The following is a 144,179-nucleotide window of genomic DNA, read 5'->3' on the forward strand; positions in this document are numbered from 1 at the left end:
AGACACAGTTGATGCTCCATGTGGCAATTACAGAATTTATCTGTAGCACTGTGGTTGAATACTTGTACCATCTCCTAATTAAATTATTCCACTTCACAGGACAGCCATACAGTCCTCTGATTGAGTAAATAAAGGACTGTACAACCTTCCATCATCTTAGCAAAGTTTTTTCCTTTTCTTCTTTTCTTTTTGGTCTTAGATGATCCCTCTGCTTCTGCACCTATCATAAGGTAGGAAATATAAGAATGGAAAACAATTCTGAAGAATAAGTAACATAAGAAGTTATGGAACTCAGCATCCCCGTGGCACATATGTTTTCAAAAAAAGTACCCCAAGTTATCCTTACTTAATTACATGCTAAATTTCTCCTGCTTCTGATTAAAGAAAGCTTCCATTCTTTTCCAAAAAATTTTATATATATATATATATATATATATATATATATATAAAGTACCTAGGATAACTGAAGGAGAATATTGCCCAGCACTGAGCCAAGGAGGGCATCATTTGGTAAGTAATGGCAGCAGCCTGATGCCATCCCTCTACTGCACAGGCTATCAGCCAAAGAGCACCACACAGCTGCAGTTTTACAGAAGGATTTTTGGAGTTCTGTGAGAATACAAAAAAAACCTCTTTTTTCCACTTTTACTCTCAAGACAGCAAGAGCTTTTCTGACATTTTATTATATTTATCAAGAAGTATTCTAAACTAACATATAAACATGTTATTTTTTACAAAAAACCACATTATTTTTTACAAATACAGATATAATAATATACACATAAAATATATGGTTATGCTTTTATAGATATGAATAAGTATATAGGTATTCTATAGGGCCTATATAAAAACATAGGGAAGTTATCTACTGTAATGTCAGGGACCAAAGGAGTTATGCCCATGATGTCCTGTTATTAAATAATTTTATATGGAACACATCAGATACACAGCTAGTGGAAAAGCATGAAGAGATCGTAGTTCTTAGCTTATTTGGAAACTATCAACATATACGACATCCCATCACTCTTAGGCTGTTACTTTAGCAGGAAAAAAGAGTGAGCCAAATTTACCTCTTCTGGAACATCACCGAGTTGGACAATGGGTGAATTGCTGTAGCTTTTCCTATGCTTACATATCACACAAGGTTCAGAGCTTACTGGCAATTTTATTTTAAAACAAGCCTCGTGTTCTATTTAGGATGCATCAGTAATTGCAACCTTTAGTGCATAGCCTGGGACTGGCTTTTGCAAATTTGCAAATTTACCTTGTAAATCTGGAGAACCCCAAAATTAGGTTCTCCTCCTCTGTTTACAGAACAGAAATGACACATGTGGTTTACAAAATGTTTCCCCAGAAGGAGAGCGCTAAACATCTGAGTAATGCATGAGATTTACAGACTAAAGCCTACAAAAGTGGTTTTCCAAGAGTAGCAATGATTAACTCAGCCCATCAGAGCTTTATTTATTAGTTGGGCTCTCTGTGCCAATTCCAACCACAGAGTTGGAGGCATAAGCATGCGTGCACTCATACACATGTGCACACACACACCCCCCCCTGCACTTGTTGTTGCAACATGCTATTAAGATATTTCCTTCCTTTCGTATAGAAAGCTTTATAGAAGATTAACCAGCTCTCCCTTTTCTTCCCAGCACACTGTGATTCTCCAAGCTCAGAATTCATGTAATTCTGAAATTCAAACTGGAGGAGGTTTTCCTCATTCTGTGCAGATCAAAGGCAAACAGGGAAAAAAAAAGAAAACAAAATTATGCCTCATATACAATGCAAGGGCCTCTTCATTTCTAAGTTATGCAGATGACCCCTCCGCAAAAATAACAATCTCTAGGAACTTGGAAGAAGAAACTGTAGTCCCAGTTGCTTTGACCTAAATAAAGTGTCTGTGTAATTATCTTCAACAGGGCTTGCCAAAACATCATTTTATACTGTTCAAATGCATATTCTAAGAGGGGATGGAAATTTGAGGGACAGGATGGCAAGCAAAGTACATTTTATTTCTCTGAACAATTAGAAAGATTATAATAATACAGCAAATACTGTGCATCCTGCCACTATGTGCCATCTTCCATCCCAAAGGATCTCAAAAGGACTTGTCACTAATTCCATTTTTCTCGTTCCAAAAAATAACATGTCAACCTTTAACTATTTTGTTCCATACAGTACAATACATACTTAAATTTCCCACTTCCCTTTTCATTCTCATGAAACTGCCAATGTGCATTTGTTTGGGGTTTTTTTCCGGTGATTTGGGATTCCATGCAGTCTTGATAAACAGGCATCTTTGCTCAAATACAAGCCAAATTTTGCTCATAAATCATACCTTCCTTCTTCATTGCAGACATTTTGCAAACCTTTTACTTGAATATTGGAGATGATTGGGCAATTTTAGTTATGCAATAAGAAAACTGATAAAACCTTATTTTGAAAGGATTTGCATGGAAACAAAATCTCAGTTCAGTCAGTGAAAACTGAAGAAATGAGAAGTGAGAATTTTCTTTTTTTGATGACTACTTTTTAAAAAAAATGAACTTTTGATCAAAATGTCTATTAAACAAACAAACAAGGCTATTTTAAATTGATAATTCATTACACTGGAAAACATGATTTACAGGATGATGTAAGAGTTCAATACCATATCATCTTTTTTCATGATAGAAGTACAGATTGATTTGTGAGATACACACCCCAACAGCTGCCTGAAACAGAGGATATGTCAAAAAATAGGAGAAACATATTCAACATTCCAAAACATTTTGCAGATTTTTAATAAAAACTGATGTTTTATTTCCTCAAAATTTAGAAAAATAGAATAAAGGAATAAACATCTCAGGCTGTCTCCTCATTATCTTAAGCTGACATTTCCTTAACCTGGCAAATTAAATTCAAGAGTCTTTAGGACTTGACTGTTTGTAACTTTGAGAGGGATTTTTATAGACAGAAAATTATTCCCTGTCTTGGAGTCTGGCCAGGGCACTGCAGAGAGCAGCATCTTGAGAAAAAGTGATCTGGTCAAAACAAGGGATACGTTCATGCTAAACTGTTTAATATAAAACCCTCCTCCTGGAAGAGAGATGAACTGTCAGACACTACCACAGTGACCATCCCAAACAAAGCAGTAAAGCATTTCATCACGAATGTTATCCCACACTGTGTAATTTCAGACAATAGACACTAGCTTGTTCGCAATGAGTTTGAGCAATTTACCAGGAAATGTGAAAGCTGGTCAAGTAGAGAAAGGAAAAAATTTCCAGCCTATTACAGAAAACCTCAGTGAGAAAAAAAACAGAGGGAGAGGATCTCTCCCACACAAGACCTTACTAGGTTGATATCTAGATGCATGCTGACAGTCCCTATGTTGTTAGAGCTTTATTAGAGCCAACAGTGAAAGGATAAGTAAGACAAAAATTGAGACTTCCAAAGTTCAAAGCATACAATAGCTGATGAACTAGCGACATCTCAAAACTACCATCAAGAGACCCTGTTGGGATCAAATGTAATCTCAGGAGAAATAATATATTTGTGAGGAAGATGCGTGTGTTGATCAGATAAAGCTTAAATCATGTAACACAGCAGTGGCTGGGCATATTATTAACAAATATCACAGATACACGCTTATTACAAACTCAGGACATTAACATGAAGGTGGTACTGAGACTCAGTCAGCAGGATGTGGAAAGGAACATAGCAGACAAACAACTAGTAAACATCAGAACAGTCTTTCAAAACACCCTGCTAACAGAAGAACCAAGTACAAGCCAGTCTCTTATCATCACAAGAATAAATTGCATTGGCACCAACATCAAGATGCCTGCAAGGTAAACACAAGACTTTGTACAATACTGGCATGAAAAAAAAAACCTCTCTTAAACCCAGAAGAAAACACCTTAATTCTCTAAGCAAGCTGGAAGCCCACAAAAGCTATAAAAGAAAGAACTTGGTGTGAAATGGTGTTAAGTTATATAATTGATGAGAGTTTTAAGTGTGTAAGAAAGTTCTGTTAACCACATTTAATGTTGCTATTTTAAGTACAGTGAAAAGCACATTAGGAAAGGTGGCTTCCCAAGAAAGGATATTGTGTTTTGATAGGCTGCTTATGTGATACATTTATGTCTGATACTTTCAAAACCTCTGCTTTTAAGAAGTACCTCATGAAAGAGGACACTGTATGTGTAGGAAGGACTAAAATCTGAACTATGCACTGCTTAGGCTCTCTCTCTTTTTGTGCTTGAACATCAAACACCAAGGATATCACTTTTAGTTCACCCAATAACCTTTATGTCATGGTTTAACCCCAGCTGGCAATTAAGCCCCACACAGCCGCTCGCTCACTCCCCCCGGCGGGATGGGGGAGAGAATCAGAAAGGTAAAAGTGAGAAAACTCGTGGGTTGAGATAAAGACAGTTTAACAGGTAAAGCAAAAGCCGCGTGCACACGAGCAGAGCAAAATAAGTAATTCATTCACTGCTTCCCATCAGCAGGCAGCTGTTCAGCCATCTCCAGGACAGAAGGGCTCCATCATGCGTAACGGTTACTTGGGAAGACAAAACGCCATAATTCTGAACGTCCTCCCCTTCCTTCTTCCCCCAGCTTTACATGCTGAGCATGACGTCATATGGTATGGGATATCCCTTAGGTCAGTTGGGGTCAGCTGTCCCAGCTGTGTCCCTTCCCAACTTCTTGTGCACCCCCAGCCTGCTCGCTGGTGGGGTGGGGCGAGAAGCAGAAAAGCCCTTGACCCTGCGTAAGCACTGCTCACCAGTAACTAAAACATCCCTGTGTTATCGACACTGTTCCCAGCACAAACCCAAAACATAGCCCCATGCTGGCTACTGTGAAGAAAATTAACTCCATCCCAGCCAAAACCAGCACACCTTAACACTTTCTTTCAGGGAAGTATAACTTCTAGGTGTTGCCTCTTCTCCTTTCTTCCCATGAGTGCAGTAAAGATGAAACTACTAATGTCCTTCAAATGAAATGACAACAGCTGTAAAAGAGAAGGCATTGTCTGGGGTTCTGAAGAGACATGTTACTTGTCACCTTCTGTGTTACCTGTTAGTGCTGTGCTGACTTATTGCTTTTTTTCTCTTTAAAGTGGATTTCACATTTTTCTTTAGCAGCTCCTTTGGCTTCTGCGAGCCTTTGTTTTGTTGTCTTTTTTTTTTTTTTATCTGCAGGAACAATGCATGCTGTTTTTCCCATAGTGTTTTTGTACACTGTGACCCAAAATCTAACACTTCCATTTCTTATTATCTACAACAGAAAATTCCAATATTTTGAATTAACTTTTCTGTTGAGACCAACCTCTGCCCAGCATAGGAACAACCACATAGCATGTCTGTATGCTGTCTTGTGGGTAGGCACGAACACTCTGCCAGAGTGCTAAGCCAACCACTCTCCACTCAACCACAGTTAGTAAAGCATTAAACCTGAGATAATAAGCCCAGCTGATAATGAACCCAAATATGCTGACTGCAAGAAGGCAGACAACTATCCCACTGCTTATGATGTCCCATTTTTTGCAGCTCAGAAGGGTATGTCCTCCTACGTGTCAAATGAGTGTGCAGTTCACACATAATATCAAGGCACCCACCCCCGAGAGGAAGCCAAGCCAATGGATTCATTTCGTGTACCTAGAGCCACCAAATATTTGCAGTGAGCTAAAACACACATTCAGATTACAGCTTTCCCCTGCTAAGACTCATGTTTAAATAATTTTCAGCTTCCTTTTTAATTATGTGCCTTAGAGCCCGCTTTCCAGATTGAATCTTTACACTAGGCAGACTGGATCTATGCTAGAACAGCATGTCTCGTTTTAGCAGGTATCTGGTTGGAGATGTCACCCAAAAAGCCAGCTGTCTTCTGCAGGGGAGGATGAAACACAAGAGAACAAAACTGAGGGGCTGAGGACCCCAGTATAAGCAAACACGGTGAGCAGATTTGGATATGCATGGCGTGCCTGCCCAGCAGCGCATTGCCATGGGTGAGCAGAGCCTCTGATTCTTAGCCAAAGGCAGCAAGGAGAGCTTGCAGTGGGAGGGCAACTAGAGCCAAGCTCAGCCTTCTGAGGCCAGAATTTGCCCTTTCTCAACTCAAATTCAGAAAGACAAGCAAGGAAGCTGCTGCAGATGTCCTGAATTGTTGGCCTGTCCTTTTAGAACAATGTAAATCATGTGAGAGGGATCAGCTGAGGAAGTGAAGGAGACAGGCAGCTCCTGTGCTACGCAATAACCCTGTCAGGCCTTCCCATTACACATATCCCCAAACCTCACCAACTGAGGCAACACTCAGAAGGACAAAGAAATCTGTTGTTTTCCCCTGACTATGTCACAAACATCTCTTGCCCAGTGAACCACTCTGTCCTGTAAACCCTGAAAAATCACAAAGCCAGATTATCAGTACTTCTAAAAAACACCACATTCAACAATCTCTACAATACTACAATGGCTGAAGATAGGATCTGATATGTCTGATGGTTATGGGCAACAAATTCAAAAAATCTGTTATCATTTCAGTTCTCCCTGTGTGATTTACATGAGACTCTACTAAATGATGGCTGTTGGTTGTCTGAAGTTTAATTTCCAGAAGGATTCTCTTCAAAGGTCTGCTTCCAAAAAGCAAATAAGAAATTTGGTTTTGCCACTGAAAGCAGCTCCTGAGTTTGGGAAGTATTGGAGTTGGTTATTATTAAACCTTCTTTGTGAAAATTATCTGGCAAGTAGTCACAGCAGGTACCAAGAACAATGCACCTACAGGCTTCCAGTCACTCAATGTGGGAGCAGAACTGAAGAATTTCTTCCTTTGGTCACAATTATTTTTTTCTCTCTGCCTATCCATAGCTTTCTCTGTAAGGAAAGTGATATTTGCTGTCATAGCTTCAGCCTCACTATGTAAGTTAAAAACATGCCCTGTCTCCATTACATGATTACAGGCAGACTTTCAACTCTGATAGTCTATGAGCTAAAGTCAAGGAACGTGCGCCAGCTGTTACAAAACAGTTTTCCTGGAAAATAGCCACCGGACCAGCAGTCAAACTAGGACATTCTACATACAAGGAAGAATAAAATAAAAAAAAGCACAGCAGTACAACACATGATTTTAATAAAGTCAGGAATGCCATGAAATGTCCAGAAGAAAACATGTCTATACTAACCACTAAATTTGATGATCCATGAACATTCACTGCAAGAAGAGTACTGCAGCACCGAAACACTCACCCCAGCATCTTCACTTTCCCTTGAAATCTGTTGCAGAAATTCAGGTGTCTTTCTGTCCTGTCGAAACTTGGATATTCGCTCATCTGAGTATCTGAGGACATCACATTATGTGATGTGTCTCACATCCATCACATGTTCTTTGTTCTCTCATCATCTCCCCATGGAGGAGGAGTATGTGGCGCCAGGCCTCTTGTTTTCCTAGGGATTTTTTTTTTTTTTCTGGTTTTGTCTGCACATGTTGCTGCATACTGGATAAAGCAAGGTCACAAAGCATGTCTCACACTTGGAGTGGAAGACTGTGAGGCTTGTGATGGTCCTTAGCTTCTTAGGCTTTTGTTTTAATTGACAGAGAGCTTTCCTAAGGCTGTGTTTCCTTCACAGACAAGTTTACCCAAATGGAAGAGTGCTCTCTTGAGCCAGAAGAGCAAAACTATCAGCATCCACCACCAGAATGTCATTTATGTAGCTTTCTACAAACTTCAGTGGATAAATCCCAGGTGCCCCCTAGAGAATTCAAGCAAGGAGTTGTGGCTTGGGCCCATTTCTGATCAGAAATGACTAAGCCTAATTATCCTCATACTATGAACCATGACAACAGAGAAAATATAGGTATTGTAGCCTTATTTAACACCCAAAGCAACCTCTGCAACAAATGTTCACACCATTTAACTTCAAGAGAGAGCTTTGGTGACTAAGTTAAGACTGAACTCTCATGTGTCCAGAGGCTGGGGGTTCAGAGCTAGGAGCCTACTCATCCTCCCAGACACCTGGGCTCTTATGCCAGTTTCCTTGTGCCAGCATGAACACAAATCACACCAACACTAACCACAGACCTACTCACAAATAAGAATGAACTTAAGGTCTCAGCTCCCTCCAGACCATAATGTTATGTAAAATCCAGAAGGAGCAGTCACAAGATGTGACAACACTGCGTGGCCATGATTGCTGGCATATATCATAAGAGGAAGGAGGATGTTTAGTCAGCTTGTCCAGGATGTATTGAGAGATGCTGGCAGCTGGGAAGGGCAGTTTTGGGCAGTTGTCAGGGAAATTGCAGATGGTTTAAACATTTTGGAGGGTCTGGGTATCTCAGTTGCAGGAGAATGAACAGCTGGGAGGAGAAGGGGACCGTGAGTACTCTTATTGTGGCTGGGAGGTGCTTCTCTGGGACTGTCTCTGGTTGACCCAGCGCGTTTTAATGGCAAAGCAAAGCCATTCTGCCATGCAGAACTGACGGTGCAGAAGCCAAGGTGCACAGGAGGGCATTGCTACCTGCTTAGGTTTAGCATTTTAGTTATTCTGGTGCAAATTACCCAGAGAAACTGCTATTCCTGGAGGCTGAGCTTCACAGTGTGGGACCGAAAACCTAAGTCAAAGAAAAGGGAGAATGTGTGTGTGTGTGTGTGTGTGTGTGTAAATACTCATATTAGCTATCCTGAAGATTCAAAACAGAATTAATTGTTCTAGAAGCAAGAAAGCTTACATTTAAGACAATGAAAACAATGTCAGGCCACCAAGAAAAAACAGAGAATCACATGTTTAGCATATGCATATCAAGGTTTTTAATGTTATCAGAAGGGAAGTTCTTTCAAGAAATGCAAAGTATCCTGATTTGGCTTGAACACAAGTATTCCCTTAGAAATGCTAATCAGTTAGGTAAAAATCTACAGAAGAATATTTTGTACAAATCTTTTGTCCTAGATATGGGTGAAACAGGAATAATTTCTTTATGAGATATCTACTATGTTCCCCAAACAGGGCTCAGTGTAGCATCAGTTCTAGCTCTACCTTCATCTATGAAAGCACCCCTCTCATAATTTTTTTCATTAGTACAGACATGAGCATTTTACTGCACATTGCAAGCATCGTTTCAAGGCATCATGTTGTGCATCTAGACATGCACAGATGTGTTTGGACAGGGCAATACAGGTTAATTGTAACTTTACCAGTTATATATTGCAAACAAAACACTGACAATAAAACAAGAGACAGAAAATCAATATGGTGTCAGACAAATTAATTATCAATGGTATATGGAGTTAAAAATAATGGAATGAGATCATCCACTTAGTTATTTTCAATGGTCTGTCTCTCTGTGATCCTCTTTTGAGTTGAGAAAATTCTCCGTAGGTCTGCAAAAGCAGAATAATTACCTGTTCAATCAAGCTCTTTTCTCCACCTTCCAATTTCCAAATCTTTCTGCTTTCTCCCACTTCGCACACAGGTGCCCAGCACTGAAACCCACCTAACCACTCTGCTGACCCTCACCTCCCACAAAGCCCTGCTCTTTCTCACTGCCTTCCCATTTCCCTGGCCTGGATTTCGTTCCCATGCACTCCTTCTTCTCTCCTTGCTTCTTTTGGTCTATCCCGTATTTTGCATCTTCCACATCACCCAGGTTTTCTGAACCTTTACTTCAAACCTGTTTGAAGGGCTTCCATAGCTCCATCCCACCTGCAGCTCCCTGTGCTTCATGCTTTTAGGCCAGGTTTCCAATTTGAATGATACAGTTACAGGCTGTCCCTTTGCTGTCCCTTTCCAAGACAAAAGCAAACATCTTTGGGCCAAATCCTGAGCTGATATGCATCAGCTTGGCTCTGCTGATTTCAGGGAAAGGCTGCAGGCTCGGAGGACCTGAGCAGCTCATATGCAGCTTCACGCTAGGGATGACTGCAGCACATCACACTGTGAGAGTTGAGAAGTTCTTATTACCCCAGTAATGGCTACAGCTAGTCCTGCCTAAAAGCCAAAGACGGGAGCTGGTATATTGTGTTTTTATAGTTGTGGGTCATTCACAGTTCTGTCAGATACATAACAATCACAACAGACTTTGTTTGGCTGTTTTCAAAAACTTGGAATTGCTTGGGGGGAAAGGGGTGAAAAGCAACAAAAGGACTTAATTAAAGCTTATTCACTGAGGTCACCAAGTTATGACACATACATTTGGTTAAACAATTACATTTTTGTTCATTGTTGCAAAAACTGGCAGTTCAGATTTACAAGGCCAGTTTCTGTCTGCTAACTCTGCTGGTCTGTCTGGAGTATCCCCTAGTGTCAGCATGTGAAAGCAGTGGCCTCCGATAACCAACATTTACGTAGGACAAAATGTGATTTTCTGGAGGGTCCTCCTCCCTCCTGGATTACCAACCTTTAATTAACAGGACTCAGAGGTCAGTAACGCAGACTTTCTGCATTATGAAACCCTTTCATCAACACATTATGGCTCAGATCACACCTCCAGGCACAGCCTGGGGACAGCAGTAGGTGACAACGGTGAGTTAGCCCAGGAGCAGCCCTGGAAGGCTGAGCAGCTCAGAGACAGACCCGGCAGCATGCAGTCCCCCTCCTGCCCCTTCCTCGGGGCAGAAAGCACTATCTACCACCAGCCTCTTCCAGCAGCAGCCTCTAGCCCTCCCGTGACAGCTCAGCCATCCCTCTGAGCCGCTGCCCACACACCTGCCCATGGGAGAGGGAAGCACCTGAGGAGCTCCACCCGTAGCACCGCACACCTGGGCACAGGCAGGTTCACAATATCCTTACACCTCTGCACGGACACATAAATCTGCCCCAACAGGTTTCTCTCCCCAGCTGCAAAATGACTGAAATATTCTGCAGATGATAGGTCTCTGTGCAAGATAAATGAATTAACAGCCAGGGCCAAACCCTCAGCTGGGGTGATTTAGAGCTGCACTGATTTGATGCAATATGGAGATTTGCTCTTCCTCCCCCTTCCCCCCCCCCCCCCCCCCCCCCCCCCATATTTCCCTGCAGTAATCTTTGACTAGAGATTATTCTATTGCTTTGGCCATCCTTTTTTTTTCACCCCCTTCTTTTTTACACATTTTAACCTGATAGCTTTTAAATAAAAAATTTCAGTGCTTACATAAATTCCAGTGTGCCATCCTCACCGATGAAAGCCAGCGAATCTCAGAGTAAAACCCGCCTGACTAATGGAGCTCCAAATGAAGAAATAGAAGACACTTAGCAGAAAGTTGCCAAGAGAGGCTGCGAGATGCCAGATAAAAGCCAGGAAAGTATCTGAGGAAACAAGGCAACTGCAAGAGATAAGAAGGCAGATATAGAGATTTAAGCTCAAGAAACAAAGCAGATTTTTGTAAATCAGGACAATGATATAAAGACAAAGATGAGAGAGGAAACCAGGAAGAACAATATTGAATTTATCAAGACAACACTGAACAAACAAAACAAAACTTGAAAGTACAGTAGTAGGAAGAAAGCACAAGAGAGGGAAATATCATTTTATTTCAGTGCTGAGAAAAAGACAGAACTCCGTAAGTGACAGGGCACAAATCATTAAAAGGACTGGAGTATTCTACAGAGACTTAGAGTCCTGCGTTTAGAGCAACTAGCTAAGAAAAGAGATTTTGCCTTCAAAAAGCACCTCTGAAACCACAAATGAATGAAATGCATGGCCTGACCAAAGCGTACAGTAGGTCAAGGCACTGGCAGGCAGTTGCCTTTGATAATCCATGGAACAGCCTGTCAGACAGCAGTGTGCCCTTTCTGATGTCTGTTTGGCGTCCTGTATAAAAAGAGCTGTTGGTTCCCCGTGCAGATGATGTTTGTGTCTCTCACAAAAAACAGCAGGGCAGTTGACACAAGTGATTCTCTGAGCAGAGATGCTGAGAGATGACTGGACATAGACAAATTCTTTTTTTTGTAATATGGGCCACAGAAACAGAGATATTCTGAATGAACAAATACAGCAGTACAGTTGCGAACATACAAGATGGCCCCAACTAGGAGGGTCTTTGAAGATTGTTTCAGAAAATTTTAGAAAGGTGCCACAAAGTGCATACACCAGCCTATAAGACCAGCCACACAGATTTGACTGTCAGCCCCCAAGTATGACCATAGCAGCAACATGTGGGATCAGAACAAAGGCCTGCATCTTCTTTCTCCAACGGTGCCCAAATACAAGTCCATATGAAGCGTCTAAGATCAAGACAACATGTACTACATTTCTCTAAATAATCTTCCAGTCTCCAGCCCTTTGTGGCTCGGCAACATCCTAGGCCAGAGATGGTTTCTGTGTATTCAGGAATCCTCTGAAGGTTTCTCTTCCACAAGCTTGCAAAGCCTCCCCTTTAAGGCATGGAAACCTTTAGAAACATACTGAAAGGAGTTCTGCAGCTTAGCTGCACACGGGGTGAAAAAGCAGTTCTGACCTTCCCCAGCCAGCATCATTTCATCCATCCCTATCCACCCACACAATTTAAACGTCAAATGTCTCTTTCAAAGTCTGAAGAGACCTTTTCTTAATTGTCGTCTTTCCATATCTTGGATCGTCCCTGTGGACCTTCTCTGAAGAAGAACCATGCTTAACCACTTGAAAAAGCAAGCACCACCAATGGTCTTTGTACCTGATCTGTGGACCAATGGAAGGCAGTTTTGTATGAGGATTAATGGGTTTTTTTTAAAGACAGAAAGGAGCAGAATGGAAAACATTGTTTAAGAAAAAGAATCATAGAATCATAGAATCATTTAGGTTGGAAAAGACCTTTAAGATCATCCAGTCCAACCATTAACCTACACTACTTTGGGTTGGAAGGGACCTTTAGAGGTCATCTAGCCCAACCCCCTGCAGTGAGCAGGGACAGCTTTAACCAGATCAGGGTGCTCAGAGCCCCATCCAACCTGACCTTGAATGCTTCTAGGGATGGGGCCTCCACTACCTCTCTGGACAACCTGTTCAAGGGTTTCACCACCCACATTGTAAAAAATTTCTTCCTTATATCCAGTCTAAATCTATCCTTCTTTAGTTTAAAACCATCCTGTCACAACAGGCCTTGCTAAAAAGATTGCCCCCATCCTTCCTATAGGCCCCCTTTAAGTACTGAAAGGCCGCAATAAGGTCTCCCCGCAGCCTTCTCTTCTCCAGGCTGAACAACCCCAACCCTCTCAGCCTGTCCTCGTAGGAGAGGTGCTCCAGCCCTTGGATCATTTTGGATCCAAGGATCCTCCTCTGGACCAGAAGGCAGGGGAGAGCTGAGAGTGCATTGAAATTAACTTATTTGGGCCTGACACATGTAGACATGCAGTGCAGGTGTAACAGAGCATTTCTGTAATAGAAGTGGCCTGTACAACCAGAAGGTCAGAAGAGCCCTCCTCAACCCTTTCGAAGCCACATGGCTCTGAAGCAGCCCAGCAGAATAGGCAGAAGGTGCCAGATCTCAGACCAGCCCCTTCTCCTTATTGTCTTACCACACTGGTCCTGGTTGCCACCGCACCAGAAGCCGAAGCCCCTTAAAGATGGCAGCAAAATATGCCTTCCTCCTAATGAGCAGAAGGGCATTTCTGAGCTACCTGGGCAGCTTCATTCCACCCCTTACTCTAACACTAAATTATTCTCAAAGGAGGTCATTTTGCACTGCCCTTATCTTAACCTCCATTAAACCATATTTAACCCTACAGTGCCCCTTAATTTCAGTGAGATCAACCACAGATTAAGACACTATTCAGTGCAGGAGTGACCCTACCCTCCATTTTTGCCTCTAAGAATCAAAGTCTGGGAAACTATTTCACAGTTGATATGTTACCTCCCCCTCCCAGATATTTAAGAGGCCTGTCTATTTGTTTATAGTATTCATTTGTCCTAGCCTAAGCAATCAAGTGCTATCCTGCCTGGGGAGCACAGCAACACTGGCAGACCACTAATGGACAAACGCTTACAGAGAAAAACAAGAGAAAACCAAGACAAAATGCTTACAAATCCTTAAATCTCCTTTAACGTCACCTACAACCCTCTTCCACAAATGCCACGGTAATTGCTAACACTGTGGGTATGGGCTCAAATTAGGCAATCTGCAGAGGGTAAACACTTGGGCCAGATCTTGGAGCTTCTGCTGATTTTTAGCAGCTACAGATCTGGCCTGGGATCTGCTGTTTACCCGTGACAAAGGCGTGAAAGGGTATGTCTTATACGTCCTGTTAGCATTCGAGCAAACATCGTGTTTAATATTAGAAGCCAGTATGCATGTGGTTGCTTAGGAATGAGAAACATCCCTTCAATATGCCCTCCGATACGCACCAGGTTGCTGTGGGATGTTTTTGTGCATTCTACTTGAGCAGTTACCAGGGTCTGGAGTCCACAGGAACATGACATTGTAATCTTGGTCATGTTTTATTTATGGGGAGTAGTGCAGTAGATAGGGTGTGTTAACAAACAAAGATGATTGCTTCAGGGGCACTCTCTCGTCCTGAGGTAATTAAGACAAAGTAGTTTCACTGGTTGGGGGATTCATACTGCAGACAACCTTTCCCTTGCTAAAATGATCTGCAGCAACCAGGCCAAAAAGGCTAAATCAGAAGCAACATGGGTAGTGTTTTATCTTTGGTTAAAGGTGCATCATTAAATGGCACTAGCATGAATTATACTTCTTAAAAATCCATATAACATTAAAAACTACTGAGAAGAAAATGTCAGGCTCAGAGATGTGCAGATTTTCAGCTGGAGAAATATCTGAAGAATTGCTGCTGCGGCCCAGCATCTCTTTCACGGCCTGAATGGAAAACAGTGACTGTCACCAAGGCCACCCTAACCACAAACCCTGAGAGATGCTGGCCTGACAAAACATGTAAACTCGGAATCAGGCTCAGCTGTCAAAGAATCTCAGCATCACAAGGGAAATCTATTCCACCAGCAAAGGTCACAACTCAGAGACTTATGGCTGTTCACATTTGTTGGCTATTTGCAAACTGTACAGCTGTGATCACAGCCCTGCAGTACTCACTGCAGAGGAACTCACAGAAATACACACAAGGCACAGTGCAAGTTTCACCAGGAAATACACTAAGACCCTCCTACCCTCCTCCTTGCCCATCACCTCTTCTCCCTTCTTTTGTGTCTAGCCCCATCCCTTCCACTGCAGCAAGTCCAGTAGGAAAACTCCCCTCAGCTCCTTCTCGCTCTCCATGGCAGGTCAGGCTCTCCTGGTGATAGGCAGATAGGTTGGTTAGCTGAGGTCAGGCTGATCTCTTGTGCTCCAACACAGCCATGCTGTGCTCCCTGCAAAAGCAGAGGATGGCCTTGCCCCTTGCAGTTTTTAGCTCACCCATTGAAGTCAATAGGAGATTTTTCACTGATTTCGACAAGCTCTGGGTGAAGCTTGTATGGAAAAACATCTTTTCTTAGACCTTCAGGTGTCACTTGCCGTAACAACACATCTACCAAAGGATGGATGTTCCTTTAGGACTGAGGAACAAGATCAAAACCCACCAGAGTTGGACTCAGGAGATCTGCACAAAACTTCTGCATGAAGTAACACAGTTCTTTGTATGACCTTGAACAAATAATTTAACCTTTCTGTGCTTCAGATCCCCATTCATAAAGCTACTATAATAACAATTTTTTCTCTTACTGTTTATATGTGCTGACCAAAAATATTAAGTCTTTCACAAAGCCAGAGGTAGCAAGCTCCGGTGTTGCTTTTCTGAGGTAGTTATAGGTATATGGGATATTTCAGAGGCATCAACAATGAAGTATTTCATTTTCAGGATTCCCCATCTTTCACTAATAGGCTACATTTGCTGTGTAGGATGCTTACAGCAGTGCTGCTGTCTTCTGTCACCATTAACCCAGAAGAGTGGTCTGCTCAAATGAGAGACAATTTGAAAGGAAAGAATAAATACACTTAATGAAACCTGACAGGTACCTTTCACACCTTTCCAGGGAAAGACATTAATTGCCCCCTTTGCTTTTAACTGTCCTACGTTGATATTTTAAAATAGATCAATATAGTATAAAACCAGTATCTTGATTGCTTGAACTGCATGTTTAATTAGGCTAATTTACATTTTTCTCTGAGTTAAATTAAGGGCTAAATTCGGGTCTGGTGGAAGATGGAGGAATTCTTTCAAAGATTATGTTGCACTAGCTTACAGCAGGTCTGAATCTGGTCCACAGGTCTCTACTTGTGTTTGATAAAACCTGGGTGAAGGCAAGTGTTGCCATAGAACTCCCTTGTTTAGTAAACATTTTAAAAAAATCTTTGCTCTTTTAAAATGCCAATCAAGGGAGCCATGACCACTGATTTGTGAGGAAAGGAAAGGCTTGCCGAGGAAATTATTTGAGAGTTGCATAAGGTGAAATTACCTGTGAAGGTACAGTGGATATGTTTCTTCTTCCAGGTACCATGGAGGCATATGAAACCGCGGAGGGGGAGAACATCTTTACAACATGTTTTTCCCTACCTGAGAATAGTTATCTCCCTTTTTGGCTCCTTCTTCTGCTCTTTTTTGGTTAAACAATCCAAATGCTTTCAATATTCCCTCATCAAACATAGGCTGTAGACTTCTGATCATTTCCTTTGGTCCCTTCAGGACAACCCTCCAACTGGCCTAGATTTTTCTTAAATTGTAAGAACTGAAGCCGCAACTGGATATCCAAAGTCCTCACCAGTGCTGGCCAGAGTGAACAGACTACATCATGTCATTTGAGGCTACTGTCTTGTTCATACACCCCATGGTGGTATCTGCCTTTTTTTTCAACAGCATGTTATTGTCTCCCTGTCACTTGTGATCCTTCATACCTCTTTTTTTTTCTTACCAACAGCTCTTTAGTGAATTTAGTGAGATAGTATAATCACTTTGAACACCACCACCAGCCTTCAACACACTTTCACACTTTCAGAACTGCTCCCAGTACTGACCCCTTAAAACCTGCTCCATTTTGAGAGTGGCTCCTCCAAGATGGCTTTGTTCTCCTCAGGCTGTACGTCTCTTTCTCTCCCAGAACAGAAAAGGTAGCCTGAAGAGAAAATCAGGAGCATGTAGGAATTCAAACAAACTGAAATATGATGTGTGGCTGGTAGACACAGAGGCAAGCCAAACAACACTTTACTTGTACGTATGCAAGTTGTTCTAGTGTCCTTTGTGCTCAGAGGATGTGAATTCATTCTTGCTTAGCTCCTATTTTGCTTAAACAACTATCATGTGGGAGAACTGCAGAAGCAGATCACCAATCCTTTTGGACAGGAGTGTTTCACAGGAACAAAGAAACTTCCCTTGAGGCACAATGACATGTACAAATTAGTTCACATAAACATTTTAGGAAGAAGGTAACGTCCAGTCTTGCCTGGCCAGAGGAAGAATGACCAAAATCTCATCTGTGGGAAAACAGCATGAAGTGAAACATACTGGTTTTACACTGAGGAATTACTCACCACCAGGATTAAAGTGGTAACATGAAATCATGTCTCAATGCATAGCTAACAAAAGAAATAGTCTCTAAGTATGGAAAATTATGTGAACTCTGTGGCCGGAGTTTCTGCATATCAAGACAAGTACATACTTCTGGGAAAAATTGCTTGAGAGATTACGTCAGACTGAAATGACAAAAAAGCTGCTTAATTCTGCTAGCTGATCATTCACATACATCACAGAAGTTCCTACTGACATGCACAGTCTACTTAATTTACTGAGCGCTACTACTTACTACTACTCTTTTTGAGGATTGACTGACTTACTCAGTATCACAAAGCAATCAAGGTAATTTGGTTTAAAACACTTCTCGCTTTAAAAAATCTGAAGAACATCTTAGCCTTTTTGAAATATATATAAGATATTAAACCATTTACCAAGCTGGGGTGGATAGCATAAATTTGAAAATAACTCTCGGGTGCTAAGTAAGCAAGCCTACCTGCCTTGGCACAACAAAGCAATGCTGATTTACACCAGGCAATGTCCTATTATGGTTTGGTCCCCCACAAAGTAGAATTAGAAAATGCATTTCTCTAACTTGCTACTAAAAAAAAAAAAAATCTGCTTTCAGATCGACATCTGGGAAGAGAATCCATCTTCATGGACTTATCCACATCTCAGTTGGTCATTATCCCTGTTCTGCATACATCTGCTGTGCAGCATCGAAGCATCATGGATGGACAAGACATTCTGCAGCGATGGTCAAATATTCATTGCAGAACAAGATGTGCCAATTGAAATTGTACTGCTGAGGTCCTCCCCTCTTCTCAGACTAGCTTGGTCTGTCAGCAGGGAACTAGTTAAACTACCTGACTTTGCACTGGAGTGGATGAGGAACACCAATGCAAGCTATCCTGCAACTCTTTTATAGAAAGGATAAGCTATGGCAGAGGAGTAAACTGCAAATACTTCACATATCAAACTTCAAAACTAGCATATACATAGAAACATTTTCATTAGTGACTATTTTTCATACAGAGACATGACTTTTGACTCAAAATGTGTTTTCCTCAACAAGAAAGTTCATGTTGTTAGTCCATGGTAGTTTGGGCATTTTAAATAGCTATGATTTCATACTATTACTTCAAGAGTCTTTGCAATAAGCCAAATTATGGATCTAAATTTGAACCTCCTGCAGGTAGAGAGGTTTCCACCAAGGTATCATTCTGAGAGTTTCTCAATAGGACTGCTGGAACGGTTATGAGCTGTATTGATCTGGAAACGACTCTGCAGTCTTTCATATCTAGAGAAATTGTTAGATCACTGTCCTGGCCATGTGCTACCTGTTGGGTACTATGATGGGTTTCTAGACCTGAAATATGGGCAATTAGGAGTTATGTCTCTCTTTAGTAAAGATGAGGCTAAGCCACAAACTGAGACAGGATGAGTCTGGCATTCCAATTTCTCTACGTTCAAAAACATTCAGACATTAAAGGTAATAATTTAAGCCATTGGAATATAAGCAGAATGTCTATGACAGGAAATTTTTTTCTAAGATAATGTTGGACCACTGCCTTATTTTCAAAAGTCATTTGGAAATGCAAGGCTTGTTAAAAATCAGTGGGTCTTAGAACTCAAGTTACCTCTAAAATGGGATTTAAACTCCCATTTCACTTAGGTATTTTGAAATGTCTAACAGGCTTGATTCATCAATGATCCTCCAACACATTCCTTTCATCTGAACATTGTTGCCATGTGAAACATGATTTTCTCCCTTGTTTACATCTCTTAACATCTCTTTCCCTCTCCTCTTCTAATTGTGTAATTGTATCATTTCATTCTGTCTGTCATTTGAGGGTATTTTGCAGGAATGGTGCTTTTCTCAGTGAAAACACTGCATTATGTTACATCATCGCTAAGAATTCAAAATATTCTGTGAGAAGTGCCTGGTTTCTGATTAGATTGCTGCAGCCACGTCCTGAATAGAAACTACTATTGCTATCACTGTCAATTTTCCCTGGTTTTGCTGATGGTTCGCACTGGGAATATATCATATGAAGACTTTACTCCGTTGGCCTCCTTCTTCACTCCAAAAATTCTTCTGACCATCACATCACGGAGAGTTAAATGATGAGGGTTTGTTCTGGAGTGTTTCCAGATCTGCTCGGCTTTTGTAATTTATCATAGTTTTGCTCATCTCTCCACATCTCACAGCAGTGGGAAGACCCATGCTCCATGGCAAGTGAAGCCCCGCATCCCCTAAACACACAGGTAGTTCTATCCATCTTTTCATATAAATTAATAAATATAGTGAGAGAAAGAATTATAAACATACCTTCTTAGTGGCACTTTGGTACTGTGGAAACTTCACATGCGCCAGATTAGTCTGGCTAGTCACTGAACTTTGCTTTATGTTCTATTGGTTTCTAGTAAAACCCAGCATCTTAGGGATTTTAAATAGTGTCTACTAGAATGTTATATGGACATTTCCCACATGCAATGGCTACTCCAATTGTGATTTCTAGAAGGGAAACAACAGGCCTTCATTTATCACTGTAATATCCATTTTAAATCAGCTTTGCTAAAGTAACTGGCAATCTTGAGGATATAGTGGTGTGGACTAAAATGAGCTCAGTTAACACTTGTCTGTTAATTAGGAGAGATTTAAATTAAATCAATATTATACTCTTGCTTTCTACAAGCAGACTTGAAATTTAAATCTGAAGTTATGTACACAGAGATGTATACATAGTTTTTACACACTTACACACATATAACATTTGTGAAGAGCAATGTGTATTTTTGGCATTATTGTAATTCCTAGCCAGTTTACAGGAATCATTAAAACATGATTGTTTTCCTTCATGTTTTCGTTAGGTTTGATGTACTCTGATGATACCTATGACTTCTGTCATAATCAGCACTTGCACATGCCAACTCTACATGAAAATATGTAAGTGGTCTTCCCTTGCACAGGAGGTATTTCACAGGTATCTTGACGGAATAAGAAATAAATAAAAAGATACATATAAAAGGGAACCTATGTCTAACTTTTGTGCGGAAAAAGTAATCTGTAAATCAGTAAATTGTCTGTATCATGCAATAGGCTCCTGATTAGTGTGGGAAATAGAAGAATTAGAACATTTTTTGGAACTAACCTCACTCTCAAACTACAGTCCAACCAGGCCCTGAAGCATGTGCGCACTTTCAATAAATGTAGTACCATATTGTTATATCCTGTGAGATTAAACCCATGGGGAAAAGGACAGTGACAAAACTGGATGAAGAATCTTTTCTTACCAGCCAATTTTTTTTTCATAGGCTAGATATAAAATTATATTTAATTCTGTTCTGCATAAGGTCCTGTTTAGGAAATGTACTGAAAGGAATGATCTTGCATTGGTAGTGGATGGGCAAAAGGAGTGAATAGGTCTTTTCCACCTCTAACACATGCGATCCCAGAGAACAGTCTGTCGTCTGTCAGACAGTGAAATGCACATTGTCATTGAGTAGCTAAAGGTCATCGTTTAGCTGAGCTAGGAGAATAATTCAGAGCAAATCAACTATTAGGCAAATGTTGCCTCTGTTTTGCTTACAAGTTGTCTGCAAATAGATCACAATTTTCTCAAATATATTCATTATTCAGAATTATTTCCTGAATGATTTTGGTGTATAATTATTGGTCTGTTCACAAGCCTTCCATTTTGAATGCTCAGTTTTCAAGCTGTTTTAACTGGACATACAGATCACATGGTATCTTTCTGTCCTTTGATAGGGTAAATGCAACTCTTTGACTCCAGTTTCTGGTGGAAACATCTCAGTTATGGAGTTAGAGTTCAATGGCCACTGCTATTCTCTTCTATGTTCTTGTCATTTATGTAAATTTTTTGTACGTAAAACCACTAAGCCAGATTCAATCCCATGGAATACTTACGTAAATCATGAGTAAATCTATAGAATCCAAAGAAGCAATATGGTGTAGAATCAGTGTGAGGAATAAGGCCCTTGAGAAATTAAATCACCTTTATAACACATTTCTTCATTATAGTAATTACAATGCTGACTTAAAGAACCTCTCCTTTCATACCAGAGTTTGAATTCCATTGGTTTCACTTGGATTTCACAAAGATCTTTCTAAACCTTTTTCCTTTACTGATTATAATAGAGTTCTTCTTGGGTTACACAAGCATGTGTGGAACAGGAGTATCCAACCTGAGGATGCTGCAAAGAGACTCATTTGGCTTTAGTTTTTTGCAGCCTTGTTTGTGTGATTTCTCACATTTCCTCTGTCAAAAGGGCTTAGTCCTGCTTTTTCCCTCATGCCACCGTGGTGAGTAATCAGGGCTCTGACAGACAAGCTCTAGCAGATCCAACAGTGATGAGTTAAGGCATTACTACTTCCAGGAGGTCCATGCTGCTTCTTGCAGGGCAGATACCACCTCCTCTAGCAGAGGCAGTGGACGGGAATTCCCCTCGTGCCTCCAAGCCCTCCCAGCCACAGGCCAGGATGCACAGCAGCGGCTGCTGCCGCTAAATCTTCAAACACCACATCAACATCTGCAAGGCCTGCAACGTCTTTAAAGCTGACAAAATGACACAGCAGTGTAAAGCTCCACTAGAGTGAAGTCATGTTTATGGGGTGTCAAAAACACCCCATTCAAATGCAAACTGTACAAAATTTAGAAGTAAAATGTAACAGCCTTTACAGCTCACTGCAGAAGGCATTCAAAACGATCGTGGCATTTTGGGAATTACAGCATGAACTATTGCCCAATATAATTGTCAGCGTCGGGTTCTGATTTCATTTTCACTGGTTTTTCATGAGTGTAACTTTTCAAAGCCTGTAACTTTTATATCACTCTGAAGCCTTGATTCAGCAAAGCACTTACACACATGCCTAAATTTAGATTGTAGATTCAGGGAGCCTGAGATCAGGAAGGGACCATCTGTAGGAGCTCTTCTGTAGCACAAACCACTTAGCTTCCCCTCCTGACTTCTGAGTTGAGCCAAATACTTTAAAATCCAGGAGCAGTTCCTTTGAAATGAATTTCAATTACCCACCTGCTTTGAATCACAAGCCTGTTACATGGTTTGTTGGACCAGGGCCTCCAGGAAATCAGAATCTGGTCTCTGACACTCCAAATCTTCCCTGAGCTTTCCAATAATGGTTTGAATAACAATTCTCTCATTTAAGATTTCCATGCATTTGCTAACAGGTTGGCTGGGTAAAGAGTATCAGGACAGTCAACTGCCTGTAGCTGTCAGCTCTTATCCTCAAACTGCAAATTGTGCAAAATTCTGCCTTTAACTGTGCATGCCTTTGTCCCTAGCTGAGGAGGAAGAGTGCATGTTTAGCTGCGGTTACATTTTGGTGTTTCTCACATAATCATACACAGTCTGTGGCCCAAATTCAGCTCCTGGTTAAATTGGTAAGTGTTCTCCCTATTTGGGTTGGCATCCAAGAAGCAAAACACATTAACAAACTTAGGTGCATACAGCACACATTTAAGTTTATGGGGATGGAAAGAAACACAAGAGCAAAGCTCTTCTCACCGTCTTTGGAAAACTGCACTAATTGCCCCAAACCTAATATAATTTCATATGAGAAATTTGACTATTCCAAGCATTATTCTACCATTTTCTCTCAAGACCCCTACTCAGGAAATACTTTACATTATAGTTAAGTCCAAGGGATGTAAGCAGGACTTGAGCATCTGCTTAGCATCACAGAGGTGCTCATGTGTCCTCCCCAAACAAGAACTCTCTCCTGACTGACTCCTACGAGAATCAATGGAAAATATGGCACGAGCTCTATCATCTGTACTGAAGCTTCAATTCCTCACTCCCTTCTTTTTTCCCCTTCCCACCCCTCAATTTCAAAAAAACAGGAAAGACAATATTTGGAGATCAAGTCAAATGTCCAATTTATTTTTGTAACTTGAAACTGGAACAAACGTTGTTTTGAACGAGCGTACAAATGAAATGGTAGACACATGCTGAACTCAACATTGTGACAATAAGGGAAAAAAAAGAGGCCAAAAATCTTGTACAGAGAATAAAAGGAACAATAAATATTTCACTAAGCCATATTGAAATGACCTCCAGCCATCTCAACATTTTATCCATAATAAAAAAAAAAAAGTGCTCGTTTTTTAAACAGAGCACAAATACCAAGCAATAATAAATAGTTCCAAACTTGTAGTAAAAGACAAAACCTCCAAGTAAACAACAAAAGCTCATACAATAAGTAATAGAAAAAGGTAATAAAAATATTTTGCCTTGCCGGTACAAATGCAAACAACTTAAATCAACGTTACTTTGCTTTGCAGTTCTAAAATACAAAGAGCACCATAAAAATGAGTTTGCCTGTGATAAACAAAACCTTGGACTGTCTTTTACATAGGACTGGGATGAAATGCTGATTTTTTGACCCTTTCCTTAAAAATCGGTATTTTTCTTTCTAAAACCATGTTCTCGGACCTGTCCTGTTGCCAAGGGAGTTGACTGGCATTTTGCTCTGGACTTCAAAGGCAGCAGGACTAGACATAATGGAAGTAATAAATTCAACCTTAAAATAATAATAAAAACCTACTTAAATTGTGGAGGGAACTACGGCAGCATTCTAGCTATTTTATGTCTATGTTATATTGTGCTTATGGCCTAGTAAACTACAGTTCTTCTAAGCAAGAAGAAAAGGAGGGCCATTTCATTATCACTACAGTCTGCAGAAACACAACCTTTGTGCTTTTGGGTGACTTACTGTTAGTTTCAGTGATTTAAGTCACAAAATTAGACAACTGCTGGTGTTAGCTATCCTGGATAATTAAAAACAACAGGGAGACCAGAGCTCCTAAGCAACTTACACTAAAATGAAAGGTAAAATTCTTTCTTAAATCAATGAATTGTGGACAGAAAACATGCAGTTAACTTCTGATCTTCGTTACACCGATGCATGTCCAAGGGATTCTGCTGAGTTCTGTGACATGACTCTGGATTTATATGAATGCCAGAGATCTGAATTTTCACCAAAAAGTGAAAATGTGCCTTTAAGGGACCACATTCCAGCCTCAGCTACGCTGGAGTAATCCAGGACTGAGTGTGTTGAATAATTCCTGATTTGTATCAGTTTAATTGAGATCCAGAATTTGTCCAGAAGTCTTAAGGGTACGTTGTTCAAGCCGGGAAGACATATATCTATCTGTTCAGTAGCTGGACCAAATTCTCCCTGCTGTCACACCCATGCCTCTCCAATTGCTCCAGCAGTTCTGCACCGATGAAAGCAGCAGAAGAATTTGGCATGGCAGTATTTTTTTGCTGTTTGTGGTTTAGTTCTACCGTCATTTCCTGCAAGAGCGGTGAGCATTTTCTCCTTCTCCCTTCACTAGAGCATCAGTACCTCTTCTGCCACCTGTCTTCCCCTCGACCCAAAAGGGAGAGAGCGTGAGAGAGAGAGAGAAAGAACAGCAAAGAAGAGAGAAATCAAAAGGCACAGGATTTCATCCCAGTCCCTCAAACATTCAGAAATTTATGGAATGTACAATTAGGACTGAACAGCAGCAAAGCAGCTAATAACATGGACTGGCAAGACCTGTACACGGAGTAGGTCCTGTTCTGACAGGGAAGAGGAGGACTGTGCCTGGACCAATTTTATTTCAACCCAGTTACAGCTGTACCAACAGCAGCCCATTTTACCATTTTATGTCAAAGTGGATGCAACAGCTCTTGCTGTTTGCTAGAGAACGACTTTCTTCCAGAAGGCGGTGGCAGGGTGTGGGGAGCAGTGAGATGGGGGTGGCCGGGAGAGGGAAGATGTGTTGGACATCTTCTTGTTTGGAAGGGGGGAAAAAAAAAATCTCCTCTCTCTCTCTCGAATCTGTGGGGAAGCTGTGGGATGTCACCCCAGACACCTTTACAGGAACTGAATTTCATTTCACACGAATAGGCAATAACCATCCAGCCTGGTTCAACCATACCTGGTAAAACCTTGATGCAAGGGGTCCAGGCAACTTTGAAGTTATTTAGAGCCCTGTGGGAACAGCACTTTTTTGTAGGCCATTTCTGACAAAAAAAATATATATACAACTAAAATTATTTGTGAACAACAACAACAAAAAAAAATTAAAAATAAAAAAGCACTTAATTATTTTGTTTTGTTTCTTTTACTCAAAGGTCGTCTAACAACCCCCTTTTTTTCTGTACAATAAGGACTTCACATACAAATTTTTTTTTATTTTTGCAATATTTTATCCTGCCAAATTAAAAAAATATATTATGGCAGCCTGTTTGTTTGTTTTTATTTTTATTTCCAAATTCACTAACAAAAAGGTACATTAAATCCCTTTAAAAGGACAAGCGTACAGTTAAAAAATTACAAGCTTCAGTAAAAATACAGCAAGTGCCTACATCATATGAATCAACCAATATCAATATCCATTCCAGAAGGGGAAGGGAAGGGGGGAAGGGGAGAAAAAAAGAGAAAAATAGGTACAGGTCAGAAACGTGATTTTTTTTTTTCTGCAAAGCAATAACAATATTAAGCACTTTTTTCTACATACTTTTTCTACTTGGTGTAGCAATCACCTTTTAATCCCCAAATACAAGATTCTATACATTTTTTGAAATAAAAATTCAACACCCAAGGCAGAAAAAAATTTACTAAAACTCAAGACTTTACAGTTACAGTGACAAGAACAAATTTATAGACCCACCATTTAAATTTTACTGCAACATTTTCAAGGAAAAAAGAAAAGTTTTTTTTTTTTCTTTCTGGTTTTGTAAAATGCCCAGGCATTCTCCATTATTACAAATACTGGTCCACTTTTACAGTAATCAAGAAATTTTAATATATATAATATATACTAAAACCCCGTCACCAAAAGAAAACAATATACACATGGCCATTATGGCATTTTTTTTTAATAACCTATTAAGCAAACTTTGAAAAAAAAAAGATTGCTCAAACACACATACACACAATTTCTTTTTTACCCTTGTATGTATTCAATACTGTAAACGTATTTTAAGACAGAGTGCACTAAATTTAACTTTTAAAAAAAATTAGCCGTTGTTCCTGAATTGTTTTTTCTCATTCAATGATAACAACTTGTAATTTGTGTCATTTGAGTTTTAATTCAGCAGTAAATCATTTCCATTCCATTTCCTAAGCAGCGTTGTCCTGAAAAAAAAAAAAAGGCTGAGAATAATTCAGCTAATGGATGTCCGAAGTTGTGCTGGGTATACATCTTCATTTGATTGGGTCTTATGGCATTTTCATGTCCACTATCTTCAACCAGTAATTATTTTTAGTAAATGTGGCTCTTTTTTTCTAAAGAATGTACTTTTCTTGTTTTACTTTTTTTTTTTTTAAAAGTCTTTTCATTTCACAAAAACGTTTTGCATTTGTCTCAAGAGACTCAAATAGGAAGATCAGTTTTCAAGGCACTCACGTCAAATTGAATGGCAGTAGAAAAACTGTCCAATAAATTATTTTTATTTATTTTTCTTTATAGTGCCAGTATTGTGAATGCCATGCTTAGCAACACTGACACTTAATCTCAGCTGTTCCCTTACAGTTTAACCCACCTTTGGGCCAAGTAGAAGAATATGCTGTAATTTCTTGTTGAGAAGCCATTTTTCTCTTAACCACAAACAAAAGCTTTAAAGTGCGGGTCAACATAATTAAAATCTCTAACCATAATTGTCCACTGTTTGCTAATATAAGTTGTAAAAGGCTTTAAAAAATTTGGAATTTGAAAGTAGAGCAGGTGCATTTTTCTTTTCTTTACTTTTTTGTGTCATAATGCTTTTATCTCAATACAATTCTATTCTGTTCCTAATTAAGTCAATGGGAAAACTCTTTACCGACTTCAGTAGGAGCAGAATCTGGCCAAGACAGGTACATCAACTAGAATTCATTTTTCCCTTCCTTATAACATCATCACTGTACATCATATAAGGTTGTTCTAATATTTCTATTCATAAACCAAATGCCTATGAGTTGAGGCTTTTCATAGAGAAATTCACACTTTCCCATCCTCTAGTAATTATTTTAACTACAGCAAATCTGGAGTACAGTAGATGTCCCGATCTCAAAGTTATGATTTTGCGGTTTAAAAAGAAGGATGGCATTTGGCTCCTCCAAGGTTCGAAAAGAACATTATTATACTCAAGATGTACTTTTGCTGTCTCTGGGAAGAGTGGCAGGGCGGGAAGAGGGAGGGAAAGACACCCCCAAAAGTGACAAAATGGCACCATTATGTTGCCATAGCTTTTAACAACAAGAAGAAACTATCCGATAGTAATGCACAATTAAGAATGTTTCTGGTTTTTGAATGTAGCTGCCTTCTGCACCTATGTCTTTTTTGTTGCCATGACTTTAGTGATGAAATCCATCTAGAAAAGGCCTCTATCGTCAGCGACATTGTCAGTGCTACGTATTAGATCCAATTCCAAAAGAAAGTGCTAATTTTAAAGATTGTTATCCGCTGTACAATTTTGTTTTCCCTAATCTTCAAGGTTATTTAAGAAGAGGAAAGGAAAAAAAAAAAGAAAGGAAAAAAAGAGAAAGATTTCTGTTCAAATGCTGGCTTCTTCACAAGAAATTACACATGCTTAGCTTAAATTTCAACAAAGCAGCGGCCCAAAAATTATAATTTAAAAAGATATGTTTCTCCCCTACAATGCAAGTAATCTCAGGCTACAACTGGGTAAAATTAAAAAGGGATACCCAACAAAATTTTAAAAGAAATTTAAACAGAAAGAATAAAAAAAAGTACCTGCACATGCCAAAAAATTACAAAAACCCAATAAATACAGAAATTATTGCACAGTTAAAAGGCTCCACAATTTTTACTGCCTTAATCAACCCTCGGGTTTAATAGAACTTTGTAGACACAGGTTATATTTTAAGTGCCAAAGACTGGCACCTACCATAGTTATGCTAAGTTATGTTTACGGAGGCAAGTTAGGTCATCTTTTCTCAGTTGGCAATAGTTAAACTGTACAAATAAAATGTTACCTAGACCCCTGAAATTTAACCTAGCGGGGGCGGGGGGGGGGGGGGGGGCCTTAGCTTCTTTCTGCCTGCTCAATTTTGACGTCATTTGTCAGCAAATGTTCTCCATGCCACTTTTTCATGTGTTTCTCCAGGGTGCTGTAAACACTGAAGGGCATCTGGCAAATGTCGCAGCGGTAGACCTCCTTCCCTATCTGGCCATGCGTTTTCATATGGCGCGTCAGCTTACTGCTCTGGGCACATGCATAGTTGCAGAGCTCGCATTTGTAAGGCCGCTCTCCAGTGTGGCTCCGACGGTGCACCGTCAAATTGCTGCAGTTCTTAAAGACTTTGCCACAGTACTCACATGTATCACTCCTGCGCCCTTCCTTCGAACTGGGTCGCCCGGGGCCGGGACCACTGATGTGGGGGGTGCTGCCTCCGCTCGCCGTGCCGCTGCGCCCTGAGAGCCCCCCGTCCAGCATGTCCCCCGGCGGGGTGGAGAAACGCAGGCTCCCGTTCTCCGACGAGTGCTCAGAAGAGGTCGCGAAGGGGGATTGTCGGGAGTCTGTGAATCCGAGGAACGGATCCTTCATGAAGTGCCGCGATGCTGCGTACCCTACCAGCCACTGGGAGTAAACGTTTTCAGAAGGTATTATCGTTGCTGGTGGCAAGTCCAAATCTTTCTCTACCTTTATTCTTTTAGAGGAATTGTTTAAACTGGGGCTCGTGATAGGTGTCGGCTTGCGGGGGAACAGGTTTGGGAAGGGTTCACCCGGGCCAAAGTTTCTTCCGTTGACCGTCCCTTCCTCAGTGCGGTCCAGCTCTCCTACCACTGAGTCTTCATCACCTGGATCTCTCTGACAGAGGTCTCGAGGACACAAGTCTCGCTGGTCAGAAGACCTTTTCATGAAGCTACTCCTCTTCTGTTTTTCAGCTAGCATGTCGTTATATTGCTGGATGGCACCTAGACTTACATTCTCGATGACTTTTCCCAGGACAAGGGATTTCTCGTCTGGCAGCGACTTGGAGCCATTTTCTCGGTTACGACTTAGCTCCGAGTCCATACTGAAGCTTGACTCTGGCCGGCTCTCGTTTTCGAGCTCCTCTTCCTCCTCCTCCTCCTCTTCCTCTTCTTCATTGTCATGGCCCAGGGAAGGATCGCTCTCGTTCCTGAAATCTGCCTCACTGGATTTCAGTCCCTCTCCAGTGAGCTCGCTTGTGCCTGGCTCAGGGGAACTAGTGGTGGACAGTCCATCGTCTGACCTGCCCGTCATGGAGCCAGCTTTATGCATATGCGTTTTCATGTGGCGTTTTAGCTTGCTGGCCTGGGAGCAAGCATGGTCACAGAGCTGACACTTGTAGGGCTTTTCTCCTGTGTGACTGCGCCGGTGCACGATAAGGTTACTCTGGAACTTGAATGTTTTCCCACAAAATTCACAGGACTTGCTCTTGGCCTGAGGCTGGGGAGGCGTAGTGCTGCTGGGGGGCATGGGGGGCAGTGGTGGGGTGCTCAAAAAAGGTGATTTAGGACTTGGCTGGAAAGGATTCAACAGGCGATGCATAGGGTTGGTGCGACTGGGCGAGACTGGCGGAGGGGTGGAACTGTTTCCTGCCAGCTCTCGAAGCCTTCTGGAGAAATCCATCGCTGGGGACTCAATTGCCATGGGGTTTAAACGCATAACTCTGTCAAAGGCACTGGGATGCTGGGCAACTAACCCCATTTCTTCGGCACTAAGGCGATGTGGATCCAGATGATGACGAGGCGGTGGGCTGAACAGTGGAGGCGTGTTTGGGAGCCGACCCTCACCAAAGCCAGGGTGTTCGCGCAAGATGGGTCCTGTCATCCGCAAAAGATTGAAAGGGTTGTTGTCTCCAAGGAAATTCATCAGCGGGGACTGTGCAACAGTCTCTGGTCCCAGAGGAGGAGGGATGGTGATGCGTGGAGTAAGGGAACTGTTTGAAGGGCTTGTTTCCAGGTAGATGCGGAATCCATGTGTGTTCTGGGCATGCTGAAGCAAGAACCAAGCGCTATTAAAAGGCTGCTTGCATGTTGTGCAAATATAGCTTGAAGGCTCATCTTTACCTATAAAAGAAAAACAGAAAGAACACTCAAAAAATAATACAGCGGAGAACATTTAAATACAGTTGGCATGCACTTTATTTTGCTAACACATTTCCTCCTTGGCATTTCTGAAAGAAGGACTTAATTGCAATGTATTGACTGATATAAATTGTTGAACAGCACATTTACTCACCACACTTATTCACTTAACATGTATGACAAATATCACACGCATTGGTGCTATATACGTTTATATCTTCTAACTTGCAAATAAAACCTTCCTTTATGACGCATAAGGAGCCAAATCCTTTCACGTGCTTATTCCACAAAAAGAAATTTGTTTTAAGGGATTTATGACTCCAGCTGAAAACCAAGGAAAATGCAGTGTGCTAGGAGCTTCAGTGTCATTGTCACTCTTTCATTTTGTATTTTTATACACTTCATGCAGCAGTCCCCTGAGATCTTGCTGAATTTAATTTATACATGCTTCAGTCATGCCAGCACTTCCATTTTTAAAATACTGTGTAGGTATTTAGCTGCACAAGTCCTATTCAAGTCAACAGGAGCTTGGAAAATGTACCCTTGCATAAACCACTTTGACATTCTTTTTGCCAAAACACCAAGAAGCCACTCAAATGAAACATCCGGTAATCAAAGCCGACAGCACAGTTGCAATTAACAGTAACAAATGTCGGGCCGTGCTTGAACTGGGTCCCAAGAATTTCTGAGCCTGAGCCTGCCCTCCAATGCAGAAACGCTCACTGGAGCCAAAAACATTGTTCTGTTTGCCTTTCTAGCCTCTTTGAACGACTGCATAAAGGTGGAAAGCATTCCTTTAACCTTGATTCAGCTTTACATAAAGGACAGGTGTGGACAAGTCTGCACTACAGTCATAATTTTGCTAGCTAGAAAATTCCAGTCCTGGGCACAATATAAACTATGCGCTATCTTCAAAAAGCACCTCCCCCTTTTTTCAATGCCTCTGCAAGACTCCGATAAATTCATAAATATGTGTCAACTTGAAAATCATGATCCAGGATTTGGCTTGGTTTTGTTGTTTTTTTTTTTTTTTCTTTTTTTTTTTTTTTAAATGAGGGGGAGGTTTCCTGAAAAAACAACTACCCATTTTGGAAAATCTAAAATTAATTTCTTGCTTGTTTGTTTGTTTATGAGAGTACATATTTTGGCTAGCGATGGCCCCACTGCACCTGAAGGCACTAAACTTCCTGAAAGTTCAAAGCCTGAACCAAGCTTCCCGCCTGACCCGTTTCTGCATAACGCCCTGAAGGAAGCCCGACCCCAGCCCCTCCGCAGGAGCTCAGATCCGAAGCTGAACTACACAACCACTTTGTAGACAGGGAGACTGCGATTCAGAAAAGTCGGTTTCTTGAGTTTGAAAATGAAAGAGTTTATAAGGTGAACAGAACCATATTATCAAAACTACCTTTGTAAAGAGGACTGACTCATAGCAGTCAAAAAAAAAAAAAAAAAGGCAAAAAAATTAAACTCAGGCACAACAGGCAAAGCAGGATTGCTGCTGACTGAATTCCCCTCTTCTGGCTGTTGCAGGAATGGCTGCTGCTAACAAAACCTACAAAACCTTAGACAAGGAGGCTAGAAGATTATCTGCCTACCTATCAGCCTGTCAGTCTATCTAATCTTATCACCCAATGAACATCCATAAAAGCGTAAAGGAAAAAGCATCTATCAGATTGAGACTTATTTACAAAGGTAGGTGATAAATGTGGTGCAGCTCCTATTGATTTAGTAGGGCTATTGCTGTGGATAGCAGCTTCAGACCCTGATTTCAGAGAAGCCGGCTCTCCACAGCCAAGAAAAAAATGTGCACAACAGGGCAAGTGTTTCTGCCTGGCTGACATAGCCCCCATGCTCCGGCCCTGTACGCTGCATCGTACGGGACAGACGCAATTGCTTTGATTGATCTCTAATGACCGCTATTGGAAAAAACACAAGTTTGGGAACTGTACTCACTTGGAAAAAGTGCCCGTAACTGCTATTGACATTAATGAAAGCCACATACAAACATGGAAAGGAACTGATACATTATCCCTTAAAAATCTACTCAGCACTGAGGTAGTTAGGGAGTTTTATGTCAGCTCTGCAGCCAAAGCAACAGCAAATGCTCCCATTATTACTTCAAATATTTAAATTTCTGTTTCTTACAGAAATATGATGAAAATGTCTAGACCTTTAACTTTTCTTGCACAGCAACATGTGTAGTATAAAAAGTGACAGAAATCACTGGAGCAGACTAAAGTATATAACATACTCTGTCAAAAGCTTTTTTTAACAATATGTTTTACCTCAGCTCACCCTAGAATAGATTTTAATAAAGCCCCTTCTGAAGTGTGATCTAATAGCAAATGAAGTGCAGCATCTTACAAGGTCATATATCTTCAAATTAAAGAGTGCTCTGCACCCTTCACCTTCATTTTATCCACTCTAATTAATCGATTTATTACCCACAGCTGTTCAATTCTTTCATTTTTAAAGTCACAGCATGCATTCTTTTTTGTTGTGGATTTTTTTTTTTCTTTAAAAAAATTAAGTGTGTGAGTGTGTGTGTGCGCATGCATTCTCCTTGCTTAGCTCAAGAGCTGACAGGAGGAAGAAGGCAGCTGTGTATTAGATGACGATGACAACAACAGCAACACATTTACTTCAGCAAAGGCACATACGTAAGGAGAAAAATTCCTGAGCAGGCTGAGGATCAAGGCCAATCTAAAACTGAAATGGCTGATTAAAAAAATTACCCTCAAAATGGCAGCTGGCTGGATGCTTGCTACTACATGTTACATGGAACTGAGATGTTTTGTTTTGTTTTGTTCTCCAAAACTTCACCTCCGTGAAATTCAAGTGAGGAAAGTAAATCCCCCTCCTTTTTAGTTTTCTTTCAAACAGAGCAAATTAGTGCTATTAGTGATCTAAGATTTACAAGCTAGCAGTTATAAAACAGTCTTCTCTTCCTTTTTGTTTTGTTTAGCTTTTATGCTCCTTAGCACTCCTCTTCAGGAGACCCCGACACAATGGCAAAACTGACTGCAGGCTACCTGGCTACCAATCTCTGACTGCTTCACAAGTGTTCATGTGTGCATGCCTGTGTGTATATATATATATTTTATCTTTCACAACCCTCAAAGACTCTCCCCAGACTCCCCGTTTAAAAAAAAAAAAAAAGAAAAAAATAAAATAAAATGTTCATTTCCATATTATCACTTCATGGTTATCTTGCCTAGAAGTTGCCCTGAGCAGTGTAGATGTTCACTTTTAAGAACAGAACAATGTCAAAAAGTCTTTGAAGAACCACTCCGAACATTTTTATATTCAAAAACTTGCTAAATATTTTAAACATGCCCAGAAACAGCCACGTATTGCTCAAGAATGATCCTTATATTTAATAATGCAGTGCACCTACACTATAAAACTCTTTGTTATAAGGCTACTTTTGATATATGTCTATCTTAATCCCTTGCCACCTGCACTGAAGTCTGTCTAAATACCTACTTTATGACAACTAGCTATATAGGCTTTGCCATATGCAGTCTTTATCACTTTAGCATGTGCTTGACTTTGAGCATGTGAGTAATCAACATCAGTGAAACTTAAGCATAGGCTGAAGTGCTCTGTTGGATAGTGAGGAAATTATTCATGTGCTTAGAGTTAAGCACAAGCCAAGACTTCATTAATACTGTTCAATGAATTGCACATGGATTCAACCCTACAGTCTTTAACTAGGCATGATTTTCAGGGCTGATGGCTCAAGTATAATTTTTTATCTTTACATTAGTTGGTAGATAATGGTGTATGTACTGAGATGAGACGTCCAGGCCACAAGCCCTGAGCAGTCAATAGCAACTTCAAGGTTGGCACTAAAGCCAAACAAATACTGCCACTGGAGTTCAGACATGAGGCAGGTTTGTAGGGCTGGATCCTACTGAGACACAGGTGTACAAGTTCAGAAATCTTGATTGAAAGGCTAGGAAGGACCATGAAATTAAAGAGAGGACTGGGATAAACCTTAAGGGTTGCCTTCTCCAATTCCTGACCCAAGGGACGTCCATACCTATGCATCTATTCGTATCTATGGCAAATGCTCCATCATCCCAGTTCAAAGGCCACCCAGATGGAGAGTCTACAACCTTCCCAAAGTCTACCTCATTCTTTCTCTCCTTTCCCATTATCAAGGTTCCCCAAATGCTTAATCTAAATCTTTCTTCTTGCAATTTAGGATCATAATATTTTGTCCTACCTACATGTACATGAAAAACATAGGAAATAATTTAGTCTGCACCTCACATTACAGATATCATCCAGCCCAGTGATTTGCAGTTGAACCACTTCATGTCTTTTAGCACCCCCTTCTCCCAGCTTGTTTTGGAAATGCCACGTAAGAGAGAATTCATGATGTATCAGAGTAGTCTGTGGCAATGGTTGACTATCTTCAGTATTAAAAAAACCTGTCTTCTTTCCAATTCAAATTACTGAGTTTAACTGCCAACCATTAGATCTTGTTATGTTTTTATCTGGTAGATTAAAAATATCTCTAGTATCTTCTCCCTAAGCAGGTAATTACAAACTATGAACTTATTGAACACTCACCTTTTCTGTGTATTATGACAAAAGGTGGTCTTTTCCAAAAATACTAAAGCATTCCCTCCATTACTGCATGACAGATTATGTTCCGTTCAAAATGTCAAAGCAACAATAAGCTTTTTTCTCTTCCATGAACAGCACAAACAAAGCTAAATTCAGATCCTGCCTCCCAAATTCTGCCCTTACAGGGGGCAGCGAGGAAAGACAGGTTGGTTTGCCCAGCCCAGAACAGGAGTAGCCTGGGGCTGTGGACATTCATCCCACTGCACCAGGCAGCCTGAATCCCCTGACAGATCTGTCCTCTGCAGTCTGGCTTGTATCCTTTAGTGATAGGCAGATCTTCCTTGCCCAGGTGGTACATGACTTTCTATATACCCTGAATGCCAAGCGCCTTTGCCCTAGAGATAAATTTCCCTCAAAATATCCTCAGTTATTCTGGATACCATCAAACAATAATCAGTGTGAGATAAGAACTGTTGAGAATTCATTATTTTCTGCTAGGCTACAGTGACATCCAGTGCCTTATGAATCCTCCCCTCAGCATGCCTGAATAATTCCATTAGCTGTAACAGAGAACGAACTCCCCCGCTTTTTAATCACCCACTCGTAACCCCTGCCAGGACTGCGGTGAGGACCTGCAGTCAGGTCCACGTAACCACTGCCATTCTTTACTTCTAGCAATACTTTCCAGATAATGTTTCTGGTTCCCTTTACAAAGTTACAACAGAAGCAATAAAAATGTTAAGGAATTTTAATGCTGTTTTACTGCACCTTCAGAACTTCAGGAAAGTAGAAACTTGCAAGCTTTAAAGAAAGGACACCTTTTATTGTAGCACTCAGGAACAGACATGTATTAGGTTCCTACAATCTTTCCACCATTGTTACTCTCTTCTCCACCACTTGATTTTTAATGAGCATTTAAATAATTACTCCTTGTTATTATGATGGTTACTCTAATAATACCAATAACGGTAGCGTGGATGCTCCATAAAAAACACACCTTTAATTGAATTATTATTAAATTAAAATGCCATAATTGAGAACACTAGTTTAACAAGTCTCCTTATAAGACCAGCTGACATTAAAGAGAAGGGCATTAAATACTGGAAAGATTTAGTGTTTCATAGGGAAGAAAATATATGGTTACACGTGGTTTGACAGGTCACCTAGACAAGGACCAAATACTTTCCAGGTGTCTGCAGTGTGGATCTGCAGTGTGAACTGTATCGGTTCATACCCAATGCTTGATTTGGTATGCAAAAACATCTCTAATATAGGTATTTCTGCTGAAGAGGTTTTATAAGCCATATTAATGCTCTAAATTATCCAAGTTAGCAAGAACATTTACTTACATATGTTTATGATTGAATAAACGTATGCTGAGCACACCCACTATCGAGAGTTTTACCCTCCCTGCAGTCCCTGGGGTTTTTGGAACTGCTGCTACCTCCATTTCAGAGGGACTGACAGTGTCAATAAAAAAGACAGAAGTGTCAAGTAGGGTCCAAGCCTGGGTGAGGATCATCACTGCCAGTCCAATGCCAGTCACTGGTTTTAAACACCACATGCAAAGGAACCATTTCTCTTTATACCTCTCTTCATTTTAATTTTGTTTTGATGGCAACACAAGCTGAAGATATAAAATAAGTGCAACTCCTCTATCCATCCCCAGAGCTAACACAGTGCATCCATCCCTACATGCCTTGTCTAAAGAAAGGGCTCAACAGTCTTGCAGCACATCCTGCTGAGGGTGACGGGGACTATCACCAATAATTCATAGAGTAAGCATCAACTGGCAACTACAGTTGGTGTTTTATGTCTTAGCAAGAGGCTTGCAGTCTCACAGCCTAAGCACCTCCAATTCTCCACTCAGATAAACAGCCACTCTCTCTTGTAAAGCTCAGCCGACCTGAAGTGCATCTCAGTCAAGAAGAGGAGATGAAGGTTTAGGTGCAAGAGCCCAAGCAGGAGGGGCCACAGAGCCTGACATCATCTGGAAATGGGGAATCTCAGGATGAGGTCAGTGAAAGGGAAGAATGTGACAGGGAAACCAAAATACAATGTTTTTAAGAGGTGGATGGAAAAAAAAGGGTGTCTGAAGAAAGGAGGAGAAGTAACCGAGAAGTGTTACTTCTCAGTAACAGAATCCTGTTTCCTCCCATACTAGGCCCTGTTCTGTTTTTCGACCTTGCCTCTTGAATAGCCTATCTCCTCCAGTGCCATCTTCAAACAGAAGAAAAATCACGACTTCATGCAATATTCTTCTCCCACACACTGCCTGCGTGTTTTGCAGCTTTCCTCATCCTGTTTCTACCTTGACTAGTGAGACTACAAGTTCTCTACAGAGATTATGCAAGAAGCTTTATGCCAAGAGAACCTACAAACCCCACAAGACCCTCTCATTCCCAGCACTGATTTTAATTAGCGATGCAAATATTCTCGAGAGCATATCCTACCTGTTGAAAAAGATCCACAATAGCACAGTTGACACCAATATTAAAATATATTAATATTACACTACTATTTGTAATATCCTATTAACTCTTTCTACACTAAAGCCAACCGCCAGACTCTGTCTCTGGTGGATTAAATGCTGCCCCGCTTTTGGGAGCCTATTTTATTTTCTGAAGCCATTTGTGCTTTTCAGCGGTGTTCCTCTTCTACTAGGCAGGACAGCAAATTGTCTATCATTCTTGTAATAATAAGTATCTTTTTTGTCAAATGAACTAGTTTATCATATGAGTGGAAAACCAAACACATTAATTACCAACCCCATAGTTGAGAAGTCAGACTGTCATGCTGTCTCCAGCCAATCCTTTCCTAATTCCAAGAACAAAGAGCATGAATCCTTGAAAGACTTAGAGATATCAACCTGATACCTTAAAATCATACTCTTTGCCAAACTCTGATTTGCATTACCCTGCTATGAATTCAGAGTAGCTCTGATGACCACCATTGCAGACTTTGAATTTTTCCAGATAAGCTGTACCAGGTTACCACAAACAAGGATCTTAACTAGGCTTATATGAATATACCAAGTTGTGATTTTTTTTTTCATTAAACTTTTCCCAGAAGCATTTTATATGTCCTCTCTGGCATTTATACTTACAAAAAAGAAGGAGACTGCAGGCAGACTACAGCCATGCATAACACAAACAGATGCTTCCTCTTCTTAATGGACACAGGCGACCTTTGGCTGAAGATGCAGCTTGTGTTCAATAGTCCCATTTTCTGTGAGACTTAATCATACCTCAGATCTGTACTGCCAGATTCACATAAATGAGCCAAATGCACAGCTCAGTTTAATTTCTAGTGCATTACAAAATGGCAATATTATATTTTTAGGTATAAAATGTCAATAGTCATTTTGGGCAACTTCCTTCTGGATGTCCAATTTCTCATTCCTTAAAAGAGCTTGTGGCTTACTGGAAGTTAATGTTCAGCCTACAGAAGCATAAGAAGTGCTTTTACATAACACAGAAAAAGAAAGAAAAACGCATAGCAAAAATTGGAACTCACGACACAGGGATTTTGACCCAGAAGCACTATTAAAATGGGAGATAAAAACTGTGTTTGTCATCTCTGAACACCTTCTCATTGCTGCTAAATTCTAAAATACATAGGCAATTTATAAAGCAGAGAAAGGGAGAAGTGTGAAAAGTAAGGAGCAAACAGGAAAATCAATATTAGAAGATCAATAGTGAATGAGTTAACTTTAAATTAGCCTTTTGTGATACAACAGTTTCAATTGACTCCACCTTTAGCATCTAAACAGCTTTGTGTCTTTTAGTTAGTTTCTCTGAACCTAAGATACCAGCCAGCAGACTGAAAGGATGCTTTACAAACCTGCTGTATAAAACAGTGAAAACTATCAGTGAAAATGGGGAATGTAAGACGGGGGGAAATGTACCCACTTGTGAGAGGAAAAGACCATAGGACTACCCATGGCTGGTGGTTTAATATATAGGATCCCATTTACAGCATTCATGAAAAACCCTTGTACTGCTCAAGGACACTTTTAGGCCTTTTCTTTGCATAAGGTATTCAAATGCATTTGAAATAATGTCAGTCTTTTCTACAACATATGAAATATGCCAGCAGCTTCCCTTTAAATCGGTTTCCTCTAAGTAGTTTTGTTTGAAAACTGGCAAGTGCAGGGATTTTTTTTTCCCACAGACTTTTCTAAGGTGACATTTTCTCATCTTACAAGCAAGAAGTCTCAGTAATCTGAATAGGAACTTAAAGGAGGATACATAAAGGAAATTGTCCATGTCATATAATGGAAAAATAAAGAGTAAATTAGGCAACAATAAAAAAAGCCAAAGGGTGAAAACAAATTTTCCTGGTTTTTTTCCCCAGGAGTACTTCAGTCTGTTTTACTACAACTATTTCTTAAGGGTATTAGGTGCCTATTCATAGTTAGCAAATGAAATAGCATTTTTGTTTTAATTCATTGCTTCTTTAACAAATGCTAACTCCCATCTCTGCTTCTTTAAATCCACAAAATCTCCACGTTCAATCCTAAGAAGTATTATAAAGGCTGTAAATCTTGTTTTAATGGAATGTACATTTAGCTATGAGGAGATAATTGACGTTATGGAGGGCCTAGATGCTGAATTATATAGGTTATCTAATACAAAGGGGACTCATTACCGAAGCACTACAAACAAGTAGTAATATATGTATATTGTTCTGAGTGGCGTTATAGCAAAAGTGTTCGGGTCTGCAGGGATTTATAAAACACAAGAAAACAGCAGACATGCACTTGTAAATTTGTCTCATTTGTCTCTGAAGTTAAAGGTTATTCCCTTGATCTGAATTTGTAATAAAAACATGCTAGACTAAGGTTTGTAGAGAATGTTTGAATATGTAAATTGTGTATAATGATAGGCAATTATAGGCTAAAAACTGGACCTTATGAATGTTACAGAATTGCATGGAGCATCAAAGTATTTTCCTTCAGATGAAATATTTATCTTTTATGCATGTTATAAGCACTTTTTCAAAGGTGTTCAGCAACCTATTTGAGTGGAGAGTTGACAAAAATCAAACCATTACAACTGACTAAGACTGTGGGCTTATGCACAGGAGAAGCCACAGCTTTTTACAGAATATACATAATAAATCTCTTGAACTAATGGTTCCGGAGATGGATCCTCAAGGACAAGTTCCACTGATTTTCACTCCCTTAGATGAAAGCTGATCAGATGTTTCTGGATTTTTTTTAAGAAGATGTGGGGGTGGAAGTGTAGGGAGGGAGACTGGGGAGAATAACTAGGTAAGAATGTGAATTTTCGTGGACTGATTCAATGAAGCCCCATTTCCCCTTCAGTTTGTTGGCTGCTGTTTTCAGGGAATAATATTAAAAATGAAACAAAAAAAAAAAAAAAAAGGATGCTGCATCGAGATAGAAAGGAGTAAAGCCGGGAGATGATACTGTAGTTTATGCTACTGAAGATAAGGTTTTCTCCTTCTCTGAGCACGACAGTCTGTTCAGGTTAACCAACTGCAGTGTTAGAATAACTCCAGCCGACTTGTCACAGAGTACAAAAGTCATCAGCAACTGAATGTTCTTTTCTGCACCGCAATTAAGACGAATCAATACGACGTGCCACAAATGGTATTTTACTCTCAATAAGAACTCGGGCTGAGTTTATTCAGAATATTTTAGCGCTTCCCCAGGGGATTTTGGTCCGACGCAGATGGCAAATAAAGTACTCAGCCTAGGGCTAGAGCACATTATGCTAATTCTAATGTCAGATGTACTTTAATATACAGCTCTATTTAATCACCCCATTATTTCACATTTCCATATGAAAAACCTGCGGCACTTCTGCAGAGCTTTCACTCTGCGACAATGCCAGCTTCCTTCAACTAGCTCACTGCGAAAGAGAAAAGAAGACTGGTCATTCTCGCCAGTCAAAATGTTACAGTTTCAAAGTTTCAGTATTCCTGAATTTAAAGTGGGTCTTCCAGTGCAATTAGCAAATCGCTCGGCTAGAATGCTGATATGTACAAAATGCTAAGGAGGTATGATTGAAAAAAATAAAAATAACAGCCCTCCCTCTCTACCTCATCCGCTCACGCACACATAGGCAGGCACATATCTCAAATCCGCTTGCAGAACAGTAATAATAAAAATAATGAAAATGTTTTCATAGTGCAATTCAACCAATATTCTCAACACTTGTCACCAAAACACTGCTATTCCCGGCTGCATGGCTTCCGTTACTTAGAAGAACAGACATGGCTAGCACAGCTGCCAACCCACAGATGTCTCCGAATAAAACCTTCCTTGTGTATCAATAATTTTTGCCTGCAACAAACTACACCTCTAATTAGGTTTAGAAGCCACACACCTTCCGCGTGGGCCACTATCCAAATTATCTGCAAATTTACCTTGATGCCTCATCTCTGGTGACCACAGAATTTGAACCTATGGACCTGAAGGTAAAATGATTCAAAACTGGATTTACGTTGAAAGGAACGAAGGAAAAAACTTTGCTGTGGAGCTGTTTTTCGAGCCACGTAGGCTCTGGATGTGCAGACAAGGAAAGCAGAAGCAGTCCTTGGAGCACCTCTTCAGCATCCAAGCTTTCCCTTCAGAGTAATTCTGTGAAGGACCCTTAATTCAGCATTTGTGTACAGTCACCAGTGAAATGAGTTTCATGGCCTCAACAAAATCTTCCCCCAGTCTGGCATAACTGGGGCTCCATGACAACTAGCACTGCACAACAGGGGGGGCCAGGTCAGGACTGGATTATACCGAGCTGCTGTTAGTGGAATGTACGAAGCTGAAGTCGATCGTTTTTTTAATCATTGCATTAAACCTACAACATATTTCACAAAAAAAGATCTATTTAGAAAAAGACATACTTTTTCCTCCTCCTACCACGCAATCTGCATCCTTTAAAAATTGTTCAGCAATGCATGCAGCAGCCAGCACCTGGGGCCAGATCTCACCTGGTTTCGCTGTTATGCATCAACATTTAAAGATACAGAACTGGGCTGCTGTGCCTTGACACGGCATATGCCACAACTTCCCTGCCCTAAATTTGAACACAGCAGATGATACCCCTCACATTGAAGGCAGAAATGCTTACATTTTCAAGCTTTTTTAAATTTTTTTTATATATATACGTATAGATGTATATATATGTGTGTGTGCATATATATGTATATATACAGGATTTGCACTCTGTAAGACTGGCCATGAATACAGCACTATGCACAAAGGAGAAAGGAGGCTGAGCGCAGGGCAGAGTTCCATCCTTCCCCAGCTATTCCAACCCGACCTTCAAAACCACAACCTTATCTTGGGAGAAGCCTATACAACAGTTTCACCCTAATGGAAGTTTTGCCTGAATGGTAAACACAGCACAAGTTAATTTAGTAAATCAGGCCAACTTTAAGATTTGTTTAAAGTAGAGAGTATCTCACCCTGAAAATGAGTAGCTAAATTCAAAAGAAGAGGAGGAAATGAATGTTTAATATCCTGGTACAAAGCCCACCAAAGTCAATATGAATCTTTCCACTGGCTTCAGTGGGCTCTGGATGTGGGTCTTCTTCCACATTGGGATTTGTTAGTCTCAGGACAGTGTCTTCAATGTAGGGATAAATCTCGTTTGTGGTGATGAAGTTAAAAGAAGAAAACTGAGTTCACAGCAGCTATAAGCCTAAAGAACTCAGCTGTAAATATTTTAGAGGAATAAATGGAGCCATATCTAGTAAAGTATCTTTTGTCTCTTTAGTTAAAAGAAAAACAGTTGAAATAGGAGAAATACATAAACTGAAATTAATCCTTGACAATTCTGTTGCTTTTTCTTATGCTGATATTATGTTGTTTTTGGAAGTAAAAAAGGATAATAATAATTCTCCGTAGATCTATCCTATTTCTTTAGCTCACTTTAGATAAACTGACTGCATTCTTAAACTCCATTATTAAGAATTATTTGAAAAAATTGTAGCTGAGACTAGCAAAACAATTTTTTTTAATAACATATTTATTCTTGGCCATAAACAAATTTGTGGAATCCTATTCAATTTCCATCATTATGGAAATTTTTTGAATGCCAAAATGTCTGCAGACACATCTTATACTAAAGGGTTCCTACAGGACTCAAAAGTCCTGTAAAGGAAAATCCCAGACTGGGTGAACAAAGAAGCAAAACAAGCGGAAGCTTTAAAAGGCTAAATATGGGGGGTGGGGGGGCAAGGAGGGGACAAGGGAAGGAAGGTATAAAATACTTCTGATGAAAAATAAATAAATAAATAAATAAAAATTAAAAAAAATAAATCCGTTACAGAAGGAGGGATCTTGGGGGTTGCTCTAGATTAAGCAGTTAAATTGCAATCTATGACTATGAAGTTTTGAAAGACGAATCTGCAGTCATACTTCCTGAAGCGCAAAGATAAAAATACAGTTTTTGCTCCTTAAATAGGTGGTGTTTTATGCCACTACAACACTGCAGAAAATAATGCCAGTGTTGGCTTAAAAGAAGATCCTAAAAACTTCCTATTTTATTTCTATACAATCCAGATTGATCACCTAAGAGAAGCATAATTAAACAATGCTAAGCATCCCAACCCCTTTGAGAATGTGCTGCCGAAAAATATTTTTAGAACAATCACTGTAGTAATTCTTCTTAGTTGTAGAAACACTCCAAATCAGAAAGTCAATTTTTCCTCTATTTGCAGAAGTGTGCTGGTTTTCACTGGAAAGGCGCCTGTGTTTTGTTTGGCTGCTGTTCATATACTGCCTTGGCAGGATTTCCTTGGATTGCTTACAGTGAACATTGCTCTTGCATACAGTAGCACTCCCATTTTAACCGTCCCAGCCACACGTTTTCTAATAACACACGGAGAGCTGCAAAATCCCTCTAAGTACAGCTCTTTAAAGCAGCAACAGAAGGGGGTGGAGGCGGAGGACCGGAGAGGGGGGGAGGCTCTGCCCGTTCAAAATCCAGCGCTGCAAACAGAGGATAGTCCTTTTAAAAACAACCAATGCGAATTGTGTTTAAGGAGCAGCTTTCCAGGAAAAGGAAAAAACATCTCCAAGAAGACGGCCTGATTCAGCTGATTCACCGAATCTGATCTGCGCTGGCTGGGCTCCGAGCGTCACTGAATTGGGTCCTCAGTACTGTTTATTTTCTTTTTTTTTTTTCTTCTTTTTAAATTTTTCCTGCCCTTCTGAGGGGCGTGCAGAAAACTTAGTAATTCCTGGTTTTACCTTGCGTGTTTGAGTCCCTGCACCTGAGCCTGTGTTCCTCATGCATCCAAATTTTCCGCCCCATCACAGGGAGGCTGGGGTACACGGGGAACACAGGGCTCCACTGTGGGAATCAAACGGGCAGGCGAGATGAAAGAGGAGGACATCTATCTCGCCGAAATAGTCGCAGGAAACAAATGCAGCATTTCTACCTACGGCTGAGAGAGAGAGAAAGCCAATAACAAAACCGTTATTCAGCTCCGTGCCCTTTACAAATAGGACTGACTTGTTAGTGGACAGCTGCGGCTCAGCCCCCCTCCACGCCATTCCAACTTGCTGCCTTTGCCACCCTGCTTTTGGAGATCGACAGCAATTTGCATCTCCATGCATCTCATTTCTCATTAAGTAAGTTGATTAATTTGGGCGAGGGAAGTTGTAATTCAAAAAACCAGAAATTTCCACTGGCATTATTTCTGCTTTTCAAAATTCGCCCGGTCCAGCCCCCACTTCACACCTCTCTTTCTCCCTGTCCCTTTCTCCCCCACTTCCCCCTCCCTCCCTCCCTCTCCCTCTTTCTCCCTGTTGTTTACAAAGGTTTCATTATGTTTTCAACTAATCAGAAAGGCCTACTAATACACAATTAACATGTGACTATAAAAAAAATAGCTTCCAGAAGAAGGAAAAGTAATTAAGTAGAGAATGCTTTTCAGTAAGTGCTCGCTTTAACCCATCGTCAGAGAACAGAGTCTAGGTTAGTCCACAATGGATGGAACAGATGCCAAGGGCGAAATGTTAAAAGCAAATAAAAAAGGACATTATTTTCTTTGGGAATAATAACTATCAACGCCACAAAAACGAACATCAGACTGCAGTTGTTTTTATCTGACCTCCTCCTCTTTCCTCCACTTTTCTAAAGTGCCTTTTCTGTGTGTTTCATTAAAATAAATACAAAAATAGAGGTATCATTTATTGCATCTTTGCTTCCAAGGTGACAGGAAACCAAGTAATCAGCATCACCATCGAAATGGCACAACTCTGTAAGTTATTAAAAAGATTTTACTTTAAAATATTTTAGGCCTGAACATACACATAAATTAAGCTCCCAGAAAAGTCGGTAGGAATTCTGCCCAAGCAACGACAATGGGTGTTGGACCCTCTGCAAGTTGTGCTGTGTTATCGCAACATATAGGAACTATAGGAGACACTTTTAAAGGTTGTAGTGTTTGCAGGACTTCAGTTATTAACTTGGGATGTATCTGCTGACACTGTCCTCAGCCTGAGAGTTGCCCCACAGGTTGGCAGCCCGAGGATGTTAGCATATATGTAACATACATTATATATGTGTGTGTATATTGGGGGGCATAAATTAAAATGTTATCTAGATAGATTCAGCCTTTTTTTTTTTTTTTTATCCAGGGGTTGTCAAAATATGTCCAAATGCTCCCTGTGTTCTTGACGGGTTCAGCGAACCTCCACAGCAAAAATGGTTCCCTTTGGAAAAATATATATGTTCCTCTAGATGTCTGTCCTTGGAGTGGAGCATTTGGGATATTTTTTATTTCTGTTCCCCTCCCTCAAATGAATTCTAAAACAAACAGACACTTAGTTGTGTATTTTGAAAACCAAATTCTGGAAGGAGCTCAGTGTTTTCAGCAAGATGCTAAACACCATGTTCATCCCACTGAAAGCAAGGGGGAGCTGAGGGGTGTTGGGAGGAAGAGGTCCTCCAAAGTCACAAAGGACCGCATGCAGTAACAGCTCCTTTTCCTTACAACTCCCCCCGCCCCCCCCCCCCCCCCATGAATTTATATTCCAAACTACGTATCACATACAGAGTATTTTTTACTATCCAAAATCCCATTAGTTTCATTGGCACTTTAGGTAATAAGATTTGCATGGTAAAAATTCCATTTCTATTAGATTGGGTCCATAGGACTCACCAGCCTGATATGATTGTCAGAGGAAAGGGAGGATGTGTGGGTTTGTTACAATATGAGGATTTGTCCACACAGAATTTGGCACCAGTTTAATCAAAAGGACTCACTTCAACCAGTGCAAACCCCAGCGTAGCCTCTATTTCTGTCAGCTTAAAACTGACTATATCAGGAAATTTCTCACTGTAAATTTATGTAGGTATGCTATAAAACAGGTCAGCTAAACTGGGGTGGCAATCAGTTAAAACCATCTATACCCTGAAGTATTCTGGATTATCTGTCTGAAAGACCCCTTTAGTTAAACTAGTGGAAGAGGGCGTTCAGGCCAGACCCAAATGCTGCACTGGCTTCACACAGGAAGCCTGTAGGAGAAATGATGGCATCCTGGACTGGAACCTTGAGGTCTCTTTCAAGACAGAGTAAAATCAGTGAGACACCATCAGCCAGAGACTACTGCTCTTGCTCATGTAAGAACATAAAACCCCTGGGTCATGCCCACAGGCATGACCCCGTTTTCAACCATGGCCACCAGCAGAAGCTTAGGGAAAGAGCACATGAATCAAGGTAGAAGGAAGTTCACAACTAGACCCGATCCAGACCTCCCAGCTTACAGCAATCAATAATTTACAGTCGTTCGGTGCCAGGGGTTGATCCAGACCAGATTAGCAATTTATTAACCACCGACCAAATATTCCTGATTTTGCCTAGACCTTTTCCGAGCCCATTTGTTACTTCTAGCCCTTGCGACACCCTGCAGCAATGAGTTCCACACCTCCGTTCAGTGTGAGCTAAAACTACATTGGCTTTAGGTCTGCTGCCTGACTCACAGGACATTTAACAGCGACACTTGCACTGCCAAGTGCAACCTGAGTGTGTCATGGCAGCAGACCATCACAAAATACTCACTACCAATACAGACAGCAAAATCACACACACTGCTTTTACACAGTTCTTACTTCAGCCAAATCCTTACCAATTCCACAGGAGATTGACTTCTAACTACCAGCAGATGGAAAACTTCAGGATTGGGCACAAGTCAGATATGGCAGTCCTTCCCAAACCAGCCTTCCTTTAGTTTGTTTGCTCTTGATTTCTGATGAACAGAATTCTGATCAGAATTCTGATCTTGTTCTGTTCCTAGTCTAGGTTTAACATCTAATCTAGCTTTAAATGCCTCAAACAAAGGAGACATACCAACAAATGCTAGGAGATGGGTTTATAAGTACTTTGCTGAAACTTGGCATTTTTCCACCTCCTAAGAACACTCTACAACCTGAAAATCAGTCACGGTCTGGAAGTTTTTCCTAATGCTCATTTCACACGTAGTTCAGTTTACCTATTATTCATGGCTGTAGCTCTCATTCTGAAAATGCACCTGGTGCGTAGCATCAAGCCAATACTGAAGCCCCACTGGCTTCACGGACTTCATAACCTCACTCCAAACCTTCTGGAAATGGGACCTGGAGGGGGTGTCACACTACTGAATTACCCCCAGTGTTCCTTGTTACTTGAATCATATTCCCTCTACCTGCTCCTTATTTAACTTGCTCGTGTCTTTTTAGTTCATCTTTCCCTATGAAACGATCCTGCCAACATTTTAATCACTTTTGTTGTTCTTCTCTGAATTCCCTCCAATTTGACAACACCCTCCAATTAGTGAGGTGCACAGAATTATACACAGTCTTGGGTCATTGCTCTATGGAAAAATAGTTTCCAATTTAGTCTTGCTGTGGATCAGATTCTGACTTCAGGAACACCCTGGGATGGTGAAACTGAGGACTTAAGTTGGCCCATGTGCTTAACAAAGGCTGACTGAAGTGTACAAATTGAGAAGTAAGGGTATTTCCCACAGCTCGGTGTCATTGTCCCTGGATCAAGCAGTGATCAAGAGCCTTCCCTCCTCTACGACCCCTGAGACCGGCAGACGGAGCTGGGTGACGAAAGGATTAATTGACAACCTTCAGTCTGGACTGGTTTGCCTTTATCAATCTCAAGGCAGATGCTTAACTCTACGGAGAAGTTATTTTCTAACCAAAACAACATGGCGCGCCAGATTTACAAAAAAGCGCAATTGAGGGATATGGGATGCAAAGCAGCAAGAAGGGCCCCGAACATGCAGAGCAGACAGCAATCAGGCTGAGTTATAGCTGGAGTTTGGCGGGAGGCTCCAGATAAGCATCCAGGAGTGTCTGACAGGGGACAGATAGTGAGGATGCCAAGGAATTGTTTGGGGGATCCCACTGGGGTATAACAAGAAGTAATGGGATTTAATTGGGCCAGTGACACTGTAGGCCGATTATCAGGAAAATGTTTCCTAACTCTGAGGCCGGCAAATCCTTAAGAGAAGCCCCAAGCTGGCGGTGTCTCAGACGGGGGGGAGCACTTGAGAGTACACAACAAAAATAATGTTGCATTGCCAGAGTCCAGGCAGCATTATGAAATAGGCATTTTCTGCCTTCTAAATTTACGGCCGTGATTCTCAAAAACGAATTGGGTTGCTCCAAGTACCCCATTTAGAAACACTGGACTCAGTGTGAGCTGCACACACCCCCTCCAACCTCAGTGGAAGCTGTGCCGTATCGGAGCCTCGGTGCGCTCTAGAAATGAGTGTTATCAATATCAGTCACCGAGAGATCAGGTCAAACTGTTAATATCTCATCAGTCACACGAACTGCATCTCTTTCCCAACACACACCTACGGATTTATTATTAGGGTACTTCAGCTCTTTTGTATTTTTAAATCCAGCTGATTCACATACTTTAACATTCATTATGCAAGTAAAAATATATGGTGGTAAAAGGTTTTTTCCTAACTCATTAGGAAATACATATGATATATATTTATAAATTACAGATTATCATCTTTTTAGACCTAATGAAGAGTGCTGTCTCAGGCAAGATGACCTGTTACTCAGACTAATTGATTCCATTTCATATTTACGAGCACAAGGTATTTTTATCTAAGCTTGGTCATTTGGCTCTGTCCATAAAACATGTTCTTTGGGTTTTGCTGGGAGGGGGGATGGAAGGGAAACAAGATTGAACACTTGAGTCAATATTTATCCCTTTGTCAAGATGGATGAGGAATGGATAAATCTGGTGTATATGCTTTGTCTACTGAACTTGGCAACATGGACTCTGCTCAGCAGACCCATCAAAGTCAACAAATACTCTCCCAATTAACTAACAGTGAATGCTAGGTACCAGACAAACAGAGAAGTCCCGACTGCTTCACTGAATAACATGAACTTTCACAATGACAAAACGAGCAGCCCTATCCACTCCCCCAAGAGGTGAGATGATAACCACTCAAGGTCATTGAAGCGTTAGGAGAAATAATAAAATAATTTTTGAGGTAACGATTCAAAAATGTCTATTTCTAAAGCCACTTTCTCCACCTAGGAAGATCCCCTACATTTAGTGGCCTTCAATTCTTCCAAGCCCCAATGCATGCACAATTGTTCTCAGCTGTGTTTGAAAAATGAAATTGGAGTAATGCACAAACCTTGCCTTCCTGAAGACAAAAATGGGACAGAGGCATGAAAGCTCCCCTAATTCTCTAGCCCTCAAAGCATGAAAAGGGACTTGCATCTTTTTATTCTTCAAATCAAAGAGGACTTAAATCAAAGTGGTCACTCCTGCTTCAGCCTACGGGCCTAACCTTCCTCGGAGATTCGGAGCAATTTGTCACATCTCCTGCACAGTGTGTGGTGCTCTGGAAACACAAAGCACCGACCAGCGAAAGCTGGAGCTCTGTTTCACGTGGCTCCACGCTGGCAGTTCTCCCTCCCCTGGGTACACCAATGTGTTTGTGTCAGGTTTGGGAGCTGGAGGCTGACCGAATGCAGACCAAGTTCCTCTGCATCTCGGCCATGCACTGTCCCCCTCACAGACATCGCCAGCTCTGCAAGGAGGAAAGTCTGTGGCCATGGCATGCACAATTTCAGCAGGACAGGGCAGGGCTGGGAAGCAGCATGGGGACCGTGAAAGGTACCCAGAGGTACTGCCTGTGACAAAGCCACCAGGCTCTGACGAGGGAATCCAAATGGCAGTGAAGGTGCCATCTGAAAGCTGCCCACAGAAAAGGACCATGAAGCTCCATTGAAGCCACAGGGAACCAGATCTGAATTCCTCCCTTCAAATCTCACTCTGTGATACACACACTATATTCCTATCTTTTTCTCACTAATTATCCTTCCCTCCTTTGCCAACTTCCCGTTTGTTTTACCTCCCATCATCAAGCTCTCTTCTGGTGGCTTCTGTTTAATTTTCCCACTGCTGAAGTACCAGTCAGAAACTAAGCAGACCAAATTTTGCCCTATTGTAAATCTACCAGAGCCTTTTACCAGAGATAAATGTAGCCCTGCAGACACAATAGGGTGCAATGGAGTGGCATATAGAGAGATCTGATTTTCATTACTACAAGGATACAGACAATGCAGTTATGTGGTGATTATTATATAACCCACACCTCTGTAATGGACAAACAGGAGTCAAACTTGTGCACTTAAGTAATAAAAGGTTTACAAATGGCCCTCTTCTATTAATGTAAATAGTCTTCTCTATTTTATTAAGATCCATCTACTGTACGGTGCACTGAGCTAACAAGCAATCTTCAGTTGCCACCTCGTGTGTCTGCATTGCATAGTACAATTCCTCCTAGATAAATATCTCGAGAGAAGCAGGAAAACAATTAAAACTAGAAGGTAATAAATGATGAAGAAGCCTATGAACAGCATGCTGGCCCTCTTCCCAGTCTTCATTCATGCATCAAAAAATCCCATAGCTCTGAGTCTTTGAGAGGGCAGCTGGGCAGTAGGGATGTCCACAGTAATATAAATGGGAATTAGATATGATCGAATGTGCTCATTGCATTTTCAACAGCACATGTAATCTTCTCCCCCCTTCCCTCTAGTTCCCCCACCTCTCACCCTGCTACCAGAATAGATGACAAATGATCCTGTAACCAAGCAACTGGGCAATTGAAGAGTTTCAAAGTTCCAGTACATGATAGTTTAGCTATGATCATTTGGGTGATCAGGCTCCGACTGGAGACACCATCCCTGAGTTAAATACCTTTGCTCTCTCCAACTAGTTTTACCCTGGCAAGGGTTTGCAAGGGTTGGCGGAGGTAGAATTTTGTCCTCAGAGCTTAGCAGCTCTGTCCACTACTTCTGCTGCTCCGACACCGCAAGAGGATGACAACCACAGAGGAAATGAAGATGCATCTACTTGACAGTCACCTGCACGGCAGCAATGGAGGCAGCCCAGTTAATAGAGCCTTGGTGATACTCCATCAGTGATACCCCAATGAGATTTCACCCCCAGCTACTGAGTGCTCATACAGATTCCATCAGTAGGTACACTTAGCATAGTTTAATCCACCACCATTATTCTATTTCTTTGCATAATGCAATAACATTATTTATAAGAATTAAGTCACTGAAAACATTTTAAAATATCTAAATCTTTTTCATGGGTCTATTTTAACTGCAGTAGCCCTTTCCACTGGGGGATGGATTGTGAGATAATTGATTTTGATGCCACCACGTGCGCCCTTGCTTTAGACTCAGGACACATAACTCACGTAGAGGTCAATTATCTCATAGTGCAGTCCCCAGTGGCAGAGTCTATGGCTTTAAAAGATCCTATGCTAGAAAAAGCGTACCATTATCGCAGGCTGGCATTTGTTTCCAAAAAAAATTTAATGGTAAAATTGTTTATTGTTTACCCACATATACATGCAGATACATGTGTGTGTATAAAATAAATATTGAATTTAAAAGGAATGTGTTGAATGTGTATCTATTTGTACAGGTATGTCTGTAACTTCCACCACTACAGTATCTTTGATGTAGATGTCAAAAAATGTACAGCAAGGATTTTTAACTGTTGCATTGCAAAGAGAATGTCTATAGTGAGGACATTCAGTTCTACCCATTTCAATAAACAAGGCAAATAAATGTCTTTAAAAGACATACAGCCCAGAATCTGCTAATTGTTTTTAAACTCTGAGCTGTATTAAGCCTTCTCAAATCCTTGAGTATCCTGGCAATACTGAGTCAGCATTCACATATCATTCATAATTGTTAACTAGCCACCGCAGATAAAAAACTATTAGTAATAAAACTTGACCCTATTAGGTTGACCCAAGATTAAGTTTTCTGGCTGATCACTGAATGGGGGTGGTCAGACATGCATTTGTACATCTCCATTTAGCAACAGGGGCCCAGAAGAATGTGGCAGTATTCTAAAGAAAACTAGTCATAGGTAACTAAACCCCCCACAAAAGACTTGGCAAGCCACCCTGAGATCACACTGCCAAATTCCAAAGGGGGGGTGAGTGCTTCCCAATCCCCAGCAAGCATTCAGGTTAGACTCTTCGGTGAGGTAGAGGTTAAATCAGTATCAGGTAGAGAAAATCGGTGCAAACAGTGGCATATTTACCAGCCTGGGATTCCAGGCTGTGCAGGAAGAGGTAGCTTGCAGGTAAGGGGATATGGCAGGAAAATCAGTCAACTGGACAATCACATACCCTTTCTTCAGCCCAGCTCCTTGGTGCCTCTCCATAAGCATGCTCTTCCAATCTCAGTTTTTTAGCTACATCCAATTTCTGACCCCAGGTGAATGTTGGAAGTATTCACATCTTATGACTTACAACTCCATGTGGTTTTTACCACCTTAAACCCACAGAATATAGCCTCAGCCGTTTGAATACCAAGCCTCAAGTCAATGTCAGTCCCAGTCACAAATTTGCCAGGGGGACTGAGATATGCCTCAAAGTGAAGACAGCGAAAGAAATTAGGAAAACTATCTTGGGAATGTGCATCACTGGGATGCTTTAAAGTTAAATAAGACCTACGTTCCTTTTCGAAGTCAGGCTGAAAATCAAAGAGCTTCAAGTAAGAAAACACACACTTCGGGAAACTAAGAGGTTAATGCAGCTGGAGTTTTTCACCGCTGCTGCTTAGTGTAGGTGTATTGGCCACTTTTAAGTAGAGGAAAGAATGCCTAGCAAAGATCATTTTCAGCATGCAGAGCTTCAAACCTGGAACAATTAGCATCCTTTTCAGGGTGAATAATTACAATCAATAAATTCACCCTCTTCATCCATGTTAGAATTACTGTGGCCGTGGATAGTGCAGATATGCTGGAGGGGTTTGGGGAGTAACCCTCCTCACTGCACTGCTCTCACTGAACTTACACCTCCTTGTACTGGGCAGTAATTAACAAAACCAAAAAGACTGGAAAAAAAAAAAATTATTAAAAAAAACCAAAGGACCACAACACCAAAAGAAAAACCCCTCCAGATCTTGTGAACTATGGGAGTGCAGGAGGCCAGGTCCCTGTAGAGTCTGGCTGGTTTAATAACACTAGTAAGAAAACAAGAGTGGTAAAAAGAACGATCAGAGTGTTCAAGAGCAGCGAACAGAATATCAATCACAGCGCAACTGCCAAAACGCTGCCTGTTCTCCTCCTTGCCGAGACACTAACTCCAAACAATTTGCTGCAGCAAAGGAGCAGATTTAATGAAACAACATGGCCGGAAGGGTTGCGGTGGCAGGACGCCCGGCAGACTGTGCTACACGGCGCGCAAGCGCTGGTGCAGGGCAGCGCGTGGGCTCCCACCTCCTCGCAGGGTGCTGCTCCCCTGCCCAGCTCCCCAGTGAGATGGCAGTCCCAGAGCAGCCCTGCAAGAGGCAGAGCCACAAATCCACCCACTCCTGCTCTCCCTCTGCTCTTTCTCCTCTGGAGCAAACCCCAGGGATGCAGCTCGTGCTCCAGAGCTAGGCTGGCATTGGAAATGCCGGTGTGAGCTGAAGCAGGAGAGGAATGGAGGATGCTCTACTGCTCGCACAGTGGTGCTGGGAGAGGCCTCACTCTTGCCTTACAAAAACCATTCGGAAGCCTCCACAGATGCTGACTTTGCTCTCCAAAACAGCTCGCTGATGGTCAGGAAGACCTATTCCCAAACAAACTGCCCCTTGGCAGGAGCCTGGGTGTAAGGACTTGAGCCCAGAGAGCCCAGCACAAGTTACTGGAAAATTTTAATACCTCAGCTTTTGTCCTAAAATGTGCCCTCCTAAGTTTTAACGCAGGTGACCAGCATGTCCTACGTCTACTATGATGATTCCTGCTTGATTTACAAACTGCTCGGTCTCCCTGAGCATGCCCCGCAGCCCCGCATGCTGCATGCGGAGCACCGTGGGCCCATCAATTCAGCATGACACGAATTCTCACAGTGGAGTGATGTTTTGCACCAGGCTATTGTCCACAAACCATTATTTGTTGAAAAACAAACAAAAGGAGAACACTGGAGATACTTTTACATGATACTTTTCTGGTTCCTGAAAATGTGAGATAATGAATAAAAATGTTCATTACAGAATTATTCACTTTTCTCCATGATTCACGTCCCAGTAATTACCGTGACCAGCCTAATAAAAACTGCTACAAAACGAAGGTCAACTAGCAGTTAGAAGTGTTCATTTTCATTTCAATGTATTCATCTCTGGCTCCTAATGGCCTCATTTTCTCCTATGCTCTTTAATAAATACCACTGAATTACAGGTTAAATAGCTAAATTAAATTATTGCAATTACAGCGTGCGGAGCACTGAAACTGGTTTACCTTTCCCAGTTCAATTAGAGGGGAAGTTTCAACAGCCTGAGACTCCTGATTGCTGTCAATATTCTGAATCACTAGGAATCCGCACTAAAGGCCAGGTTATTTGGTTACAGACTGGGTAATTTCTACACCCCTCTTCCCTCCTGTGTAAAGAGGAATGACTTGAGCACTCTCAGCTAAAACAAAATGAGGCAATCAAAGTATTTTGGGGGAAAGCAACCGCAACGCATAATTGATTCTTTTTGACTGCAGAGAAGGAAGCCTTGAAGTGGCTCAGGCTGAGGGAGAGTATAGGAAACGACAACCTTCTTCCTCTAAAGGAGAGGCAAGTACATTTTAATAAATATGAATGCTTAACCTGCCATCGGCCCACAATTATTTTACATGTACAAATTAAAGATGTTCTTCATTATTTAAATATATTCCAGCATTTGTTGATGTTGCCCCTTCCACAGGCTTAATTATTTAACATCCCTTTATAAGAATGAGTATCTTAATAATAAGGACCGTTGGAAGATAAATTTTAAAAAAAAAAAAGGTTTGTTTCCAAAAGATCCCAGAGCATGCAGCAGTATTTGTTGTGGAAGAGCTCCCCCTTACTTCTTCACTCTCATGTTTGCAAAAAGCACCAAAAAAAGCTATCAAGGATGGGGGATTCTTTCCTGCAATGATAACAGGACATGAAACACAGGCACACTCAAATACAGTTAGAATGAGAGACTGAAATATTTTGACTGCTCAGTGCTATTGCTGTTTCTAGCGTAAAGGGGAGAGGGAATCTGCCTTCCACCAAAATCCACATGTTCAAAGCCACATGTTCTGTACTGCACTTAAACAGAGAAATGATACTGTCACTGTGAGAAAAGTGAGGTGGACCATGCAGCTAAATCACTCACAGGTTTGGATTATTCCTTCTTAGGACACCTATGGGAAATAGCAAGAAAGGGAGTTACTTTGTGCCAAGTTGAGGAGCCACATTAAAACAACTCTATGGCCTAAGTGAAAATATATATACTCATTAAGGTAATTGGGAGCATACACAAAACCCTGTTCTTTTATTATCTCATCTTTAATACATTTTGCCACTACAAGTATTTAATTCCTGGTAATCAACTGGGCAAACGCAAGAACAGAATGTGGCCAACACACCAAAATGGAGTTGGGATTAATATGAATGTTCAAGAAGGGGACACTGATAGGGACACAACTGTGAATTAAAAATGCCACTGAGTGCTTGCACGTGCCACATCAAGGCTGTGGAACATAAATACAGTTTTGCCTACTGGATTTTGGGTTGGGGTTTTTTTGGATGTGGATCCCACTGCAAATAGCCTTAATGAGCCACAATATTGCACTGGTGGTTGTTCTCAGTAGCTTGAGCAGAACTGTATCCCTATCATATTTTCTACAAATTATAAACCACACTTCTCATGAACTTGGGTAGAGAGACAGATTCCACATGTGAATTGCCAGGAGAAGATCAAATCTGCAACGATGTAACCTACAGTGCAGGGCAGATCCTGAATGTACTTTATAACAATGCAGAGGCTAATTAGTGGCAGCACCTAGAGCCCCGAAGGAGAGGAAAGCACTGTATAGGGCTTTGGGTGACTCACCAAAGCAAGCCAGAAACACAAATTACCAGCATCACTATGAAGTCCTGAGTAGGGACTCAGCGCACGTGTGAGTAGAGGAAGAGGATGAGGAGTTCTGAAGGTGTGAATTTCTCAGACTCATCCCTCTAAGCAAACTTGAAAGGTTTGATTCTCCACCCACCCTTCCTCAACCTGAGAGCAGGGTTCAGTTCACATACAACCTTGTGAACCGAACCCTGCAGGGCTTGAACAGTTCCAGCCAAAACTGTAGCAATGGAAATGAAATGAGTGTTTTGTGATAGCTGACAAATTAGGTTACATCTCTCCAACTGTGAAGTGCATCCACTCTGCAAGGTATGTTTCCACTGCATTCCTCCCAGGTCTAAGAGGGCACCCATAACACCTCAGGGCTGAGTAACCCATGTCTGGACTTTCAGATCCTATTTGGAATCTAGCTGGGTTACACAGGGCATACAAGAGACAATTGGAAGGCTTTTCTTATGTCTATCACATTAAAAAGCTCTTGGAGGATAAATGTACCAGCCAAGCAATGTAATCAATGTATAAAGCCCATTCCATGTCACAGGACACCACAGATCCTATTGTACAAATTTGACTTATGTGGTTAAAGTTAAAACAAATTTGAAGACTGGACTAGAGCTGCTCAGACCACTTTTACCAAAGATTCTTGACAGCTAAGATGACCTGTGTTAAGAGCTGAGATTCAGTGAAGTTTCATCAGAAAGACTGTGCAAGAGAGAGAAGAGAGAGTTGGCTAGTGGTCAGGGACCTGCCCTGGTAGTCATAAGACCCATATTCAACTCCTTTTGTCAGACTGCAAATGATCTGGGAGAAAGATGCTGAAACCACATTGATACTGACCCAGAAGCCATCAGGTTTGAACCAAAATATCATGCTTTTTCCTAAAAAAACTGAACGCACAGTTTCATTTCTCAGAAATCTTTAAGTTTGGGTTTCATTCCAGTAGGAAGAAAAACACAATTTGAAACTTTAATAATTGATACAAAGTGAACATTTTCTATTCCTCTCAATTCTGAGGACACATATCCTTATGAGAAAACTGACAGAAATCAGCACGAAGTCTCTAGTGGGTTGAACAGATCACAGTTTCATACCTAGATCATGTGGGGTTTTTTTCAGAACACCAGTGCTAGCACCTGAAAAAGTGAATGAAGTTGAATTTTTCTGGGCAATTTCAAACTTTTTATATCACTATGAAGTTCAAGTTGCCTCAGCTATAAGCCGGGTAGGAAGGAATACTAATGCATTAGTAACAGACAACAAAAGTACACAAAATGTACTGCTGCAATTCTTTGAATTACAGAAACCAATCAAAGCTCAGACAACTTGGAAACACGAGCCAACGCTAACTTCTTTTTGACTCTTTTTGTTTTACTCTGTGAAGCATAGTTTGTACCCTCTAGGGTGAAGCCTTTATTATACTCCCTAGGGAAGAAACACCAGCTTGCTAAAGTCACTCCTCTTATGGCTGAATTGCCACTCCCTTCTTCGAGGTGAAGAGAAAGGGTAATATCACCATAAAGCACTATCGAGATCTCAATAATTTCAATAGACTCCAAACCAGCCTCTCAGGGCTAGTGGCAAACTGCATTGCCTGAGGGAGGGTAGCGATAAAGTCTAGAGACTTCTCCAGGGCTGACAACTGTATCACTGCAGTCAGATGCAATTATGGACTGGAGCAGCTAGCAGGAAAGGGGGATTGACAGTGACCAAGAGAGTGGAAAGGCCTGGGAGAAAGCAGACCAAACATTAGTAATGCAAAGTCAATGCCTAGATTGCTAAATCTATGTGTTACACAAAGGACCTCCTTTGGCAACCCGTTACTCAAGATGACTAACATTTGCTCATGCTGACTTCAACGAAAATTAAGTGCCTGAGAAACTGCTACATAGGGTGAGGAAGGGTATGTCTACATGGTATCTGGCAGGCTGACAAAGGCTCACCCTGCCTGCACTCCAACCTGGCCAGACGCAAGCCAGCACCAATGCAGAGGACATGTAGCTGTGGTTAGTACAACCCCAAACCCAAGCTAACAAGCCCTGCAGAGAGACGGGGCTGGGGCTCAACATCCTCACTTATACAGCTGTACGGCTTCCGGTGCAGGGCTGGCTGGTGTCCAGTTGGCTTGAAGCACGGGCAGAAAAACCTCGTGTCTGCTTGCAAAATACCATGCACACCTACCTTCACACAGCTCAGACTTTTGCCCAAGAGGTTGAAGAAATGAAGAAATCCCACATAAAGCAGCCATTCTCGATTCTTGGCTTCTTCAAAACCCGGAGATTCACACTGTAGAGGCAACCCTGGTTTGTTTTCCTAGCGGGCTCCAGGTATCAAGCACTTAATCTCAACAAGATGAAATTAGTTGTATTTAAATCTTTCAGGTCCCCTCTTTTTTTTTTTTTTAATGTATTTTGTGTGTTCTCAGTTACAGTAAAAGTTAAAAGCCAAGCAGATCCCATGATTTGATGAGAAATGCTCCAGTATCTCCATGCATAAGTTTTAGCCCCCCTAAGTAGGAATTTTAGATGTACTTTTGTCATGAGTTTCAAATCTGACTACCTTGGGCCAAAATACTCTTATCTTCCGCAAGATAACTTGATAACTGCTGACCTGGATTATGGGCTTAATCCAAACCCAAAGCAAATCACTTTCAACCATACAGTCATTTATGCCTGTTGTTCATGTAGCGACGTGACCAGACCAGATCTCCAGAGGCTGGGAACTTAGAAACCAAGTCTGTGCCCAACCCCTTTTTTTTTCCCCTGCCTGTAAAATGGTCATGCTCACCTGTGAGGGCTGATTAGAAGAAACCACAAAGATGAACTATGCTACACAATCTCAGGCAAGTTGCAGCATTTTTAAGGATTATCGTTCCATTTCTAAATCACCAAAAGACTACACTTCAGAGAGCAGAGGAGTCAAGAAACACTACACTCTCTGACCCCTACACAGCTTAAATTCTAGGGATCTGCATGTCAACATGATGGCCACTATTCATAAGTAACAAACCTGGACACTGTACCTTGGTGTTTTCCAATCAAACCAGATCACTACACCCATTGCCAAAAATAATGACTAATGAAATGACTAAGAGGGATGGGTAACTGAAAAGCAGAGGCTGCAGGAGTGACACAATACTGTGAAGTATTAATTCTGTCAGGGAGCCTGGTACTGAGTATTTTATATCCTTTTCTCTTTGGGAACACAATGCCAACCCAGTCTGGTCATTTTATTACATAGGAGAGGGGAATTCCTCCTTGCAGCAGGAACCTCATCGCTGCAAAGGAAAAAGTAAAGTCATCCAGAGTAAAACCAAAATGTTAAAGCAAGTCTGTGTATTAGAGCTTAAAGTGGGACTCAGAAAGGCAGCAAATGACAACTGAACCAGAATCTTCTCTTGCTACTTACAGTACACAGACATGAGAAGAGAGAGAAGTGAGACAGGAGCATAGCAATGGCAAAAATGAGTGGACTGTGCCAAACTTTCTCTTACTACCCTTGCCAAAATGCCCTGTTGTCTCCTGAAATACAACTTAATGGCACTCAGGGAGCAAGAAGCCTGATCTAATGCTCACTGAATCAATAGCAATTGATTTTTCTGATAACTCCCATGGACTTCGTCTATGTCCTGCCCTCAAAGAGTTCATTTGTTCCCTCGCTATTTGATCGTATTTCTTCCTAGAGTGGATCTCCAAGGGTTGAATTGCTCTGAACATACAAGTCTATTCACAATAATCCTGTTTATCTGCATACCTGTTTGCCTGAGATTAAACCTCACGTTATTAGCCCTTCCACATCCCCACTACAGAGACACAGTAGGGGGAAAGAGAGTTGGCCAGATTCACAGAGGGACTGTGTGGTGGGGGCAGCAGCAAGAAACCCCAATTCCACTGGCTTCCCAGTTCATCATTAGAGCTGCAAAATTATCCTTGCTGTAATGACTGGTATTTTATTGTTTATTGTTTGCTCACTCTTCAAATTAGAAGTGCTCTGGGCTCCTTGGGATGAAAGGTTCTAAGTAAGTACATGTTGTTGTTGTTGTTATCATTAAGATTATTCACAAATACAAGTGTCAAGGTAGATCCAGAACAAGTTCTGCTGAGACTCATGTATCTTCCAGGCATCTATCTGTGCTGTTATATAGTATTAAGGTGTGAACAGGGAAAACCATGTACCCAGTCAGCACTGTGTTTAAGTGGCCTGCCAATTCCAGCTAATCACCAAGTTATTTACTTCCAGTTTATTAGGCCGAAACTGCCACTAGCTGTTGGCAGCCTCTAATATTTACACCTTACTTTCCTGGGGTCTCTTCAAGCACTGCTGTAATAAAAAAGCCATTTCTTCCAGGTTTAGATGCAAGAATTAACACACAGAGCACCACACAAGGCCAAGCCAAATTCTGATCTCAGTTACAAATGTGCAACCCCATTGATTTCCAATGGCTTAATTTGCAATGGTCTTGAGCTGCTGTACCTGAGAGCACAATTTGATCCACCGTTTTCACAGAGAGGAGTAACAGCAGTACCTCTTATACACTTGTGAGTATTTTAAACACAGTAACCGTTGGACAAACATCAATCACCATCAGTGGCCCTCAGTCCCATTTCCATCACATTCAGTAAAACCCAGGATGAGCAATTCCTCAAAAAATAGCCTAAATTATTCTCACTCATTTCATATACTTCTGTGGCTTTCTATTATTTTAGTATTTGAGCACCTCAGAAACTTTCACATCTTTATCCTCGTAATACTCCCATCAGAGAGTGAAGAGTTGGAATTCCTTACTGAGTTAGTGGGAGACTTTCCATGGAGAAATTAAGGGACTTTTCCAAGACCACAGGGAAAATTCAATGGAGAAACAAGGCTTGGATTTAGGTTTCCCAAACTGTAGGGAATAGGACATGAGAAACAAGAATTTCCTTCTCTTATTTATACTTTTCATTGGCTAGCAATAAAAGCATACAGCAAATTCTCAAATCCACTCATGATATTTTCAATCTGGATTTTCCTTTTTTAGCCAGATACAGGGTCCTTTCATTGATATCATTGGGGACTCCTGGACAGGAATGCTTTCTTTTCTCCCAGCAGTAATGGGAGCCTGTTGTTGGTCTCCTAAAGCTGCTCCTAAAGCATTCCAACGAATGCTCCCCATGCGGTGTTCTCCTTTGATTTTAAACGCATGATTAAAACTTACAGCCATGCCCTCAGTTGTGTAAGGCCAACAGATTATCTGCCTGTGCAGACCAAACATGAGATTCCTGATGCTGAGCCTCTGATGTGCATTGAGCTATGTGCTCCGCATGAAGTTCCCAACCCCTTTACACCTTCCCACTGCCAAGGCGAGGGAGTTCCACAATTTGCTCAGGGCCAGGCACACCTTTATCCATACGAACACCTGCTAAGAAGCAGCCAGAGCAAACCAATACTGACTCATAGCACGTGTACTTGCTCAAGTGACCACTTCCAGAAACAATAAAATACTGTGGACAAGCCCTGTCCTGCAAAAATTACACATTCACAGCTCATTCGGCAGGCTTGGTTCATTGCAATGAGGAAAGCCACCATGTTACAGAGGATATCTTTCTTTACACATTTTCTCAAGGGTGTTTTCTCCTACCCCACGTAACAATGTAGGAACAACCAGTCAGGAGACTACACCAAAAGAAATTGCAACATATTTTGCTGCGCCCCGTAAGCTGTGCCCCATCTCTTGACTTCAGGCCTGGCTCTCCTCCACAGAAATGAAGTTCACCATGCACTTACAGGCTGACCAGTGACAGTATCCACCACATAAGTACCTCACCAGCTTAATTTAGGATAGTCATGTTTGCATCAATTACATTTCTTCCCTATAAGAAAAGAAAGCTAAGAAGAGAGTGGAGAAAGAAAGAGAAGTAAAGGAAGACAAAAAGCAGGTTTTGTTTTTTAATAACTTGAAAGTATGACCTGATAGGGAGAGAGCTACCATTTATTTTATTTTGGTCCACTTTCAGATTTCCAGTCACTTTGCAAGGTATATCAGTTGGGAACTGTTGACATTACAGCAGTCAGGTAGATACAGGTCAGGAAAAATCATCAGAAACAATCTAAAAGGCCAGGTTTTACCCCAGTAAAGTGTAGTTACTTCAATTGAGAAAGTCTCACAGCTCAGTCCAGTACCATCTATGAAACAAAACCCAAGGATTTTAAGAAATAATTATATTTGAAATTAATGTTACTATAGTTACATCCCAATGGAAAAGCCAGCTAAATGTAAAACCAGTCTCTCCTCTGTTCTCACCTGCCTGCTGTATGTAAAGTCCCATTCAGGTACCAGGGGAACGTAAGGTCCCACTGGAAGTACTCTTCTTTGCTGTAATTTTGACATGACTACAGTACAGAAGCTGACATAGCTGGAGCTCTGGGATGCCATTACCTGTACGCCTCCATGACTCCAAGTCCCTTCTCTGTCCCTTTTATCCTCCATCTCCCCTCCTCTCTCTCTTTTGCCATACACACATCCCAAGTCAGACTGGTTTATAGACAGCAAGGAAGATTTGTTGGTCTTTACATCTCCATCTGTCCATCTGTCAAACATTTTCTAGTCATAGACATTACCTGAATGGCGATTTAACAAAAAATAAAAATGCAAAGGCTATTTCACAAAAAAAAAAATCAAAGTGACTAAATCTGTTAAGCTAACTGTTTTTTCTCTTTTGTTCACAGTAATACTGGCGAGCATTTTAAAGTGCGGGAAAGATTTTTAAAAGAGGCTTTAAAAAGCAAGCGCTCTCTTTTTTGGAAACACTGACAATCCTACTGCCATTATCAGAAATGCCTGCCCTTGGCCAAAATCTCTCCTCCTCCACTCTGACACGCACTGGCTGCTAACCTGCTGTTATACACTGGCTGAGAAGGCGTACTCAAGCGGCCAAGAGTGCACCACTTGTGAAAGGACTGCAAAGCATCATGCATTACTAAACTGGAGAGTCCACGAGAAAAGATCCCGTTTGTACCTGCTTTTATCTAAAAAGCTGTTGCGCTTATTGTGTGCAGGTGTATGTCAAAGTTGGCTGCACGCTACAAAACCTGATCTTGTGCCCAGGCAATTCAGTCTTTTGCTCCTTTTACTGTCTGCTCTCCACAGACCTGCGTGAACTCAAGCTAGCAAACTCTGAAAAGCATTTGGCCTGGCTTGCCAGAAATGCTTGAGCCCCTAGCCAGTCCACAAATAGAAAAGAGAACAGTATCAGCATCATTTTTTTTTATGGGTTGAATTAACTTCAGAATCAGCACTGCATGTGCAATAGCACTGGAAACTGAACTTACCTGCCCTCGGACAACATACCAACACTACTCCCTGAGTAAAAACTGAGACACAAAGTCCTGGTCGTAATCAGTTCACGGTGCATTCTCCTGAACTGGAGTTTGTCAAGTATTTCTGACAATTTGAGGATAACACTGTCTTGTATATAGATATTTCACAGGCAGAGAAAAAAACTACCTGGGATACATTATTTGTTAACTGTTCACTCAGCTCATGAAGGTGTGTGACTCTCAACTGTATTTGGCATCTAATGTCTCTCTTTTGATAGATAGCGATATCTCAGCAGCCTGCTCCCTGAGCCAGTGCAGACAAGGAACGGGCAGCACACGTTCATCAAACTAACATCTGCTTTCAATTCGCATTTATAGATGTGGAATCCTTTCAACTGGACATTAATCATTCTCTACAGCAGCAATTAGATACTTGAGACAGATCAGATCAAATTAGCCTTATTTATTAAACAAAAAAATCCTAAGAAGTAAATAAAAAAGACACCAGACCATCCTATGTGCAGCAACATAAAAAGAAAATTAAGATACTGACACACAGGACTCTAAAAGCTTTCAGGTGCTATTTTCAAAGCCTCAACTGTAACCAAATAGCAGAGGGCTCTACTGCAGAATGCCTCATGGATTATTTTAGCAACAAGGTATAATTGAAAGGATTAATGTGAATGTAATGTTTCCCTTCCAAAAATTCCAGGAATGCAAAAATGACTCTCATCTGCACTGTGTGACTCATGTTTTTAATGCTGAAACTTCATTTTCACTCATGAGGAATTCAAGCTCAGGGAAATGTTACCACAGAAATCCTCATTCAATCGACAAAGGAAACTCTCTCTCTCTCTCTCTCTGTGTCTCTCTTTTGCTGCCGTTAAACAAAGCCTAAGAATCACATCTTTGGAGAGTCTGGCTTGGCTCAGCTTCAGGCAATGGACATCCTGCACACCGAGGACAGTCGCTGCTCTCCCCGAGGGATCAAGCACATAACCCTGAGGAGCTGAAATTCTCCAGACTAGCTCGAACCAAGCAGAGCAGCTTCCTCCTGCTGGGTTTCCCTGGCTTAACATGGCAGACAGCTTTCAGCAAGGTGGGGGGGACTGCCACATTTGCGTGGAAATTAGTAGCAAAACATCTGTAGATCACAAGACAAATCTAGACTGGTCTAGGGGAAGGTGCACAGCTATGCACCAAACACCTGATACTCTCTCTCTCCTTCAATTGCTTTTTCCAAAAATTGCTTTAATTTTTTAATGAGGAAAAAATGTAACATGTTTGTTACAGAAAACTGGCAATGCCTAAGCAAAGAAGAGCTCTCACCATCTAGATTACATATATCAGCAGCATTTCTGGGTTTCCTTATAAGGGGGGAGTAAATGTTAAACCGATGAGAAGTTTCATGAAAGAATACGTCTGAGAACGGCAAGCAGGGTTTGGCCATACACACACAAAATGATCCTCGTCTGCCTGTACCATAGATCATGAAGCTGGTCATCTGCCCCCATCCAGAAATCCCCATCCCGTGCCAGGCTGCCTTTGCTGCTGGAAAGCGCTGGGGTGGGACGAGCAGGTCCAGAGATGGTTCTGCTGCACACCATGAAAAAATGTGCTGCTTTATCGCCTCGCCTCTCAGTACCTATTCAGGGTGTCCATGGGTGGGATGGAGGCTCACACGGGAAGGAGGAAGACACTTTTCCCAGTGAACCCGGCAGACCTCTCCTCCTCCTTCGACATCCGCAGTCTCCCATGCCGATCCTTCCCTCTCCCTTCCCCAGCTCCACATACACCTGACTGTAATAACAGCAGAGATACAATCTGGGGTTAGCTCATTACATGTTTATTACTCCTTTGTTTATTTCTTCATAAATATAAACTGTTGTTACCTGTGTGAGCCTGCGCATCTAGCCCAGTTCTGGTGAGCCTTAAAAGCCCCAAATTGAAAATAGCCTAAAGATGTGAAGAATCACGGCCGGCATCGCAGCCCAAAAGGCAGCCAGTTAGCCGAGGTATGGAGAGAGAACCATTGCAACATGCAGCATGTAGGGATGGTTTTATATTTAAGATTTCCTGGCTCGGAGGTACTGTGTTAGCTCGTTAGATGTGGTTATAAATAGAAGCGCCTGCTGACATTAATCACAATAATTTGGCGATGTGGCTACCAATGTGAAACTACGGAAGGGACAGGTACTTTGCAAAGCTAAGCCCAGTTCATTGTTGGCCAGATCGTCTGTCAGCCAGCAAAAATAACCTCTCCTCCGTGTTCTGTGATCTCATACAAACAGGAATCTGAGCAAGAGAGAGAGGACGGGGCCTTGGTTTTTTATTTGATTTGATTTTTCATTTGGTTCAATGTAACTTTAAGAAATATTAATCTGCTCCTTCATTTAATTTCATCTGTACCACTGGCCAAGAGAAATGCACTAATTTATAAGTTGAAGCAAGCCTTGAGATAATGTCACCCACCATTCATCCAAATTTGTCACTAGCATCCCATTAAAGCCGTAATTATTTTTTAATTAAAACTAAGGAAGCTGGCATGCGTGTGCCTACTTTATACATCTGTTATGGGTTAAAATAGCTTTTAAAAAATGTTTTTTTAGACCGCAGTCTTTTGTGGCCATGGCCTATGCCAAAGAAAACGCAAACTTGCTTATTTTCTCCATGGGGCGCAACACTGCCTATGTGTGCCTGAACAGATTCGACTGGCCGTGAAAAGAATTCTAAATAAAACACAAACATGGAATTTGGCAACGCCACAGAAGCGAGCTTAAGACTAATTCCAGCATGCGGACGGCTCTCACACAGCAAGTCTGGCTCCACTATAAATGAAACCAGGCTCTGTAAAATCGCCAGTAAAGTTTGAGTTAGGATTTAAAGAGACAGCACTCTTATTCCAAGGTTTAAGGGGAAAAAAAACACACGCGTGCGCGCACAGTTGCATACCCCAGCTTATTAAAGAAATTCATGCTGGCCCAATAAGTCTGCACGTTGCAAGCTGTGTTTACTTTCAGCAGTCATTTCCATTTTTAAAAAAAAAGTGAAGTTAAAAAAAAAAACCACAAAAAAAAAAGGCAAATTCACTTTGGATTTGATTTTTAGAAAAAAATGCTGTAGATATTGCTGCAGGGACCACTGGCAGAGACAGCAATGAATGAAGGACCTACCTCATGGCAAAGTTGAAATGAGGTATTAAAAAAAGAAAGAAGTATGAAAGTTTGGGGCAGAGCAGGGCAACAGAAAGGTGAGGTTGGGGGAGAAGCTCCATGGCCAGGGTGGCCACGGTCAGAGCAGCCTGTTCCCATCAGACAGCCCAGCAAGCCGGACGGTGACTCACTGGGACTTGCTGGGCAGGAGCTATATGCAATACAGCCCCATGCTGCCATGGAGAGGGGCAAATGTAGCGCCCGGGCAATGCAACCCCCTGGGCAATACCTCCCCGGCAGTCCCAGCCAGCCCCAGAGAGTAAACACATCTGTGAAGAAAGAGCGAGGAGAAAGTGAGAAACAGCATTCACTCATCTTTACCTATTAAGGAGAAAACAAATTTAAGAAATCCCAGCTTATAACCACAAGACACGGCCTGGCAAACTTAACAGGAAAGGGCAAGGAGCAAATTATTTAAGACAGCGACGGCACTGTCTCCCACACACCCTCATTCTCCCTTACAGCTCTGGATGATAACAGGCCACAGAATTAAAATTAAACCTCAGGTGCCCACCTCAAACCCTGACCATCAGTTTTTTTCTTCAAAACAGGGAGAGCAGAAGGGAAGATTTGCTGGCTAGAGGGCTCTAAATACGGGAAGAGCTCAGACATTTATGAGTGTGCTCAACTGCACTAATGAACGCTGACGGTGGTGGTGGAGGCAGGGGCTAGCACCACTGCAGCTTTCACACCGCTGCTTGTGGAAAACGTGCAGAGAAAGTATGAAGGAAATTGGCAGGGAGTTTACAGCAATTTCACAAGATCTTGTACAACTATTCTACATATCTATTGATAACGACAGTAAAGGGTTTGGCTTCAGTAGACTACAGAGTTTTTAAGATTCTACCTCGACTTTACAATGGAGCTATTAGAGAAAGAGCGTCTTTTTTTTATTATATTTTATAACATTCCACAGAAAGGTAAAGTTACCCACTAATCTTGTCCTCACTGCAGGCAAAACCACAATGATCCTATTCCCAGTTTAATCAACAGTTCACACATTTTTATAAAGGATTTGGATTAATCGATCCTTAAACACTCAGACCTAATTTTTGGACAGACTTTGCATTATAAGCCTGTCTGTGCCGTAATAAATGAACTTACTCTCTCCCTGTTCAACCAGAGGAGAGGAGAACATAACCCAAATCTCTGTTAGAACATGCAAACTGAAAAAAATACTTCCCCCACAGGCAAAGGGTGCTGCTGCCATGTTGACGTCTTACTATGTTCCATGAATTTTTGGTTTTCACCCTGAATGCCATGGACAGTTTTAAATGGTACATATTTCCCAACAATACTCTGATTCTTACTTAACTCTCTGTACATCCCTGAATTCCTTAGACCATGTTCACAGCTGGCATAACAGTACAATGCCACTGAAGTCAGAAAACGCCTCGCAGAGAGATGCTCGGCTAAGCATACCCAGGCAGTCCCTAACCCATCCCTCAGTGGACGGCTGGCATGGCGCAGCATGCCCTGGAAGCACCACGCTTGTCACGCAGCCGTGGAAGAGATGTAAGGATCAGGTTTAGATCTGGGCCTCACGTGAAGTAATCTAGGTCAATACAGGACACGTAAGGAGAACACTCTGACATAGAAAAAGGATAGGATGCTCCCCTTGCATTGCCAGGGGACAGACTGAAAGTAATACATTTACAATTGGCTCCAAATAGCCACGTGACATTTAGACAAGCGTAAAAGCTGCAGACATGTTGTGCAAACTGGCCTCTCTCTAGCCAGAGATTTCTTACTTTAATAGCAAAGACAGTAATTTAGAAAGCACTGTTTCATGGCGTGATTCCAGCACCTATGTCTCCCCACCGCCTTGCTTAGTGCCTGCATTAACCTCATTCCAGAAGTCCCAGGACCTCTGACTCTTACAGCTGAATTCATAAAAAATGTAAGCCCTCGCTATGTGGGATTTTTGCCTGTTTCCTTCCAAGTGCACGTTTTACTGACTCAGTGAACCTGGCTTCCCCAGCTTGTGCTATGGCAGGTTGTGTTAGCTGGAACAGGGACCCATAGAAATGGTTTGATTAAGACAAAAACAAGAGGGAAATAAAGGTAGCAAAGGTATGTACCATACTCTAGCCTACCAGATTTCTGTACATACTGCAAAAATGCTTAGAAAAATCCTGTCCAAAAGAAAGCAAACAGCATAAAAAAGTATGTTGCTAACGGTTACTCGGCTGTTTACTGCTCAGCAGAAAGAAGGACCAACATGAAGCACGGAGGAGCCCAGTGGGGCCCACGCGAGGTGCATCAGCATGGCTTCTTTGACTCAAATCCCTTTCTGAACATAAAGCGTCCCACCTGAGCACAGAACTCTTCCTTTCCTCTGTTTTTATGAAGCACTTAGAAAAGAAAAAAAGAACCCAGGTCCTCTGAATTAGGCAGCTCTGGAGGGACATGGAGTACATTTTTTGCAGTTCTCTGGCCTAAACCTGAGCCACCCCAGGAATATGTGATCCAATCCCTTCAAAAAAATAAAATAAAATAAAGCTATTTCACTACAAAATGTACAACGCCTCGCTGTTGCCTCCACCTTTCCCACTCTGGCTTGTGAACGAAAGAGCAGTTCTCATCGCAATGACCTACACCATACCCTATGGCTCGCCATGCTTCCTTTGATGCTGAGCATTATATTTGTGCACAAGAGATTTATCTCTGTTCCCACAAACTGAACAGCCCAATTCACTTCCTGGCTCAGACACACAAACACATCCGCACATATCTGACAGAAAGTGAGAAGAAAAGTGATGACAAAAAACTACTGCTGAAGGAGCAGGAGAAAACTCCATCCTGAATATGCCAGGTGAGGCTGTACAAGTGAACTGTTTAGCATATGCTATATACAAATGAATGGCAATTTACTGAGAGAAAGAAAGAATAATTGCAAACACTTATGCCTTGTGCATGTGTATAAAAAAAAGATCAGCTTTTAGAAAGCCGGTGCGTTGCCCAACCAAAAGGCAAGGCACCTGACAAATGGCAGTACCCCTAATTTTGTCTCTTTGTAGGTGATTGCTTCCTTCCTTCTCTTCCTGCAGTTGATTTCTTCTTTTTTTTAGGAAGTGTTCACCAGGAGGCATTCAACACCCTGAAAAGGGTGGGAAGGAGGTGGCAGCCGGGAGAGGCTAGTCCTATCCTACAAACTATCCCTGGTGGTTACCCTGCTGCAGAAACACAAAAGCGATTCCTGTCCCTTTGCTGAATATGAACATGCACCGTGCTACAACTTCAAAAATAGGTCTGCTCCTCCTTCAGACGACCAAGGTATTTCAGGATGTAATGGCTGCCGAAAGCTACGACGGTGCCCAAACCTTGCCTACTGTGCCCAGTTAAAGCAGTCTTTATTTACACTGGTGTATTCTGGAAAGTGCTGCACAAACACCAAGAGAAGACTCTGCGATTCGTCTGGGTCTTCTGTCAGAGCAGCCAGGAACTTGCCATCAGTGGTGTCTCTTTGTAACCAAGCTACTCTCTCCCTTCCAGACTACCGATACTCCCAAATATTTACTGAATCAAGGGGAAAAAATGGGACTTATTAGTAATGGGAACAACAAGCACAAGAAAGAAGCCCTGTAAAAAAAACCTGCTCAGTGAGACAGAACAGAAATGTCCTTCCTTTGCCTTCTCGTAACCTCCCCTTGTGCCTCATCTCCCACCTGATACCACCAAACCCTGTCCGTGCTTTAACAAAGATGGATCAGTTGCTGTGCGGTCCCCTGGTGCTTACCTATACTCTGAAGTCACCTACTCCTAACCCAGCCATCACTCAGCAAACTCTAAAAGGAAATAAATTCGTTCACTCCAATAAGCAAATTATAAAATCACCTTCATCCATCTTGTTCCTATATTTTTAAATTTGATTGTGGCCAGAGAATCGCTGGCTGGGAATTACCCTTCCCCCACTCACACATACACCCTTTAAAAATGCAAAATCCAGCCCTCTATTTCAGTATTTCTGATGTCAGTGACCGGTGTCGGCTCTCCCCATACAGTAACTGCTTTAAAGCGCTGCATACAGCACTGCATTAAAAATTAATTACACATGCTATTTTATTGATAGTGCATAATGTAATGAGCACCAGCTGTGCTAAACATCCAAACTCCTTTTTAAGACAGCTATAAAAAAAGAAAGAAACTACACTTCCAAATGCTTCTCCTGTCAGAGGAGAAAAACAGCAACATCTTGGATGGATTTGAAACAGGATTCTTTGATTTAGCTCTCCATTTGGAGCGTTTGAAGAGTTCAGACTCTCGGGCTCAGCATAGTGGTATGCGATCGAGTTAACTCTCTCAATGTTGGAGCCATTGTCTTTACTGCAGGCAACGTTGCCTTGAACCCTTTTGTCCCGAGACTACCAGATTCAGTTCCACCCGTTAATATTGCAAATAAGGGCTTTTCTTTTTTCCTGGGATGTCTGGAAATGGCAGGCATCCACTTTAAAGCACCTTTAAATATCGCTATTGCTCCTGCTGGTTCTTAACTTGACATAATTAGGACTTACAAAGTTATAGTGATCGGGCGTCTGCCTAGAACAAAGCCTCAGCCACGCTCAAATTGCCAGTGCCGCTGCCCTATGCAGCACCCTAATTTTAGCTGCCTCTTTGCCATCTTAAGGTCTCTTTGCTGCCTCTTGACAAACACGCCATTCAGTCAGAAAATCAGTTTGTGATTAGATCCATCTATTTTGAGTTTGGATATGATTTTAATATCTAGTGAGACAGAGAGCTGCATAGACAGACGGGTCACATATGATTTTAATACTTGGATAGATGGATGAACACATAGATTGATAGATAGATGAAAAGATGGATGCATACACTCAGACTGATGCATTACCGGTTTTAGTATATACATCTCTAGCACATCCTTGCGCTCTGCAAGTACTGTCCACAAAGTCAATTCTACTATAGCATGCATTAAATATTTCACTAAACTAAATAAATACATGTAACCATGACTAATAAGGACACCTCTCCTGAATGTTAGCCAGTACTTTATGCAAACCTCTTCTTTATGCAGCAAAATGAAAAGATATATTTACAAAGGGTCTTGGGGAAACTATAGATCTTTGTTTCCCCTCAGACACATATATCCAATTCCTCTTTCTCCTCTCAAAAAAGCACCCAGTGCTGATCAGAAATCAAGTTTTAGTGAACTTTTTTTTTTTTTGAGATTCCACTCAACAAAAAATGAAGAGTACAGTATCAGCCATCGTCCTGGGACTTGATGAGTTAGGAGGTTTTTGCTGGATGAGTTTGCATTCTCTGCTCTGATTACTGTTTTGTTTTCCATTGATCCTCCTGTGTTAATAAAACCCAGTCTGGAGTGAACAAAAGCTTGCTTCTTGTTCTAGAAGAAATGTGCCGAGCGCATACCATATCATTAACATAAAAGTTTTTGAAATAATACTGCTTTCTAGACAGACTGCATTAATTGCATCAAGCTTTTTACAGCAGGGTGGTCTAATCTAGCTCTTCTTATAGTTATAAAACCAACACAAAATGAATACATTGAGATAACTGAAGGAGGGAAAAGTATTCTTTTAAAACCTATTATTTACTTACAGGCACTTTTTTAATCTTTTTTATCTTTAACCTTTGCCAAGAAAACACCAGACTAGTTAAATGATGCAGTAAGTAGAATTTCAGTACCCAAGTAAATTCATATTAACTCTCCAAGATGACTGTGTGATTTTCAGAATGTCCTAATGACTAATACAGCTGATTCCTTGAATACAGCTGATTCCTTGAACTAACAGGAGCTTGTTCCACTCTTCTGAGCTATGGCCCCATGCCTTCCTCTATTTTAGACCTTAAACTTCACAGCCCTGTCCATTAATCACTGCTGTCCATGCCCACTTGCTGCTTTTATATATGCAACTAAGTATCGTAATTGCTTTCCACGTCCTTCCGTCAGCCTATGTGTGGGAAGGAAGCAGTTTCACTTGTTAGCTGAATATATGTGTATTGGACCGATTTAATAATCTTTACGGAGGTATATAAAACCCTCACTCATGGGCCCAGGTCCAAAGATTTTGGAACAGGTATACATCTGAATGCAGGCATAGGGGATAAATTATCATCTGTGCCATTACAATCCCCTTTGTTTTATGGATTATAATTCCATTTCTGGGGCTTTTGCACTGTAGGCTCTTCAGGGCAGGGACTTTTTTCTTTGGAGAGCACACTGTAAAGTGCCATGCACTTCTGCACTGAGATTTTCAAAGCTCATTTCTCGTTAACTTTAATGGGAAATGGGCATCCAAATCTCTTAGGCAGCTTTGACAATTTAAGCCTTAATGTACAATATTAATAAATCAGCATCATAAAAAGAGCCTTATGAAGATGTATTGTGAAAAACTAGCCCCGCAAAAAGCATTGCAGTGTATGTGTGCATGCATACAGGCATATACTTTTCTTTACATAATTACGTCTCTCAACAATCATTTGCATGTCTCTGTTATGCAAAAAAAAACTGTGTGTGTTTTACAGTTACTCTGAGCAGTTGCAATTCATTGAAATGAAATAAAAAGCAGGCTCAAAAAAGCACCCTAATCTGGCAAGGGGTAAAGCAAAATGAATGCTTTGCCCATTTATATTTTAGATCCAAGCTACACAGCCCTGTAAATTTCATGACTCTATTCCAACTTCTAATTAAATAGGCACTAAAAACATTTAAACGGGAGAACCCAATTCAACAGACAGAAGCCTCTGAGACAAAAAATAAATAAATAAATAGACTGAGAGAGAGATTGTTCCATTGGTAGATTTTTTTTTTAAATCACATGGGAAAACATAGGAAGACCTTTAGTCGCAAATTCCTCATCCTGTGGTGCCCTGAACACAAAGAATTGAACAAAGACAGAGGGGACCATGACCAGCACCGGCCGAGCGACACAGTGGATACCCGAGCAGACTTCCCAGCATCATTTACTGTGATTGAAACTACTATCAGCAGCATGTTTTCTAAAGATCGCAACAGCTCTGGATGAGGCAGGATGACTTCCCCTGTGCATGACTGAACACTACTCAGCATTCTGGGCAATCGCTCTTATCTAGGTCGGAATTTCCAAATGCAGTTTTCACACGTGCATACCCCAAATCCCACCAGCAGCCAGAAGTTTAGATTCTCCAGCACAAAACTGCTAGGGCTCTTGAGGGCCCGATTTGTGAGTGCCCAGCAGAGATTTGGGAGTACCTGCAACTTCAAGCCTTCAGAGTCACAGCCTGTTTGAGAACTGCACAGAAAAACTCCAGGTCCTGAATTAAATGAATGCTGAAAAACAGGAAAGGTAAGAAAAGATGAAGGAGGAGGAGAGGCAGGAACTGTTGATAGCTTTTGTTCAAAGAAGGAAACAATTCCTCAGAAGCAAGAACAGGGCTGACAGAATAAAAGGCTAATCAAGTCAGAGAGACAAGCAGATCTCTAAAGCTGTAGCAAGTGACTGTTGTAAATGCCTATATTAAAAAAGAGGGCACAATGCAGGGATCGTCACTAGATTATTAGTCAACACAAAGAACTCACTTTTCTTTCATTTCCACAAAACATTTCAGGGGCTAGAAAGATCCCTTAACCCTTGCCGGTTTAAACCGTGCCCAGGCTCATGTACAGTGAATACTATGGGAGCTAAGAAAGCGTTAAGTAGCCATAATCTCCTTCTTCAAGGGAAGAAAATGTTTCTTTCAAGCAGAACTTGACCAACTACTGTCATAAACATGTAGCATGCACTTTGATATAACCTATTCTCTAAGTGCCGCAGACTGCAACAGTAATTACAGGAAGCCATGATAACAGGTCTCTCTCTCCACAGAGCTGGCATCGCTCTCTCAGCAAACAGGCAATTCCGAAAACTCACAGCGCACGACTCCAAAGTGAGAACTCAAAGTACGCAAAGTACAAAAGCCTCGCCTTCCCACGTTCTTTAATAAGTTATTCCTTCCTTCCTTTTCTATTTTTAGTTGTACTTGCTTCCCTCCCCACTAGCTGCTGGCATCAGAAGCAACAGGGAACCAGGGCATCCAGTTCACTGTTACAACTACCTGCCTACCAAAGGCACCTGCGTGTATACTGCACCCGTGAAGAGAGAGAACAGCAAAACATGAGATCAGTTCCAGTTTGGTTTACTGGTTACGGGGAGGAGGGAAGGGGGGAGGCAGGAGAGCTATCTGACTTTCTGATCTGGCGCTCGCCGTTCAGAAGAGCCCATCTCTACACCTGTCTCAGGCCAGTTCGTCAACCTGCTGAGGTTGATGAAGCAGAGCCAGATTAAAATCGCATCCTCGCCACACTGTGTACGGCAGCTTGGATAGGAAACCTGACCAAATCCCCCGGATGCAGTGCCTGTGCCGCACCACGCAGTGCATCGCTGCAAGCCCAGTGCCTGCACCCCGGCACAAGCGGCTGGGTGCAGGCTGAGCCTCTCCCAGGTGGCACAGGAGCCTTTCCTGCACGCCCTGAGCTTCACCCAGGGTCGAAACAGGACCCTGCAGAGTGCTCTCAGCCTCCTCCCGAGAATATTTTGTCTTTCCAAGATGCAAATTTAAATTTCTTGCAAAACTTTTTCTCTTGCTGTATTACAACAACAAGAGATGTACAGGGATGTTCTCGTGAGATACAGCATACTGCAGCCAGGTGGTACCACTGCTTGTGAAGGAAAAAGCTGAGCACAGCAAAGTTTTGCCAGCTTCAGGGGGACACGGGACCCATTTCCCAAAGGTGCTACTCCTGACAGTCATTGCTGTCTCTCTAAAGCCTCTGGTCCTCAAGCATTACTTATCCAGCATCATTCCGGGGACTCCCTATTAAAACTCCACGCACGTTAGCATGAATGAGAGCTGCAGGGTTTGGCCCACCACAGTGAGACTCCATAAATGCTTGCGGATTTTGCCACAGCTGTATTTTCTTTTAAGCTCTCCCCATTTTCACCTCTCCAGCCCGCAGTTCACCATAGACCCAATGTTGCAACTGAGCCACGCTCAGAAACACCCACTGATTTCAAAGAGATTGCTGGGTCTGAAGTGATGGGGTCTGGCAACAATATGTCCGTGTCCTCTTTGGCTAGCTCGGTGTGCCCTCATTTCCACATCACTTTCCCCTCCTCGCGGTGATAAAAGTCAGGCATCCAAAAGGAATAAAGGAAAAGAAAAGCTGATGGGGGAGAGGCGAGGGATGCGTGGCAAGTTACCAAGGAGCATTTTCTCAAAGCAAGAGAGAAAACAGCATGGAGCACATACATCCTGCGTGCACATTGACGCAGAGGAGAGCCCTTAATACGAATGATTGGGAAGGGAGGGGGAAGAAAAGGAGGAGGGGAAAAAAGAAAACCTCAGATGTTAAATGTTATCCAATTAAGCTTAAAATAAACAGCCCAGAGAGATGAAATCTTGATACTGGGGTATCACATTCTGTGAGGAGTCTCAGACATTTGTTCACAACGTGGCACAAACAGCCCAGCAGTGGCTGCTGGTGACAGCTGAAGGTGGGCAGGCAGGAGGGGAGGGGTGGGGAAATGGAGGGAGCCGCATGCCCTTTCCCGCTCCCCATCCTCTGCCAGGGTGGAGGGGGAAGGAGGAAGGGGAGGGGGGTGGTTTAGGGCATTTTCTCCGCCTTCCCCACACGACCCAGCGAAGGCAGCTCTCCCGCGGCAAAGACGACATCACTTGGCAGCACTACTGACCTTCAGATAGCAACAAAAAAAAAAAAAAAAAATGTTTCTATTACCTGACAACTGACAATGACATCCAAATGTGCCTGACGTCTCAGTCTGAATCTCAGTCTGAGTCCCGCCAACTGAGACTGCACGTGCACCACAGCAGGGCAGGCTAAGGCAGGGCGGGAGGGAGGCCAGTGCGCGGAGAGGTGACGTGATCACGGATGTGTGAGGGTGGGAGGAGGCAGCTATGGGAGCCCCCGGCAGGTTTGCAGGCCTGGACGGCCCTGGAGAAAAAACAATAGAAAAAACTGTCAGTCGGATCTAAGTTTGAAGGGACAGAGGAGGCATCATCAGGGAAACAGGCGAGGCGGGGGCTGGCTGCCTAACGCGCGACGCGCTTGCTCTGAACCCCTCTCTGGGTCCGGCTGAGGCTGGCGGGCTCGCGCCGGGCCGGGGAAGAGCAAGAAGAGACCTGGGGGACCCGCGAACCTGGGCTGGGGGGCACGGAGAGGGGCGAAGCGGGGGCGATGGCCAGCCCTGGCGTGGAGCAGAGCCGGAGGCGGCAGACGTCGCCACCGGCACTCGCTCAGGGACCGAATCAGAAGGGGGATTATTGTTTTACGACTGTGTTAATGCATTGAGCTGACACAAAACTGGGCAAGCTTTCCGCCGAGCCGCCGCTGAAGTGGCCTCCGCACGCCAGCCCGGACAAAGTGCGGCGACTTAGAGCTCAAATGGCTTCAGAGAGGTGCCAGGAGCCGAGCTCCCAGAAGGAAGCATTGGCGGCCGCTGTGCTGCCTTCCCGCTTGAGCTGCAGCCAGTTGTGCGTTTTGCATGCCCCGATTATGCAGGCTGCTTCCCTTTCCCTATCGAGCCTGCGAAGAAGGGAGTAACGTTTTTCCCGATAGCTAAAAAGTGATACTGTAACCTCCAACCGTATTATTTATTTTTAACCCCTCTAGGAATCACCTGCCATTTAAAAGCTGTAATTAGAGTTTTTTCCTGCTCTGCTGGAAATGCTCGCTCCTCCTGGCACTAGTCCAAACTGAGCTCCATGGCTTTGAAAAACTAAGATACACGTCTTAAATATCGATATAACCTGCACAAGTACAGATACACACAAACATACACACGCGCGCGTGCAGAATCAGGTAGGAGCCGCGTTTTTGGCTGGTGCGAATTAGCAGAACTTAAAAGGGAAGTTGAGCGAACGGCACCGCTTTACATCCACCGAGAATCCCATCCCCTTCATTTAAAACTATGCCTGCCACTTAATTATTAAATAAAGGGTAGCTACTAATCAAGGGCAGTTTCCAAATGAAGATATGTGGCAGAGTGGTCGCCATTAAAAAACTGGCATTTGCCAACAGTTACCGCACAGTGGTAGATCAGAAACCACAGTTTCCCCCTGTATTGAGATCAGGAAATATGTGTGTTAATTGTGGGGTATCTTCTGGCAAATGCCCTCTTTTTTTAATGGTGGCAATTCCGTCTGTGCATGCATGTGTGCCTTGCAGATACATGCAAACACCGTGGCAGCAAGGAGAAATATTTGCCTGTGCTCCCTCCAACCCTAGAAAAGCAACTTCTTCTAAGGGATCTTACACCATGGCAGCAAGGAGAAGTATTTTTCCGTGTTCCTTCCAACCCTAGAAAAACAACATTTTCTAAGGGAGCCTCTCCACCTCAAGAGTCCTGATTCGGAAACTAGGCCTGCATGTTGATCTGACAGCTACACATGTGAGGCAAACAGGGATACTTCATCCTTGGCACAGCATCCAGCGCTCCAGTCTGCAAGGACTGCATTTGATTTTGTCGTTTATCTTAAATGGCTAAGAGACCACCAGTGCAAAACATTTGTGTGAAGCTTTTGCCAAAACCACAAGTGAAGAGTCTAAATTCCCTGTGTAAATACTTGAGCTTCAAGCATCAAGGATAAAATTTGTGCTCTTTTTGAGGACTGGTTTTAAATAGAAGCCATCTCTGTGGCTCGTAGGATGAGGAAGGATTTTTTATTTTGGGGGCTCAGTTGCTTGGTTTTTGCAACTGTTTCATCTCCCTGGAAGTACTGCACAAGCAGGTAATGATAACTACTATCCAGATGATACCTACATTGCATTTTGGGCAGAGCTGTGCACTAGGCATGTGGAAACTGATGTCAGACATGGATTTCTATGTGCGTATGAACCACTCCGCTGCCACTGTGACATATATGAATAACAAGTCAGTTTTTTTCATGGAACAAGCAAAAAGTAAGAAAGATTTCCTTCAATGACTTAAGAATTGTATCTTATATTCCTAATATTATAAAAATAACTAGGCTAGCACAGGCTATGTTGAGCTGCCTGGGCACTCGTCTTTGCTGGGAAAGTTGTGAGCTTGAAATCTGGATTTAGAGTAGGGCCCCAGGGCAGCTACATCTCAGGTTACACCTAGACACGTCTGTGGCCCCACCATGACTAAGGGCACAGGTCCTGCAGTCACTCGGCCCTCTGCACATCGTGGTGCCATACTGCATGTTTTGAAGGAGCTTGTCACACAGAAGAACTGCATGAAGCCCACCAAGTGCACCATCAACCACAACTGCATGGGGTTTTAATGGGAGGTGCACAGGTCCTAGCACACAACACTAGCCTGAGAGCAACCGCCTCTCCTCTAGTCCTGGTGGGTCCCATCTTCCCACTGGCAATGAATTTGATACAATCTGCACAGCCCTGAGGCATCTGAGAAGATGCTAAGAGCTCACCAGGTGGGTACAGGGACGCCCTCCCTGCTCTTATCCAATACGTCTCCTCTAGCGTGGAAAGGAAATTAAGGTTTCAAACAGGAGGTTTCTAACCATCTGGGCAAAGGGATCCTGTAAGAGCCTGCCAACAGAGGTAGTGGGGGCAAGCCAGCAATCCACTTTAACAAGGTGCCTAACAATTTTACAGGAAGGACTATATGAACCAGTTGCTAGTGAAGGGATGGAACTGTATGTGTCACTCGGAAGGTCTTCTTCTGTCCTTTGATGTATATATGAGGAAATTTTAAAAGTGCTCACCTAGCGTCAGAAAGGAAAGGGTTGGTAAGGGAGAAGAATGGACGAAGAGAGACTGGCAGATCCTCAGGGAGTCCCACCACCACTCCTGAGTCCAGTGCTAAGAGACAAAGATTGTGGGGCTGCCAGACCAGGAGGCTGAGTCTGCCCCTACAAGCAAAGTCAAACCAGGTGATTCCTCCTTCTCTTTGCTACCACTTTAGGGTTTGCTTCTTTGTCACAAATCAGGACAGTCCTATAGAATCAGATCAAGTGGCAAATAACAAAGAGGGAAATTGTATCCACTGTCCTTGAGGAAAAGGATGTAGAAAAGGAGTGCTCCACTGTATGTGATACCTCTTTGTAGCTACAGAAAGAATAACAGCAGAGCTCAGAAATGCTCAGCTTGGGTTTGCTAGGAACATGCCCATGTTTTACCTCTCCAGCTCTTCTTCTGTGGGATTTTTCCCCATAAAGGCTCTATTTAAAGCTGAAAATTAAGACAGGGGCTCTACCGTTCTTCAACTTAACTGCTACAGGTGACGGACAAACACAAAATGAACAGATAAAAAGATAAACAGATATAGGTAGACAGACAGACGGTATCCTAAGGTGGTGCTGAGAGTTTTCTGCTCAACCCAGGCAGCACCAGGCGAGGGAGGGGAGCCAGTCTCTGGAATTCTACGGCCGATTGACCACATCATGTTGCACACAGGTTTCAAAAAGAAAACACTCCTTGCAAGCCCCTGACTGCCACAAAGGGCACAGCCACAACCAGCACTAAGGGAAAGCAGACTGCAAGAACTATGCTGCAATCTTAGAGGCAAAAAATCTGATCCGACTGGGGTGAGTGGGCACACACATGCAGCTCTGTGTTGCTCGGACATTGCTGACATGATGTGTGAGCTCGATTTTCCTCTTGGGTCAGCACTGGGAAATCACTCACCTGCACTGCAGATCTCAATTATATATTCTGCATTCATTCTGCATGGATGTGAAAGGGAGTTTTGCACGTAGCATAAGTGTGAAACATGCACAGGGACTGCCACCGTGTAAATAAAAGATCTGCATTGCTGATGGTAAAGGAGGATTTTGTCCTCATGCTTTAAACAGGCTTGGCATATACTCAGTGCCTGTACATGGCAGTCGCTTACAGGTTATGTTGACTCCCAGGCACCGCTAAGAGTAATTTTTTTGCTCTCTGCTATTTTTAAACTTGGAAAGAAGAAAATAAGGTAAATTGGACATAACCCCAGAAGATGGAAATGAGCGTAAGAAACTAGATGAACATGACAAAAGCCACAATCAAGGCATAAATTGCATCCTTTTGTTGTCCCTCTCCCCGAGTCTAGGCATGACTGGCCATATGATATGGTATATGTAAAACACCACACTCCTCTGGCACATCTGCAGAAAAGTCGCTGAGCAAAACACAAAGACGGAGCCGCAAGCAGCATTCACAATGTCCCACCTCAGCTCGGTTCAGACCAGGGGACCCGATCTTAATTTAAGAGATCTTGCTTTACGTCTCGTGTCACGTCTAAATGCAGCCACACGTAGCTGTGTAGCTGGTGCATCCCTGGGGGGTTGTGTGCTTGCCTGGGTGGGTGTCTGGGTGTGTATCTGTGCACAGGCAGACAGGCAGGTGCACAGGCAGACGTGTAAGCCACTTAACAGGGCACGAACCAAGTTTTTCTGTGTGTCTCTCTGTGCCTGTCTGGTGATGGAAAATCAATCAATAGCTGGTTAGAGACTAAAGCACAGTTCCATTATTAAAAAACTCTCTTTCAATAAAAAGAAAAACATCTGTTCAAACAGTGTATGGCTACAAACCCAGAGTGCAGGCTGCAGCCTCATCCCTGCCCTGTGCCCGTCATGTTCAGGGAGAGTACTGCAGATGTTTTGAGATGGGTTTTACATGTACCGTTGCAGCAGCCTTGAACAGACACATCCAAAAGTGAAAGACAGATCTATTCACTAATCTTTCCAACAGATTTTTTCCAAGCTTTTCCTAAAACAGGTTGTCTCATCTGTATTACACCCTCTCGTACGGACTGTTCCTACCTGCTATTATTATCTTTCTACCATGACTTTTTACACAGACACCAACAGGGTGGACGAAGCAAACGTGCACAAGCACACATGTGCACACACACAGAGTGTACGGAGACACAGAGGCGCAAACATTTCCAACAGCAACTAGCAGAGCAATGCATGCACACCCTGCAAGTGGCAGCCACACACAGCATCCCCCAGGAAAGGCAGGAGGACTCGGTGGTACAGGCAGACGCACTATTATACACGCTCACGCACGCAGTCCGGCGCTCCACCAGACACACCTGCACACCAGCCTTTACCTCTCCCCCCCCAGCACACACACAGCGGTTTTGGAGCAGTTCCCCCACCCCGACTTATGATGCTAAGACTAAAACTTTGCTCAAGCTGGAAATGGAAAGGCTGCACTGGGGAAAGAAGGAGGAGGGCAGGGAAGGGATTTCTTGTTATATTTTGCTCAGGGATTTTTTTTTTTGGCAGACAAGGATTCCCTTTGAATTGATACATTTCTTTCTCCCAAGAATTTCAAATGATAATGCATAAATGAGTCAGATCAAGAACAGCAACGTGGTGAGCAAGAGGGAGAAAGAGTGTGAGTGAGGGGCACTGGCACAGAAATTTGACAGCACCCCAACTCCCCCCCTTCCTCCCCCCATGCCAAGACATTAATTCTCACAAGTCGGAGAAAATTACTATGCATGAATGCAAAAAGCATGATCAGGAGTAATTAACATGGCTTCATATGCAAATTTTATTAATGCAGAAGTACAAAGTCATTATGCAAATGAAACTTACGTCAACTCTCTTGACAAATATTCATCTCTAAAGCTCAAGTTTCTCCCTTCTAATTTTTTTTTTTAATTTTTTGGTGTAAAACCAAAAAAAAAAAAAGTGACGAGGACTGTTTGACAAGTTTGCAAAGTTGTTTTTCAACCAGAGAAATTTATTCTTGCATTGTTGATATATTTTTTGTTGTTGTTGTTGGCAGGTACACGACAGCTCATGGAGGAGAGCGGGAGGATGGGGGACGCGGGCTACCAGCAGCAGGCAGCCAATCAAAACGCCAGCGGCTGTAATGAGCGCGATTGATGACTGTTTGGCTTTACTGCAGGGTAATGAACTAGAATCCAGTCTGAGGAGGAAAAAAATATGAATATTCATGAAGCTGTGCTCCTGCCTTTGATGATTAAAGAAATTTTTAATATTCAAATAAGCGCTTGCCAAGTGATTAACAAAGAACAAGCACGCAGGAATATGGAAATGGAGCTGTGGAAGATTTGGGAGTCACAGTCTGTGCAGAAAAGACAGCACAAAATTTCATAAACAAGATAGGCAGATAACCCAATTCAAATCTGAGCAAATAAAAGGGGAAAAAAATCCCGTTCTTTTTCATCAGTTTGGATATTGTATCAGTCACTTTGTTTTAGAGTGAGAAGGAGAATGAAAGCAACCGATGCAATAAGACGGGGGAAAAATCCAAACCCTGAGAAACCCAACCCAGCAATTACAAAGTAAGAATCTTAGGTGAGAAACCGATAGGAAAATGATGGCTAAGTCCACCGTCTGCTGTGGGCTATTGCTTTCCAAAAGCAGGAGCCTGCCTGATGCTGAGAGCCTACCGGCTGCTGAGAACTGCCAACTTTTTGTATACGACAGGCAGGAGTCAAAAGTATCCTGAAATATCAGAGACCGGTCCCTGCCATTAAAACCCCCTTCCTTGGCTAGAGGGTGCACCGCGGGGCTTGACCACTGTCTGGGAGAGGAGGGAGGAAGTGCAACAGAAAGAAGAAATATTATTGCCAGTGGAAAAAAGGCAAAAAAAAAGTGCAAAAGGAGGGTGCAAGGAGGTCTCAGCTGCCCACGCTGGTAATCAGTTGGTAAGAAACGTTTTTCTGTGTCTGAGCCAGAAAGGTCCTCCACTCCCCACAGGTTTCTGAACAAGGATACAAAAATCCAGCCACATTACAAAATGTCTGGTAAGTTCAGGCTCTCACAGTTTAATAGCTTCACTAAGGATTCACACTGAAGCACATAATAACAAAATTAGCTGCTAAAATGACTTTGCAGTTAAAATACATCTAATTAGCAGCCAGTGACATCCTTTTTTTTGTCTTTTTTGGAAAACCAGTTAACTTCAGGGCTACCTTACACCAGGATGAAATGTGGTTGAGCTCTTTCTGTTACTCAAAAGCCAGAGTAAGGATGTCTTCAAACTCCTAGGGCACTGGAAAACCGACTCACCTTCTTTGTTATTAGATCCTGGGGTTTCACAGGCCTGTTTGGCTTTTCTGCAGATCTTTAAAACCTCTGGTTAATTATTTCCGATTTTAAAATCTAAAGAAAGCATAGTCTGGGTACCATTTATAATTAGATGATGTCTTCAGAACATAACATTTCAACTCTACTTTAAAAAAAAAAAAAAGGCATGAGGACAATGCTACAAAATGCACAAAACGGCCATGACCAGAACCTTCAGAGCTGCCGTGAAAACACACCATGGAGCTAATGGGATTTTTCCCCCCATATCTGCTACATTTTTGGAGATATAATAATACCCACTCTTGATGTACCACAGGAAAGAAAAGGGAAAAAAAAGAAAGGAGAAAGGAAGGAGGGAGAGAAAAAAAAGAAATGCACGCCTAAACTAAGTAAAGATAAGGTTAAACACCATGCAGGGGTATTGCTGGGAGTCTTTCCTCTGAATAATGCCAAGACCTTTCGAAGATGCCTGTTGTCTCTAGGTGTGCGTGGGCGGGTGAAGTGTGATATTACATAACGCACACGCGGCAGCGGCTGTGCACAACCGTACTGATTAGAACGCTTGACTGTGAAACTCAGCTCTCCATTTCCTGGGCTGTTCGTAGCTCGTGGCAGACCCTTGAACACCGTAAATGTTATCCTTTGTCTATGAGATTCCTTGGCTTTATTTTAATCAATGCATTTTCTTTTTTAATGACAAAGAAGCAACTACCAGCTCCTGCAGTTGGTTGCTTTGAAGCCCTTCTTAAATGGCAGTTGAGTTCTACCATATAAATGTGAATACTTAATATTTATGCCACATTTTCTTCCTTTCATTAAAAGCACCCCATTTACATATTTCTGGAGAATAATGATACTTCAGCAGGGCAGGTGAACGCAAATTTCAGCATATGGAGTCAATGGGAAAAAGTGTTAAGAGTCAATATTATAAAAATCAGCCCCTAAATTTAAGTGGCTTGAATTGAGCGTGCAGCTGTGGTTGCCTGTCAGTAGTTAGATGCTGTAATAATAATAATAACAACAACAACAACAACAACAACAACAACAACAATAATAATAATACGCCTTTCATTTCTCTAGTGCCTTCCACGCAAAGATCTGGAAGCACTTTACAAAGATAAATAAACTGAGCTTGGAACACCCTGTGTGGTTAATAAATATCCTAATATATCCAAATCTCCTGTTTCGAACATGCAACTCTTCTCACTGCATAAAAAATCCGCATTTTAGGTCATCCACATATATCCGCACATGGCATTTTGGAGGCTCAGACATCGATGGCAGGCCGTGGAGATTTTTACTTACCTAAGAGACCATGTGGATCCCCAGAAGTAGCTCACACTATGCCTGCAAGATTGCTTATGCAGTGCCAAAACCTGTCTTTTAAGAAATGGGGGGGGGTGGGTTGTCACTGGACCCGCTCAGAGGCCCGTGGGGCATCCAGGTGCCGCACGGCAGCATCGGCAGCGTCCCTACGAGCCGGGTCCCCACGGGGGCTGCTGCAGGACCACCCGTCCCCCCTCCCACCTGATGCTCATCCAAACCTGCTCCCGGCCCCTTGGCTGTGCTTTAAACCCAAAACTAAGTGAAAAACTGAAGTATCGCGGCTCACCCTGATTAAACACACAAGAAAATGGACTCACCCACCCCAAGGCTGCATTCACCGCTTCCTTCCGCGGTGCCCTCTGCCCACCCCACCACGCAAGGCTTTGCCCCAGAGGACTGTATCCCTCTGCTACGAGAGCAACCAGGAGCGGGAGCAGGGCAAACAAGGGCAGGATCGGGCCTGAAACATCATAAGGCATAAGTAAATACAGCATATCAACAGATGTGATATAAATATAACAGGAAACCAGGGCGTTTCCTCATCTCAGGAGGGTGGTCTTGCAGACAGGGCTCTGGGCTGGGAAGGGGGCCAGGGCGCACAGCCCAGGGCACGAGCCACCCAGGCTACGGCACGTCCCCTCCCGGAGCTCGGCTTTCCCCTTCCCACCCTCCGCCTGTCTGGTCTGTTCAGCCCCGAAACACTTCCAGAGCCCGGCTCTCACTCCGGGGGAGCAGAGTGCCTAACACAATGGTGCCCTGATCTAAGCTGCAATGTCCAGAAGCTACCACAATAAACTAACAAATAACAATAATCACCCTGATTTGTGGCGTTTGTTTTCCAAAAGGCATAAAGGGTTGACAATAAACAGTTCATCAATTTTCCCAAGTTTGTTCCCCAACTCTTGTAATTAAGTCCTGGGGAGTTTCAATGGTTGTAAAAATCCTTGTGGGGATTAAAATTTTTAGTCCTGATTATACCATGAATATTTCTATACACCAGCAAATATTCCTGATGTAATTGAAACATATAACCACCCCAATAGACGATCGCAGCAATTTTACAGGCCCTGGAATTAATAAAGGAACTCAGTGGATGGAAAGAGCTGTTTCCGAAGGGCAAAATAATACACAAAGGCAGCTAGAGAGAGAAATACCACTACAAATCATCTCAGGGCTTGACCACAAGAGCATGGTCAAGAGGCTAAAATGAAGCAAGCGCAGTGGCCAGGGAAGAGCCCCAGATAGGCAGGAGTCAGTAACGCTGGCGGACGCCTCTGCCTTGGCCCCTGGGACTGAGCCCTGCTCACGCCGGCGGACGCTGGGCTGCACGCACGCATCCTCGGGCAGAGTACGGCCTCTGGAAAAGACAACAGCACGATTTGCTGCTCGGGTAAGTAGCTCTTCCTTGCTCTACAGTTTGCCTTCTACTAGTATTTTTGAATTTTTTTCCCTATCCCCCACCAAAAAGAAAAATAAAAGTGGTGAAATTAGGCAGGATGAGGCTTCAGCAGCTCTTCAGCTGTTTGGTAGCAAAAACAATTCCGGAAGCGGAGAGAACCCGGGGAAAGAAAGGCAGATGAAGCCACTCTGCCCCTCTGTGCCTCAGTCTCCCCATCTGTGAAAATCGGCTAATGACATCCACCTGATTTCGTTAAATGTCCTGGAAACTGAAAAGACTCTGTAACAGCGCTATATTAAGCAGCAGCACTGTTAACTGTTTCACTGCTGGAAACACAAAGGTGATGCCGGTGTCCCTGCAAAGCACAGATGGACAAACTTAATATAGAGACACAATTAGCTTTGGGAGAGAATCACGGCTCCTCGTTTTTTGGCTCACCCCCTGCCAAAAGTAATGTAAGTGTAGGCACTTTGTAAGTGCTGAATTTCAACGTGAAAAAGTCTACCTGCCTAGTGTGAATGCATACATTACACTTCAAGTAATATAACAGTGTCTGGGGGGGGGGGGCATTAACATGCACATTTATAATTTGCAAATTTTCCCTTGTGCACAGAGCACGTTCACACTCAGCAGAGCATTTCACTAACACTGAGCAAACTTAAACAACCAAAGCAGGGCAAGCGATCGTGGGGGGCAGGAAAGCAACAGATTTTTAAAATTAGGATTCCCTTTGAGTTTTGGATCTCTCAGGGGAAAACCAATCCAGCTGCATGTGTACAAGCGGGCCCAAGTCTGATAACTGAATCTGTCAAATTAAATGAGTGGAGCAATCAACTGGAGATGGTAAAACAATCCACCAAATGAGGGGAAACCCTGAGGATCTAAAGCTTCAGTCCTCAATTTACTGGACACCAGCACAACTGAGCAACTAATGCTCTCTGAATGGAAAAGAGGCTAGAAAATTAACTAGCTTTTAAGTAATGAAAGAAAGCAAACAGATAAAAGCAGCAACGAGGAATCTAGTTCAGATTATAATGCAAGTTAAAAAAGGGAAATAATAAAGCAGTGTTTCATTTACACAAGGAAGCATGTTGCGAACCTGCGCCCAATCCTGCTGCTAAATAGCACAAGGAAAAGTTTCACCCAAAGACTTGGAACCAAGAAGAATTTGGCCAGTCACAAGTGCTAATTAGACAGGATAACTGACCCCTGCACCAGGAGAGGTAAAATACAAGTACGGTATAAAAAGAATGCCCTACTCCTTTCAGTATGACACAAAACTAACAGCAAAGCCAACTACAAGAAACCAAGAACCATTCTGCGTACAGGACATTTTTTCTGAAGTATATTTTTTCTGGATCAGATTTCCCGTAACTCCCAATTCACCCATTTATTTGTACAAAATAGCGTCTTTCTCCATAAGATAAAAGTATAAAACACAAAAAGCCTTTTTACTATCAGCTCTGCTTGAAATGGAAGCTGAAGTTGATTACCCAGGAAAGTGTATTAAAAAAAAAAACCAAAGATAACGAAACAGAGATACGGTACAAACCGAGGTAAAGCAGAAGAATTCCTTCAAACATCCATGGTCAGGATGAGGAAGCGATATTAAATTCATACCTATCACCCCAGTAAAATAAAGTCTAGTGGGGTTTTGTTTTGTTTCTGATGAAAATGTCAATATACTCAAAGAGCAGCTTATTGCTGTATATCACAGTCTAACCAAATCTTTCTAGAACCTCTTGCATTACAAGCAAAATCTCTAAAATAACACCAACTAAAAAACTGAACTAGCCTGTAATTAGTTTCAACAAAGTAGTCCTTTTAACCCTAATTTTCTAGATGTAGGTGGCATTTCCAAAGTAAGCGTTATGAACCTTCCTTAAGGACAAGCGGAATCAAATTGTAAAATCATAAGCAGCGATCTAGTAGTTCTTCCTCTAAGCAAGCCTTTTATTTCCCTGTAATAAATTCAAACCCAGTCTTTAGTCTCTTAAATAGGTGATCAGAGAAAATATGCGTGCACACTTAGACCGCTACAACAAACCTTATTTTTTAAATAACACTTCAATCACTAATATAATAAAGACCGTTATAACACGTTAGCACTGGTATCATTATTCCTTATGATTCAATATTCTAATGACTGGCTGTAACAGAGGTTTATGTTCTGCCGAGGTTTATACCACTATTTAATGCAATTAAGCAAACTGGCAGCCAATGCCCCTATGGAAATATCATTTCTATCACAGAGTATTCCCACCAGAAATTCAGAGGAATCATAACATACAAACTTTGATTCCGTTTATTTTTTCCCCTGTTCTGAAACTGATCTGGCATTTCTTGGACTTAGTAAAGCGGAAGAAGGAATTAATTTGGCTTCTGTAGACATGTTATTATTGACAATACTAATAATCTACGACAAATGGGCCATCCCCACTCCTCTCTTTCAGCAGGCATTACAGCCTGCAACATCGCTTTGCAAAACCCCAGAGCTGGACTCTCCTCCTGCCGGGAGCCCTGTGAGTGTACCAGCAATGGGGTTTTAAGTAAGCCATTAAAATGCTAATATTCAGCATGGGCCAGATCCCTGTTACCACTGAAAGCAGAACTAAAGCCCCTCTGGAGACAGGATAAGGCCCTTCCAATGTGATCAAAGAGTAAATACATGCAAAGCTCTGATGGGAAAAAGGATCTTTTTTTCTAGTTTTAAAACCAAACAGGGAGAGTCCACCAGGCTCGTAATCCATGTTACAGTCACATCTGGGATCACCGACATCTGGGATAACAGCAGCAAGGAGGATGGGGTCCAGGCTAAAAAGTTGCCACCTGAGGTCGAAGAGGAGCATTTCATACCCAGGACCGCATCAAGACAGAGTTAGTTACCTTTTGGGCTACACTCCCCTCCACTCGGCGCAGCTCTGCTGACAACAGCAGATGTGCCACATATATATATGCACATATAGCTGTGCACAGCTTTGTCACATCTGCATTCACCCCACCTCGCAAAGGGAGCTCAGCCCCTTCGGGAGCCCTCACTCAAGCAAGAGGTTTATGGGGCTGCCCGGGAGCACAGGGGCAGGAGCAGAATTCGGCCCCAAAACCAGAGATCACCCGCTGCCTGCAACAGCAGAGCTCACTAGCCGACTTGGTTAAAATAAAGGCTTAGTTACCTCTCCCTCCCAGCTGTAAAGCTCTCTGTAGAGGGAAAATAAAACCCAACACTGAAACAAAACCCACACCCATTGGGGGGGTGGGGCAGGGGGGGAATGGGACAAGGAATGATAACGAGAAAGGGAAAATGTCTGGTTCCTATTATTGCTATCTCCAGTGCTTTCACCTCCACAAACAGCTTAAAGGAGGGCTTCTGGAACAGAAGTTCAACTTCCTTAATCTGGGCTCTTAAACTGCCAGGATCTGGTTACTTCTTCTCCTTCTCCAGATTTTAATACTTTTATTTTATATTCTAATATGGGGGGGGAGGAAGGGGGAGAATCTCAGTGTCACTGCAAGAAAGAAGTCACCGGGTTTTGAGATCCAGCAGCTTCCTTGGCAGAGGGAACTGCCGGTTGGCATAATCCACTCGTTTGACAAAACTACTATTTCTGGGCACAGGCTCAAAAACAGGTAGGAAGCAAATGCTGAGAAATAAGGAAGTAAAAACAGCCAACAGATTTTTCACTACCAAGAACGCCAAGAGTAAACATGATTTATTTAGCTGTGTTTAACATGTCTCTTCTGCACTAGACTGCAGAAATCTGCTTGCATTTAGAGCAGGAGGAGGAGGAGGCGGGGGGGAGGGGATGAAAAGGGAATCCATTACGGCGCTCCGCTGGTACTTTCTGAATTGTTCAGTCACACAGTTTTATTGAGTACAAGTATTTTCTAGCCCAAAATATATTCATGTGTCAGAAGAAAGCAGCACTAATCTGCTGTTAATTAACAAGCTGCTGCTAACAAAAGATGAAGGACCCAATTCATACAAACAATATTTACGTGGGTGTCGCATGATTTTGTCACAGATCTTTTCTTTTCTCCCCCCACCCCTCTCCCCCCTGCCTCCTCCTCTTCTTCAGCACCCAGTTGCGGGGATGCAGTGCAGAGGAGTCCCAGCTCCTCTTGGGACCGACACCCACGGTGGAGGTGACGGCACCCATCCTCATCCCAACGCAGCCAAACTCGGACAGGATCTCGCCTGAGGCACCCGGCTCTGGGGCTCCCATCTCCCTGTGCGGGGAAGGGCCCTATCGCACGCTCGCAAGTGAAATTTCCTTAGCTCCGTATTCAATTACGAGGCAGAAGCCATCTTCTGGCGCCATGCCCACGGCGGCAACGCTGCTGAGGCTCCGGGAAGTGGCATGAAGCCTCCCATCCTCCATCCATCCTCACCGGCAGTGCGCGGGCTGCGAGAGGGGACAGGACTGATCGCCACCCTCCCCGGTGCCCCGCCTATGATTTCGCATTTGTTTAATCCCACCGTTTTGCCAAGGACTTTGGTGAGGGGGGGAACTTGCTAATGGCACGGAGACCTGGAGGGATTTGGGCTTGTTCACAAATATCAGTGCACGCACAAAAGGGTAGGGCTGTGAGCAGTGAACCAGAGGGCAGGCTCTCCCGGCGACAGCCCCGCTGCCATCACCAGCTCCCTGCTGTCATCTTGGACGGTAACGCTTGCGGCCTCATCCAGAGGGGTGCTGAGCACAGCAGGCTGCCCTGAGCCCCCGCTGGACGCAGCCGGGCACATTGGAAAATCAAGCCACTCACATCTCTTCTGCCTCATCTGAGAAATGAGAGTGCCTATCTGCATATCTCCTGTGGGCGGTTTAAAGCTGGTGCTGGCAAAGAGATGGGAGGGTTAAAACCGACAGCAACGAGCACTAAAAATTCCTGGGCTTGCTCCACTCGAGGGAACAAAGGTGGGATCGCAGGGTCGGAGAAAGGGCTGATGGTCTCCTGCGCTTTACCCATCAAACCACACAGACCTGCCCTAGAGAAGGGTTATGGGGGACGGGGTTTAGCCTCTGCTCAGTACTGCCAGCACACAGCCAGGGCTGGGAGAAGTGTAGGGACAGGAAGGTGGGAAACAGAAGTATTCAAGCGTGATTTTGGAAGTGCCAAGCTGCTTCTCTGATGGCACACTGGGGTGGTATTTCTGCTAGCACAGTGCTCTGCACACCCCAGTCAGTGTCTCGCCCCGAAGGCTACAGTTTCCTCGGTAAGAGACAAACTCCGCTGGAGCATACGCACATCTGCCCCTCCAGGTTTCCTCTGTGTACCCTGACCCTGTTCCCCAAAGCATGGGTTTTTCACTGCAAAAGTCACAGCCACCAATTCAGCACACCCCCCGGGCACCCTCGCCAGCACCCAGCCCCACTTGCTGGCCGCAGCTCTCCCCTGCCGCTGGACCTGCTCTGGGCTCTGCCATGTCTTCCCCTCTCTGTGCATGTCCAGAGTCACCTTTGCCATTTCTAGACCAGCATTTTAACAAAGTCCTGTCCTGGGCATTTTCCAAGACCTATTTTTTTAATTTTGTTTTGTTTTGTTTTGTTAACAGTGATATTTAAAACACTGACATTTACCATTTGAAAAGCAAAGTGAACACATTTAAACACGCGTCTTAAAAGAGCTAATAAAAGAGAAACAGATTCATCTGTATTGCACTGTCCACTCACTATCACTCTAAAAAATAAACCTTTCCAGACAGCAGGGAAGTCTCCCAACAGCAAAGACAACAGGAGTTCCCCAGCTTCCTGCGGAGGGAGAGAGGACAACCCACCCGCCGGTGCACCACCCCACCTAGGTAACGCCTGCTGCAAGCTGCCCGTCGCCCAGCACAAACCCTAGCCTGAGCACCAGCAAGTGGTAATGGTAGGTTAATGGTTGGACTGGATGATCTTAAAGGTCTTTTCCAACCTAAACAATGCTATGAATCTAAGGCTCCAGCGCCAATGGAGACCTCATCAATCCAGCTCATCAGTCCTTCCAACACAAGCAGGTGCCTTTGCTAGGGGTCTCTGAGACACCGCTGCATCCATAATCTCCCCCTGCTTAAATATTTCTAACAAACGTTAATTGTCAAGTAGGGAGCACTGAGGATTGAGAGTGTTCTTCCTCATCCATAGAGCAGACATGGTAAGGATGAGGCCAGTCCAAGACAATGCACTGTCAAAAGCCCCCTGACCTGAGGGATGGGCGCTTATGGTGGTCAGCAAAGACATCCTTCGCTCCTGGGTACTAGCGCTGCGAACAGAAAACTACCCTGTGCATCTCTTTCGAGAAACAGCTCCGATCAGGTATCCTCGATCAACTTCAAAACCAAAAATAAAGTGCATCATCTTAAATGATGAACGTTGCACAATGAGGACAGCATCCTTCAGCAGAGTCTGAGGGGGCTGGAGAGAGGGCTCAGGGAGGTTTTTAGGGGGGCTTGGGGGCTACTGTTTTACCTTCTTTCTGCAAGAAGGCCCTGCACCATAAACATTAATCAAACACTGTATGCTGCCTTTTAGTCTTGAACAATTATGCGTACAGTTTTGTGATCTTTAGCCATATTTACTGATACTCAAAGGCAGATTCTATCTTGTTAGATTGTTATAAATGGGACCCCAGGGAATCGGCACACAGGCGGAGGCAGATGTGAGAGAGCCTTCTCAGAGCTCGGGTGTGCTTCAGTTTTCTACTGCTGAAATTATGAATGTTTTGGAGAAAAAAAACAACTTCAGATTCTTCTGCCAGATCATTACAAAGACCTGTCCCTGACTAAAAAAAAACGTTCCATTTTGCTGAACTTAAGATTTTTTAAGGTTAACTGTTAAATTTCGAAGTGTGGTTTACATGTGCTGGCCACTTGTATGCACAAAAGTTTCAGAGACAGACACAGAAAAGGTTTCTGGTTATAAACCATTAAAGAAAGAAACCTACAAATTCTCTCTCGTTCTCTCTTAGTTAAATGTATCGTTTCTGCTCCAGACCTGTTTCATAATACCATAAAACAGAGGCATGTTTCCGACACTAGATTTGAGAAGCTGTCACATTAAAGGTAAACTTTTAATCTGCTATAGACAAACAGCACACATTTTTATTTCCTGAGTAACAGCTCTGGAGAAATGTTTAAACAAGAATTTAAGAGCTTTGTGGTAAAGCCACATATAGGGGTCTCAGACAGCTACTGGGTTTGAGCTTCTTTTCTTTGTTGTTGTCCTTTTTTAATTCTTCAAATAACCTACTCAGAAGTAGACTTCTAGGAGCAGAGTAACCAAGATGCACGGTAAAGTGAACCTCTAGGCTTGCTTTTATATCTTGTTCATGGAAAAGAAATGTTTAAACCGAAACGCAGGCCTGAATTTCTAGCTATTCATCCCCATCCTTTTATTTTCTTGGGACTCACAATCGAATACTTTTAAGAAGTTAATTGTGTCACAATTAGTAACACATTAGTCCTGCGATATTTTTAATAGCAACCCAGGTTTTTCCCCAAGGCACTTAAAAATGGCAGGCTCGGCTATACTCTCCTTTTTTTAAAACTCCCATGCACTTTCTTCTTTAAAAACCTCCCACATGCATTTCACTTGGTCTGAAAATACCAGCATAGATCTTAATCCTGCCAACACTTACAGACATGCTTAACTTTCTGCACATCAGTAATCCCGCTGACTGCAAGAGGACCGTTGGCGTACCTACAGCTCGGCGCAGGCTAAGGATGAAATCCTGCCTTCGCTAAAGCCAATGGCAAAACCCCCACTGACGTCAATAAGGTTACGCTTTGACATCCAGTTTGTTGCAGGATTGGGACCATCCTCATTTCAAGGTACTTTCCCAAACTCTTGTTGGTTTTTTTCTCTCCTTTTTTCTTCCTGCTCTTTCTCCCTCTCACCTCCCACACTCACTTTTGTGGGGCCCCATATTGAGACCACTTGAAAAACTTCTGCCTTTCAAATCCCTCCGCGAGGGAAACCCCCTCGCTGAGACAGGAAACATCCTTTGCAGGTAAAGCTGAAAGAAACTATTTTGCCCCGCTGCGTGCGTTTGAGTAAACTAATTAAAACCAAGGAACTTGGGTTCCAAACGATGCCAAGAAGCAATCGTTAATATGAGCTGAAGTGAAATGGGAAGCTCCAGACGTTTAAAATTAGCTGTAGGGAAAAGAAAAGAAAAAGGAGGGGGGAAAAAAAGCGGAGGGAAAGGATTTTTTATAGTTTTACCGTAGAGTCGACTCAGTGCAGCTTGGACTGCATGGGGTTAAAATGAATTTGGGGGGGTGCTGTACAGTGAGGGGTGAAAGCGCTGCTGAAAAGCAGGGGAGGGGGAAGCAGCAGCCGGCTCAGCTCCGAAGCGCTGCGGTGCTGTGAGGAGCAGGCAGAAGTGAGCAAACCAGCTGAACCGCTTGCAGAATTAATCAGTAACAAAGAGGCTGGAGCTGTTGGCGGGCTTCAGCCCTTGAACCTGGACTCTGCTCTATAAATTTCAACTTGGAATGGCTCTCTACTTGTTGAAAGACAGGTTGGCTCTGGGCCAAGCCATAGGGGGAAAAAAAAAAAAAGGCCAAAAAAAAAAAATTCCTTCTTGCTCAGGAAACTTCGCTTCAGTTTCTAACTCTTTTTATGAGCTAGTAATAGGGCACTCTAGAAAACGGGAAACGAAAAGCGGGTATTGAAAGGAAAAAATGAGCCGGGAGTCGGTTTAATAAAGAAAATAAAACAAGTAGGTGCTAAATTCAAATCTGGATTTTGCCTGCGTGCAAGTACATCAGCTGTAATAGAAGACTTCAGAGCGCCTCGCCAATAATTCAAAGGAGACTTTTACAGTTACATTAGCTGGCTACAGGTTTGACTCTGAAAATAATAAATGTCTTAAAAGAAGAAGAGTGCTGTTTAATCCTTGTCTGCAGTCTCGTCTTGTTCTCTCCTCCCCCACCACTCCACCTTGTTTAAATGACCATTACGAAAGCAGCGTGGCATAAAAAACATGTCGAACGATCATTTATTCTGCAGCATCTCTTTCCTTTCTTATTTTTCCCCTCTTCAAACAGGGGCGTGCGGGAGAACCGACGCTCTCCTCAGCCTCTGCACATTGCCAAGGCGGTTTCAGCCACAAATACCTCGCCGCTGCAGTGCTTTCCCAGCGTGAGCAGACGAGTGGGCTGGGGCAGAGTGAGGGGCTGGAGTGCGGAGGGGGGGAGCTGTCAAAGTGCGAAGAAAGAAGGCAAACATCTATTCAGAGGCCAGGCGCGCTGAGCAAGGTCAGCTGCAGAGACACAGCCCCTTGCAGCAGCTATGCTATTACGTCCAAAGTCTGCACGGCACCAAGAGTCCCACAACCTGCACGCAAGGGCTGGACTGGAGGACCTAGGGCAGCTGGAGGAAGGTGTACAATGATTTTAATTGCTCTCCGAGATGCTAAAGGGTAGATGAGATGCTCTTTAGCTAGAGCAGAGGGCTGATGCTCTATACCGCTTGCAAGAATACGTGCAGATAAAATACCCTAATGAGAGAGTGGCGAGAGAAAGACGGTAAGTGCCAGACGTGATCAAAAGATGAAATAAAATATAGAAATAAAATGCAACCTAATCAGAGCATGGAGGACAGGGATACACAATCTCTTCACCGAAAGTGGCTGTTAAGGTAAATTAGATTAATCACTCCCACCTCCCTTCCTCCCCAAACTCCCTTGTTTTTAATGAAGGGGCTTACTCCTGTAAGGCTGAACGCCGTCCAAGGCTGCTGGACATTTACAGCTATATACGTAACACGCCTGCGACAGACACGCATCCTGTACTTCCACTTTGCGAGAAAAGTGGGATCTGCTACTTGGTAGGTCTCTTCCATCTGCAGCTTTTATGACCCTGCCAAGGGACCGGCGAGCGGTGTCCCCCTTTTCTCGCTCAAGAAATACGCTACCCAAAGCCAGAAGAGCGAGTTTAAGAGCTGTTGGGCTTAACAGTGGTTTGTGCTGACCGTGCTCCACTCTTTCTGCAAAGGCATACATGCAAAGAGGAAAAAACAACAACCGCTAAGTAACCACTTCACATCTGCCATTAAGATTATTAAACTCCTTACAAGCAGTATCTACCCCACCTTCCCCACTACACACAAACATACACACACCCCCAAGCTCTCCAACATGGCAACTAGGAGCCAAGACGGCTCTCCTCTCCCCGCTGCAGCAACCACATTCGTTCCTGTTAAGGGGTTAACGATTCGTTTCCACTACTTCTCTCGAGAAAACCTACAATGAAAACATTGGCTCACAAAAGCGATCTCACTGCCAGAATGCCACAGCGCGAGTGAAAAGTCCGTTTTGTTTTCATTACATCTCTGGGATTTCCGGCTTAACTCCTGAGCTTAGACACCAAATCCCTAGATACCCCACCCACCCACTTTTTCTTCCCTTTTTTTTTTATAACATTTCTACTGCACGGCCCACCAATTACCATTTGGAGGGTGGGAGGGAACGGGGAGAAGGAACCATGCTGAAAAGGATGCTGTCGTTGGAGTGAGTGCGTGCATCTCCCAAGCCGAGAGCTGCCCAGTGTCTCCAGGCTTCCAGGGTTGTCCGCTGAGAAACACGGTTTTATTTCTATACCTGGCCTCTCTCTATTTCTCACCCTCCAGGCTCCCATCTTTCCACTTGGCCACCGAAGCCAGCGCTGAAACTCAGCCCCAAATCTATGCCCTTTGAAGTTATGTGACATGACATAGAAATCCAAGCCTTTCTTGTACAAAAAGTGTGATTACTTCACAGGGGTTTTTTTCTCCAGTTATGATAGAAAAATGTTCCAATCTCCAAAAAACCCTAGAAAGGTTCAACCTTTATGTCACAGCCGATTTGGTCACTGTGTGTATAGGCAGCACAGTTCAAACACGGGCTGAGAAAGAAAAACAATCTATGGAAAAGACATGAAGGGAGGCAGCCTCATGCTATAGCAGCACTTCTGTCCTGCTGAAGCAAAGGAACCGTTTCTGTGCCTCTATGTATTTATTCACCGTCGGAGAGGAACAGCAACTTTTTCTATCTGTATGGGAGCTTTTCTGTTTTATAGTACTTCCACGCAACCGGCTTTCCTTCGGCTACATCCCAGTGCAAAATTCCCCTGCAAACACACAAAAACTCCTTTCTTGCAGTCAGTAACTCCACTGAGCGCAAGCCTATTGCTATTAGTCACATCCACACAAATGCCAAAGCAGTCTATAGAACGGTTGGGAACTACTTTTTTGCTCCTAACAGTTGCTCGCAAAGTTGTCAAGAAAAATGAGTAATGACTGGCTGACCAGTGCCTTTTATTCATTTACCATTAGCGTTGCCTAAAAAAAATCTACCAATCTTTCCATGCTAATAATAATCAGATATACACACGGTTTCTGGTCTCCCACACATGGCCCAAGTAGTTTCACAAGAGGGCCCAAATAAAGGCAAAAAACCCAATTTTTTTGAGGGACATTTTGAGTGGGCTCTACCTCTGAGTAAGTCCAGAGTCCTTTCACTGAATTTAAAGAGGGTAACGGCAGTGCCAAGCTGGTGCAAACAGGCAAGTTTTGCTCTTAAAGAGTGACTCCTGATACGCACCCACCCAGACCAAGACGACTCTGGCCACGTGTACTGAATGACCTTCTTAAATACCCTCTCAGCAGCCTGCAAAATGGCACTTCTGTCGAAAAGGTTTTTACCTAGCATTGTCACACGTAAAACCGAAGATGACTGTAACTAAGAGAGGTTAGAGAGAGAGGAAACAACAGCAGCGAGCTCCCGTTTTGCAGTTCGGCACCCGGTCAATTCAGGGGCAGGGCCCCGCTTGCGCCGCCCGATCGATCTGGCATGGCACCGCCGGTTTCAGGGGAGTCACCCCGGGTGAAACTAGGGCGGAGTGGGGCGAGCCGGACCCCCCGCCGCCCCCCCAGCACTGGCACCTGCTGTCCCGGCCCCGTGGGAGTCCGGCTAACTGCGCACAGGGCGCAGAAAATAAGTTTGAAAAACAGGATGGTGAGGGGAACAAAACAAAAGGCTCAAACTGCCAGGGAGAACCGAGGGCCTCTTCAGCGGTTTTTTTTAGTCTGCTTTTAAAACTCGGTGCGATTAATTTCGCACTTGACTCTCGGGGATGCCGGCAAAGCCTCGGTGCCTGGCGAGGCCGGAGCCTGGGCAGGGCACGGCGGGGGGCAAGCTGAGATGGCGGCAGCGAGAGGGCGGCCGGTGGCCCCCGGGGCCGGGGCTGAGCAGAGGGTGCTGGAGCCGCGCCACATGGGTGCGGTGGAGTTCAAGTAAGGGGAAAGAGAAGGTTTCGTAATCGGCAGGTTTCTCACCTTTAACTCTTGCCGGGATTAGCGGGGTGCTTACCCGCGCCCTGGCGGGAGATGCTGTGCAGCGCCAAGCGGCCGCAGCCCCGCTGTCCCTCGCTGCCAGCTGGGGGGGCACGCCGAGGACGGGGGCTGCCAAGCCGCCACAGGATGCCCTCTGCGCCGGCTCCCCCAAGGATCCCCTAAAGCGGGGGATCGCATCACCTGGAGACCCTCCACCCGGCCCCACCGGCAGCCTTAAAACTTTAAGCCGTCAACGTTTCGGCAGCCCCTCGCCATGCTTGAAGCTGCAGCGAGCCAGGGGAGGGCAGCTGCCACCGCGGGCCCCTCCCGCGGGCTGGGGGTGCCCCATTCCCCGGAGGAGAGCCAGGCTCCCCGGAGGAGAGCCAGGCTCCCCGGACGTGCCCTCCGCCCCGCCCGGGCGCAAGCAGGGCTCTGGCTGAGATCACCTGGCTGGTTTTCCTCCCCGCGACCCAAGCCAGGACCTCAGCCGAGGTCCCGGGGGGCAGGAGGCTTGCTTGTTACCCTGCTCTCAGCACCGCTGCAGCTGACACCTTCAGTGCCCCCCCCGCCCCATTGCTGCTCAGCTGCTCCAATTAGCAAAACACGTTGCTAAATACCTGGTGAAGCTGCAGAGGAGGAGAAGGAGGAGGCCAGGTAACTCCTCTGCACTCAGGAAAAGCCTGGCACATGCAAGGGAAGAAACAAGCCTGGAAAAGCCTCACAAAAAGGATTTCAGCTGCAACACGAGTTTCTGTTACCACACAATTCTGGAAGCCTCTGCTTCCCCGTGTGGCGTTTTTCCTGGCCTGGCTTTGACAAGTCACCCCTGCAAGACCTACCACCCTGGGGAGGTGCTGGCAGCCGGACCGGGTGCCACGGCGGCCTCGGGAAGGGGATGGCCCCCGTGCCCCGTGCTGGCTCGGCGCTGCTCAGGACGCCTCTTCCCAAACTGCCCAGCGTCGCTGCCACAGGCCTCGGGTTGTTTCAGCTCGCGTTTTCCTCCCCTCACGTGTGAAGGCATCATGATGGCTGTCTGAGTCCTACAGTTAATATGGGTGCGCGGGTCCATAATGGTACATTGTAAGTGAATGTCTCAGGGTAGACAGCAATAATAATTAGCTGTCATGATTTGAAAAAGGGATAATCCATGCCATTGAGTTAACAATCACTCACACAACACACATGGATTTAACTAATCTTAATTTGGAGAAAAATAACAATTCTAAATATATCAAATAGCCTATTTCATGGCAACCTGCGGCGGTGTTTATCTCTGGCTTCCAGCACATGCGAGTTATTTAGTTTCTCTCACTGGCAGTTTTACCATTCAAAAGCCTGAAATGAACATTCATGGAGCAGGGGTTGCAGTTAAATCCTGCCTCTGACAGGGACCCTTTTTTCACGATGCACATCTAGTTCAAGTACATAATGTATGGAGCCCAGCACTGGTGGCCGGGACAGGATGAATGAGGAATTCCAATCAACCTCCTCCCCTTTGCTAGCACCGTCTTTGCAGAAATTACCTATGCTGTCTTAGTGAACCTCTGCAGCTGGTGTGGTTCTCTGTCCGCCTGGAGCATGCAGACCAGCCAGTGAAGCTGGAGAAGGTCTGGTCCAAGTGATGCCTGCCCCACCAAGGCTCCCGCTTCTGCTAGGGTTCTCTGAAACCATCCAGCATTGAAAACGAGCCGACTCCTACTTTTTCTTTAACCTGAATTGTTTCAGAGAGCCGTGCTGAAGAACTGCCTGGTGGCCCACAAGCCCAGCAGGGCCGTGAGGAGGACAGGAGATACCATCAGTCAAAGGACAGTGGGAGCCACCTCCCCAGGGCCTTCTTCAGCCAGGACAGGTCACCCAGTTATGCCCAAGATCTGATAAAATATGAAAAATAAAAGAAGGTATAAGATACAACAGTGGTCTAATTTTTTCCAAAATACCTGCCAGCAGTGAAGTGAAAGAAGCAGTGACTGATAACTCCTAGCTAACTCATTGGCCTGGCTGTGTTTTGCTGTGCGACAATCTGGTACATCTGTTCGATGCTATCACACCCTCTGTACGAGAGGCAGAACTGATTTTCAAACAGGTCAGCCGATTTGAAAAAAAGAAAAACTTTACAGGACAAACTGCTCCTAAGCAAGTCACGTCCTCCCAGTGCCAGCTAACGTGCTACCACACACCTTACGGACAGTGGTAACTAAGTGAAAGCACCTTGAAAAGCATGGATTTGCAAATTACCAGTCAGGGAAAGATGACAGACTTCATTATCCGAAGGTCTTTAAAAGCTGATTGCAGAGATAAAGTTGCCTTTGTCTCTACTGGTATCTAGAAATGTCAGTTGGAGAGCTGCATGGCGTGCCTGCAAATTCTTGCAGGCTCCTGAGCACTACCTGCCTCCCTCGAAGCGGCACAAGGTCTGTTACGTGGTCAAGAGGCATTCGGTGACCAGAGCAAGCAGAGTTACCAAGAAAGAAAGAAAGAAAGAAAGGCAAAAAGAGAGAAGGAAAGACCTCAGAACTCCGGAGCACGCTGCGCCAGGGTGAACGCTCGGCGCGGTGCTGCATCCCAACATCCTCACGCCCAGAGGGGAGAGAGGTGCAAGGGCAGAGCCAAGCTCAGCACTTGACGTACCCTCACTACACTCAGCCATGGGAAGCTGTAAGGTTTGGCAGCTTAGTCACACCGCAGAAGGCCGCACAAATCATTCTGACCAAACTAGAAGGTCTACAAAAATAACACAAGATCAAGGAGAGGAGCTGAAACCTATTTGAGGGCAGCAGCGGTGGCAGCATATTTCAGGGAGCCGGAGTGGCGAGTGGGTGATTTCTGGTTTCCCTCTTCAAATATAAAGACTCAATTATCTTTGAACAGCTTGCTTTACACATGAATTGACACATTTATTTTACAATAAATAACTGAAAGTTATCTATGTTTCCTTTACTGTTAATCTACACAAAGAAATAATAAACAGAGCTTGTCTACAAAAATGCAACTACTGCAGTCCTCAGAATTCAATTAAGCTAAAATAATTAATGCTTCCACCATATTAAATTACTTTATACATTTGAGCCACTGAAGTTTTTTTATTCTTTAATCTTTTTTGCCTTTTTATTTAATAAAAAAAAGTTAGTTTCAAAGGGGGGGGGGCTGGCTAGGAGGGGGAAAAAGAGCATGATTTGCTGTTAAAATGTAATGGTCTCCTTTAGCTGACACAGCATGTAGAGTGTTTTGTGCCTTTGATTAAAATAACATTTTAAATGCTTTGAACAAACATATCTCCCCATACTTCTAAGGGATTATTTTACATATTTCTTGGTGGAATAAAGAAATTCATTCTTCCTGTCGCAGTACAGAAAGGCTAAGAATATCTTTCGTCACATATAAAGTAAAAATACTGTAGGCTGTTGCATTATTACCAAAAAAATAAAAAAATAAAGGGAGGGGGTGGCAGGGTGGGAGAAAGCTGCCTTAGAGATTAAGTTTCCCTTTTATGAAATCGTATTTAGTCTCTTTTTTTAACAAATCTAACAACAATGCTCTACAGCCGCTCACTGGGAAATACCTTTAATGTTAAATGCAGATTCTGATTTTCTTGGCTAATGCAGAAAGCCTTTCTATTGAAATATAAATAAGGGGTTTGGTATATCCCACTAAAGCCTTTCCAGTGAATGACTTCTGTGGGTTTTTCATGGCTACCCTCCATGGCTGTAATGTGAGGCTTTTATCCTACTATTGAAAACTATCTGCTGCTATTAAAAAAAATATGGAAGGACACTGCACCTTTTTATCTCGGAGCTGGGCTCCTAATTGAGAAAGCATTATTACTGCACTATTTAGTGGATGTCCCTATCTCCGTGCACTGCTGAGAAAATGCCAATCAAATGATAAACCCTTTTATTTTTCTCAATTCAAAATCTTTCCTACATATTTTCATTTGATATTCAGTTTAGTCTGAAAGAGATTAGGTGCTCCAGATTGGCTTTTAGATTTTTTTTTTTTATGCCTTTTCCACACGTGAACATCCCCTTCACCCCTTCCCCCAGCAGGCTTTCTGCATGGCAAAAGCGTTAGTTATACTGATGCTGACCCCCAGAAGCTGGGATGGGACGGCACGCTCTGTGCTGGGTATAGCCACTGAGGTATTTCACTATGGACTGAACTTGGGCACAGATTAGTAAGAGATGAGATCTGGACTGCAACTACAGCGTAGGCCTCCTGGACCAACCTTACTAAGCACTGGGCACCCTCTTGCAAGGGGCTGAGCGCCACCAGCTCGTGCAGGGGTCAACACCTATTGAGAGTGCTCAGCACCATTCAGGAGTCCTTCAGCAGACTGGAGGAGAAGGTCCTGAGTACTTCTCTTCTGCTCCCACCAAAAAATCTAGCCCTCAAAGCTGCTACACCATGAGGTAGTCATCTCTGCCAAGAAATGCATTCATAACTGCAAAAGCATCGGGAAAGCTGAAAAACAATGAGGAAAGGATGGGGTCAGGTCTTACAGTAGGGTTGCTTACAGCACAGGTGGCCACTGCTTATGCCCCCAAAGCTACCAGCTGCCCCATGCCAAGATGGTGACTGCACCCAAAAAAGATTCGTAGAAGACAACAAGGTAGTGAATGGGTGGCATACACCCTCTCCTAGGAGGCAGATCATCTGGAGATCTGAAGACTGCAGCAGCTCAAAGCCCACATTCTCATTTGTATGATGGCCAAGCCCATCAGAGATGCTGGGGACTGACTCAGAGACCTCCAATGCTGAAAGCAGGAATCTCTTAAGCTTCGATTGCAAAGATAGGAGCCTCTCACAAGTCTTCTGGGGATCCCTTCATGGGAACATCTCTACTACAGGCAGGATCCTGGACTGTCAGATCTAATGTCATAGGACAATTCCTAGAGAAATCGGGGTAGTGGCAGCAAAGACAAATTGCCACTGGTCCTCTGTATGGGATACAGTCAACTGGAACAAAAAAAAGGCCCATTTGAGGGGAGATCCTGCTGTGTAACGTAAAACTCCCACTCCCTAGCAGGGAGCAGAGCCTTCCTCTCACTGCTGCAGAGGAACACACCGCTGCAGAGGGGAGAAACGCCCTGCACGACGGAAGCAGCCCCGTGCTGGGCGCTCTGCAGGAACCGCTGCACAGCAGCTCACCCAGGTGGATACCATCGCCTGCCTGCCCACCTCTGAGCCGAGGAGGTCCGCTGAGTAAATGTTAACTGCACCACGTACAGGGTTTTAGAAAAAGAAATGCCTGCAATGTGCTCAGCCAGGCTGGCCTGGGCTGTTGTCTCCTCATCCAGAAGCCCCGTTTGGGGCATGGATGTGAATGGAGGCGTCACCCACCCGACTCTAGCCATCTGCAGAGACCCAGGACAGGCGGCACAGGCAGCAGTGCAGACCAGGAAGCTGACACCTACCCCAGCAGAAGGAACAAGCAAGGACTTAATGAACCACTGCTTTAGCCCCTCACAACCAAATCCTCTTCCTACTGCAGTCAGTGGGAAGAGGATTTTTCCACTGACTTCAGTGGGGTCAGGATTTGGTTCCTCCCAGTGGGTCTGCATGTGACAATGGGTATCTGTACTGCACTGAATTGAGCATCTCACCAAAGTCCCCTATCCCTCCGCCACTGCTACCTGCTTAAGGATGCTCCTAAAATGCTTTCTGACCCCAGTGTTCTGCTTTTTCCTACGTGTACAGGCTGCCCCTTCGCTCTCCCGGCGGATTCAGAGGCCCCTGTCTCTGGGAGCTGGCCCTGCGCCGATAGCTACACTGAATTAAAGGTGGGTGGACAGCCCTGCTGAGCCCTGCGTAGCCGTGAGGATCCTCCAGACCCATGGCTCCTATAAAGACCTGTTACTGAAGCCTCTGTTTCATGGCACTTTCTAGAGGGCTCTCGTTAAAAGATTACCTAGGCAGTTGATTGAGTGTAAAACATGCTGTACCTGCAATGTTCTCCTGCTTGGGGCAAATTCCTTTTGTAGGCGTGAGAAGACGGTCTTCTTCATCGGGTGTGACTTGGATCCCGATTTCCACTGGCTCTGACACTTTCCTGAGCTCGGCGCGTGAGGAGGGGGGAGGGCTGCTCTTATCCATGCTCTTTTCATAGCAGGCACCACCAGTGCCATTGCACTGTTTTCTCTTGTGCTCTATAAAAACCAAGATGTCTCCCAGCGGGAAGTTCATCTGACACTGTCCACAGGTTAACAAGTCGGGGTCTGTCCCGCCTGCGGCGATGCTGATGCCGCCCGGCTCTGCTATTGCCAGGCTCTCATCCTCGTCGGCGAGTGCCGGTTCCACATGGTCAGCCTCTGCTTTACATGGACAAGGAGAAAAAGGGAGGAAAGGGATGAGGGGAGAAGAGAAAGAGATTGCTTTGAATGTTCACAGACTCTGAAGGATGCATCACGAGAGGCCCAGCCTCCCCCCACCCCCCCAAAGAAGCCAAGCCTGATTACATCTTTTATTTTTCAGCTTTTCCGCTCTCCCAGAATGATTTCAATATATTTTGCAACCAAGCCTGCCTGAAACAAAATGGAAAGGCTGACCTGGCATAGCTTTCCTGACAGCTCCTTCCCACTGCTGCCAGCGCTGCAAAGATATCAGCAAAGAGCCATTTTGCAAACGTTCGAGCCTCGAGTCACTTTCTGAAATAGTTCCTCTCTTTTTATCCCACCTTCTCATTCCCACCGCATCTCCCAGCCATCTGGCCAAGGCCCCATCCAGCAAATCTTAAGCACCCAAGCCTCTCCTCCTGTTTCAGAGAGAGCGGGGAAAAGTGCTTGTGTGCTCCGAACAAGCAGGATCAGGCTCCATGTGGTATACCAAATTTGTACCACCTTGCCCCATTACAAAGATACCGGCAAGGTTAAATGAGCACCCATTAGCACGAATTACAGCAAACTGTTTGCAAGAGTAAGGTAAGCAGGATACGATCTCATGAGAAGTTAAGGGGTTTCAAAAGTGTGTACAGTGGGAAAGAGAATGAGGCACTTATTTAACATACTGGAATATTGGCTGAGCCTGAAATCTTCCACTCATTTTCCTGATGTCAAATACCCCTACAGTTGCTATATAGGTTAACAAAAGTTTTTTGTTTAAATCTTGCCCACGGACCCGATGGATTTCATACCATTACCCTCAAAGACTGGGAAAGCATTTCTGAGTGACCTGCATCAGTTTCTAAGAAATAAGTAACTTCTCATTTCACAATGATTAAAACACCGTGCGTTTTTAATGGGTATTTTGACGATAATTCTTACATTATAAAATAATTATGGATCACAATCCATTTCTGGGGCAAAACGTGTTTTTTGGTTTGTTTTCTCTTGTTCTGCCATGTAACTGCCAAATCATACAAACCTTGGTCTTTACTTGGGCAAAATTTCCACTGACTTTTGCCTAAGGCTGTTTTGCCTCTGCAAGGACTATAGGATTTGGGCTGAACAAAAGAGAAGAACTAACAGTATGTAAATCAGCGAGTGAGACCTCTAACCGAACCAGGATTAAAGGAATAGGAGGAAAAATGTTCTCCATTAGCCCGAGCGGTTTGCTTATGGATTTCCTGGGGAAAGCAAGACACAAATATCTCAAAGAAGTGAGACTGAGATAAACAGATGTTATACCTGGCAACAAAAATGGCTGAGCCTTGAAAAAGGCAGTTTAGAAAAAGAATCGCCCCCATTTTCGCCTTCCAGAATAAATAATTGATCAGTGTATCTACCAGCTGTATTACAAGTTGCATCAGAGCTCACCAACAGCAAAGCAGAGAGCAGCAGCAGCACCAGCGGCAGCAGGAAAAGGACTGGGACCCCAGAGAAGTGCCCGAGCACGGACCATCCTGCTGGAGCAGACGATGGGCATGGGAAGGCTTCAGCTTCCCAACTCACACCTAGCTTACCAAATACACAGCACAATACTCATTCCGAAAACCATTAACTACCTTTTTCCCCTTAATCTAAGTTTAAAAGGAGTCTGAAGACAATATTACATAATTAATTCACCAATTTATATCATGGAAAGATGCCTCCTTGCCTTAGTGAAAATGTAACCATAACCCCCTGAACAGGGGACTGCTGGGAAGGGAGCGGATGCCTGTGAACAGTGTGTCACGATGCAAAAGGTAATTATTTAGTGCTGCGGTTCCCTTTAATGATCTAACATTGAGCAATATTGTTTATATTGAAGAGAGCTTGCACCTTTAATTACCAATTACATATACATCATTTTAGAGCCAAAAGAAAAGGACTGTGAAAAGGGTCCTTTAGAAATGTGCGCGCTATTTCTAGGAAGAATTCCTATTAAGGGGGAGCAGAGTGTCACAATATTAAAAAAAAACCACACACACACAGAGGCACACACAGGCACGCAGATACACACGCAGGAGATGGGACAAAGAGCTGGAAAAGACAACATGAAAACAGGAACTGAACCAAGGGTCCTAAGGAAAAAAGGTGGCAGAGGGGGAAAATGCTTGTTACTAGTTTCACCTAACATTCCCGTAAAGCCTTCAGATTAAAGTCTGTCTTTCAAATTACAAAGGCTGAATTTTGGCATTTATATATATATAAAACAAATAAAAAGAAAAGCACAGATCTCAATTTTATTATCTTTTTTACGTGAAGATTTTTTTTTTTTTTTTTTTGCCTGCAATTTAAATTGTGCTCTTCAGAAAACAGAGCAAAAATTGCTGCATTTGATAAGGGTCCTGACCAGGCGTCTGTGGAAACATGAAGGAGGTTTAAACAGCTAAACTGTTGCGAATTCTTTCTTTTCAGTTCTACACTTCATTTGAATATTAGTTAAATCCACATATGCCTATTCACTTACACTCGCTCACTCTCTCTTTCCAAGGACTCTGCAATGGCACTTTTTTAAAATAACATCTGGTATTCCTTCATATTTTGGCAGTCGTCACATTACCGAAAATCAGCTTTTTGTTTTCTTGGTACGCCGAGCCCTCATGATCAGTAGTAATTGGGTTTCAAACTATCAAAAGATTTTTTTTTACTCGACTCTATTTCTGATTTAAGCTTAGTAAATCGTCAAGCATAAGACCAGCCGTACACCCAACAATGCAGAAGCTATATTACATCCCCTTATTCGGGATGTGGAAAACAGACATAAAAGAATGAAAAACAAAATACTGAATAGATCTTCAAATGCATTTTATCCATGTCAATTTGCATTTCTTTTTTTTTTACTCAGAATAAAAAAAAAAAGAAAAGGCTTCCTATTGATAACTCAATTAAGCCATTAAAAACCTACATTCAAGTAACATTACAGGAGAGATTTAAAACCCACAAAGGAAAAGAGAAAAAAGCCTGCAAGTCCAGCACATAACGCATCGGGTCATGCCTGGTTAATACAACAGCCAAGATCTTAGGCTATTTAAGGAGTCCTTTAATACCAATGGGGCAATTTAGGCCAGTCTCAATCTAAAGTTCTGACTCCACTTGTGTCTGCAGGTTTCAAATTAGTCGCTTCACATTATTTGAATTTAACTCTGTGGTTTTATTGCTGTTTGTTGGTAGCTGGGTTTGGGGGGAGGAGGGTGTTTCCTCATGAGTATTTATTTTAAATTAATCTTATTTTTTTAAGAATGAAAAATCAAGCCACACAAAAAAGGAGAATGGAAAACATCTCGTCTCTCTTACGTGGGAAAAGGAAAAAAATGCAAACGAGCTATTTCCAGCCAGGACTCGTGCCCTGGTTCTTCCAGGTGTGTTAAGGTGTGCCCGGCATTTTTCCTGCACCCAGAGATTCCTCCGAAGAGGACTGCCTTGGCATTGCCTGCCAAGGGAGCACAGCAAGTCAGGGCGGGCGATCTATGGGGACGTGAGTGACACTGTTGTTATCCGATGGCTTCATGAAATTAATGCAACTGGACAATCTAAACAATTCGCTTTAGTTTGAAAAGCATTACACTTGCTGGCTGGACTCTAAGCAGCAACTCCAAGCTCTCTGGCTGCCTACCATGCCAAAATACAGTGGACAAACTCCTTAATTCCATAAAGGCACTGTCGCAAAACCACCAGCGCTCCTACTTCAGCGTGGTGACATCATTAGAGCATATGTGCCCCATGCAAACAATACTCTCATGCCCAGTATTAAAGCAAATGCACATGCTAACTGCTTTCTGCCTGTCAGATGTCTCAAAATCGTACCCATTAACAGTGAAAAAGACTGTGTCACTAAAAATCATTTCCAAGGCCTCTAAGGACAAAACTGCGGATGCTTGTTCACAGGGTTTGGTTAAGGCTGGGTCCAGGCGGCAATTTATTTTCTTGTATTTTTTTTTTTTGCGCTGCAGAACCAAGGTAAGAAGGGATCTGAAAGTTGCCAACCTATTCTCTTCTTTATTTTTCCCGTCCCGCAGTGTCAAAAGGAGGCAGAGAAAGGGGGGAAGAAGGATCAGTTTGGTGCCGGGCCAAAGCGTTGCGTGCGAAACCTCCCTTCTGCGGTCGGTTTCTGCACAAATCGATAACGGGAGGGTTAAGGCGAGCTCTGCCCGTGCCTTCGCCGCAGATGGTGGATGGGTGCCCTGCCTGCCCCGGCACCCCACCGCAGCCACTGCCTGCCCTTGCGCCCACCCGGGCGGCGAAACACGGGCTACCTCAGGGGTCACCCGTCTCTGGGACGAGCTGGGGCTTCCTGGGGTCCGCCGCGGGGACACGGCTCCGGGCGCCCAGGCACGGGAAGCCGCTCACAAGCGTGCCGCAGTTCGCCGAGCACGCCGTTCTCCGTACACAGTCACTGCCGTCTTGAAGGCACATCCAGAAAGAGCTCGGCCTAGTTGGGGAGCGAGCACAAAGAAGTGACTCGCTCTTCAGGGTGTTGGCCCAAAGCAGGCCTGAAAACGATGTCCCTTCAATCAACACCCACATGTCACATTTACTGTAACAACAACACGCTTAACGGAAATAACTCGCATCACACGCTCTCTAGCTGGGTTATCGCCGAGATCGGTGTCAGGATCCTCTCTGCACAAAGACTAACGCCGCTCAAAGCGGGCGACGCGGCTCCTTGCCGTCGAAGTTTATCAATAACCTGTTTTCAGAGCCTCCCCACAGCTCCCTGCAGCTGCAAGGTGCAGAGTCGAGCTTATGCCTATGTATTGCATCAGCATCACGCTCAGCGGTACTAGGCGCTGCTTATCTGCCATCAATTTTTAATTTTTCTGAGGACTGAAAAACAATTGTTCAGAGCATTTTGTATTTTTTTTTTAAATAAAAGTCTGAGGCTGAGTTGGCCAAAAGAGGCAACTTGACCGGGAAGCCCCAGAAACACGGGGGCCCACAGCTCTGCCTTACTTTCCGAGCGACTCTCGGGCATGTGCAAAGTGCACAAAGGCGGCGGGAGCAGCGGCGAACCTCCGCCGCGCCGCGCGTGGCCCCGCTGCAGCTGCCGAGCCGCCGCCGTCCGGCCACCCGCCACCGCGCTCCAGCCGCCATCCCTGCGTGCCGGACGGCGGCACGGCACGGCGCGTGGCGGTGCTGGCCGGGACGGGCTGGCCACCGACACCTGCCCACCGCGGCGGGATGGAGCCCACCGCCCCGGCACAGCCCGCCCGGCCGCCCCCGCCGGGTGCGGACAGCAAGGGGACCAAGACCTCGCGGTGGAGGGAGGGTGGAGGGAAATAACCCGTTTTGCTCCAACGCCTTAGCAAGCCCCACGCACAGCTATGAGTTAGAGGACTCTCCTGCAAGCCGGTACGTCAGACACCTTTTGCAGAAGTAGCCCGAATCTCTCAGAAAGCAGTTTAACCCTCTGTACACACCTGCCACAGAGCAAGCACCAAGCACCGCAACAAAGAGTCGGGCACCGTATCAGGGTTTAGCGAAAAGAAGAAGGAAAACGACACAATAACCACGCCGGACCCAAACAGAACAAAAGCCAAGAACATCCAAGGATCCACGCGAATCTCCAGCTCTTGTCAGATGTTATTTCATCAGAAACTATGTACAGTGTTAAAGAAGGGAGTGGCGTGTCTCCTCTTAAGTAAACTATACGTTCATAAAAAAATATTTACTGCTTTTGAGAGCGGAAAATGCATAGGCTCTTCTATAGACTGCAGAAGCTGTAAATCTCCGCAGATAAAATGGGATGCGATGATGTGATATAAAAGCATTCTTTGTTCCCCAGTGAATACATTTGTTTTATTTAAAACTAAACGACAACCAAGGAGAGAAAGGAGCGCTCGGTGCCACAAAAGGAGAAGGACCAGTATTTGGGTACAGGCTTTTAACTGGCATAGAAAAGGATATTGGAAGCACAGATTCTACCCAAGGATTTAAAAGGCATGATCAAAATTAAGTAATTAGTTTTGAACATGTATTAAACACACAACAGCTCTGTTCTTTTCTTGAATATCAGGCTCAAAAGAGACTGTGTTTCTCAATTGTGTATGGCACACTGTTGCTCATATACAATTTTCTTAAGCCTTTTTTTTACTTTCATTGAAGCATATTCATTATAACATTCAGCGAATTTATGGCTTCTTCCAGTGGCTTAGTAAAAGGGGTCATAAAAAAGTTAAGTAAACCAGTGTGTTTTTTTCCTCTCCCTTAACTTTGGATTCCTTTTTTATACTGTGCTGTCTAGTGCTTAGTCTTTGGAAAGTACCTTGGGCATATCCAGCACACACACAAATTATCAGCTGCTCCAGGAAAAAAAAAAAACGGAATTTCTTGCACTGAGGCAACTACACAAAAGACTTGCATATGTCAAAAATACAGAACTAAGTCCCTGTGAATGCTACACCATTAATCAAATCCCCGATCTGGTGTCACTTTTGCCAGTAAAATGACGATATTCTTCTAACCCCCTTCTACTGGCGCGTGCCTGCAATGCATGAAGTGTGTCCCTCTGCTTTAATTTGTTTTCGAATAGCCTGCTTTAGGCATTTTTTATATATCCTTTGGAAAAAAAAAAAAAAGAAAAAAAAAAAAAGAAGCTGCTACTTAAAGCTCCAGCAAGGGTCTACAGTACCGAGCAAGCAACAGCTTTTTGGGAGGGAGGGCAGACAGAGAGCAAATTTAACTGATGTTCAGGAGCTGAACACACAACTGCCTCTGAGGCTGTAACCGTGGGTGCCGAGGAACGGTGTGCAGCCTGCCCAGATACATTTTAAGAAAGTAAATAAACACGAGAGAGGAAGGTGCTGTAGTAAGAGCAGCTGAATGAATCACGCATTTATCAATGCACACAGTTATTGATGTTTTTTTCCCCTCCCTCGTTAAAAAGACACATATATATATAAATCCGTCTACAGCCAATGCTGATGCTTCACGAAGCGTTTTTACGGTATCGCTAACTTTAAAGCAGGCGGTAACCCCCAGCCCCCGTTTATTTTTCCGCGTGCTTTCCCTGGAGGTTACCAAGGGGAGACCAAATTCAACCGACAACTGCAACACAACCCTGGAGAAACCAAACTGCACCCAAAAAGAAGGAAATGCTCTGGCAAGGAGGCGGAGAGCCATTTTGGGGTAGCAGCTCTCCGCGGGGAGACTTTTCCACCAGGCTTCATCCTGGGGGAGTGGGACGGGTGGGAGGCAGAGGAGGGAGCGGGAGGAAGGGGAGCGTGGGTGTGTGTACGCTGGGTGGGCAGAGGCGACGGGGAGGAGGAGAGGGGGTTCGTTGTTTCTCTTGGTAAAAGTTAACAGTCATGGAATGGAAGGAAAGCCACAATCGGCAAAGTCTGAGGTTTCGGGAGGGGAGAAGGAAAGGTTTTCCCCATGGCTGGGGAACGCTAGCATCATCAGCGGCCTGGGCACTGTGCTCTTTAGCTTCCTGGTCTGTTAAACAGGCTGGCTGCTGTCTATATGCTTCCAACTAGCTCGATTCAAACATTAAATGAAGTAGAGAAATCATCAGATAAATTGCTGGCCCTCTCTACCCAAGAGTGAAGGGTTTTTGTACAGCTGATGACAGCCCTGATCTTTTGTCTGACCTAATTTACTTCTCTTTCAGGTTAGAATAAAGCGCGCTTTCCTGTCACGGGATAACCTCTATCCACATATTGCGCCCTAAAAATAAGACGCTTGTGCTATGTTAACAGTACCGTAACTTGATGAATTTCTCAGGTTGGGTGAAATAAACGTCCACCGATCAAAGCTTCCCGTGCGTACGCCACGAAATTATATGTTTGGGCAAGAAAGCGTCCCGCTGAAGTCCATCCATGACGCGCAAGCCGCCTGCAGCAGAGAACAGCACAAGCCCGGCAGAGCAGCCTGTGAGCGGCTCAGCAGCAAGTTCTACATGACAGATGTGATTTTGTGTTTATTTCTCTAGAAAAAAAAAAATGCTTATTTGCAGGAACCGCAGTTTTTTTGCTATAAGGACCCGAGGATCAAAGTACGGTAAACTATCTAACATGAAATCCTCTCGGCAGGGGTACATGTGGCGTTCTGACATGTAATCAACGCCAAACGATGTACGCGTATGCCTGCTTTATTGCTGTCCACACCTTCTCCTAGAACTCCAGCTTCCTCGCTCTGTGTTTTTACATCCACTGGAACAAACGGACGGATCTCCGTGGGGCTCTCCCCCCGCCTCCCCACGCGGAGACTTGCTCACGTACAGGTATCATCACCCCGACCGCTACGCGACAACAGCGAACCGAGAATTTAAACGCTCTACGTCGACAATAAAAGGCACCGTTAAGAAGTAATTTTAATTAAAAACTCCTGTCCGCCCGAGTCAATTAATCAGCCGCGATTTAGCTCCGAATAGATTCGTCTCGCTCGCAGCCGTATAGGTCTTCGCATGGAAAATCAAGCGGAGAGGTTCAGCCCGCAGCGGTTCTGCAGCGCCCGGGCCGCGGCCGCCCCCTCCCCGGGCAGCGCGTCCCGCGCAGCGCCGCGGCCGGGCCGGGATGCTATGACGCAGGCTATGAGCTCCCCCTAGTCGTCAGCAGCCGCCACTTGCAGCCGGGGGCACAAGGCAGCCTTGCGAGGCAACGGAAAAAAAGCCAGCAAAGTTTATTTGGGAGTGCGTTTTTCCATCCACAGACAACGCGGGGCGCAAAGGCGCCCAGGTGGGAAAGGCGAAGGGAAGCACAGGTGTGGTGCGAGGCGTTTTGCTGAGGGGAAGGATTTGCCAGCAGCAAGCCCGGCCCTGGGAAGAGCCGCTCAAGAGGTGTCAACCGAAGTCGGTAACCGATATCAATAATTTGTACCACTTCTACGAGCGCACGCTCCTCTAAGTCGTAATTATTGTCAAATATGTCACAAGGCAACCCTTTGTTCTGCAGCGAAACGTACACTTTGCGCAAGACGAGGGCTCCGACCGTTCCTATTAAAGGCAGCCAGGTTGTAAAATCTTGAAGACTTTTATTTCTCAATATTTAAATAAGCCTGACAAAATATGCTCTGCATCTGCCGACCAGCAAAAAAATGCAAAATGATTTCTCACCCGCTGTACATCTATCTAAGGCACGGAGCACATCAACCAAAAAGGACGAAACAACCTAGATCCACAATCTGGTTACTCTGCACTGGTTTTTAAAAAATATTTTAAAAGACCAGAAACTATGAAAATGTGCCAGTAATTTTTTTTTTTTTTAATCTTCTAAGTCCAATACAAATATATTCAAATGAAAGGCAACCTGGAAGTCGACAGCACACAACCTTCTTTTTTTTCTTCTGTCCTATTTAAAGCTAACACATGTAACGTCTTTTAAAAGCACGTTAAGCTTTCCTGTGCACAACTCTGAGGGTATTATGAAAAAGTCGGCCATCTCCAAAATAATAATTTCCTCTCTAATTCTTCAGTCACAGCTTACATTCTCTTTGTACGAGAGTTGATTACATTGGTGTGGTTTTTTTTCTGTAGGAAAAAGTGCATTAATTGCACTAAATCTAAATGCATTTTAAGAGAAGCAATTTGCGAAACTTTGACATGCAAAAAATCATTGGGGCTTTTTTATTATTATTTTTAATGAATACGTACAAATACAAAGCGATAAAGGAAATTATTACTCTTCCTAGGGAACCTGTTGACCAGGTACTGAAGAGCTTCCTTGGCAAAACCGGCCTCTCTACCTGGAATTGTACGGCTTTACTGTGCCTTTCCCTCCCAATCTTTGCTGCTGCTCTAGAGAAATGTTCTTGCTTTGCCGCCTTCTGCAAAACTGCTATCGGCGAGCTTTTCACATGCTCTTGCCTTTCACATCTCCTTCAAATACAAAATGCAGGGCTAGTTTCAAAACAGATTTCTCAAGTTATAAAAAGAAGATCTTAAGCTGGAAAATCAGCAATTTGAATCAAACCAAAATAACGTTTCTTTGCACAGAGCAGCTCAACAGCTCAGCCTCCTCTTCTCTACATAATCGCCTCTTTTGCTTTGTCCACCCATATAAGTGAGCCCAGCTACCAAGTTTGTTCTGTCCACCACCACTGAAGAAAGGTCCAGAGCTGCTCTTTTCTCTCTCCATGTGTTTCCCCTCTTTTTGTCCTGCACATGCATCCATTACAAGGCTGCCTGGGTGAGCCTGGCAAGGACAAACAGGCCACTCCGTTTTGCAGTCTTAAAAACCGCTGTGCTAATGAGACGCTGCAACTCTGGAGCACAACTACATTGCAGCCTCTCTGCTTTTTGTGTTTGTTTGTTTGTCTTGCACTCAGGATCTAAGCGGTTCTCTGAACACCAAGAGCATGAAACCCAATAAACTCCAGCTGAGCAGTGTCAGAAAACCCTTCTCTCTCCCCATCTCTCTCCCAATCTCTCCTTGCTTGCCTGGCACAGACCTCCAATCCATCCTGAAATGCAACTCTCCCGACCGATGCCAAAAAGGGGGGAGAGAGAGTGGGGGGGGGGGGGGGAAAGCCCAAGCTAAACGCGACGTAAATGCAAGATTTCAGAAAACGGTATCAATTCACGCCGGCGTTGGGGGCTTGGCTTGGGGTTGGCTTTATTTTGTTGTAAGTGTTTTGGTTTCCCATTCCGTTGCCCGCTACTTTCCAAACTCCCCCTCGCAGAGGACAGTCTCCCTGGCTGCTTTTCCCCCACGAGTGACACCTTCCCGAGGAGTGCGGGGATTGCGAAACCCCCCTGCTGCAAGCCTGCAGCTGAGGCTCAGCGCCTGTGCGCTGAAATGCCTGCGCTTCCTGCTCCCCCCAGCCAGCCCCAGCCCCCCCGGCTCCCACCCCCCTCCTCCCCTGGATACCTTCATTTTTTTCTGCCACTGTTCAGTATGCAGCCTGATTTCTCCGCCAGCTTCCTCGGGATGGAGAGATAGATAAATACAAGAGGGGAGGGAGGGAAGCTGCGTACCGCTCTGCTCTCCATTCCTCCCCAGCCTCCCCGCTAAACCCATTGTACACGCAGCTCCTCGGCACCTTTTAATGCTCTCCCGTCTCATTATTTACTTTCAAGTAAAGCGATCAGAAAAGGAGATCAAATTGGAAGAACAAACCTACCTGGCTCTCTTCTCCACCCCCCCCCCCCCCCAGCAGCAACAGCAGAGAGAAATGTTTCACCCCTTTAAACAAATTCAGACGTGCGCAACAAACCAGATTTTCCGCACACCCGCTTTCAACACCCCACATCTCCTCGCAACTGAGACAGAAAAGAAGTGGGAAAAATTGCACAGGGAGATTTAGAGGGGTTACGTTGTTGATGCTTTTTCTTAAAAAATAAAAAATCAAAAGCAAAAAGGGGAAAAAAAAAATTAAGAAGCCACCGACAAAAACAGGGAAACGCATTTTCCAAACCGGATGGTTAAAAACAAAAATGCAATTAACTAAGGGGAGGGAGTTGGGGGGGGGGGGGGGAATCCACCTTTTATGGTGATGCAAATCTGACTCCAAAATAACAATGAATTAAAAACAACCCCCCCAGAAAGAGCTGAATACCAGATGCATCTTCATTTGTGTTCCGCCAGCTGATGGGCTGGGGGGGGCGGGGGGGGGGGGATATGAACGGGTTAAAAAATAAAGGCGCACAGCAAAAAGAGAAAAAAGGGAAAGACAGAGCGAAAGAAATTGAAATTTCGGGACCCAAACCGTCCCCCCCACAACCCTCCGCTACGAAAAAAAAAATCTCACAGGAGGTGGAAAAAATTATATACATATATATCTCTTGATTCCCAAGGAAATCTTACAAACAGAAATTTATCACCGGTAACAAAGAAAGAGAGGAGCTCGCAAGCACCAAATGCTTCTGGCAGATGGCTCCTATTCTTGGCTTTCAGGGGAGGGGAGAGAAGCCGGCGGAATATTTTATTTATTTATTTAAATTCTTTAAAATCTCAACATAAAATATTCGGATCCGCCGCGGCTCAGGCTCAGCCCCGGGAGCCGTGCGCGCCGCCGCCCCCCGCAGCACAGCAACTTGCGGACTCGTCTTGGGGGGGGGGCGGGGGAAGGGGGGTCCTGCCGGCCTTCCCGGCGGGATGCGGGACCCCATCCCGGCCTCCGCCCCCCAAACCTCCCCAACGGCGCGCCGGGCATTTTCTACCAGCCCCCCCCCCAAACGGGTCCGATGCTATAGGAGGAAAACGGGGACCCCCCCCCCCCGGTCCCCCCCCCCATGCCCCGGTGTGGCGGCGGAGCAGCGGGGAGCGCTGGGGGCCCCGCGCCCAGGGAGGTGCCCCCCCCCGCCCCGAAGCCCCGCGGGGGACGGGAGCGGCGGAGCAGCGGAGCGGGGCGCCCGGCGCGCGGACCTGCCCCCGGCTGCGCCTGCAGGCGCTCGCCCCCTCTGCCGGGGCTGTAGGGGTGGGAACGGGGAGGAGGGGGGATGCTGGGGCCGGCGGGGGCGGGGGGGTCCTTCCCTCCCCCCGCTTTATCTTTTCCTTCCCTATTTTTTTTTTCTTTTGGGGGGCGGTATGTGCGTGTTTTCATTTCACAATGGGAGGGTCGGCAAAGTGCAGCCTCCGCTCCTGCCCCGGCACCCGAGCCGGTGCCGCTGCCCGGCCCGCATTTCGTGCCCTCCGGCCCCGTCCCCCGCCTCGGCTCTCCCCGCCAGACGCCCCCCCCCGCCCGCCCCCCGGCCCCTCTGCAGCCCCTGCCCTGCCTCTAGCCCCAGCCGAGCTGTCCCCCCTGCCCGCTCTGCAGGGAGTTTTCTGCCCCCGCCGGCGACGCACCTGGGGCGGGCAGGGTGCAGCCTGCCCATCTACCTGCCCCGCGTCCCCGGCGCCGGCCGCTGCCGGCCCCCGCTGCCCCGTCCGGCCCGCCGCCTCCATGCGCTTCCCGCTAAGCCCCCCCGCGGCCGCCCCGCTTCTCCCCCCCTCGCCGCCCACCTCGATCCGCCCCCCCCCCCCCTCCCCGGCCCGGCTGTCACGCCGAGGCAAGGCGCTCGGCCAACTTTTCCCACCGCTCCGCGCTGCCCCCGGAGCGGGGAAACGAGGAGCGGGGCCGGGGGCGAGCGGCTGAGCCCCGGCGGGGTGGCCCGGCCCGGTCCGGCGCGCCCCGCTCCGCCGCCCCCCGCACAGGCGCCCGCTCCCCGGGGCAGCCCCGCGCCGCCCCCCGCCACGCCGCGCTCTGCCCGCCGCCAGCGCCTTCCCCGCTCCACGCCGCCTGCCCGCCCGCCTCACCTCCGCACCGCTGCAAAAACGCACAGCAAACTTCGGGCTTCTCCCCCCCTCCACCCCCAGCCCATCCCCCCTAGCCACACACCCCCCCTCCCCTCTTTAATTCCCTTCTCCTCTCCCTCTCTCTGAAGTCATTTACCAGCTTTGGTTGCTCCTGGAGTCTCCCCCCCCCCCCCCCCCCCCCCAAGCCGCTTCCTCCCCTTCCCTAATTTTGCTCCTCGATTTCGGCTCGGTCTGGTTCCAAGTTCAAACTTACGTGTGATAATCTCTCTTTGTGACAAGTGCTGCGGGTTTCCCTGCTTGCGACGGGACATTGCCCTGGCATTTACACTGGCATCGCCTGGAGAGCTGCACTGGTTTGGGGGGATGTGTTGGGGGGACGATCCTCCTCCTCTTTTTTTTTTTTTTTCCCTTTCTTCTTCTTCTTCTTTACCGAGTTCTTCTTCTTTCAAAAAAAAAAAATTAAAAAGGAAAAAAAAAGCCTCCTTTTTGTTGCTGCTGTGGTGCACTGGATGGGATCCCCTCTCAATTAAAAATCATCATCATCATCATCAGGAAAAGCTCTTTCTCGCTCTTTTTTTTTTTCTCTTTCACACACTCTGTCTTTTCTCCACTGCTTCTGCCACTTGGACTTCCAGATCTCTTCTTGAACTTAGGAGGGTATGCACCGCCAGTGACACTTTTCTCTTTCCCTCTTTCCAGAGTGCTTGGCAAATTGGCAAGTGCGCTTTTCCACCAGGAGGGTAAAAAAAAAAAAGAAAAAAAAATTTAAAAATTTTTAAAAAAGAAAAAAAAGCTGGAATGTTAAAAAAAAAAAAAAGTACTAGAATTGGGATTGCCCACACACACAAAAAAATTGCCAAAAAAGATGTTTTTCAGAGATTGACCCTTGCTGGGTAGATAGATAGAGATAATTTTTTTGAAAAGGGGTAGCCAAAACTGTGTCTCCTCTTTCCCAGTTCAAGTGGCACTGTTTTGCCCTGGTGCTTTTGGATTGCCAGTGCTCCTGCACCACTTTGCACTCTTCCCCCCTCGCCTGGCACCGGGACTGGAAGGAGGAAGCCCCCAGTGCAGCTGGGCTGGTGCTGGCTATTACTATTATATATTGCAATGTGAAGATGGCGGAGTCCTGGTTCTCTGGGAGCGCTCTGTCTCTCTATGGCTGGGGCTGCCTCTGTACAATGGGATAAAATTCAAGTTCAAGTGCGGACGTGACGTTTAATCTGCACTAGAGACAAAAAGACCCAGAGAGTAGGAGCACTGGGGCGACTAGCGGTGGCTTTTTAACATTGTACCCTGCAAGAGAACAAGAAACGCCACTCGCACACACCCGCACACGCCCGCGCTGGCACACACACACACAGGCACGCACGCACACACACCCGCGCACAAGCCAAGGCGCTCGCAGGGCTCGGCAGCCGCTCCGGGCTCGCTGCAGCGCGGCTTCCCCGGCTGCGCAGGGGACGGGCCGGGGCGGCGGGGGCGGCGGGGGCGGGGGGCTGGGGTCGGTCCGCATCCCCGCGCACGGCCAAACTTCCCCGAGCCCGGCGCCGGGGGCGGCTGCCGGGGGCCGCGCCGCGCAGGGCTCCGCGGCGGCGGGAGGCGCGGGCGGGAGGCTGGGGCGCGCTGCCCGCCGGGGCCGCCGCCGCGCCGGTGTCATCGCGGCGGCCGCGCTCCGCCGCCCGGGCCCGGCGCTGGGTCGCGCTCCCCGCCGCCCGTGCCCGGCAGCGGCAGCTCCCGAGGGGTCTCGGGCTGCTCTTCCCTCCGGCGCCGCCGCAGCTCCTCGGCGGCGAGCACCGTCCCCCCGCCTTTCTTTCAAACAGTTTTACAACAACACAAATATCTGTGTGGGTTGGGGAGAGGGTGTTTTGGGTTTTTTTTTTTCCCCCTTCCCTTTTCCCTCCCTCCTCTCTCCCTACCCGAAGTGCGATGGTAGCGGGACACGCGCGCACACACTCCCGATCCGCACACGCACACGCGCTCCGACCTTCTTCTCCCAGCCCCCCCCCCCCCCCCCCCCTTAAAATCCTGGCAGAGAGGCTTTTTCCTTGGAGGAATTAAGTCTCAGCCACGAATCGAGAGACGCCGAGTTCCCAGGGACCGCATCTCAGTGCACTTTTCCTCCTTTTTCACACGCAGGTAAATGCCCACAACTGCGTGCGCTTCTAACTTGGGAGAGTCTTGGAAACCAACTTTTCCCCCTCTACCTCCGCTCTCCCAGCCCATCTCCTGCCAGTAATTTTTTTTTTTTTTTTTCTCCCTCTCTGTCTCTCTCTCCCCAGACAAGGAAATTGTTCGGTGCAAACAGCTTTTCAGCACCAGGTCTGGACAGGGCGAGGGGAATGGGGAGAGGGGGAGGGCTGGGGGCTTGAAGGCAGATGGAGCAGAAACCCAAGAAACCCAGCCTCCACCCGGAGCACGCTAGGAGAGCCGCTCTGCAGTCGTGTCATCTACTTTCCACGTTAAATGAGGGTTTCTTCTTTTTTTTTTTTTTTATTAAATCGCATGAGAGCCTTGGGGGGGGGGGGGGGGGGGAACCAGAATTCATCTCGGTGCCCTTAATCAGCTTTGAGTAGAATTTGGCTAAACAGCAACGCTCTCGCCTCCTCCAGCAAATCTGCCTTTCCCCCCCCACACCCGCCCGCCCGCTCACAGCTCGCATTTGGGCGCTGCCAGCCCCCGGCCCCCCCGGAGCCCGGCCCGACGGCACGCCGAGGGCAGCCGGGCCCCCCGCAGCTCCCCGGCCGGGCGGTGGGCGCCGGGCCAGCCTGGCAGCGCCCTCCTCTGCCCCGGCTCAGCCCCCCGCCTCTGTTAACGCACGGCAAACACGTAAAAGACATTTAACGGCGCTTAAGCCTGTTTAGATTCTCCGTCGTGTGTGTTTTGGTTTCTTCTGCAGGGTCCTGCGAAGAAAAATGAGCGTGGTGATGGCGGGGGCTCCGCGCCGCCGGGCAGGGGAGGGACGGGAGCCGCGGCCCCCCCGGGCCCCGCGGGGGTCCCCCCGGGGCCGGCCCTGCGGGGCAGCGCTCTCCGGGCCTGCGGGGGCCGGGATGCGGCACCCTCGCGGGGGGGGGACGGAGGGAAGGGGGTCCCCTCCGCTGGGCTCCGCACCCGCGGGGAGCGGGGCCCGGGCAGGTCGGGGGGGGGGGGGGCTGCCCTCACTCCTCTCCCCCTTCGGTTCACGCCTTTCCCCGCGGCGGGCGAGGCCGAGAGGCTTTGTGTGGCTGCGGCCGCGGTGGCGGGGGGGCTGTGGAGGTGTCGCTTTCCACCCTCGGGGGTGCAAAGTCCGGCTCGCAGCGGCCGCGGCGGTTTCTCGGCGAGCTGCGGGGAAGCTGCACCCCTTCGGAGCGCAGCTTATCGGGAAGTTACTGGGCAGCATCTGCTGATTAACCAGGGTCTTCCAGTGGGCACTGAGAGCAGGAGATAAGGGCCGGCAATGATTGACCAGGCGGGCGCCCCGGCTGCCTGGGGCGGGGGGGCCGCCGGAGCCCCCTCCCGCCCGCACCGCCTCGCCGGCTGCGGAGGGCTGCGGGGGGTGAGCCCCCAGCCTGCCTCCTCCTCCCAAAATACATCCCAATGGGGGGGGGGGGGGAAATTCCAAAGTGATTTCTCAGTCTCCTCTTTCCTCCCCTGTCTGGCACTTGTGATCATTAGCACTGAAAGCTGTTAATGTCTTGTCTCACAGCTCCCCCTTTAGTCTCTCTGCTCTCCCTGTCTCGCGTTCAAAGCCAGATCAATAGCAGGCTCTTTCTAACCTTGACCTATCCCTCGACCCGCCTCCATCTGCAGCTGGCCCCGCGCTTGTGTCCCCCTCCCCGCCGCAGCCGGCGGCAGCAGCCCCGCAAGAGGGGCCGGGGTCCCCGGGGGCTGCCCCGGGCGGCGGCCCCCGACGTCGCCCCGCTTTGCCGTGCTGGGCCCCCGCAGCCGGGAAAGGGGGCCTGTGCCCCCCCGGCCCCCGCTCCGCCGTCCTGGGGGCTACGGCACAGCTCCGGCCTCCCGCCACCGTCCTGCAAAGCTGGAGCCACAGCTCCCCACAACACCACCCCCCCCCAAAAAAAAAAAAAAAATCAAGAAAATCCCCCAAAGCAAGAAAAAAACAGGCAAAGCGGGAGCATAACCTGCAAGAAGAGAACAAGCTGTTCGCTAGCCTTAAAGGTGCTATAGTCCCTTGTTTTAAATTAGGGGGAAAAAAGCACTCTCATGCACAAAATGTCTTGTATTGAGGTAATCATCTTTTCTGTCTTCATAAAATACCAGGGATTTGAGGAGTTCTCATCTAGAAACACCATCCTTATCATAGAGGAAAACAGCTAATATGATGTTAAATATTGCATTTTATCCTATATACAACAAGGCGTGCTGAGTCAAGAACTCTCCGTGCACACATGTTCAGCTTCTGGGTTTCTCTTTCTTTTCTTCTTTTTGAAATCGTGCAATGTCTTTAGCTAAGACTTGGCACGGATATAGATACATAAAAAACAGTGGCTTCAATGTAAAGAGGCAGTCCCAGTACCCTCACGGACGATAAGCTTGATGTGTCACTTGGACACATTTCGAATGCATTTCCACTTTCTCCCCATTTGCTCAAATAACTTTTCAGTGGGAGAAGAATTGGAGCTGCAGATTCTGTGTGATGTGATTTTAGTTTCTTCCCAGTCTTTACCGAGAAAGCTCATGCTAAATTGGAAGTAAATTGTTTTTGATACAGATCTGGGAGTTGGGGAGGGGAGGAGAAGAGAGGGAAGGAAGGAAGGAAGGAAGGAAGGAAGGAAGGAAGGAAGGAAGGAAGGAAGGAAGGAAGGAAGGAAGGAAGGAAGGAAGGAAGGAAGGAAGGAAGGAAGGAAGGAAGGAAGGAAGGAAGGAAGGAAGGAAGGAAGGAAGGAAGGAGGGAAGGAAGGAGGTTTGAGACAATCTTGACATAAATGAGGCTGCTGTCCTCATTCTCTTTGAATCTTTAAATGTTGCTGCTTGGGAAGAAAAAAAAAAAAAAGAATAAACACAGGGCGTTGATCTGATCGGCTTAGTTAGCCGCTCCACCTTGTGAAAAGACACAGAAACACAGGATCTAACCAGATCATATTTACATACATATTAATAAAGCTCCCGAGGTGGCAGTTCAGCCTTCACATACAGTGCAAGGATCTCTGTGAGTTCTCATTTTAGACCCATAAAAAAGATAAAAAGAGGTCTTTTGGGCTTCCCTGAATATTTTTCTGCAGTGGTTTTATATCATTTCTGAAAATTACATAGTTAAGTGGCATCAAATTTCTGGGTGATATAATAACTCAAAATGTGTAATTTTTTTTGTATCAAATCACTTTGCAGCCATAAACAGAGCTTCGGAACCTCAATCAGAGGAATGATTTGGTGGGGTTTTTCATTTATGGCGAACAGTAAAATTGTTCTTGTTATCTATTCAAATATATATAAATTGCAACATTTATTCACTTGATTTTCTTTTCCATGACACCGGTATATTTGAGGGTTCAGTGAAATGAAGGCTTAAGAGGATAATGTATTATCCCCTGCCCCATTCCCAAGACATTTTGGAGAGAGGCAGAAGCAATGCAGATTTTGCTGTGTTTTCAAGATATTTGGTGTCCCCTTATTTTTTGTGGCTGTCACTTGCTGATGTTTCCAGGAGTGAATTTAGAAAATGAGGTTTCCTCAACATTTACATTCTAATCCTTCCCTGGAGTCCCCTGCTTAGTCAATGGTCTGTGGGGTTTTGGGGGGGTTTTGTGTGAGGCTTTTTTTTTTCCTGCAGAGTCCCTCATTTTTCCAACTCTTTCCAAGTGTTAAATGTACTCGATAACAGTCCAAATGCTGGGGCCCAGTTTTCTCCCACACCTTTTTTTCAATTGAAATAAACAAAATCAAAATACCTCTCCCTCTTGCCCCGCTCCCTGCCCCCCCCCCCCCCAAGTCATTGAACAAGCAAGCAAGAGCAGAAGAAAAACACTGCTGGTTTTATTTTTTAAATCAGAAAAAATACAGGATCGGGCCCTTTTTCTTTCTTCAGTTTAAAGGTGCGCTCCTAAAGGCAGAATTTGGTCTGTTTAAGCTTCAGACTTTCCAACAAGAAAGGTTCAGTTGTGTTCCCACTGAAATTACTTGGAGGGCCCTCGGGGCCTGCAGCAAGAGCAAGACCTGCCTCTACATTTGTAACTTGAGGGTCTCTCTAAAAGTCAGATGGCGATTCTCTCCAGCACCCTCTCTCATCCTGCAACCAACCGCCTGCATCTGCAGCCACACGCTGCCAGGCAGAGGTACAGGGCAGCACACTTCACAAGCATCCAAAGTAAATAGAAGTCAAGCGTCCCATCTGTTATATATGCTCCGTCCCACCACGGATGCCACTTGGGCATCCCCGTAACACCTGGGTTGGGATTGTTATTTACCAAAAAAAAAAAAAAAAAAAAAAAAATTTGAAGGAAGATGGGCAAAATCCACTGTTGCTGGGGAGGCTTTTTTAAAAAAAGCTGGCACGTATTCCCTAGCAAATTCAATCCAAGGATTGTTTGTGTCTTTGGAAAACAAATGCCATCATTGCTTGGTGCAATAGGCTGAGTTTTTTGAACCAGCACTAGTTTTGCTGTAAAAAAAAAAAAAAAAAATCCCTGAAAAACTCCTAGAAATTGAAGGATATTTTTGTCTGAAGAGGTACTTTTAAAACTTGCTCCATTATGGAAACGCATAACCTTGTCTCTCTCTAGAGATTCATGCGCAACTCAGTTTGCGTGTGGAATGGGCAACGAACCCCTCCTCCATAGGTGCCCTTCAGAACTCATACAACCTGAAATTTGGGATCTATACAGCTCTCCACTGCTTGTAAGTGCAAGTTTCAACCAATTTCTTCCCTTTCCCTTCTCAGATGATTTTAAGAGGATTTGAAATCTTTGGATTGTTTAAAATGACAAAAGCCTCTAAGCTCTGAACGTGGCAATGAAATCTTCAGCTTGAACTCATGACAGAAACATTCCAGCCTGTCTCTCGTGAATCATGAAAATCCAAATCTGAACATCAGAAAAGAACGGCACCCCATTCATTCTTGTTCTTTATTCCTCTATGTTCTTCCTCCTTTATTTTGTTTAAATTGGGTATATCCGTAGTAACCTATTAGCATCGTTGTTATTATTATTTTTATTATTTTAACTTGGGCAACAGAACTCAAACAGGGAAATTCATCAGTTTCTGGATTCAGTACCAGCCTCTGCAGTTTCATTATTCCTGTTGACAATTACGGATCGGAGAAGTGCAGATGCCTGGCCTGGGAGTGCTTGTGTATTGCACCCAAATTACACATTGCTGTTCATAAAGAGAGGAGCAAAGTATGAATGTGAACGTCATTGCTCGTGTCTCAGGCAACTACTCACATCTTAATTGAAAATGATCAAATAACAGCATTCCCTTCGACAAACAAATGACAATGTATCGCCGCGCTCATTGAAGATGGTTGAGCTGAAAAGCCAGGGGCAACAGCTGGGATTGGCCGTAACACGCTGAGAGCACACGCGTGTGCACACACGACCTGGATTGTGTTTCCTTCCTTCAAGGATGCTGCTCCCGGCTCCAGGATCGTGCTTGCCACTTTCCCAGTTTTGATTTCGCCTTCTCCCCAGGCACCTCGCTTTTGCTTCTGCGTGTGAGCTGGAGGTCAGTGCCACAGTGATAGATCGGTTGTTCCTCTCACCTCCGCTGACACTTTGAAATGTAATTCAGGTTGACCAGGCCACCTCGGCGCTGGGTGGACCAGAGGTTTGATAGCACCCTAGCCAAAGGCCACAGAGATGCAAAGCATTTGCGGAGCAGCAAATGAAGTCTTTTTCTGAGCCAACTGTTCCACCTGGACCCCACTACAAATTATTGTTTTCAATTACCACCTGTGTACTCCTTCCCATGCAACTTATTGATGTAAAATTACAACAACACTGGTATAAATAAGTTATGCTGCGGTTGTAAAATGGAAGAAATTTTGTTGTAGCAATTATGTTCAGCAAGATGACAAAATAAATTTCCAGTGCTGTGCTTGCAGTAACCTGGGGAATTTAAACCTCATAATTTCCATTCATTTCAGATAATTTGGAGTAATTTCTATATGTAATAACTTTGTAATGAAAAACACAGCGGTACTGAAGTGATTTCAACTCTTTTTTTTTTTTTCTATGGTATACATGGCACAAAATAAATAATAAAAATAATATTTCCTTTTTGTATGTGTTCGGTAATTCTTTCAGCAAAATCATAAACTAATACCAGGACTAAATCTCTGTCCATGAAATGAAAAATAAATTGAGTTAAAGAAAGTGAAAAAGTATGAAAGGCCTTGGATGTTTTATTGTGACTTTATTAAATTGTATCATCTCTATGCTCTATGGTATCCCCAGGGGTTACTGTTCTGGGGAAGGGCAGAGAGCTAGATAGGTACATGTCCCTAGATCAAAAGCAGAGATGGTTGGAGGAATTTCATACGAAAGTGTTTAATTCAACCCTTTAATTTTTAAAATGGAAACTGGAAGTAATAATAAAAAAATAAAAAATGAGAGAGGTGTGGAATAGTACAGGACAAAAGGCACAAGTCGCTTTGGGGCACTGATCTTCATTAGTGTATTTGATGGTAAGTTACTTAGAGACTGTAAACATGTGTAATCTCAGAATATGTTCCAATACAAGGGAATAGCATTTAATTAAAGATAAGAAAGAGTACTGTACATCACTGAAAAGCTGTATCTGTGTCCTACTTACCACCACAACACAAAGCTATTATTACACAATAAACAAGAAATCATGTGCTCTGCTTTGTGGAAAACACGATTTCCTTGGGAAAAATAATAATGCAATATCAATAATATTATTTTTGCATTAATGTCTCACTTGCATCTCCAGGTGATTCATAAAGGTGGGTAATGATTGGGATACTTCTCCTAGTGATGAGCAAAAGGAGGCATAAAAGGTGTTCCCATAACCTTGAAAGGTTGCCCAGCCAAGCTGTGGGGCAAGAAGCAAAAACGCAAGATTACAAAGGCTAAAAGCCAGTTCTCTTAGCTGCTAAAAATCCATCTCCCAATAGCATCGCTATCTCTCTTTTTCAACAACAGCAATATTAAAAAGTTGTGTTATTACTCAGTATTAGGCTACTGAGCTGTCCAAGAAGAGGGTCGGTTTAAGTTCCCGCAATGTCATACGCGGATTGTACTCGAGGATTGCTCTTGTCCCTGCACACCCTTGAACTTGCAGAAGCCCAGCGACTGCAGGGTCTCACTGCCTTGCTGGCTTCCCTGCGGCCTGAGCTGTAACCCAGGCTGCCTGCAGATAACATGAAATACAAAAGGACTGAAGATTTACGACAGCCCACAGGAAACATTGTCCAGGGATCGTGCAACAACAGCGCGGGGATATCCAAAAGCCACGGTCTGCTCAAAGTGGGGGGAAAGAAAAAGGCAGTCTAGGAAAGACTCTGATTTTCAAGAGGACGCATCAAGCCACAGAAAAACTAGTGCACAGATTCTCAGTTTGGGGCTTACCTTCTACCAAAATCAGTGGTCGTCAGGCGCCTAAATAATTCTTGAGGCTCTGTTGCGGATTTGGTCAAGTCAGGATTTGCCATACAACAGTTTACGTCCCAGGTCACCGGAATATGTGGGTCCAGAGGCCATACTCCAGCAGATACTTTGGACAATTCAGATCTAATAACACAAGAGGAAATATAAGGGAGGTAAAAGTCAGCCACAGTACAAGAGCACACAGCAGTTGGCACCAAGGTTTTAAAAATACAGATTCCCATCCCCAACCTTCACACTGAAGAAATGGAAATGGAAACAAAGTTCTAAAAGCTAGAAGCAGGTAGAGGTCAACAGCAACATGTAATGGCAGGGACCTGAAAAACTCTGATCCCTTCATCAAAAGCAGCCTCAAAAGCAAGGACCAAAATAGAACCCACTTGTGGTCACGAAGTTGAGGGGCTACATTTGAATAGTGGCTCTTGTGTGTCTGTATTTTTGTGTAACGATGTCGCAGCTACTGAGGAGAGGGAGCTGTCTGCTGCTGCTCAGAGCCTCCACACCAAAGCCCAGGAATGTTTTTTTAAAATCTATTTTTTAAGCATATGTATGTGTCTCTGTGTGTGTATATATGCTCATTCTAACTATTGTGAATTTTCTGATCCTCCTTCAGAATTACAGGTAATTGCACTGCCTTCCACTAAATTGCTCAAAAATCGAATAGATGCTTTCCCAAATACAATTTTTAAGAGATCAAGTTAATGCCCATAAGCAAAGCAAACAAACATGTATCGAAGCACATACCTAAATTCCTCTGTCAGGTTAAAACAAATCTTTCCAAATGGCAATACCCTTGCGTATCGACCACCATTTGAAGCCTGACCCTTCCTGAGCCTTTCCTGCTAGAGAAGGCATCTTACATTGACTCTTAGTTGGGACACAGCACAAGTGGATTTTATTTGTTTTACTGAATATATATAGATGAGGTCAGCCTCTAAATTGAGATTTTTTTTTTTTTTTAAATCTATCTTTTCTGTATCAAATTTTAGTCGAGATACTGAGCTCAAATTAGCTATCCAGAAGCAAAAGTATATTGGGAGGGGGAAGGAAAGAGAGATAAAGACAAAACCAGGTGTCATTTTAAGTATATTACAGAGTTGTCTTGCTTTTTAGATTATTCATGTGTTTGAAGAATCAGGGCCTTGGACTAAAGTACACCCAAGGCCACGTTTGCCTATATACACAGCGATGAGCACACCACCAGCGTTTGCCATGCAAAGGAGCACATCAAATAAGGATAAAACAATGCCAACAAAATCCCCCTCACCCCATGCGCAAATTAAATTCATGATGAGCAGGCCTGAGGGAGGGAAGCAGCAGTGGAGGCCTGGCATGCCATGTTAAACTGAATCTCCCTTCTGCCTACTCCTCCACCTCTTTCTTTTCCTCCTCCTCGCCATGTGGCATCCTACTCTCCTGCTGCTTGCCTGCTACGCCTCTGCATCCCCTCTGTGAAGCACCGTACGGTAGCAGTAGCAGCAGCAGGAGCACGCTGCCAGTCCCTGCCTAATCATCCCCCACCGTGCCATCCAGGAAGACCTGCTCACCCCCTCAGCCTCCTGTCCCATCGACCATCACGCAACTAATTGGGGGAAGTCAGGCGCTAGCACCACAGCCAGAGCGCTCGGGCGCCTTCTGGACTCGCTGCGGTTGAGGACGCAAGCATCAGCCAGTTGGTGGATATTGTCCCCCACCAAAGACCCCACCAAGGCTGCTGGTGCTGCCACGCCTGTGATTTATCCGTCAATCTGGAAGGGAAACTGCCTCCACGAGGCACTTGGACCTACTACCCCCTGCCCTCTGCAGCACCTCGCTGGGGTATTGAACTATTCTGTGCCCTTTTTCAGAATGAAATCTCACAGACACATTCTTCAGGGTGGATTTCACTGTGCTTAACCCCATGCCAATCACTCATGGTGACATCTGTTGCTTTATCACCCTCTGTCGTGGCCACACCGCTCGGGCGGTTCTTGCTGGCGGTGGGTGAACTTTGCTGAACTTCCCCACACTTCAGCTGTCAGGAAAGTGGGAGGAGGAGCTGTGGACTAGCAGGAAGGGAGGTGGGGTGCTCTGGGCTGCAGGTAACACCGGTGATGATACTTTTACCACTCTAACAAACCAAAAGGTGCCTTACCTCTGAATGTAAGTACAGCATATCTGTTTGCTGCAGGCTGGACGTTGCTCTGAGATGACCAACCCATGCAAATCAATTTACAGTTTCAGCACGATACATTCTGCTGATATTATAAAGGATATAAAATATGAACACAGTAAAACCATCATGCCTAAAAGCCTCTGTGTACATTAACTTTCCGCAGACAAAACCTGCAAATACTCTCACCCCTGAATACACACCTTCCTCGTGTTTGCAGAAGGGCATTCAAACGCACTGATGAGGGCTGGGCGTGCCTGTGGGCTCTTTGCAGGGAGCTTCTGCCTGTAGGGAGCCGTGGTGGGCAAGCACTGCTCTTCCCAGTGCAGGGCTGGACAATCCTGTAGGAGAGGCAGGGCTTGCCAGCTCAGCCACGAACCCTTCCAGACCCAAACTGCGGAGTCGTGAGACCTTACAAACTCAGCTTAGCAGTGGGTTGGGGATCTCTTCATTGTACGATGCAAACCTGCCCTAGAAGATGTAGCCACAGCCTTGCTACTGTTTCATTGCTGCCACCTTCAGCTTTTATTAAGATTTGGGCATTTTTTTTGTGAAAAAAGTTCACAGTTAAAAAAAGAGCTTTCCCTAACTGCAGAGGGGAAAAAAAAAAAAAATTAAATGTGCCAAAAGCCTAAACTGTGCCAACCAAAAGGTTCAGCATTCCAGAGAAAAAAAGGACACTTTACTAAACACAATAAAAGGAACTAAACCAGCAAATGCTTCTTCAGTCACATGCACAGCACTCAGGCTTACCTCATGAATCCCAAGTGGCTGTGGTTACCATCTTGCTCTTCTGTATCAGCTCAGGCTTCGTGTGCTTTCAAGAGCATGAACCCTGAAACATTCCCCAGCCAGTCAGCATCCACCAAGACAGAAATCTGAAGAGTAGGGGTCTTTGGCCAGCCAGAAATCATCTTCTGGGGCACAGCAATTTAACAAAGCTGCAGTAAAAGCCTGAGGGGTCGCGTGAGAGTTCAAACTTCAGCAGTGCTCCTCTCACCTTGCAGAGTTCAGCAGATGAGCTTTGGTGCAGGAAAGCAGATGGGAAGCTCAAGGCTTGTGTGGCACAGTGCGGCATTGACTTGGCTTTGGCTTCTCCAGCCGCTTGCATTGCGCGGTGCCATGCAGATGTGTCTGCTGCTCCCTGACACAGCGTATGTGCGCTTGTATGCTGCTGGGTACCACTCATATTTAACCGTAGGTCACCACAGGCACATTCCTGTACGCTTGAGGTCTTAATTTTTCTGATGAATATGGTGAAACATTTGGATTCCCCAAGGAGGCTCATTTTGTGGCCATTTGGGTATTTGGTATTCAAACCACATGTCTCTGGGGCATGTGCAAGTCAACTCTTTCAACTTTCGGAGATCTGCCCATCACTCTGGAGTGCTTGGATTAGTTGGTTTGAAGGCTAGAGGCCACTTGCATAATGCAGGCAGCAGAACCTCACCCAGGCTTTTGAGCAACCAAACCCACAGCTCCCATTTGAATCGTAGAAAACCACCCAGTCTTGACTTAAGGACAAGTCCACAACAACCCTAAGTGAATTGTTTCAATAACATATTGCTTCCCCTATTAAAAAGCCAATGCACCTTATTGCCAACCTGAATTTGTCCAGCTTCAGCTTCTAGCCAATTGATCTCACTAACTGGTCTGTGCTAGGACAGAGAACTGAATCCTTTCCCCAGTACTGGTCGTTCCCAATTTCTGGCCATGAAATTTGTGAACTTTCTCACCAATAAATCAGTTGTGGTCCCTCAATAAAAAGTGCAGAATCCAGAATCCAAATTACCTCCTTACCTCTCTTTGAAACTTTTTCCAGCACTCACACATTTACACAAGACTTCCTTTACAGTGCTAAAAAGAAACAAAACTGGTGTTCTCACCTCATTCGCAGAGCCGAAGAAATCGGTCATCAGGAACCAAAATAGATTAATTGTGCATAACAGACCTAGGGAGCTACTTGTATTTATTTAAACGGACCAGTGAAGGAAGGATGTTCAACACCCATTTTAGAACCAGAGCTGTGCTATAGCCAGTCTGCATCAAAGGCAGATTTACTGAGGAGGATAAAAAAGCTCAAGCCTCGTCCTCCATAATTAGCTCTAATCAGTGAGAGATATTCCTGCCACAGGCTAAGGGAATTGCCACATCGCTGCAGAGCTCCCATATCCTTATCACTGCTGTCTCGCATCCTGGTGGTTTCACTGTATTTTACCCTTGTCCTCCCTCTCCTTTGGTTATTATCGCCAGTTCACTTCAAACCAGAGGATGCCCAGTATTTTTCTGTTTCTATTGAAACAGATATCAGCCAGGAACTTCTGCCCTTTGAAGACTCCACTGAGGTGTTAATTACATTTTTAAGGGACACACATACCTTTCAAAATCCTGCTGGCCAGAGCATGAGGCTGGGACTCATGAGAGGCAGGTGCACTTAGTAACAACCACTAGCAGCATCAGCATCCAGCTTAACAAACTTATCTTTTTTTTCCCCCTTAGATTCTAGCTTAAATATTACTTACAGCAGAATGAAGTGACCGTCCTCAGCACACAAGAAACTGATTTGTGGTGTGCAAGCACTTTCTGCAAGAGATTGTCTTCTTGGATCTTGCTTGTACCTTGCCAGCACAAAAAATCTGCAGTTCCCCATTGAAGAATATTGTGAAACATAACTTTTCAAAGAGAATTAAATACTGTATTTTTATCTACAGTTGTTTCACAGATGGCTTATCTCAAGTTGTGCTTCAAAAATTGTATTTACAAAAGAAATACACTTTTAAATATATGTTTTATGCTTTACCTAGTATGTATTGGAATAAAAAAGTGGATGTTCAACAAAGTTGTGTTTTAAAGCTAGGTCATCTGTGCTGTCTTATATCTATTGGAGAGAATGTCCAGCTTAAAATCTCTGCCTATTCCTCCCCTGTTATTTCTCAACGATTCTTACACAGTCTTTAACTCAGGTCAGCTGAGCCATTTTGAGAGTGAGAGACAAATTTCGCACAGGTAAGGTTTTGTTACTCATTTTCATTAAAAGAAGGGCAGAGCTGATTCCTCTGAAATTTCATCTGTCAGGAAGTGATGATTGCTGTGTAAGTTATCTTTGTTTTATTGATAATTCTAGCATGTCAGTTACTTTGAAATATATAGATACCTGCATAGGAAGTGTCAGATATTTATACAACCTGATGCCAAACAAAGAGACAGTTGGTCCCACTGTGATGGCACTTGAGCTCGTGTAGATGGAATTGCTTCAGCTGTAGGATGGCACCACTGGTTTTAGAATTCGACCCCATAGTCTGCAAGGAGATGTGTGAAAGCACGTGGCCATGTGCCAGGCTCTTGGCACAGTAGGCAAACCACAAACTTAGCCATCTCTTAAAAATACAAGCTGAAGAAATAATTTTTGATGATTATATAAATTAGCAGCGTAAGATCTATTGTAAAGTATATAGTGCACTTTCTGAAACAGGAACATATAAGCTCTGGACCTGATTAATCTCTGTCTGGTACCTTGTGTAGGCATTCAGACATGTCCAAAAATGAGTGCCCAAAGCTACCAGGTCAGGATAGAATATTTTATCCCCCCTTTACCCTTTATACACGATGCACAGGGACATATAGTCAGGAGGTCTCTGATCACAATGCAGACAGCGTCTAGGCCAGATTCTCTGGGTGATGTTATCTTTTCTGACGTGGCACAGGGAACAGAGCTATGCCTTTTAATCCTGTTCGAATCCTGGACGTGGCCCACAGAGATTGTCTCCTTGTACAAGCAGAGGGTACCGAGGGTTTGTACTGTGACCAGAGGAAGGCCGAGCACTGCCCTGGTGCTGTACCCTGGGTGGTGATCTTGAATGTCAGCTGTTATAAACTCGAAGTGATAACATCTCTTGTTTCATGGATTTATTATCAACAGTCTGCATTGCCCGTTGACCTCAAGGTGGTTTTATTGTACATCACCATGATGTGGTCACATTTCTCCAGGTTAGAATTGCTGCTTATCGCTTCTTTCAATGACATTGCAGCTGCGTGGCCCAGCTGGCTCTGACCTGGCTGTTGACGTAAGGGCAGATGCAGGTCCCGAAGGCTGGTGGCCATGCCCCTCCAGATGTGCGGACCCCCACAGTCCCTCCTGCTGCTGAAGCCACGCTGCAGGTACCTGAAAGGCATTCCGCTTTTTAATTCCCCAGGGAGTTGCAGGATTGAGGCAAACATTTTGCTTCTCCACCTCTCTTGCATCTTTGCCCTTGCCAGGCATTTTTCTTTCATCCTTTCTTGTCGTTTCACTGCAGAGCTCCTCCACTGGCCTCTGCTACTTGCGGTATGGGTAGGCTGTTCCCTCCCGCTCGCTCCCTTCCTGTGTTGTATTGGTTTGACCTTTTCCTGGGATAGCTAGCTGTTCCCTTGCTATCTGGAGGTGTTTCTCGAGGGCTAGATCTCTTCTTTTTATACTTTTCTGTAAGAGGGAATCGTGTGTCCTACAGATGATCTTGGCTCCATTTAGGGAGTGTTTAAAATCTCCAGAGCTATAGATTTTGCAGCTCTGCAAGGCGGGTGTCTATCTCAGCTCCTGCTTCTTGGGGTGGGGTAAAAGATACAATATTTCTCCAGAGTCTCATTCTGTCTGCAGGGTCATGATTCTAATCAAACACCTTTATCAGCTATTCCAGTGTTTCAGGCATTATTCCTGGCAACAGCATCTCACTTGCTTCTTGTCCTTTAATTCCCAGTGAGACAGTAAAAATCTTTACCTTCATTTTCTCGTCTTTATCTCTCATGGTCAGCTCTGCATACAGACTTGGTTCTGGCTTCCCTGCTACTATATGGGGTTTTTTTTGTCTACATTCACATTACTTGTTTGCTGTCTTTCTAGCTGCTGCTCTATAAACTTGCTCTTCCTTGCTTGCTATGGGTCCACCGCCTGGGTTCCTGTACCTCATGCTGTGTGATCCCATGAGAGGACTGTAATACTTCTAGGTGTGGCTCTCTGTTAAGACAATTTCTTTATTTAAGCTGATATGCCACAGACACTGGCTTCCTGGTCCCGATAAACATTTCTGTCCTGCAATTCGTGTCTCTCTGTCGTGTTCCCAGGAGGCAGCTGGAGGTGTCCAGCAAGGCATCGTCAGTCACAGTACCCCGAGCTGCTGCCAGAGTGGTAGGGTGGGACATGCAGGGACAGTGACTCCTTTGCTCTTTCATTCTGTGCTTGAACACAATAAGAGGTCAAGATCTTTAGCAGACAGCAGGATAAAACTGGCCGGACATGACGGGACTGCCCAGATGCAATGGGCAGGACTTGTAGTCACACATTTGCAGGGTTTGAACTCTGTCATACCTGGAGAGAAACAGGTACTTTCCAGTGCAATTCATCTCAGCCTAAAATGCATCCAAAGAATTACTCCCCCCAAAAAGCTGGTTTCCCTCCTTCCTTCATAAAAGGAGCAGAGTATCTCCAGAATGGAGGTAGCATAAGGGGAGAGTGTTTGGGAAAGAAGAAAGCTTAGAGAAATGACCCAGGGAAGAATATTGATTTTGCTCTGTTTTGCTGGGAGAAGGAGGATAATAATTCCTTTTCTTTTGTGCTCAAAAAAGAAGAAAACTCCTTCTGCTGTTTGCTGCAAATATTCAGGGTCCAGCTCTTCTCTGCTGCAGCCTTTGATGTAGTTGCTACTTCCCTGACTCAGTGCAGCTATCCCAGTATAAGACCAGCAACAAAATAGAGAATGAGGCCACGTATTTTTTTAAAAATAGATGAAAAAAATAGATTAATGAAAAGCCCTGCTCTCCTGGTGTTTATGTAAGGCTTCTTTGTATTTAATACTGTGGAGAAAATTTGTCCAAGAGCAATTCAAGCAAATGTAAATACTGCCCCCTACTAGTGCTGCCAAGCTCAGTGAGAAGCTGGATTATCTGCCACATAAGTGCTACCATTTACGTTAGATCAATGCTGGGGCTGCTTACATGTATGCACCTGATTGTCCATGACCTCTACGATTTTTTTTTTCGTAATTTCTTCTCAACGAATGCAATGTTGATGGTAGCTCTCGGGCTGAGATCTCTGGAAACTGAAGTCATCTGGTTATCAGCAGAGCAGCCTTAGGTGTGGCACCAGCCTGTTGCTGGGTTGTTTTCAGGAGACAGCCCCCAGGTAGTTCCACCCTGATGCCCTCTGGGCAATTGTTTGGTCTGACAAAGACACTTACATGAGTGCAAATGGCAGGACATGTCCAATATCCAAGGTTTTCTCAGTCAGGTTAATAGGCTGCAGAGCTCGTTCCTCACAGTTCATCTAAGCTTAGGTTCTTATTGCTGTGTTGAGTTGTTTGGTGAACATGATAAAGAAGTGGAAATTCATTTTCATTGCATACTCACACATTTTTATTAATTTTCCACAAACATTTACAGAGGAAATGTTTTTGTCTCCTCCTTCCAAGAGCATTCCCAGAAAGTCTTGTAGAAGAAAGTTGCACCCCAATCCAGCAAAGCAATTAAGCATGTGCTTAAAATTACAAACTGTCCCACTGACTGAAGCACTCTGCCAGAACCAGGACATCTTTCTCCAGTCCTGAGTTTTCATTTTGTGATTATAAATCATCAAAGTAAAAGAAGACAAGGTAGTGACACAGGGTAGGCTTAGACCACAAGTGCACAAGTGTCATCCCACACAACAAATCCCAGAACCAGCTAGTCAGGGCCTGGGAAGCGTATTTGTGCTTCACATCACTTCCAGATCCAAACTCTCATGTCTACTTAGCACTGCCCTCTCCTGCCTCTGGCTGGACCCAGTGAGCTTTGCCCAAGCACCCCTGGATGGCACAGACCCCATGCACATGCCCACAAGCTCCCTACAACACCAGAACTTGCCCTGGGAGGGTTCCTACACGTAGACCGGAGGGAGATCAGCACTGATACTTTGGCAAAATACCCATGAGACCAGGTCCCTATGGCTTGGGCACGGCCACAGCAACATTTTTGAGCAGCTCAGGACGCAGGCAGCAGTGCCAAAGCTTTACAGGAAATCTGCACTACGTGGAACAAAAATGGTTCAGGACACCCTGAGGAGCCTTAAAGCAATATGACATTTTGTCAAATTTAATCCAATTCCACATATTTTGCCAGCGCTTTCCAAACTTCGTTGTCCTACGAATTTGGCAACTCTTCCTTGTCTACCCTTACAAAACAGGATCAGCTTTCAAAGAGAAATGTGCCCAAGCAAAATCTGCATCTTCCTTGCCAGCAATTATAGGAACATTTTCCATCTCCTTTGCCTTTCTGTAAGAGCCTTCTCCCTCCCATTCAGAATAGCCTTTGTAGGACATACAGTCCTTCACCCTGATCTCCTCCAGAAGGACTTACTAGCTAAGGAATTTCCTGAGTTTTCTCTTTTGGAAGCTGAATCTCCTTCAAGAGAATGAACACAGTTTGGAAAGCGAGTTTTTACTTATTGCTGAGACAAAATATCCATCTTCCATAGCAGTGATGAAAATGTGGTATCTCTGATAAGGGTAAAAGAACCAAATAACCCTCATACAGTCCAATAATAACTGAAAGAGCAGTGGGCTGTACATGTGCACTCTCACAGGTGCATTCATACCTTGCCGTCTGCTGAACAGAACCTGAACTGGCAAGTTGTGTTGCCTAAAAGTGCTAAGAATTAAAGGCAAATTTCCTTTGGCTCACATTGTCTGAGTGTTTGTCCTGAGAATCGGAGAACTAGGACCACTGTCATCACAGTATAGCAGCAACTCTGAAGATTCAGTGAGCCAATACTCTTGCAATAGTTTGTATTTTTAGTGCTTTTCCTTGCAGAGGTTTTTTTTTTCAAATCCCATCAGTGAAGGAATTAGGTGGGGTGAGGGGAGAGATAACTATCCAAGAAAGTAAGAATATACATCTGTGAGTCATCGCTTGTCTTAACAGACCAGTCCTGAGAGCAAAGAGTGCTATAGAAATGTCTATTTTAGTCCAATTGGGGAAAAAAAAAAGTTTGGAGAAGTGAACATTTCTGCACAGATTGTCACTACTTTGTGAATACTCACTGAAAAAGCCATGAATCTGGTACAGCTATACAGCAGACAACTTTGGAGGAAAGCTTATTCTCCGGCCGTGAATTATGCACAGATAATTATACTGTTCTTTTTTGGCAGCCCACTCTGTGGTTCCCATCTTGGCACATCATCTTCTGTTCCAAGTCATACACCCATTAGCTCAAGCCTGAGAGCCCTTCCCTGGGTCACACACACAACACCCTCTGAAGGAGTGGAACCATGATGACAATTTGTCAGATATGATAACTAACAAATTAGTGCCTCGCATCACCGTCAATGTTTGGGGTTTCTGATACAGTGCATGTAGAGCGATTCATTAGGCATGTTTGACAGAGGGTGGGAGTGGAGAGGTTGTTTTGTCTTCCTTCACTTTTAATTCTGACAATTGCAAATATGCTGCAGGCTTCTCAGCTCAAACGCTCATTCCAGTATCCTGGCTAAATCCTGGTGAGGAGAAGAAATGAGCTCTCTTGGGTGACCACTCCAGTGTGTAGGAGTGAAGCATCCTTTTCATATTCTGTCGGCACTACAGTAAAAGCAAAAATCTTTCAAAACATCCTTCATGTATATATTCAGATTCCTCATACTTTTATTCCACTTTAGGAACATAAGATCATTGGAGATGTCCTAGTTCTAACAAGTATTGTGGAAATACATTGTCAAAACCTTTTAAAATGTTCCCTTAGATACCTCATCTTAAGAGGCAGCCGAGCTTTCAGCAGCTGTGAGGTACTGTAGTTAGCTACAACTGCTACAATTTGTTGCAGCTCAGCCTCCTGGAATAATTCCTGTCAATGAATCATTATGGATTAGGCCATACTTAAAAGGTTAATTTATATACAACTGCTGGAGCTTGTATTGACCCTTCTTACACTGGTCTAAGGCGCTGAATGTTTTATTGCCTCTCTGTATAAACAAAAGTTCCAGATAACTGCGTATCCTTGACAAGATGTTCTTAACTCTTTCAGCGATGGGCAGCCTTTCTGAGACAGCTCTGCCTGTGAGGACACCAGGAGCAGTGTGTTCGGAGACATATCAGGGCTTCCTATTTGGGGTTCCCACTGTGCTTGCAAAGGCCTTCCCATTACATTACGGAGGTGCCAAACTAGATTTTGTCATTTTGCATCCCTGATAAAAATATAAGAAAGGAAAGGTGTGCAGGGAGAACTAAAATCTTTCATTAGAGGAAATGACGTGATTTAAAGGATATGCTTATTGTTTGATGCTCTTGATTCTGCCTGGAGGAAGGAGTTGTGTGCCTGGGACGTTGTCCATTTCTTTCCAAGTCTATCGCCTTTCTAATAAAAATATGACTCATCCTTACAAACCTCATGTCACCTGATGCATGGTTAGCCACAGCACAGGTAGGTGTTAGAGCCTTAAGTGTAATTCCTTAATAACATTAACCATTTGTCCTGGTTATTTCTCCACACCATAGCCAGAAGACAACAGGTAGTGTTCAGGTACCCAAGGTATGCTTTAATCCCCAAACATACATGGTGCTAGTATGGCCTGGGAAAACAGTAACAACACATACTGCAATAAAAGCTCAACGGTGGTTTAAATGTCTACAGTTGCTCTGTGCAGTAGAGATTGTGTTTGCAATCCTCCATGGCCCAACCATATGTTATGGGAACACAGGCTGATCTCAGCCGTCTTCTCTGTGTGTCAGCTGCTACAGTGCTGCAGCCTGATCCTCCCCGCAGAAACGCCTGTTGGTGCTGTGGCCAGGACCTCTGCCATCCTGAAACGATTGCGGCAGAAAAATCAGATGAGAGACTCCCCGGGCTGCGTCCACTATGGGATGTATATGCAGCATTTCAAGTTCCAGATGCTCAGATGCCTACTGGAACCTGCAACCAGATCCCAGCTGGTGTACCCCTTGTAACAGCTGTCCGGCAGCTTTCTGTGCTACACAGATCAGGACTTGAGCACACCCTAGACATCACGTGCCTCGCACCTGATTTCATTGTATGTATAGTGCCCATCCACCACACATCCTCTCAGCCATCCATTACCCAGGCATCCACAACCCATGTGTGAAAGCATCCTCCTTGCTGTTGCTCATCTTCCCAAGGTTTGAGAGGCAAAGACATGGGATGCAATTCCCATGTCAAGTCTTTCCTAGATGGAGAGGTCTATCCTTTCTGGAGCCATTTTGGACCATGTTTGCCAGACATGTTTCCCTCATCTCTTCCTTCTGACGTGGACCAAGATCACAACTATGATGTACAACTTTTTCACTTCAGATGTTTTTGGTGGGAAAAGGCCATCACCTTCTCTTTCCAAAGGGATACCAGCCATCACAGTGTCAGGGTACAGAGAATACTGTTTCTGTTGGGTGCTGAGGTCTGCAAACTCCTGTGAGACAGGTGTTTCAGGGCTCGTCCAAGGAGCTTGTAAGCCATTCCATATCCATCTCTGCATATCTGGGCAGTACTGCCACAGGCAGCCCCAGTTTCCTGGTGTGGCAGGAAATGTGCACAGCCATCTGCACACATACAGCTCAAAGCTAAACCAGAAATAGTCTTAACATACACCACCTTGGCCTACTCAAGTTAAACTGAGCTACCTTATCAGCACTCATAAAACCTACCCTCACATATCTAACAGTAGTCCTCCCTTCTCCCAAGACAGTAGAGCATTGTTCTCCTCCAGGTACAAAGAATATAAGCAAGACCTCTGTCTCCCCTTCCTACGTACCCAGAAAGCACAAGCATAAAGGCTCCTGCTGTAAAATATGAACACTATCCCTCACACAGAGCCCGTCCTCTTCTCCCCACAAACATCCTGAAGATATAGAAAAAGTTTTTTTTCTCTCCCAAAGAAATGTTTCTCCCAAGTCTCATGCTAAGAAGCTTCCCTCCTTCATCTATGACATTACTAGAGGGCTAAGGACCCTTTTTCTGCAAAAGCTGTGGTCCCACACAGTGGAAGGCCTCTGTTCAGCCCAGCACCAGACCTCCCTGGGCAGGTTATCAGTACCTCTTTGCTGCTGTTTGCCCCTGTATCTCTCCCCTATGTAGAGATCCTGTGACTCCCCCAGACTCAAGTGAGGCTGCAGCCCAGTGCTGTCCTTCCTGGGGACATTCCTCCATGCAAACTGGGAAATTAAGAAACCAAAGCAACCTCCCCAGGTCCTCAGAGGTGGGGAGGCAGCACTCCACCTTATACCGAATTGTGCATTTAATATCAACTGTTCACTTAGATCAGATAAAAACTGCCAGCCTGGCTTAAAAATCAATGCAATACCAATCTGTACAACAACAAAAACAATTCCACGTGCCCAGGGTGCCCTGTTGTGGCACCTTGCTGCTGTCAGAGCCCTAGCAGAGCTGGATGGGCTGGTGGTTGGCACAAGCATTTCAGAGGTTTTGTCATGGGAGCATGAGTGAGCAAGCACAAAGGTGCCTCGACCCTGCTCCTCTTCCTGTATCTCCCGCTCTGGGTGGCGGGGACATGAGATGCCTGTTGGGCTCAGCTTTGCTTAGGGAGGGTTCATTCACTGCTGATTGCCACGTCCATGCCCAGCTTTTGGCTGCCAGGAGTGATTTGTGATGCAGTACATTCTTTTTTCTTAAAACAGGTATTTCTGCTAGGAAAAGAAAATGGACCTAACTCCTGCCCCACAAAAGCAGATAAGGACCCATCTCTGTTTGAAATTGGGGGCTGCTTTAGAAGCCTAAAGCAGGTCAGCCTTTTCACATAAAAACTGTGTGGAGAGAAGAAAAAAAACTCCTTCCATATCCCCTGGATAAAGATGCAACAGAAAAGGGGAGGCTGGCTTTCCCCTTACTATCCTGCCTGAGCTCAAGGCCAGGTTTCCCCTGAGAAGATGCCCAATCCACCGTACACTGTTTTCAGCAGCAAGACATCTCTTGCGGAAGCCCTTCCACTTGTTGTAGATAATAAAATATTTATTTGCCCAGAGACTTGGACCTCTCTTCCTTATTTCACATTAGTGCGCTAATCTCTGGCAACAGAGCAAGTCTCTCTCCCCCCTCACATGTGCGCAAGTGCTCTCCTCCTCCGGTTCAATGGATACTTATTTTTTCATATAAAGTAGACTAACTGGAAGGCCAGAGCATCTGATTACCTGGGAGCAGAGCATGATGCTGAGGTGACGTGCAGCAAGCAGGCAGAGTTTAAAAGATGGTCTCCACTTCCCAGTATAAATGGTGTGGTCGCCATGGGGTAAAATAGGATACCTTTATGTTTTAGGAGTCTTCTTAGGCCCAAATACAGTGGGTATCTAAATAGGTTCAAATGTAACTCTGCTCCTGTGAAAGGACTTCCTCTAATGCAAAGTTTACTCCTCTGATGGGACTGAAGTCACATTTGGCTACTATCCAATCTTTTTCCTTAAAAATGGTATGGAACTTAGGGATGATGGAGACCCAAAGCCACAAACACCTCCTTATCTCTCTTGGCTTAGATAATGCTTATCTTCAAACCAGAGAGATTTCTAGCACATTTTTGGTTCTGACACAGACCTCTTTCTAGGGAATTGTAGGGTTTTTTGTCTGAGAATTTCTGTCAGTGAATTTTGAGTCCCAGGTTGGCACAAAAAGAAGTGCTCAAAGACCTTTCTGAAATTGCTCTGCATTTGTGGACTTGAAAATCTCCACTGTATCATGAATGCTGTGTTCTCCTTTATACTCAATAATCTTAGAAAATCTCACGGGACCACTTACATGAGTGGACAATTACAAATGTAAGCAAGAAGACCACAGTTTGTCCCCTAGAAAATCTTTGAAACTTCAACAGAGTCCTACCCCTTATCACTCTTCCCCAAAGAAATCAGCCATTGTAACTACCTTGAAAGTTGGCTGTACCTAGAATGCTACGGAGAGCATTTTTCCAACATTGCAAAAAAAATTGTCATGACAACATATTATTAATAACTAAACCTGCTGCTGTTCTTCCCTCTGTGGCACCAAAATGCTAGAAGCTCCTTAAAGCAGGAAAGATAATAATCTGTTTAATAAACATATTTGATTGTGGAAGACAGTGCTTCTAAAGCTTTTCTAGTTGAAGAATGACGTAATCTGTGTTAAAAACAAAGAACAACAGGGGAAATGAAAGAATTTTTGGAAGTGAAGTTCATTTATTTGTGTCAAACTCTGTTGATTGATTATTTGTGAATGGGAGAAAACATATATTCAACACTTTATGTTTATTTTTGCAGTATGCCTCTGACCAGGGTGGACTGGAGTGTTGGCTCCTGGGCTGGATAGCGAAGTAATCTTCACTATGTGGCTTGGGTGACAGGATACTTTGGTGATGAGAATTACTGATGCTTTTTGCCTCAGTTACTCTTTCCAACACAGCCCTCGTTTGTGACTGCCCACCTCTGATGACTGCTCTCAATAAACTGATTGCTATCTCAGACATGACCAACACTAGGACTGGCTTAGTTAAAGCTCCACAAACGGGTATGGCTGTAAGGTGCTTATTTTCAGTGCAGACCAGCAAAGCCATGACTACTGTTAATGACTGACCACCTATGCAAATCTCACCTAATCTTGGTCTCTGCACCAGGAAGTGTGCTGATGGCCACCTGCAGCTGCAACCTCTAACGTACACAGGACACGAGGGCACTACCTCCTGCGTAAGCATCCCTGTCACTAACCCTGGTTGCTGTAGCAGGCAGGGTGGGGCTTACACAGAGAGGGGTTCTTCTCCCTGCACCAAGCACCCTTTCAGAAAAGGACTGAAGTAGGCTGGCAGGGTGTGAGAGAGCAGTTTGCACAGTTATCATTCAACCTACACTTGTGTTGTGACTGAATATATGGCCTCAGGTCTACAGAGAGAATACACAGCCTTTCTTTAAAAAACATGTTATATTGAAAAGCATTTAGTGTACTACAAAGCCAGTAACTGGGTGCGTCTGTT

The 144,179-nt window shown here is 44.3% G+C and overlaps 1 protein-coding gene across 4 annotated transcripts; it reads right to left on the reverse strand.

Annotated features, from left to right (window-relative positions):
* Window positions 1-28,457: 28,457 nt before the first annotated feature.
* Window positions 28,458-118,832, reverse strand: BCL11B (BCL11 transcription factor B). 4 transcript variants are annotated; one of them, XM_075712459.1, is made up of 4 exons: window positions 118,775-118,832; window positions 104,933-105,298; window positions 76,711-76,926; window positions 28,458-30,469 (listed from the first exon to the last, which is right to left on the reverse strand). In XM_075712459.1, the coding sequence occupies exons 1-4, from the start codon at window positions 118,830-118,832 to the stop codon at window positions 28,458-28,460; spliced, it is 2,652 nt and encodes an 883-aa protein (XP_075568574.1). The 4 variants fall into 4 exon arrangements, with proteins under 4 accessions (XP_075568574.1, XP_075568573.1, XP_075568576.1 ...); XM_075712458.1 differs by having other exon boundaries at window positions 104,933-105,301; XM_075712461.1 differs by lacking the exon at window positions 76,711-76,926.
* Between the last annotated feature and the right edge of the window lie 25,347 nt (window positions 118,833-144,179).

Source organism: Pelecanus crispus, chromosome 6 (genome assembly GCF_030463565.1).
Source record: "Pelecanus crispus isolate bPelCri1 chromosome 6, bPelCri1.pri, whole genome shotgun sequence".
Classification (NCBI taxonomy): Eukaryota; Metazoa; Chordata; class Aves; order Pelecaniformes; family Pelecanidae; genus Pelecanus; species Pelecanus crispus.

Excerpts from the sequence above, each read along its gene's own strand:
- BCL11B (XM_075712458.1), bottom strand. The coding sequence starts at position 118,832 with ATGTCCCGTCGCAAGCAGGGAAACCCGCAGCACTTGTCACAAAGAGAG. Across the intron at positions 105,302-118,774 it reads ACAAAGAGAGATTATCACAC|CAGAGGCTGACCATGTGGAA; the intron begins GTAAGTTTGAAC and ends GTCCATGTAAAG. Across the intron at positions 30,470-76,710 it reads ATGTCATTGTCAGTTGTCAG|GTAAAGATGAGCCTTCAAGC; the intron begins GTAATAGAAACA and ends TTTCTTTTATAG.